The following is a 116,453-nucleotide window of genomic DNA, read 5'->3' on the forward strand; positions in this document are numbered from 1 at the left end:
CTTTGATGCCACCCAGTGGGGGAATCAGGAAACACCAGCTCGTGTACTGATTACATGTATTCTGTGATGCATCTCGAGCAAATGTAAATAGTTTACCATAGTTTCTAATGATAGTTTTTACGTTTATACATACATACATTTTTTAAAGAACACCATTAATCCAAATGTGTTGTATTAATTGTTACACAAATCTGTGCAGCACTTTGTACCAAAATCATTATCATTCTGCTTTTTTCAACTCTTTAATCTATGAAATGGTAAAAACTTTTTATTTTAATTTACTATCCTAATAAGCATGAAAGGACAGCAAATCACTCTCTTTTAGAAGATAGCTCATATTTTTACTTCAAAAATTATTTACAGGATCCGTTGACCAAAGTATTTAATGATCTCTGGGTGAGAGAAAAACCTTTCTACAATAACATTATGGTAAATGAAAATCAACCTGCCCTGCACACAGCAGACCTGAAGGAGGCAGTCTTCTCTTGCTTATGACAAATTAACACTCCATGTTACCTGACAATGACTCCAGGCCGCAGATCAAAATTCTTGTTGACAATCCTGAGCAGGTCTGATTCTGTTCTCTTGGAGGAACCATATGTGAACAAGGAGATGGACAGAGGATTGGCCACGCCAATAGCATAAGACACCTGTATCACATAAAGACATGCAGACAGAAATACTTTATCAACAACACTGTCATCTACTCACAGCGGCAGACCCTTTGTATTGTCTGGCTGCGTCATCGTACAATGGAGCCAAGTGCTCACCTGAACCAGAACTCTCCTGCACAGTTTGGCTTTCACCAGAGATTTGGCCACCCAGCGAGCAGCGTAAGCAGCAGAGCGGTCGACCTTTGAGAAGTCTTTGCCAGAGAAAGCTCCACCACCATGAGCTCCCCAACCTCCATATGTGTCTACTATAATCTTTCTGCCAGTCACACCTGCATCTCCCTAATGGGTGGGGAAAAGAAGAATGAAGTTCTGCTGCTCTGCTGAAGAAATCGTGGCTGAGTTACTTGAGGAGCTAAACTGCAACAGTGGTAGAAGGTTGAACTTTCACCGACACACAAGTAAAAAAGCTAAATACTTGAAGCTAAAACTTCATTGCCTACTAAACTGGAAGCTGTTCCCATTCCAGCACAGAGCTAAGTTGCAACACCTGAATAAGCACTTCAAATACAAAAGATAAATACATGAAAGAGGAACAAATACACGAGTTCAACTTTGAAGCAACTGATTTTAAACTATGACCAAAAAAGTAGTCGAGGTTAAAGATTAAATTGAGATTTACAGTGGACTAGTTCAACATTACAAAGAAAAAGGATGTTTTGTCTTTTGTGAGCTCTCTTGTTGAAAGTTAACCCAGAAGATTATGTAAGTGTGTTTATATGTGTGTTGAAACTGAGTTGACATAGTGATCCATGAAAAAAATTCTTGGTCCTCTCAGATGTTTTCCACGTGTGTGTATGTCTTTGTGTGTTGCAATGGATCCTGACTATGTGATAATCACGTGTACATGTAGGTGAGTGTGTGTGCCTGCGTTGTTTTTCCCATATACGGGACCAAAAGCTGACTGATAGGGAGCTCCTGTTAACATGGGAACCAAATGTTATTTTTGAGTATGCGTGCGTGTGTAGAGTGAGGACTAAATGTACTATAGTTACTTTCAACTAAGAAGAGCTGAATTAAAACAAAAAAAATGAATGATTACACTTAAACCTGGTGGATAGTTAGAATGCATCACCTGACCTGTGATGTCACCCCCTAACCCAAAAATTTTTTATCAAATCAAAACCCCATAATTGCTGTAATGGTTAAAAGTGGTGAAGTCTGATGACAAAGAAATAAGGAAAGAAAAAAGTGTTTCAGACTACCCTGCCCTGGTTTTATGCTACGTGAACATGGGCTTAAACGCAGAAACCGGGCAATAGGGCCATTAAAATTTAACTGAAATTTTACAAAAATGGGAGAAGATACAAAAAACCGAATCACTGGATAAAAGCCCAATCTCTTTTGCCCAGTTTAAAGTTGACATGATGTTTCTAGAAGAAGGCACGCTTAACTAGTTAGCTTTGAAAATGCACAAACAAGCTTTCCATTTAAAAATATGTCATAAAACTAGTTTAGAAAATAATCCTGAAGGGGCGGAACATTTTTATGTCTGCTTGTTTTTGTGTGTCATATCAACCTGGGGTCCTCCAATGACGAAGCGACCACTTGGCTGGATATGGCATATGGTTTTGTCATCCAGGTATTTGGGAGGGACCACAGCTTTGATCACCTGACAGAAATAGGTTAGCATTAAAAGAAAAGTCAAAAAGTGTGACTTTATTTCTTCAACAATTCAATAAAACCAAGTAAGGCAAGTACCTTATCCATCAGGACACTCTTCTGTTCCTCCAAGGAGATACCTTCATCATGCTGGACAGAGATCACGATGGTGTGAACTCTCTTGGGGATCACAGCTCCATCCTTCTGGTCATAATGTACTGTCACCTGTTGGATAAACACGAATTCAAAAGCTGGTAAACAGGGTTGGAGACTGCTGACTTTTTAACGGTGTGCTGATACCAAACAAGATGCTGTGACTTCTCTTTATCTGGTGAAATGCAGACTATAAAAAAAAGGGTTTAAAATTTGGAACGATCAGACCATTTCTGATTTATTTTTAATTGACCTCACAGTGAATTAGAAATGTGCCTGGGCCCAAAGAAACCAGTGGTGTTTCTTCCATGTTTGAATATCTCTTTGCATGATTGTGTTTTAACTTAGACTTCAGATACAGCTGTGAATTTTTTTTTCAATGTGGTTTTTCCGAAGAGTTCTTGAGCCCATTCAGGGATTTCTACCCTCAAATCTTGTTTTTTTCCCAAATGTATTGCTGTCCGAGGGCCTGAAATCATAACTATTTTCATATCTATGTTCCCTGACTTTTTTTAAACATTCTGATTGCATCAAATGTAAAAGTAGCATGTACATGAAAAATAATTACACTTATCTGTTCATTTATTTGAACCATTTCATCAACAAAATAGAGGTTATGAATGATTAATACATAACTGTGTTTTGTTTCTAATAGACATTTCACACAGTGTCCCAGCTTTTTTGGAAATTTGGCTGTACTTCTGACTTGGGGAAACCAAAGCATTAGTAAGTTTATATCAAAGAGTTGCATTCATCAGCTGACTGCCTCTACAGCAGTCAGAGGTGTATTATTGCTGGGCAGACAGCTTTATCTTAAATACTTGCAACAGCTACTGTTGATCCGATTTTGCATGCTGGCACCAAAAATAATCTTTTGGAGGACATCCAGAGTGCAGAGAAGAAAGCAGTTCACAGAAAGAATGCCTTCGTGTTGCCTTTGCTTCGGGAACGAAAAAAGGCAACTTGTGCGAGTATTGTACAAATAATCTCACCTGAGTTTTAGAATCAGGACGAAGCCAAGGGATGGTGCCATTGCGTCTGAGTTCAGCCATCTTTGCATTGAGTTTGTGCGCCAAGACAATAGTTAGGGGCATGCACTCTTCTGTTTCATCTGTGGCATAGCCAAACATCAGACCCTGCAGAGGAGAAAAAGTGTCAGAAAATATGCAAACTCTGCAGATTTAATCATCAGCAGGGAAAAGTAAAGGTCACTTAATGTGTAACAAAAAGCTAGGCAATGAGAAAACAACTAAACTACAGCTTGTTACACTGATAAAAACATCAATAATCATCAAAAATACTTTCAATATACCTGATAGCTTTCATAATATACTGTATATTGTAACACAAAAACAATTTCAATCTATAAAAAGAGCTTGTTTTTCTCACATAAATGTAAAAACATTAGAGCCAATGGGGCGGAACAAACAGACCTGAAGACATAAATAAGATCTTAAACAAAGACCAAAAGATTTTTTCTCAGGCAGAGACTGAAAAAATATGGATTCTGATTCAGCAAGCTTTAGCATTACGTAATGAAAAAGATGTTTTCTGAGTTCTTGGAAGTTCCATTAACAGAAGAATTCCCCTCAAACTGTCTCGGTGTAAAGCTCAAAGAGGTATATTGATCCCACATCTTGTGACCATTTGAAAGGTAGACTAGTCTATTATACATAAGATAGTTGAAACAAGCTTTTACAAAAAAGTGAAAAGTGTGCACTAATACATCAGGTTTACTCTAAATGGGGGACATGTTTAGTCGGAATGAGTTATTTTTAGGAACATCCTAAAAGCTGTGTTCTTCTAAATGTAAGACTTCTGCTCCTATTTATTTAAGTAAATTATCTAAATACTTTTCCCATCACAACTTCGTAAACATTCGTCCCACCAGATGTTGTTTAAATGCTTAATCGTGTCATACAGTGTTAAAAAAAATTCTTAGATTTTATTTTTTTTTCCAATATCACACAGCCCTGAAGTCAACATGAGCCAAATGAGGGATTTTCCTGTTGTAATTGTCCCACCTGGTCACCAGCTCCAATGTCCTCCTCGTTTCTGTCAACATGGACGCCCTGAGCGATGTCTGGACTCTGCTGCTCCAGAGCCACCAGCACATTACATGTCTTATAGTCAAAACCTGCAGTTAGAAAGTGGACATCTCAGAGCTGGTGGCAGGAAGCACATAAAACCTCTGTCTTTGTTGCTTTAGATGTGTTTTTCCTCACCCTTCTCTGAGTTGTCATAGCCAATGTGTTTGATGGCGTCCCTCACCACCTTCTGATAATCCACGTTGGCCCGAGATGTGATCTCACCACAGAGCAACACCATGCCAGTCTTACACACCGTCTCTGTCAACACAATGAACACATTAAATACACAAAGATCTTTTTTATTTCTATTTTTTGAGGGTAGTGGTCATCTTACAGGTCAAAGATGAAATACAGGAAGTAAACACTGCTGGTGAAATTCAGTGAGTTTGGGTGAGTTTGTTCATATAAACTGATCAAATACAGTTTTGCTTTACTTAGTGAGGGGGGAAAAGTTTTATACGAACATAAAAATCTCAATGTATCTGGGTTTTTAAATAAAATGACATTATCTTGATCTGAATTCTAGTTTGCTTACCACAGGCGACTTTGGCATCAGGGTCCTGCTTCAGGTGAGCATCCAGGACCGCATCACTGATCTGATCGCAAATCTTGTCTGTAGAGAAATGACAAGGCCTCAGCAAAAGGTTTTTATCCAAAACAGAGACGGGGCAATTTGAATTTAATGGTTAAACTGAAATTCTTCATTTAACAGGCTGGGGATTCTAGTGTAAAAGTCAGGAAAACTGCACATTGCAGCATTATTGCTGTCTGTTTTGTACAAGAATAACGAGACAGGAGAACATGCTTGCATATGTTTCTCCAAGAGATCACACAGTAATTTTTCAAATGGGGAGTTCTGTGTTTAACTTCCATCTGTGTGATTTGAGTGCAGCAGTGGGACAATGCCTCACAAGCCACCCCATTCATCCCTCTTTGTCATCCCACTGAAGCAATGCAATACACAGGTTACATCAGAAACAGCCTCAACATCTCAATGGACTTCTAAAATATAGACAATTTCAGAACACAAATTTCATATGAACTCAGATTCGCTGTAACTTAGTTTCCGGCCTGCAGGTGTGAAGCAAAGTATAAAAAAAAAAGGCCACTATCTCTGGGAACAGACCAGACCTTGCAGTGTGTTATCAAATCAAAATGTGTGTCTTGCGCACACCTTTGTGAATGTACAATTTCGGTCCTGTGAATTTTACCACTTATATGATCCATATGAAGCTTTCTTCATATGGTCACCGTCACTTTTACATGATTTTTCTCTTCATTACTTTTAATTGGCTTGAGCGAGAAATGACGTGAGATGTAAGATGACGACAATGAACTAATTAACAATTGATTTGTTTTTATCAAACACTGCGGTTGAATATAAGATTGGGGGCTAACAGTCATGTTCTGTCATTATCTGTGAAGCTGTACAACTGCTTTACCGCAAAACAGCATTTGCTGATAATCGATTGTACACAGGGGACTTTGTAAGATTACATATTTGTAAAGGGATTACAACACATTGACAGAGGTGGACGAGGGCCATCTGCATGCAGCAGTGTGAAGGACGGAGTGCACTTTGACTTTTATTATTAGTTAATAAGTTCAAAGGCTTTCTTGTGAATGGCTCATGCTCCAGCTCTGTTCGTGTCTCTCCAATGTGCAACCTTACACCAGCCTGTTGTAAATGTGCATCACTGTTGATTTATGAACAACATTTGATCCATCTCGTGTTGTGTTTGGTCAAATGCATAGAACCATATTACACTGAGTATAGAAAGAAAAAGGCATAAGTTTTTTGGGGACATTTTTTATAGCAAAAGAGGAAACAGCTGACAAGTTGTGAAGAAGTTTTTTTAACCGATACAAATTTTATACAAGCTGAACACTCACCTGGATGTCCTTCTCCTACGGACTCCGAAGTGAACATGAAAGAGCCGTCTTCCAGTTGATCACTCATTTTTTCTATGGGGCCAGGTACTCTGTGAGGTTCCTCAATTTCCACAAGAGAGCAGTCCAGAGAGGTCTGAAGGTGGCTTTATATTCCTGCTGCTTCTGTTCACCGGAGTAATAAAGAACGGAGAGCACACAGCCCAACAGCTAATGCAAAGTCTGTCCTGCAAAACTCCACGTCTAGGTCCACATGGCTCAATATATATGGCTAAGGGCACACGCACATACACACACACACTCTGTAATTCCAATTCACTCACACACACACACACACACACACACACACACACGTCATGCGAACCCATGGGACAGTCCATTCCAGGGGGGGTGGATGATGGGTGGGTATTTTGGTTCTCTGAAACAGTTTGTTAACCCCTTGTGTACAGCATGTTTCTTGAGTGTGTGTTTACATTTATTACCTGCTTCGGTTCTATGCCTTCCTCTTCCTCCTGGGTAGAGGCAGATAAATCCTAACAAGGAGGTTCCCCTCCCTTCATCCCAACAGTGGGACTACCTATAGACATAAAGGTATAGAGAAACAGGTTGTTGTTGTTGTTAACAGCACAGAGGATGTAATTACTCCTGTTTGTGTAGTAGTATTGGCTGGGGGGGGACACTGAGAAAAGTGATTAGATAAGAATCGAGAGGGCAAGAGGTGTGGCACACTCTGGACAGGCCGCCAGTCCATCACAGGGCCACACAGAGACAAACGTGACCAAAAAACCACACTCGCACACACCTAAGGACAATTTTTAGAGACACCAATTAACCTAACATGCATGTTTTTGGACAGTGGGAGGAAGCTAGAGTACCCGGAGAGAACCCACACATACACGGGGAGAACATGCAAACTCCACACAGAAAGGCACAGCTGGGAGTTGAACCTGGAACTTTGTTGCTGTGAGGTGATGGTGCTAACCACCACACCACCGTGCAGCCCAAAACAAAAACATATGAAGGTAAAATATAAATAAGGGATTTAAAGAATATTCATGTGCAGCTATGATTTTTTTTTTTTAGCAGGATGAATACTTTAAATGGTTGTTGAAACTAAAATGCCAAACATCACAAGGTTCCAAATGGTTCACTTGGTCAGATTCTTTCAAAGGAAAGTGGAATTATGGACATTTTGTCAGTAAACTGACGCTTGATGCAACCACCACTGGTGAGTGTTGGGGGCCACAGTCAAAAAGACAGCCATGTTATGTTAAATTGGGATTCACTGTGATGCACTGGTGGTCTGTGTAACGTGTGCCCCACATGTACAGTAATGGATGGATATTTGACTTGTCTTAGTATTTATAAACCAAATGAGTCATCAAATACTTGAGTGACTAATTTACAATCAGATTAATACGTGTTGAAAATAATCATTATTTTCAGCCACAGAAATGTGTTCAGGTTAATATCGGGCATGTTGATGTTCCACGGTAGCTATAAAATTCCAATTATCCTGCCCGATCAGCTGTTTTATGGCTCGTAGTCTTCATGTAGATACTAATGTCTACTTTGTAAGATAATTCATGTTTGATGTCTGCCTTCTCAGATATTTGTTCTGGTATGCAATCAAAAGTTAAAGTAACATAATTTACCTTTTGGTTTTGGCTGCAAACTGCCCTTAAAGTAGTATACAATGTGTTGTTGCGGTTCAAAGAATTCATTCAGTGTCAGGTCAGTGTGTTTAACTAAAGCATAAAAAGCTCAATTAAAAAAGGTTGCTTATGCACAATGAAATGGGAATACTCAAATAAAACCTTTATCAATTATCTGTGAAATCTTTTCCAGCAGAGAAAGCAACTGTTACTTGCACATTAAATAAAGTAGGTTAAAATGTCCAATATTTCCCTTTGAAGCATAGAGAATGGGAAATTTACAACACAATGAAAAATTTTGATATTTCAAACGTGCACTTCAGCACAGTTCTATATAATTAGTTACTTTCACTCACCGCCAGTAATTAAGTTTGGAGCAGACGGTCGTCTGTTGTGTAAATGCTGTTTTCCATCCAAGTCCCGGCCTGAGGCTCTTGTCTTTCGAACACAACTGCAAAATATATCGAGCCATTTCCTGAGAGAAGATCAAATAACGAAGATGTGTCTCTCAGATATTTCATGGCCTTTCAGTTGACTCACTGTGTCTGTGTTTTTGCAGACAGTCGGTAGTTGTGCTGCTAGAGATGCTGACAAGCACACACACACACACCGTTTGTATATGCTCAGAAATACACTGTGAGAAACAATGGGGCTGTCGTACACAGAGAGTACCTGTCTGTGTGTTATACGAGCTCTGAATGCAGTGAGAGACCAACAGAACTTTCTCTACTGAAGTGTAAACGGTCCAGAGACAAACTCTTTCTCTCCATCTTGCCCATCTGGCTCCAATTTCAGTTGGTGTTGAGTTGGCCTTGTGAAATGAGACGAGAATTTTAAGCAGCTCTCTGTTGTGAATAAAATAACACTCTTCCTGATTGCTTTAAGGCTCATTTAAAGCAGATTTGACGTGAAGAACAAACAAGCAACAGTAGCCACAGAGTTAGTGTTAGCACTGATTTTGTAGAGCCACTGTAGAGGATTTATGAGGACTTATAACACACTCTCTCTGCTACACTTCAACTTTCTAAATGTTTGTCAGCTGCTTTTCATTTAATTTATTTGGTCATCCACCTAAAACAAAAGCATATCTTTTATCAACAAGTCAAGGAATTAATAAAATGTTGTTGAATTAGCTAAATGTGTTGTTTTAACACTTTGAATAATTACCTAAAATAAAGTAAAAACAGCTTGAAGAATTTACAGTTGTAATTTAAAAAAAAGTTTATGAATTGTAATGGCAAACATATTTTGTTTTCATGTTCTTGCTGTGATTCACTCCTCCATTTCACCAGTGTTTTGCACTGTCGAACTGTTACAGATATATATGTCAAAGAAAATTGACTAAATATATGTATACGTATTGTTTAATAATTGATTTTTTCACTTCTCTTGTCGTCACTCTTGCGTATGCAAGACCCGTTTAGAGTTGGCATGCAGTACAAAACAGACACACAGCAGTGACTGGTGAGACGGGGTCAGTGGTCTAAAGTGGTTCAGCGTAACAAAGTTGAACTAGATAAAACTAGAGAAGACATGAAATTCCTGCCCGATTCCAAAGCGAGCAACCTCTGGATGATACGCCTCTGTCGGTCTGTTTTGACCTCACTCTAATCTGCTGGGATAAAAACGCAGAGGAAACCACACTTGTTACACGTGCACACGTGAACGCCCACTGAAACACAGAGACCGAGTTATTGCTCTTGTTCATGATTACACAGAGAACGTTTTATTTTTTCCAACTCTAACGAGCCTGTTCTGACTCTGCTTTAAGATAACTGCGATCAGACGTTCAACTCCCTGAAGCCTAATGTGTCATGTCTGTTAGTTTTGGTCATGTTTTTAGGTCCTGTTTTACAGTCTGGTCATGTTTTAGGTTTCTTTCATGTCTTAGTTTTGTTGATTTTCAAGTTCCTGTTTAGTTTTTGCCATGTTTCTCTTGCCCGCCTGCCATCGCCTGTGTTCTTCCCCACAGCTGCACTCACTCACTCACCAATCACTCCCTCAGTATTTAGTTTCCAGGTTTCTTCATTCACGTTGCCAGATTCTCTCCATCACTCAGGCCTAGACACCGTCATTCATGCTCCCTTGCAACAGTTGTTTATGCCAAGTCAAGTTTGTCAAGTCAGGGTTGTCCTTTTGTTTTATCATAGTCAAAGTCAGGTTGTTGTTTTTGCCAAGCTTTTCATAGTTTAGTTTTCATTTTCCAGCCGCGCCTTTTTTTTTGCGTTTTGGAAATATCAACATCCGTGTCCTACCTTCTCCACGCCACGCACACCACCAAACGTGACAATGACCAAGAAGAAAATGAATATGTGCAGAGGCACTACAATGACTAAGCTCAATGATTCTTGAATGAATCAGCACAACAGAGATGACTTATCAATCTTTCATTTTGTCCTTAGAGATAATCTCATGTGGTAGTTTCTAACCAAGTTTCAGTATTTATCATTTGGAATAACCAAATTACAAATGAAAAATGGATTTGTGAGATACTTAGCTTTTTATGTAAATAAAATTTTGTTCACAGTATACCAGGAACTTTGTATATACTATGTATATATTTATTTAGGATTGCTTTTAATACCCAGTAGCAGTGTTGTATAAAGTACTGAAATCTCACACTCAAGTAAAAGTATAGGTACCCCTCCAAAATATGACTTTGGTAAAAGTGCAAGTCACTGACTGAAATGTTACTTGAGGTAAAGTCTTAAAGTACCCAAAACGTCTTGTACTTAAGTATGATGTACTTAAGTAATGTAATGTAAAGTATAAGTAAAAAGTGAACAATGCAAATGCAGTTTGAATGACATTTTTTATATTTTGGTAAACTTTGAAGGTCAAATACACTTAAAATCTACACACAACCAAGTGCAGGCAAAATTTAGACCAGGTTTAGACAGAAAATACAAACTTTGTGAACCTTTAAGTTTTTCTTCTTCAAGTAAGGTCAGTGCTGAAAATGAGGCGTACATTACACCATTAAGAAAAAAAGGAAACAAAAGAGGCTGCTACTGTTACTGCCATCATTATAAACAAAATTTAAAGAAAAAAATAGGAGAAAACTGAAGCTTATCTGGCATCTGAAGAGGGAGTCCAGTTTGAAACCCCTTTTGTAAACCTTTCTAAAAAATAAATAAAATAACTCAGTACAGAAAATGCGGCCAACATCACCAAGAAAAAAAGCTGTTACGATTACTGTACTTCACAAGCTATAGGAGGTGCACACACAACTGGTCATTATACAAAAGAAAAAAAGAATTGGGAGGGAACTGCAGCTTATCTGGCATCTGAAGAGGAAGACCTTTTTTGTAAAACTACCTTAAAACCTAAAAAAGGGGAGTTTCCACGTCTTTGGGCAGGCATAACATGCATGGGATCAAAACACTGTTGCGTTTTTTTTCTCTCTCTCTCTTTTTTTTGTAACGAGTAACTAAACCGAACAATGAAATGTATTGGAGTAAAAGTATGCAATTAAGTTCGGCAATATAGTGAAGTAAAAGTGAAAGTTGTCAAAAAATTTTAAACTCGAGGAAAGTACAAAGTATTCCAAAATATACTTAAGTACAGTAGTGAAGTATTTTTACTTCGTTACTATACAACACTGCCCAGTAGTATGATGACACTTTTATCTTATTCGATTTTGTTGTATTTTATTGCTTTCACTGTTCTTTTGTTTTTATTTGTTTTTACTTATTCTTCTCTTTATTTATTACCAACTGTAAAGCACTTTGGTACATCGTAATGATTGTTTATAAAGGGCTGTATAAATAAAATACATTTACATTTACATTTATGTACATGTAATTTAATAAACTACTTAAATCGATTTCTGCACCTCTGAAACCCCATTTTGATCAAGCAGTTTTCCAATTATCTGTCTTGACTTGACATGATTTTGTAAAATGCTTAAAACAGAGAAATCTACAGACACTTTCAGCTCTAAAGTTACCTAGAAAATACTGATGTAATACTACTACTACTACTACTACTAATAATAATACAACTGCACACTAATTCAGTATGATCTCGTACCGACACATTTTTCAGAGATCAGGAACACATTTTATTTTATTGGAAGATAATCATCTCAGCCCTATATTCATGACACAAACAAAAAAAAAAAAGGTGTGAAGTACAGGCATAAAACCACCCTGTCTCCAAAACACCTTGCTGTGGTCTGGAGTCAGTGTGCAGGTATTGCACCATCCATTTGTTGTCATGATTACTCAGAAAGTCATGGACAAATTGTATGGAACATTTGCTAAGATAAAAGAATCAATATTTACATCCACTGAAACCTGATAAGGTTGAAACTTGAGCCAAAGGATTCCACTACACAGCAATCACACATGAATACATTTACACAATCCTTCAGGAAAAATGTTTGATACATATTGTAAAATTAAGTTCATTGCTGCTATTTTGTGTCCGTATGAGTTCAACACTTCAATGCGAAGCCGTGGATTCATTAAATCTATTAAAGGTTCATGTACTGAAGGTACGCCTTATTTAATGGTCATTTCCTCCTGAACCTTAATCCACAGAGCTGTTGGGACCCTCAGAAGATGAAAAGTAAAGCCATCAAGTCATCATATACCTGAATTTAAAATATGTTCATACGTTTCTATTTATCTAACAACTACTCAAAGGACTATTTCAGAAGGTATTCAAGCCCCCTTTATCTTTAACACATTATCTACTCTGTCCATCCATGCCCCATCTCACATGGCTGGAATATGACCAATCCCAAATCAAGCCACTTAGCAGTGTACCCTCCAGCTGTCTTGTTGCCTGAAATGAGTGTGTCACACTGAACAGCAGTGCGTTTCCATCTAAAAGTCGCGTCAGGGGCCATATGAGAGTCGGCCAGATTCAAACTTGACAGAACAGGATAAGATAAAGGCACCCTCTCAGACTCAGGCACAGTTAACACCTGTTTGTCTTTCCTCAGGTTCAAGGACATGAAGTTTTCCCCCGAAGTTTGCCTGTCTCTGTTTTAAGCTTGACTAACCTCCAACCAGTTTAATCAAGAGTAGGCAGAATGAGTTGGATCTTTCCAGGCATGACCTTTCACTTAATGTTTCAAAGACTAAGGGGGCGATTAGTGTGTACAGCTTGTTATAAAAGAAGTTACCTGTCAATAAACAGTAGATAAACACAGCCTGTCACCAGAGGTAGCATACCACAGATCTATCGAAATTTCCTCTTATCAGAGATGTGTTTTTACAGCCTTTGCTGTTTTTCTGAGTTGAAGGTAAAATCTCTCTTTGTCGATGTTTTGGGCTTCTTGGTTTTTTAACATTTGCTCAAAACATAGAAGAGGAAGGCTATATCTGCCATCAAAAAAGCCACACATGGCTTGAAACAGATCCAATAGTTTACCACTCAAATCTCAAATACATTGACACACTAATTACTGTCATACTCTCTGCCCATGTTTCATAAAAACCCACTTTGCTCTCTGATTGGCCTCACTTGCACAATAAGACTTTGACATATCAACCAATGCCTGTGAGCAGGAACACTCCACAGGAGGTGGGGTGCAAATCCTCAGTTGTGATTGGCTAGTGGACCCACATACTCCCTTCTAATACAGCCCTGGCCCAAGAGGAGGCTGTTATGCATTTGTGTGTATGCTTGCATGTGTGCCTCTGTGCGATGAATACCAGTGGCAAAACAAGCCAAGAATTCATTGGGACCTCAAAAACAAAAGGTTTGTGCACTGTCATGTGTCAATTTTAGCCTAAACTGCTTGATTGGTGAATCACAAGCGTCACTTTACGTTTGCAAAATCCACTTGCCATGAAAGACAAGGAATGGCAAGAGGCCTAAAAAAAATTTGGAACGACAAAAACAGGCAACCCAGAGAAACAACCCAGTAAGTTGCTGAGGGAGTGCAGCAGCTGGGCTCAAGGAGTGTCATCCTATCCCACCTATTCTAGCCCATTTTGGACCTTCAGCGCATTCCTGTCAAGCTGCCACTAGTGAGAGAAATATTACCACAGTATCATTCCAGAAATGCTCTGTGTGCATACACTTTGTGAAGGAGAAAGACAATGTCTACACTTGGCTTGTCTGTAGATGATACACCGTAGAAAAGGGTCAGAGATGTAGTGTACCTTCACCTCTTCACACATTCTGACTGCACCAGAGTCTTGTTTTTTATCAATGGTTCCTCTTATCATGTTGCTGTCGTGTACAACTGTTGGTTGTAAAAATGATCATAAATCAGAGACAGGACTTTTTTAAAGCATTGCGACCATGAAAACAAACAAACAACAACGCGATCTGTCCCTTTATATGTAGTTATTTAGCTTTAAGAAAAACTGAAATACTTGACCAGCATTCTTCTCTATTTTGGACAACCTGGTAGGAAAATGACTCTTAATATTAAATAAAATAATTTGCTCTGGGTAAGACCCAAAGACCACAGAACTGGCTCAAAACTGAAAAGCTGAAAAGTGACTGAAAATGATTTTATTTTGGCTGTTGTATTGAGCTGAATAACTAAGAACTTAAATGGAAAATTTCTGTACAGAATACTGTAACAAGGCAGCTGTAATGTAATGGTAACACTGTGATGATAGCATATATGAAATGTTATATTTGGGCCCTGGCTAAGCGGAGGTATAGTTTCAGTTATGTTGGCTGATTTGTTTGTTCGTTTGGCAGCTAGATTACACAAAACTGTCATGGGCTGGGATGTTTCTGGCGACTGGTTTAGGGTGTACTCTGCCTCTCGCCCGATGGCAGCTGCCCCCTTGACCCTGGGTTGGATAGTGTGGGTATAGAAAATGGATGGATGGATGGATGGATGTCAGGCTGGAGTTGAAAAAAAACAGCAGAGAGGTGATGCAGAGGTGAACCTATTTTGTTATAGACCGATTTGGTGAGCCTTGGTGAAGGACTTTTAATGTGTTGCTGAATAATATATATAAAGTTTACATAAAATAAATGAGCGGCTATTGTGATAATCAATAAAAAAAAGCAATTGAAAGAAAATTTAACTGTGACAGTCCCTGCCTAGCAAACTCGGGGATTTGATGCTGATCTTCGTGGACTTTGGTCAGATTGTTCAAAGAGATGAGAAGTTTGATAAGAGTTTATAAAAGGGGACATTTTGACAGTTTTTTCAAACAGTGAAAACAATATGACAATCGACAGAGAAAGCAATGGTGTGAATGAACGTAATATGCATTGCTCTTTAACATCACTAACCTGCTGGCGGCAGTGTTGCTCCACGTCTGATCTCGTCACTAACTTCAGGGTTTTTCTGCTGGCAAACACTGAAAAGCTAAATCTTACAAAAGCATTATTCATCATGACTTCCACTAAATATTTCAGCAATTAAAATAAAAAAAGTGAGATTATATAAATTTATGTTCACTTGGTCTTTAGATGTTAACAGCATCAACACAAATCTGGCAGCATAACTGATGAAACAAACATGTGAAACTACAGTTCAGCTGCAGAGGCTCTGCTGTTGTTTGATGAGGGATCCTATCTGCACCAAGCAGAACCTGGTACCAGCTCACCATGAGCCTTGTTTCACAGCAGTCTTTGAGAAATTCCTATCATGTTTTGTTCACATTAGCAAGGCTTTGACTGTGATTGGCCTGATCTGAGTTTAGAGGGCTTAAGGGGCTGCTTGAAAACATAGGATTCCACCACATTAGCTGAGAGTCACAGTCTGGTGAGTATCACCCTTTTTCCCCCTAGTTTTTGCTGAGTTCAATGCTTAGCCATTAGAAACCTATCAGTTTTATTTCTATGTTCCTTTTAGTAAAAAGTAAACTCAGACATGTTGTTCATTTTGAGTGAGAGTAAAATGGTGATATGGAAGAGTGTATTTTTGTTTTCCAGAAAGATTCAATTTAATAAGTGAGAAAGCATCTTAATCTGGATAAAAGTTGTAACGCAGGGGCACATCTGAAAGCTGCACCCGTTTCCTCTATAGCTGGTGTGTGGAGCCGGTGTGGGACGATGGTGACTTTGACCACGGTCCTGAAGGCAGTGAGCCTGTTCGTCGCAGAGCTCATCAGCTCCATCACAGACTGGTTCCAGACCAAACCAGTATGGGCCAACCTAGAAGTGCTGGAGAAAACTGAGTTGAAGACAACTGGAGGTGGTGAGTACAAGAGACAAGCAGAATCCATGAAACCTTTGCACTTTTGGACTGCAAGGGTTATATCTTTTCCTATATCTATATCTCTCAAGGTAATGGCAGGCACTTAAAAATATGAAGCTGCTTTCGAACATGTTTTAATGAAGTTAAACTGACATAAAAACCTGGTTGACTTTTCAAATAATACCACATGATTGGCCAAATACACAACTTTAGATATAACATATCATGAAGATATGTTGGGGACCTCTTCACTTTACTATGAGCCATACCCTCTGAGGAGGAGTCGGTGCCATTTTGTTTAAATAATGTTCTCCGGTTTCTTTCAGTGCATGAAAAACAGAGGGCCAAAACTCTGTGGGATATGACTGGAGCTGTGATCATGGTTGTGCGGCGACCCGGATGATTACTATGCAGAGAGGTAATGTTGTGATGTGACTTTAAGTGTAATGAGAGTAGCCGAACTTCATGCATGACGTTATCTCCCTCTTGCTTCTATCTGCAGGAGGCCGCTGAGCTGTCCTCTCTGAAGTCCCAGCTGCAGGACCTTGAAGTCCCTCTCTTTGCCGTGGTGAAGGAAAACATTGGCAAGGAGCTGGACTGCTTCAAGAAGCACTTCTCTGGGAAAGTCTACGTAGATCAGCAGGTCTGTTTTTGCTAAATTCCTCCCTTAACCAAGACTTTAAGTTGCTCAGTGACAATTTAAGCCATCGAGTTGTTTTTACATCACTCTCAGAAAAAATTCTATGGCCCACAAGAGAGATGGATGTTTCTCTCCATGTTTCTGCGGATTGGTGTGTGGAAGAATCTCTGGAGGGCCTACCGGAGGGGCTTCAGGGGAAACCTGAAAGGTGAAGGATTCGTCCTGGGAGGGGTCTTTGTCATTGGGCCAGGAAATCAGGTAGTACGTGTAAATGACAGAATAAAAACTCGAGTGTCTGTGAGTGTTTTTGCTAATTATGTGCCTCTCCTTCAGGGTATTCTACTAGAGCACCGTGAGAAGGAATTTGGGGACAAAGTGAATATGCTGGCAGTACTTAGAGCGGCCCGCAAAATGCGAGACGACATGGCAAGATAGATCTAAAATACATTATGCATTATGTATGGGTTGTTTGCATGCTTACCTATGTATGTCTTTGCATGTAGCATGAATTAACTCAGTTTTAGCTGCATTCACAAGTTGTTGTTGTTATGTTATGCAATGTGGTTTACCTGTGCTATTTGAACTGTTTATCGATCCACTGTCTGCACATCTAGTCTTGATTGTGTGACGATCTGTTGTGTGTCTTAATGACGATTTGTTTCTAAACTCTGCTGAGAGAACAGCTCTGATGCTTTGGCACACAAATCCAACGCATAAACAAGAAGATAGTTTGGGCCTGATAAGATGGAGAATAAACTGTTCAAGCGCTCAGCTGTTACTACTATCTAACTGTTGACAATAAATCAATGCAAGAGTCGTGCTGACACAGAGTTTGGTCTCATATTTTCCCACGGGTGGACCCCTAAATGAGCATTCTGGGTGCAGGTCCCTTGGGCCCCAAAGAGTCAAGGCCCCCCACGGGCTCCATCTGAAAAACTTAACAGAAAAAGTTAAAGTTCACAGAGGGAGGAGGCTATGACAAAAATGTGTCGAAGCAAAGACTTTAAGACACAAGACCAACTGCAGAGAGGACAAAAGACCCTTAAAGATGCAAATGATATGACTAAAAAAAAAAAAAGAACACATGTAACTGCAACAAGTAGACAAAAAATAAAAAGAGGCAAAACGACCATAAAGGAATGTAAAACAACAACAAGAACGGGTTGAGTGCAGAGAGTCGGAAAGGGGCCACAAAGGAACAACCAACAAGACAAGACAAGACAAGACAAGAAGGCATTAAAGGCCCTACAAAAAAAACCCCCACACGAATATAGTGATATTGTAAATGGTTTCAAGAGGTAAAACAACTACAAAGAGGCATAGAACCTTCTTTTCCTCTTTCGGAGCGCTCAACACTACTGTGCCCGGGTTCTTGCTATCTAATTATTACCAACCTCCTTATGTACCCGTCTCTGAGTCTTGATTTACCCTGCTGTGCCACCTTCATGTCCAAGTTTCTGCATCGATTTCAAGCCACCGCGTTCGATTAGTTTCCCCTGCGCTCTGGGTCGTCTAGTACGCATGCGCAGAAAGCTTTAGATAGAACTATTGGACAGGCGACACTTTTCGCTTCATTTAATTTGGTAAGTGTTACCTTATGACAAAACTAATGAAAAGGCTTTTTGTCACAGGGAAATTGTTTACAAGTAAATGTATGTAATACTGTATCCAATAGCTTTTCTAGCTCTTATCTAGACACAGTAGGCCAAAGACTAATCTGAGTGCTTTTGCTAATTCATCGACTGTTTGGCGACGCGCCATCCTTAACGTCAAACTGACGGCCAACCTTAACCTGCGTTTACTGTCATTCTCATAAAACAGCAAAACCCTTTTTTTTCCATGTCAGATGCATTTTAAGCGTACCATTTTAGTCACTGCAATTAGGCAAGTTACATATAGGCTATATATCAAGGTCATTATGAGTTTAATTCGGTGTTGGTAAGTGTTCTGTTTTCTTTCACATAGTTTAGCGAGTTGTGAAAACATTAACATTCTCGAGTAAAATGACGGTATGTTTTATGATTTCTCCATTTCTAAGTGTTATGATCTAACAATATTGTGCCATGATTAGTGTAATAATGATAATAACATAACTACGGACGCTAAAGCGAAAACGACCAGGTTCAAGACGATCAAGTGCCGTGTAAAAATGATGGTGACGTGTCGTGGGTCACTGAAAACATGCAGCATTTTTAGGTTTAAACCATCAAAATCAAGACAAACCACCCTTAAAAATACAGAATTACAGGTGCAGGGTAAGTTCTTATTGCTGCCCCCCCTAAGGCCACTAAAAAGACTAAATGTCAAAAAGTAAAACAAAAGGAGCGAATCTCCATTGTTCACAAATTGGGACTAAATGAAACAGACATGGGGGAAAGTTGCCTGGACAAAACTGGTGGCTTAGGTTTAGAGGCATACTTTGCATTTATTAAATATTCTGCACCTAAGGACTGTCATGTCAAAGCCGCCTTTTAGTATGACTAAAAGTGTACGCTGCTGATTTGAATTATCAACCATCTTTTTGAAGCCAGCAAGTAAGCCTGGCAATCTGAGCTGATCACAGCTGCTTATTCTCTATGGTCTCATTAGAAAAAGCATTACAACGGGGGAGCTAAGCCCCGGATCGGGAGGACTGACACTGTGATGAATCTCTGTACACCTCCAGACATGTTCTCACCAAAATGCAGACATATGTTTTTGATTAAAATACTGTTTAAAAACTCCAAAATTCCCCAGGAAAATGTTTTGGATCCAATTAAATACAGATATCTGTAAAATGGCCTTAAAACGTGCACTTTTGAGTAAGTTTGCCTCGTCCCTTTCCCAACACCAGCTTCTTCTTTGTTGTTGTTTACCTCGGCACCGCTGAGGCATTTCATGAAGAGAATAAATGGCAGTTACATTCAGTGTTTACAAGTAGGTGTCATGTTCGAGCGTCATGCAAGACCAGTGACATTTAGTGTTAGAGCGTAGGTGTTGACAGGTCATTTGTTTGCCTCCGCAGACAGAGTCAGAGTCAGCTCCTCCATTGGCTGCTGCTCATGTCACTTTTTTTCTCCTTCGAGATATAAAGTGCGTAGACTCAGATGCATCTGAGTGATTTACCGTCTGACTCCACATGACCTGGAGCACAGGAGACAAAACTTGTATTTCACTATTTGGCAACGGAGACAAGTTAGTATTTTTTATTTTTTTTTACCTTTTATCTGTTTTGACAGTGAATGTTTTTTTTCCCCTCTGTGTGTAGCATACTGTGATCTGACTAATTTGTTTGTGTTCCAGTGTCATTTGTGTGTTGGCGCATTTAGCACGGATGATATCTTAGAGTGCAAGAGTAGGAAGTTTATTTTTGGCTGTAGAGCATTCACACTGTGAGTTCGTGAAGATGAGGGTGAGGGTTCGTGCGTTTGGTGCATTTTTGATTCTGATGTGGCACGTTGTTTCCTGCAGTCTGATGAGAGACAACTTTTCCTTGTTAGCGTGAATGAAACTGGGCTGACTGGTTTAACAGAAGATGTAACATTTCAATAGGCGAACAGTAATATGTCATGCAGCCCTTTTGTTTTTAAACCCGTCCAATTAATTGTGCCTGGAAGGCATGGCACAGTGGGAAGGGTTAACCTGCTCAGAAGAGCCTTGTATTCTTTGTCTTCCAGTGAAATCTTGAGGGTGTGTGTAGTGAGAGGCTCAGACTTTTACCGCAGGTCCACGATGCTGGCTCTGTCCAGGTGTTCGACAGCTTTGAGGTGGAGACTTCACCTGCGCTGCTCCGCAATCCCTCTGGGGAGCTCTGCCACGAGCAGCCAGCCCCCCACCTCAGCCAAACCCCAGTGGCGAGCGGCCCAGAGCGCTCAGTTTCACCAAAGTAAAGCCAGAGCGAGTCCCGATCCAAACAAGATCACTTCAGGCAAGGACATATTTGACTCCCCCGCAGCATCAGCTGTCATCTCTCACAATCTAAAGATCTTTGATGTGGAAACTTTTGTGTTCTGAGCATAGGTATTCCATAGTTTCGTTCTACTTAGTCAAGGAATGACTCCAAAGTCTTCGAGGCATGGGGGGGAACTGTTACGAAAGCCAGAATGAATCACTTAATTTGACATTGATTTATTGTATCAGACACCATAACATGTTTTGATAGGAGCTTTGAATAAACGTAATAATCTGAAGTTTAATTAGACTTTGAATTTTATGACCTTAAACTGATACATTTGATTTCCAAGTCTGTGTACTTTTAGCTTTTGGAAAAATTTAGCGACAAACATTTAAAGACCTTGGGCTCAGGGAAAATATGATGGACTGTCTTGTTATAATTTGGGTAATCGAAAAAGACTAAACTGAAGAACTGCAGATGAAAGTGAGCCCGACACGACGGAAAGATTTTCTAAAAACAGAGCACGAAAAGAAATGCAATCACTGGTTGGCTTCCAAGTTCCCCATCAAGATGCACATCAGACACAGTCAAAATATGACTGCATTTGAGGTATTTAATCTGATGAAGGATTTAGGTTAGGGAAGGGTCAGAGTCCGTGCTGGCAGGAAGCGGCATGCTCGCACCCTGCTCGCACGTAGTGGACTTGCTTGGTCCTGTTGGTCTCTGAGTTGTCCTTGTTGAAAACAAAAATGATTGGTACACTTTTATTCTTTATTTTTTTTGCTGCAAGACTTTTCTTCAGTCAGCAAGTTTGCGTATGTAACAGCTCAGACTACACACTGTGAGAGAAATCTGTATCTTTTGAGGGGAAGAATCTTTCATTTTCCTCATGTTTAAGCTGGAGCTGTGGCAGGCATCCGTCATCAAGCTTTTTCCTTGTTGTGCTGCAGTGTCGGCCGGATCCGGATTGGAAGGGGAACTGCTTGAAATGGGGATGTGGTCACTGGGTCTGGGAGCTGTCGGAGCAGCCCTGGCGGGGATCTTCCTGGCCAACACTGATCTGTGTCTCCCGAAAGCTGCCAATGCATCATTGGAATACCTCGAAGACGCTGACCTGCATTCCACCACTGAAGGTAGGCAGCTCTCGGAGGCAGGTTAATAATGTAATCCACCAATAAGCCCGCTAAACCCACTAAGAAGAAAACTCGGGTTACATCAGCTGTGGAATCAGAGAATCAGTCATGTGTGGGTTTCTTTAGGGTTGCATGTTTGCATGCTTTGTACATGCAGTGAATGAGGGTTTGTATAGAATTTGAGGAAAAGCTGCTTTTAAAAATCTGCTGGTATTAGAGGCTGCGTCACTCTTAAGTGCCATAAAATGACGTTTTGTGCTGTACTCGACATCCCAGGTTATTTTTTGCTCTTTTTAAGGGCTGTAACTTTTATCATGCGCACTTAATTGGACTGTTGTAGCTGTAGAAGTCACGGAGTGCATGCAACTTATCACTAAAATGTGAAGTCTGAGTCCAGCTGCGGAGAGTCTGTTTATACTTTGTCTGCAGATGATAAGGTCATCAAAGCAAAGAGCCTGTGGGAGAAGAACGGGGCTGTGGTCATGGCCGTACGGCGACCTGGATGATTCTTGTGCAGAGAGGTGATATTCTAACTTTAAGGTAGAAAAGTTTTACGTTTCACTTCGAGTGCGCGTCAGTTCAAATTCACCATGACGGTTTACTCCTGCCTCACTGCAGGAGGCCTCCGAGCTGTCCTCTCTGAAGCCTCAGCTGGAAGACCTCGGGGTCCCTCTGGTCGCTGTGGTGAAAGAGAACGTCGGCACAGAGATCCAGGACTTCAGGCCACACTTTTCTGGGGACATCTACATAGATGAAAAGGTTAGCAGCTGAAGAAAATAATCAGAAAAATAATCCCCCTGTGCATTTGCTGTGGAGGTAATCCCTGGTCCTTCACCTTTTTGTCCAACCTCAGATAAGAGAAGTGAAATGATGAAGCACTTGAAGCACATTTCTGTCAGTTGGGAAAAATGAGTGTGTTCAAATGGCTTTTTACTGCCATTTACGTTTCTCTTGAAACTGACTAGAACTTAATTGTGCGTTTGTAGAAACATTTCTACGGCCCGCTGCAGAGGAAGATGGGGGGGTTGGGCTTCATTCGTCTCGGCGTGTGGCAGAACTTCATGCGTGCTTGGAGATCTGGATACCAGGGCAACATGAACGGGGAGGGCTTCATCCTGGGAGGAGTGTACGTCATCGGCGCAGGAGACCAGGTATCTCACCAAAATCCAAATGATTTGATCCGGCGGTGCCAGCTTAAACGAGCCTGCAATTGAAACCCGTGTTTTGTGTGGCAGGGAATCCTCCTGGAACACCGCGAGAAGGAGTTTGGCGATATGGTGGAGACGGCAGATGTTCTCGAGGCTATTAAGAAAATTGTGCCGGTGAAATAATTTTTGTGGGCAAAGGGAATGTACGCTGTATTCGATCGATGCTAAAATGAACAAGTCACGAACATTTTTAAGCAGTCTGTTTGCATTGTCTACCATCACGATACGACTGTCTTTTGCACAATCATTAGCTGTTTGATATGAAAACTGAGCCGTGAAGTGTGCAGGACAAGGGCCAACGTTATTCCAGCTCTCGACAATGATTACTCTTCTTTAGGTCTGCCATCACCCACAAGGTAACGTTTGGACATGGGCATTAAAGTCATTCATTCAGGGTTCATCGATCCTTCCACCTGAAACCCGTCCTTTAGATAACCACTTACTTCAGTCTAAAGGCTGGACTTCATATTTGATCATAATCCTATTTATCTGTTCGTTATAGGTACATGTTTTAATGTCGTTACTGTGTAAAAGCTTCACTTATCTCTCCTGGTTAGGCACCTGAATATCCTCTGTCATGAAAAGCAGGAGTGTGTGTGATAATGAAAACTTGACTCTAAACTCAGTGCTGAGAGGAGCAGGTTTGATGCCCAAACACACACACACCGGCTCGGCTTCTGTCCTCATGCTGGGGTTTGTTCTTGGTGCTTGAAGCAGGTTGTGCATTCATCCCGCACGAGTGCATTCTTACTCCAGATGAATAAATGAAAATGAGTTGATCACAATTGTCTGTTGTACTTGTGTTTGTTGTCATTTACATATCAGGAAAAACTCTAAATGTTACTGATGCAAAAACAAACAAACAAAAAAAAAAAAAAAACAGCTACTGCTGCTACACAAGTGTTTCTTTATTCCATTCCTAATTTACATTAATTATCCTAATCTCCTAAATTACAATCACAGAGGACAAAAATCAAGTTTTTATTGGTTTATTTTTTTAGAAGAATTGCATCCAAAATGTTTGGATGAAGTGACAGAGCTGAGGCAGATTTGGATTAAAAATTTCACTATGACTGAGACCTAGATTTCTGGCAAGGTACAAATAAAGTATGCATACATTTTAGCTATGGAGCCACTTTAATTTGATTAACAACCCAGTGGCTTATTCAGCTATTCTTCTACATATTGTGACTAACCTGAAGCCAAAAATGTTTCAAACCCAGAAATCTCTGTATGTTCTGCTGATTTCTGTTTAAATCAAGACACCTAAACCAGACGTGACCTGCAAAGTCATGCCTGGACATCTCCACTTTAATTTATCAAAGTTAATTTCCTCAAAGGCATTGATCATTGACAGTGTTTAATATTACTGCGTTAAGCAGGCGGGTGCGTACATTGTTGCACATTTTATTCTATTGCTCTGAGAAATACATTTCACATCAAGAAAACACATCTCAAAACCATACAAAACAGACGGAGAAAACACTGTGCACCAATACTGACGGGTCTACATGCATGTATGCTGCATGTCCACAAAACATTCATGGAGTGTAACAGAGTGTCTTTACATTTGTGACTTGTGTACTAAAAGCGAGCACAGCTGAAGCGTAAAGCAGGGTCGTTAACAAGTGTGCACGGCTTTGTTAGTGATTTCACTGTAATGTCGAAGTCGATCTCAAATATGTCTAAAATGTGCGCCCGGCTTTATCTATTTCAATAATTTGTTTATTACTGACTGCTTAGTGATGTTCCTGAAACTGTTGGAGTGTTGAGCACTGCACTGACAAATCCGAGGACCCCTTGTAGAAAGATAAATACCAGAAAATACAAGAAAATCCAGGCGAAAGGTCCAAATGCTAAAGCTTAAACAAACAGAACAAAACATTAAAAGCTACGAAAATCCTCCTCTCACCGCCGTACAATTCACGCCTGTCACATCTTTGGCTCGATCTGAGGGCGGGACGCGTGGTGATGGTGGCACAGCACGGTCACAAACTGAGACGAAATTTGCATAAATGTTTGCAAGGTGATTCAAACTCACCAGTTTGTTCTAGAGTTCTACGGTGAAACTCCACAAGCAGAAGCTCAAAGGGCAAAAACAAAAGCACGAAGGAAGCTTCTTGGTCACGGATGATTAAAATTTCCAGACCATGAAAAAATGAACGCAATAAAGACAACCTTCGTTATACACATTTACTCATAAATAGCAACACAAACGTGCTCCTACAGCAGCACAGAAGAGACTATAGAGTGAAACTTCACCCTCAGCAGGAAATTCTCTCAAATGCAACAACCATCAGCACCGCGAGCCTGTCAAACACTGGAATGCAGCGGGGTGAGGCCCACTGCGAACCACCGTCCTGCAGTGCATGTGATCAGAAACTTCAGTTTGATTCAAACACTCAAACGGTCGCCACTGTCTGTTAACACGGATGAGGCGTGAGAGAATTAAGTGTTTGCATGGAAATATAAACATCAACAGCGTGAACAAGCAGCTGGAGGGTGAATTTCTTTCAAAAGTGAGAGAACCATTCGGGAAAACATTCCAGTGCTTTTTGGGTGGCAACACGCAAGCAAATCTTGAACGAAACCACAAAGTTTAAGGGATCACACTTTTGCATAATCTTTGTTTAATTAAGTCTGTGCAGTTGCTGCAGTCCCTTCAGTTCCAGATACGTGTACAACCATAAATTTCCCGACCTCGACGAGTTTAACAATGAGCATGGCCTAAACAATCTTACAATGGGGTATATATATATATATATATATATATATATATATATATATATATATATATATATATTATTTTTAAACTGCTCGTATACAAAACATCCCACCACACAAAGGTCACATCCCTGCTGATATATTGCATCTTCTGTACTGAGATAAGTCCAGATAGCGGAGCACATCTCAAATCTGAGAACTGAGTAAACATACAGCGCGAGGAGTGCTTACTCATTTGCAGCAAATCAGCTCTCTTCCAATGCATATGTGTGGCCATCTGTTGGATCCACTAAATCCCCCATGCATTTGTGCTCAATATTTCATATATACTGCATATATAAATACATCCAAGAAAAAATATACTTATTTCTTACACAATAAAGATACACAATGGGATAAAGTGAACTACTTCTTCGCCAACTCCAACTCCAACTCCATCACCACCAACTACCCTGGACAGCCGTGTGTTTGGTGGCCTTACATTCAGAACCACTGAAACTCAACCAAACTGTCCAATTCAAAGGAAGCAAACAACTAGCACTGTACACACAACGGCCTGCTAACAGACAAATCCTGTCACACAACACTTACTAGTTTAATTTGGTATAAAAAGAACATCAATGGCTTGAGCAGTTTTGCACATCTTCTCCCACTTCTGCAAACATAAACCCTGCATCTCTGACAAGAACAACAAAAAAAGAAAGCGATGCTGTTCTCGTGCAAACTAACAGCAATAAATTGACGTCAGCCATCTGCGCTGCATCTAAATGTGGAAGTGGACACTGCCCATGGGGGATTTTAGATCAGATAGCGGCAGCTCTTTTGCATTCTTCCTCTTAATCAGAAAATGCAGAGAACATAATCCTCTCCAACAGACACAAAGCGGCTAAACAAGCACCCAAAACAATCGAGACGTTCTTTAATAGTAGGCTGACATACTGCACATTTAGGCTGATAAAGAATATACTCAGTACTGTTTACTTATGGGTTTATAGGGCTGTGCTTTTTCATCTTTTGCAGTATAATTTCCAATATATTCTTTGCCACATGCGCCTAGCACCTCATTAGCTGGTCTGGGAATATGAAAAGATATAAGTACACTTAAAGGAGAGCTGAACAGAAAGAGAAGCAGCACTGGTTGACGAGAGGTGAAGTACAACAAAAAGGGGAACTTTTTCTTTATATCAAGGTCTGGGCTGTGTAGAACTACCTCATACGTTTTTGTGTGTGTAAGTAAATGATAGTAAAAAGAAAAAAAACAATCAAAGGTAACAATTCTAACCTCACATTCAGTGTGAAATATTTTTAAATGACAATTTCCAAAAAGGGAGAAAAATGGCTGAGCCAAACTTTAAAGAGCAACGACAAGAGGCAAAAAAAAGAAAGAAAAAAAAAGCACGTTACATTCAGGGGGCAGTTACAAACGCGACTTACAGTTACAAGCCTTTACTTTAAGCTGGTGTGATTTAACAGGACCTGAATGCAACATGAAATATGAGTAACTCAAACACAAATCAGTAATCATCAACAATATGTAGTTTTAACCGGTGGAAGACAGAAACCGCACACACCACAACACAACAAAATCAAATCAAAAACTAATTTCTTCCCTCGCCAGCACACCCCGTTTGAGCGATCTCTCTTTTCAAAGTGCTTCACTTGTCCGTCAGTGAATCCTCTTTTTGAAAAATAATCCCAACTTTCCACTTTTAGACCAGGAGCAGCTCTACACAGTCAAATTCAAAAAATAAAATAAAAGCATAAATACATTTTGACCTCCCACTTGTGCCCACGATGCGTGTGTGTGTGTGTGTGTGTGTGTGCGTGCGTGCGTGTGAGAGAGAGAGTGTTTGCTTCTTTGTGCATATGCTTGGAGATGTGTTGCCTGGGCCTACAGGCCCTTGTTGAAGTAGACTGTCGTAGTGTGAGGACTCATCCGTTGTATCGTCTCCTGTACATCTGCTTCCAGCCCGCTCACACTCATGGAGCTGTGGAGAGAGTGTTTAACCATTACTGAGATGCTGTTAGATAACACTTCTTGTACAACGCTTGGGAGAGCTCAAAGTGGTACCTTTTCTGAGGGAAAAGGGCGCAGCATAGGGGGGTTGCAAACACCAGGCTGAAAGCAGAAGGATGTTTTAGACATCGCTTTTAAGTACACACACTTAATATAAATACAGGAATCACGTTCTCAGAGATAAAAAATAAATAAAATGTACGTCGCTTACCACAGACCGACGAGCCCCACCTGGACTGGAGCGTTAAGAATTGGGAACCGCTACCACAAAACAAATAGGCAGAGATGCAGTGAAATCAGGCAGACAGATCAGGGATTTGTTGTGTTTAGCTACAGGAACAATCCACATTCAAACAGCCGCATTCAAAATAGCATGTGATCGGTTTGTGCAACGTGTAACGTGGCTAGACTCTTCAGCCTGACAATAAAAAAAAAAAAAAAAAAAAAGAAACCAGCACACCCAGTAAGTCTGACCAGCTTACCTTCATGAAAGCTCTCTTCTCCAGAGCGTTCATTATCACGGGGGGAATGGCTGTGAGGACAAAAGAAAAACGAGTCAGGGAAGTTCGTCGCTTCATGAGGAACGCAGGCAAAAGAGAAAATGTCACACTACGGGGTGAGAAAATATTTTATCTCAGATGCCATCACACTTGGATGATCAGGTGATGTTGTTTTAATGATGAGGGGGCAGACTATTTGAGTGGCTATATAAACACTGGTGTATATTATAAGCAGAAACTTTAGTTTTCATAAAGTAAGCAGACTAGGCTACAGCACAGCGTATGAAGGAACATGGTGAGATGTTTTTATGTTAGTCCCACACTATAATGTGGCAAAACAGGTGAGCATTTGTGTCAGAATTTTGTTGGCCTGATGTTCAAAAACAACCAAAACCACTTTTCTGTTGCTTTTTAAGTCCTGTGAGATATCTCCCTCTCAGTTTACACACTGCAACGGAAAAAAACATCGACTGTATTGAGTATCAGATACAATGTGGTCATTACCCATTGCAGGCACTGCCATGCCGATCCTTGACACCACCACCTGCACGATGGCTTGTTTGGCAGCATTTGCAGATTCTCCTAACCGGTTTCCATTCTCATCCGTCACAGGGATGCCACACTTCAACTCCCTGGCAGAAGGAAACAAACAAACAAAAAAAAATTCATGTAAAACAAATCGTCATCAGCCGTGACACTTGACTGATCAATATTCTGCTGACGTCACCTCTGTCTCATAAAGGGAATGTTGATGCAGTTCGCAGCGGCGACCGCAGCGAAAGGGACAAACCGGCTGGCAATTGGGGGGAGGCGCTGCCAAGATGGGAAAACAAAGAGACAGTCAGACATCTGGCATCACATCCCAGATCAGTGTGTCTGTATGCGTTTCATGACATGAGGCGCAGGCATTACCGAAGCTAGAGACTTGAAGCCCAGGGCAGTGACTACAGCTCCAGTGGTAGCACTAATGTAGGCTGCGCTGAGCTGGCTGTGAGGAGACAGATGGAGGAAACACATTTCACACATTAACCATCTACAGTGCACAGTGAAAATGAGTACACCCCTGTTGAAAAGTAACATTTTGAACAATATTTTAATACACACACAAGTTATTCCCAAAACGTGCATAGAGTAAGTTTAATACAACATCTGTTCAGCTTACAACAGAAAAGAAAGGTCAATAATATAACTTAAATGACATATTTGCCCATTTTTGTGAAATTATGCTGGTGCAAAAGTGAGTACACCCCTATGTTAAACTCCCTGAGAATGGGCCGTGTTGGCCCGAAATGTCATGAAATAAAAAGGCATTAAAAGGGAGGTCATCGTTGTGCGTTTCATCCTTGCCTTACATTGAAATTTTACATTTTGAGTCTGCACCAGGCTAAAAGAGACGTGTGTGAGATTTGACTGAAATCCTATGGAGAGTATCATGATCTGCTTCAGTAGTCACAGTACATGTTGACAAGCATGTTTCTTTTGGTGAAATTCAGCTTCCTACTGTTGATGGCATCCATACAGCCCCAAACCATGTCACTCCCACTACTATGCTTGACTTTAAGCATGGGGCACTTTTCTTTGTACAAATCACTTTTTACCACCACACATGCTTGACACCATCGAAAGCAAATTTGTTCATCTTGGTGTCATCAGATCACAGGACATGGTTCCAGCAATCCATATCCTTAGTTTGTTTGTCTCTGATGAGACAATGATAAACAAATTTGCTTTCGATGGTGTCAAGCATGTGTGGTGGTAAAAAGTGATTTGTACAAAGAAAAGTGCCCCATGCTTAAAGTCAAGCATAGTAGTGGGAGTGACATGGTTTGGGGCTGTATGGATGCCATCAACAGTAGGAAGCTGAATTTCACCAAAAGAAACATGCTTGTCAACATGTACTGTGACTACTGAAGCAGATCATGATACTCTCCATAGGATTTCAGTCAAATCTCACACACGTCTCTTTTAGCCTGGTGCAGACTCAAAATGTAAAATTTCAATGTAAGGCAAGGATGAAACGCACAACGATGACCTCCCTTTTAATGCCTTTTCATTTCATGACATTTCGGGCCAACACGGCCCATTCTCAGGGAGTTTAACATAGGGGTGTACTCACTTTTGCACCAGCATAATTTCACAAAAATGGACAAATATGTCATTTAAGTTATATTATTGACCTTTCTTTTCTGTTGTAAGCTGAACAGATGTTGTATCAAACTTACTCTATGCACGTTTTGGGAATAACTTGTGTGTGTATTAAAATATTGTTCAAAATGTTACTTTTCAACAGGGGTGTACTCATTTTCACTGTGCACTGTACTTCCTTTTCTAAGCATCATCACACACAAAAAAATAGCTGGCGAATGCGACAGTATATGAAGGTTGAAGCTGAGAGTCTGTTAAAAAGTATATACTAGATTACATATACTATAGTATATATATATAAGTATATACTGAAGTGAAATGCTTCAAAGTTGAGTTGCACCAATTTAAGTGCAAAGTTGCGTATGAAAATGCAAAGAAGCACATCCAAACAGTTATTTCCAAAGCCGAGGATGACACAATGACATTCATATCTTATTTCATATTTAATCCCAAAGCATGCGTTTACACGATGGAAGTGCAAACCCTCTGCTCCTCAAAAATTCAGGCATTCAAAGCATTTCTTCAGCAAATGCAAGCAAGGTTTGCATTTTTTTTTAAGCAAAATGGGGTCAGTATGAGAGCGCTGGTTGACCTAACATCAGAAGGGAGTTAACAACCAATGTCCGCATGAGGTCACGGTGACATGAGGCCGAACATGCTTAACAGTGGAACGTAATACCGCTGTGAGGGAGAGGACAGCAGCTCCCACAGCCTCCTCAAAAACACTAGTTTATAGAAGGGAGGACAGGAATGATTTAGAGTTGAGGGGAAGTGAGAAGTCCTCCCTACTTCACGGTGATGGGGGCGTCTCCACTGCGGTTGGTGTAGTTGACGACGGCGTTGAACGACTGGTTAACCCACTGCCAGAAAACAACTGCTGGAGTAGTCCTGCAAACACAAGGAAACAGCAAGGGTGCGTTAGAAGAAGTGAGATCTCACACTGTGTTTTTGGCATCGCTGACACAGCTGCAACAAAAAGAAAAAAAAATGTGGTGACAACGTAACTACTGACAGATCAGTAGTTATCAGGGTTCCTACAGGTTTCTTCAAGTCAAATTTAAGTCTTTTTAAGACCTTTTTAAGACCATTTATAAAAAAATAATACCTATTTCACGGCCTATTTCACAGACCTACCGGCAAAGAAAAACTTTTTTTTTTAAATTTGTTCATTTATTTCTCAAACAATTGAAAGTGTGGACTGTGTAAAGCATTGATGAAACATTGCAGCATAGTAGTAGTAAACGCTACAACACCACAGCACAGACACAGACAACAAGCCAAACAGAGGTGTGAAAAATCAAAGAAAATTTCAGCAGACCACAAAAAAGTTTAACTGACACAGCTAAGTTGTTTTTTAACATTGGTTATGTTAGCTAGCTACTTATTCCATGCTGGGAATATGGGGAGTAGAGAGAACTATAAATAATGAAAATCAACTTAAAAATTTGTCGTTTCGTTGAGGCTCTCATCGAACATAAGAACGAATGGTGATTTGTTTACCATGGACACCAGTTCCTCTTTAATATACACAGCTAAACCAAACTTGGCTATGTACGCCGTTTTGTCGGGACCACAAGTAATTGTGGCAGCGATGTCGGAATCGGGGAACATGCATTTAAACAACTCTGAAATACCTTTGTTTCCATTATATGAATGGTGTTTGGCGATTGTGTTAAGAGTCCACAACACCTCTGCTTTCATGGTTGGTGTGGACCCAAAAGCTGTTTGCAGATCTACTCACAGTTAACGTGTCTGCTAGCTCAGATACATTAATAGCTAACTGGCTAGCGTTGGCCGGTTGAAACACCCCAGCGATGGAAGGAGTTTGATCCTTCGCTTTGATATTTTTCATGTGCTTGAAGGACTTGGCGTGAGACTCTACGACATTTCCCCATAATCCCAGCAAGAAATGGGAAGCAAGGAAACGCAAACAAATGTTGAAAAACAACATAACGGCGTGAGTTAAACTTTCTTGTTTTCTGCTGAGATTTGCCTTGATTTTTCACGCTTCTGCTTGGCTTGTTGCTGTGGTCTGTGTCAGTGCTGTAGCAATGTGATCGGACCCGGGGCGGAGCGGTAGCGTTCTCGATGATTGGTTCCGCCACTCTTCATTTAGGCTACGTTATTTAGGCTTTTCAAAATAATAGTAGCCTAGTTGACAAATGAAACGTTCGAGGAGAATGCGATACGGAGAAGTTACTGCACAAATTTTAATACCCAGATATCAAAATTCAAGACTTTTTCAAGTCTTTTTAAGGTATTATTTCCAAATTCATAAATTCAATGCTTTTAAGACTTTTTAAGACCCCGCGGGAACCCTGAGTTATGATAAAGAGTTGTATGATAAAGTCCAGGCAGTTGCATTCAGTCAAAACTTTCAGCAAATTTAGACATTTACAGTATGCGTGCACAGTGCCCGCAGCCACAATCATTACTTATTTCACAGTAACACCGAGTCCAATCAACAATCATTTACATGACCCTTCAACCAAGGAGTTCACATGCATAAGACAAAGATTAGGACACATGTGGGACTCATGCAAATGAAGAGTTTATATGAGAATTGACATCAAGCCACATTTCTTTGGCTGAAAACAAAATTAAAAGGAGCCACAAACAAACAACAACTGAGGATGGCTACAGTAAAATCTGGTAATACGTCACAAAGAAGGCGACCTATTCTCAAGAAAAATGTTTCTGCCAACAAAGTATTCTCATCAGTGTGCTAAATAATTTGATTTTATGTAAGATTTGTCCAATGGCAACTGAGAAATACAGTTCGACATCTTAAAGAGTTGTAACCCCAAAGCCTTCTTAATAAAGCAGAAAGTCTGAAAATTTAGACCAAAAAAAAAAAAAAAAAACCTCACTCAGGCTCTGTAACCCGAATACGTTTTGGTTAACTGCTAAAATAACGCAAAATTTGTCCGTGTCCAAATATCTCCACACACGACAGCACGCGTTTGATTCTAACTGTCAAACTTTGATGCCCTCAAGTGGTAACATGCAGAAACAACACGGCAGCAGTTTGTTTTTAACCAACAAAAAGCCCTGATGAAATAAGATGATATAAAAGCTTCATTGTGATGAACAAATAAAAACTGCAACAAACATGCAGACAAATCGCAATCTGTAGGAATGAAACTGAAGTTTCCCATGAAAAGTTCTGACTACATCTAATAATTATTTCACCCTGCTTAAAGCTGCGGTCGGCAACTTTTCGTCATATTAGCTTGAACTGTCATGGGATTCTGGAAGTAGAATATTAAATAGGCTGTTTAGGAAAAATAACAAAATCTGTAGCTCCCTCTGAAGCCTGTAATCATGCTTGCAAAAACCGAGCACTCCTGGCTGTTTTTAACCAATCAAGTTAGGGTGGAGGAATCCTACCTGTCAATCACAGCTTGTGCACACGCTGCTGAGCGTGAGTCTGCCCCAGCTTGTGTGCGCTCACACTGGTGTGAACTCACGTGCACAACCTCGTCCACAGAGGGGGAGGGGTTTGGGGGGCGATTCGGAGCTTGTTAGAGGTTGGGGGAGGGACCTGAAAGTTGTATCAGTTCGAATTTTCCGACTTTAGACTCGCAATTTTGAAAACCTGCCGACTGCAGCTTTAAAGATGGAATCTAATTTAGTTTTATTTAAGATTTTATAATCCCGCGCTCTATCAATCAGTTGAAACGCGTCTGGATACTTTCTTGATTATTAATCTATTAATCTATTATCAGCGAATTTTCATTTGGATCACATATAGTTTATTGACATTTCAGCTGCTCATCAATCTGCTGTATCAGCAAAATGTTGGCAGCACAGTGATTTATCGGTATTCAGCAGCGAGGGTGACATTATTTCATTACTATTATTCTTTAAGAGGATTTCCACTGTGCAGGGATTAAACTTTCTATTATTATGCACTGCTGTATGCAGTATTACACTTGACTTTACATTCAAGCGGAGACTGTATCACACTGAACTGTCGTACGCTCCGCTTCTTCAACTGCAATTCAAGTATGATTCGCGAGTGTACGGTTTGGAAAGTAGGAAAAGGTGTATTGGAGCCTCTGCTGTACCTGTAGAAGGTGAGCATGCAGCCTGTGATGGACATGTTCATTGGCACCTGAGCAGACATCCGGCCAATCACAAACATCTTCTCTCCGGTGTCCGGGTGGAAGGCAGAGTCATAAACGTACTTGGCTCTCCAGAGCTCGTCCTCTGTCAAGCCGGGCCTTACAGTACCAGCTCTGAAAGAAAAAAAAGAAAAAAAAAGGCATACAGTAGAGGGAAGAGGTTGAGTTGTTTTATCCAACTTTCTAAAACACATCTAAAATAATGTGATAAACTGACCGCTGGCCCCATTACGGAAGGACCCTGGTCAGGTAAACGCTCATATCTAGTCATGTCTCCATTACATTAACAACTCCGACTCCGTTCTCCATTTCCTATCCTCACCTGTAGTTTTCCACGATCACTCTGGCATCCTCCAGAGTCTCGGAGGACAGCAGGACGGTCCTGGGGTCTGTGACCATGAAGAAGTGCTTGGCGCGCCCCATGAATGTGCCTTGGTCCCATCTCGGCTCCTTGATGTTTATGTTGAGGGACAACTCTCCAGACATCCTGGCACTCCTTCGATCAGAGGCGGGAAATATTAGTTAGTGCTCATGTGATGAGAGAAAAATAAACCCACTGATTTTACATGTCGCCTCAAGAGAACGACTTCCGGAGAATTATCAGAAGAACAATTCATTTTTGATACTAGACACTGAGGTGAGGACCCCTCCCCCACCACTATACAGCACACCGCCCGGTGCAACTACACACGGTTATCTTTGAGAAAATAACCCCAAGCAAACTACACGAGCTGCTTAACAGCTTGCTCCACATTTTGTTTCTGCTGTAACAATGTTAAAAATAACCATTTGCTTTGTTTTTTTTCAAAGCAGAGACCAGGTTGAGGCTTTTGTCAGTTGTGGCTGTGAGCTCAAGATAAAGTAAAAACCACACTGGAATATAAACGGTCTAAAATGTAGGGAGGTGTTTGTAGTGCTTTAGCCAACATTTATCCATTCATTTTCAATACTACTGTACTACTAATGGATAGTAGTGTTTTATTGGTCGAGTTAAAGAAAATAATAAAATAAAAAAAGATAGTTTAGAGACAACACCAACAGTGATTTTCACAACTGATCTTTTCAAGCAATTAATATCTAAATTTAACAATATAAATTTCGAAAGCCAGGCAGCAACTTGCTATATGTCACCCAAACCCCCCAAAATGTGGCATTTTTCCTTGTAATAGGACTTCAACGTTGTTTTGAGTATAGAAACGGCTAAACATTTTGCAGTCTGTTGATTGCGAAATAGGTTATGAGCAAATATTCTAACCTATTCATGTCTAACAGTGCACAGGAGAAGCTGAACCATTACAAGAATGTACAAGAACATTATGGGTGCAGCATTCCCACAGTGTATACAGGTACTGTTCACACTATTCTATGACCATTCACTATTACAACGCTATGTGAGCACAGCAGAATGTGGAGTTTTCTTGCCATAACTGTACCACATCTAGTAAAATCTGCACGCAGCAAATAGATTAAAAAAAAAAGAAACAAGAACATTTATAAATAAACGCAGAGCCTGGTATGAAAGGCTACATACACATGATTTGGGTGCCGTTTTACTGCTTTCAGATGGAACGACTTTAAAACGAAAGCCAATGATCAGAGCAAAGGGAAGACACACGGTGACAGATGGGACTGGAGGAGTCACGACATGCTACCGGTTCCCCTTGGCAGCAATGTAGCCAACGAGCTAGCAAGATAGCCAGTAGTACTGCCGAAACTCAAATAGTTGAGTACAGAAATAGTCCGACAAGGCAACAACACGTAAATACAAAACGATAACAAATGTCCCAATGTTAATAAAGATTCTGAGCTCCGCTGTCATCAAAACAAACCATTTGCTAACATTTTGCTAAGTGGCCAGTTGGCTAGCCGGAAGGTTTACAGGCTACAACAATTGTGCTAACACAGTCAGCATATCGAAACGTATCAAGACGGAGCAGACGTAAACTTAGTCGGGTTGTAATTGAAAGTAATTTAGAAAACTAGTAAGTTAAGCATTAAAACGTACCTGCGCTGAAATCTTAGATTTTTTTAAATGTTTGACCTCTCAATATCACAGCACCACCGGGTGAACCTATGATGCCTTCGTTCACTTTTGAAAGTGCCGTAAAGAAAACATGACCACAGTTATGCATAGACATGATATATTATATCTATATATATATTATGTCTATGGTTGTATGAAAGGTGCAAGTGTTAACGGTATAAGTTGCGGTAAAAAAAATATAATATTTCATAAATATATCTGACAAATGAGGGCTGGAGAAGACATTCATATAACTATAAAGTGATGTAACAAAGACTAAAAAGTGTTTACGGTTATATTTAATCTGTTTCTATACAATGCACATTTTCCTCGTGTTATTTCTGAAACAATAAACGAGAATGTTGACGGTATCGGGACATCCTTCTCAAATGGTGTAAAAGTAATCCAAATAAATCAGATAAACTAAAATAAAAACAAAACTTTATGAGAGTAAGTGAATGCATCACTGCTCGATGACACACAGGGGGTGGGTTGTTGGGTGGGGTTTATATCATGGAAGATGTGAGTTGATGGAAACGCGTGGGCGTGAGGGGTAGGTAGCCCATGATTGGTTTAAAAACAAACTGGCCCAAGGTTGTCACGTGATTTTCAACAAGCTGTAAACCTGTCCAACATTTTTCGCAAATATTTAGAGTAGTGTTTGTAAAGGGTGTCATACTTTGGTGCTAAGTTAATACATAGGCTTCAATAGAATAAGTGCATTCTACCCTGCCAAACTTAAACTCTTTTGAACTTTGTTTATTTATTGATTGATCTGAAATGTGTTTAAGATTTGAAAATAATAGATACAATCAACCCATAGACTGCATATAAATGATATCTATAGTACATAAAACAACCTCTATTTGGAGTCACATTATCAGACAGTCCACCTGGTGGGGTTGTTTATCCATCTTAGCCTGGTTAAGCAGCTTCTGCTGCCCCCCTTTGTTTTCTCACCAAAATATATAAACTTCAATAACACAATTAATAACAGGGTTTTTTTTCTGAGGACAAGCTGCAACCGACATGAGTAAATGATACTTTAATGTTTGTGCAATTAGTGCAGGCTTCTTAATCATCACTGCTCAGCTGCAGAGGCTTATAAGGGCTTATACCTCTTAAGACAATAATGGTCACCTGGAGAACAAATGAGGTGGCACTAATACTCTGGTGGTGTCCGTTTAATGCGTCAGCGAGGCAGACCACTGAGTGGCTGTCGGAGCTCATGCGGCACAACACGGACACAGCAGGAAATGCTGTCGTGCTTTTCCCCCACTTTATTTTGACCACAATGTCATCGCTTTACTGTTTGTTCACAGCAGCATTTCACGGCTTGGCAGGGATGACTTTAGACTCAAGTTGGAGTGGAGCGACGTGTCTCGTTGTGGCAGCGAGGTTGGTGTTTATTTAAAGCAGACGTTATTACTTTAAGATGTCCAGAAGTTTATGGAGTCAACAAGAACTGAAGATGATTTGCATAACCCATCAGTCTCTGTCCATGGTACTGAATTAATTCGTAGCCACTCGAGTCTTGTGAGGAAGACTCTTGTTCACTGGTTGAGAGGAAAAACTTTCTGCACTCATGTATTTTTCTTCCATTCATAATCTCAGGTTGTCGGCTATTAGAGCGTCAAAACTGGAGTGTTTCTAACTTCTCATCTGTATCATCTGAGTCTATTTAGTCATTGTATCATTTTCTTCTCACCGTAGATATCGATTTAATTAAACATTACCCCAGAGGAATCATCCAGCACGTGCCTCTCAGGTGATGTCAAACAAGCACCGTGGGCTCCAAGGAGATGCTTTCAGAGGAGACTAGTGGATTGTATCAACTTCTTTTACCAACAAATTGGATCCCATCCTGAAGTGGGCTGTTCAGTCATGGGGGACCACATTTTGCCATCTTTTTTAAAGGAGTGCGAAGTGTAGCTATGCATCCTTCTGGCTTCAGCTCAGTGCTGAAGATTTATTTGTTTTCACCTTTTTAAACGTTTGTTTGCAGTCTATAAGTGGTATCAGTGAGGATCAGTGTGGCTACCAGCAGCTTTATAAGATGCCTGGTCCGATGGCAGCCAACTCCAGGGTTCTGTAATTCAGTTTGAACCAGCGGATAGAAAAAAAAAAAGGAAAAACAAAAGCCACTTTTCCACCACAGCTGTCCCTCACCTCCTTCCCCCCCAAATCCCAGGCTGCACCTCTTCCATCCTGACAGGCAGCTTCGGATATCCTCCTGCCTGGATGACTGAGGGAAGGCCTACCAGACACATACCATGGCTGACTCCCTTCACCCCTCGGCCAGGAGGGAGATGACAAATGGAGGAGGGTACCCCCACTTCAACAATGGAGGTCAGACCGGGGGTTCCCACAACAACACACGCTACATGCTGAAGAAACAACAGCGCCACAGACGCAGGTCCTCCTCACCTATGGGCAGGGTCATTCTTATCAACGTCCCTTTTGATGGTGAGGTTTGAACACGGTACCATGTATCCGTTACCATGGTAACCCATGCTGTGGTACTGGCAGCTGAAGCACATTTAAGACATGTGAGTCAGTCTGAAATAAGTCCTAGTTTGGGTCAGAGTAAGCCACACTAGATGCTCGAGCTGATATGGCCTGTAAGTTGATTAAGGGAATTCTTTTAACAAAATTATGAAAGTTGATTGACTGTCTCTTGTTGTTGTTTTTCCGCAAAAATATTTAAAAAAAAATTACTCAGTATGTAATACTGATCTCAGTGTCCTCTCTGCTTAAACTGACTCCATGATGTTTAAATGCCGCTCCTCTTTAAATCATATTTCCTCTTAACTGCTGCAGTCCATGTCAACAATTTGCTGTGAGTCTCTTCAGACATCTATGGCACACATCTTTGTGTTTTATGCTTTGTTTGTGTGCTTGCAGGAGGGGATGAAAGTGAAGATATTCACACAGTGACAGTTGATAAGAGCCCAGATGGGCGCCTGGGTTTCAGTGTCCGTGGGGGCTCTGAGCATGGACTCGGCATATTTGTCAGCAAGGTCGAGGACGACAGCTCCGCTGGTAAGGAGGGAGTGTGTGTACGTGTTTAGTTTGTCAGTTTCAGTGTGTTTACACCCAGGCACGCGGTGCTTTGTTTACATGTGACATTTGCTCTTGTGTATCATGCTGAGTTCCACCTGTGTCTGCAGCACAGGCTGGGCTGACGGTGGGCGATAAGCTGGTGGAGGTCAACGGGGTCAGTCTGGAGAGCATCACCATGAGCAGCGCTGTGAAGGTCCTGACGGGCAACAACAGGTTGAGGATGGTGGTGAGGCGTGTAGGCAAGATCCCTGGCATCCGCTACTCCAAGGAGAAGACCACATGGTGAGACCAGTCAACTCCGAGGGGACCGAATATGAATAATGACTAAAAGTTTTCCCACAGTTAAATGTCAACCTTTCATGATCAAGTTAACAACTTTGACTGCACAATATGACGATATACTCTTAGCTAGATATTTTATTCTGTAAATTGGAGACAATATAGGTAGCACCACTGAGCTTTGTGCGGCTCTTGTTTTGTGAGTCTGGTTCCTAGACTGTAGCTCTCACTGGTTATCTCTCTTTTGGGATATACTGTATCTTGGTTTCATATGGCAGCAGTGGATGGATTACTGCTGTGACCTTTATGGCTATTTCATTAACTGATACTGACAGACCTGTGTTCGGTGGATAAAGGGAAAGCAGTGTATGGGAAGAATATTTTGAGCACATACTTAGATTCTCTTTTGCATACATTTGTAGGGTGGATCTGATTCACCGGCGGATGGTTGTGGAAGAGAGCGGTCGTACACCGTCAGAGGCCAGTTCAGACAGCGCTCTCCGCAGGATCGTGCATCTCTTCACCACGTCAGATGATTACTGTCTGGGCTTCAACATCAGAGGAGGCAAAGAGTTCGGCTTGGGCATTTATGTTTCTAAGTATGAATACAAAAAGAAGATTTAAAGTATGTTAAGCCTCAAAGAGGCGAAACAAAATTATTGATATATGTGAACTCATTAAGCCAGCCGGGTAGTGCAATTTGTGCACGCAGGCTCAGCCCATCCTGCTGAGGTGTCCTTGAGCTAGAGGGAAGCAGCGGGGCCACAGTAATTAAATATCACATTATAATCTCATTTGCTGTTTTGTTTTTTTACTTTTGTGTTTGATGAGGTGTTTGTGCTGTGGCTTAGCGAGGTAACTTAAGGTTCAACTCTGGGTTTTCAGTGTCATGAAGCTGGTTTACTACTTACCACATTGTGTCACCATGGCAACTTCAACTGAAAACCTAACCTGCTCGGGAACAGGTTAGGTTTCAAGATAAGAGAGCAACACATGGAAAAGCACCGCCTCCTGGCAAATCAGTTTTCTTAGAAAATGAAAAAAGTGATAACAGATATTTATGTGATGAGGACAGTGAGAGTCTCTGTCCCACTCCCTCAGTGTTAAATACCAACTATTGTAGAGCTAGTCCCTGTGATCTTAAAATCACTGAGCTATATAAAAGATTTTCTTGCTATTTTCTCATACAGATAAAGTATGCGTATCAAACTCACTAAAGTGCATCAAATGATGTCTGTACCTTCACATTCATACCTGCATCCATGTTATTAAATGTGTCAAAAACTAGTTAAAATCACTGTGCAACTAAAGCTCCTTTTATTTAGCATTGAAGTGGCTGGATGACAGAAAATGGACTCCGACATTTTCAATAATCGCTCTGACTGAGTTGAATGGTTTTTCTGTTTTCTTTTAGTTTTTTCTTTATTTGGTGCAAAGAGCTTTTAAAACAGGTAGTGTTGCATATTACAGTCGAACACTGAAAGTTCATTACATCTATGGTCATACATAACAAAATTCTTACATCTACTCGTGCTTTTAATGGTGTAGCAGTGATCTTGATCAGATCATTAATTTACACATCAACAAAGTCAGCAATCTGTTTCTTCTTGCTTCTTGCTTTGGTTGCAGCAGCTGTGTTAGGCCACTTTTCAGCCTGCTAGAAATATAAGATTGTGATTGGTCATCTGATGCCAACTCCACCCGTTTTACGTGGACATGGAGATATCCAAGGTGGGAAAACCTGAGCTGGCTTACTGAGTTGACAGCCAGTATTGCTGTATCGTTTAATGAGATCTCCATTGTTAAGATGGTTTGGCCAAATAACTAGAGGTTACCCTGGATATGTTGAACCTGCTCTGTTTTACACGCTCCAGCCCAACCAGGCTTCAATTACTGAACATGGCTGTGTGTTGCGCTTGTGCTTTTAGTCTGATTAACATTTGTATGGGCATATCAAATAAAGGTGTGTGTTTTTCTACGCATCTTCAGGTTGGACCCAGGTGGGCTTGCAGAGCAACATGGCATCAAAATGGGTGACCAAATCCTTGCAGCCAACGGCGTGACTTTTGATGGCATCACCCACAGCAATGCAGTTGAGGTGTTGAAGAGCCACACCCACATCATGTTGACCATCAGGGTGAGAGAAAGTGTTATTGATTATATTAGTAAAACTCAGTTTCGCTTTTGCATCAACAAAAGATCAAGTATCTGTGACTCCACATTTACTTTATTTCAGCTTTGTTGTGCAATTTATTTTCCACCCATCCATCCATTTTCTATACCCGCTGAATCCGTCAGTCGGGTCGCGGGAGGCTGGAGCCTATCCCAGTGGTCATCGGGCGAGAGGCAGGGTAAACCCTGTTCAGGTTGCCAGTCCATCACAGAGCCCAACTTATTTTCTTTAAGCTAATTTTCTTTAGTTTTAAAACTGGAATTTAAATGATGAATTGAATCAAAGCAAAGGTGCTCTGTTAAACGAGTGGTGTGCCAGCTGCTCTCCAATAACCAGCACCTAATGAACAGGTACCTGTTTTTGGACAGGTTCTGTTTCAATTCAGGCACCCAGTGTTGAATTGTTGGGAATTTTCTTTTTTTTTTTTTGTTTGCTGATGGCACGTTGTTGATTTCAGCAGTCCTGAAAATATTATCAATAGGCAATTAAGTTTTTAGTTCCCACTAAGCCTAAAAAAAAAAACCTGAAAGAGCCTTTTCAAGAAGAGAGCTACTTTGGTAGGAAAGGGGTAATAGTGGAAAATGTACCTGTTAAAAAGCCAAATGTTGCCCAGTATTTAACTGTCGACCAAAAAAGCAAAAAAACGCTATTTTTTTCAGTAGCACGAGATTGTCGTCTGATTCCCGAAACGTGTCCCCAAAATCCTTCATGCATTTGCGCTTCCATATGAATAATTTACTCAAGTTTTACATGTAACAGTTGATTTATGCTTTGAATGGGGACACAGTTCTAAATGTTTGCATGTTAAGTAACACCAGCTTTTCACAATGAGCCTGCACAGCAGAGCAGACAGCTGGCTTTCAGCCCATGAAATCCATATGTGTGTCACTTACGCATGCCTGTGTGCACCACTTAACCTGTATCATTTCCAGATAAAGGAATCATGTGTATGTGTGTGTATGAATGGATGGGCATGTATGTGTTGCGCAGTGTGCTTGAGTATGTGTTTGCATGCTCTCTTAGCTCATTTTACTTCTCTGATCTCAGGTTCCACATGTGAAAAACAGCCAGGGACGACGTCCATTATTCAAAGGCAGACTGGGATCAGGTTATAATCAGCAGAAAGCCTTATTTCATAGCTTCCTCCTGTCCTGTATTAGACCCATTTATGGATCAAAGAAACACTGAGTTGAGCAAGGATTGACCTTATGTATTGAGTATCTCTTACACCTGGACATCTAAGGCTTATAAGGATATAAATCTAGAGTGTTTTCACTTTGACCTTAAGCTGTGTGTTGTTGAGAGGATTCCTTAAAATAGACTTGAGAGGCTGTTGTGCACTAATCTCGATGAGACATGGCTCATTCCTTGCTTTAGACAATATTTTTCAAACCTTTGTTAACTGTGGCTCTCCCTGGTATCCACTCAAACCTACAAAGTGCACGTATATGCACCCGTGTGAGGATTAATTTAAACAAAGTAATTAAGTTGTAGTGCTGTCACTTATGAGACATAGAAAATATGAGCTAATATGTAATCAAAACAGTGTAGACAGTAATGAAGGTTGAAGCTGCAGTATTTTGTGACGAAGAACCAAATACATCTGATAGAGTACATCCTGCAGGTTTGAGACAAATTATTTATTTTCACTGTTCTATTGTTGTTGTTTTTTTCCTGAAATCTTTTTGAATCATTTTAGTCATTAACTTTGTAAAATGTGATATCCAGATGACGAGTTCTAACAAGTTAACATAAACACTTTCTCTCCATCCACATTGTTTTTGTGAGCATATTTTTATGCCGACCTCACAGTCATTTCCACATTCTTGCCCAGCAGTTCAAATGCAACTATTTATAAAAATGTGCCTATTTTTCCAAAGGTAGCAACCAATTGGAATAAATTGGTTGTATGTTTTTCATATTTTGGAAAAAAAAACAAGAAAATTACCTATATACTTTTAATCATAAGCCTGTAGTTTCCTAACAGGATTATGTTGACTGTTTCATGTTCTTGCTGAATATGTTTTTTTTTAAAAATATATTTTCACAGGAGGCTGGGAGATACCCTGCATACAAAGAGATGGTGGCAGAGTATGGCTGGCTTGACAAACGTATGTTGGCCAAACAAACCTACACTGAATTAAATAGTACTAAACACAAAAAAAGAAAGAAACAAAATAGCAGAAGATTTGATTGGGAATTTCTATTTCTCAATTTTATTTGCACCCCCACAAATTTGATCCTACTTGGATGATACATTGGTAATGTGTAGCTTGGCTGTACTAAAACCCTGAACTGTCTTTCAATTCCTTAACAGGGCTCACTTTTCTTGTTATTTCAGTTTGATATGAGTACTTCTCAACACAGCCAGGGATTAATTCAGTATAGTTAAAGACAGCTTAGTCATCTGGTATGGAGCATGATCTGACATCTGGGTTAAGACACGGAGTTACTCTGGAGGTTCATTATGAAAAAAAAAGAGGCATAAGAACTCCCGATTCATGGTCTCCCTCTCAGAAGCTTATGGTATTATGAGGATATAAGGACAGAAAGGTTTTGATACAAACAAGGCAGACTGTGAAAAATGAGGAATAAATCTTCTTGTGCTCGAGTGTGTGTTGCATTTGCAAAGTCTTATTTGAAGGTACTGCACTATCACAATAATAACGCACACTAATCCGAGATACTTGTAATTGTGGATTTTTCTCCATAGTAGCCAATGGTGGCCCTGCACCATCCTCACACGGTTCAGACTCCAACTCGTCTGTTTCCTCAATGTCCTCCAACACCCCTCTCAGCTCTCTCAGTGGTCTCTCCCAGGTCCTTTTTCCTCCTATATTTGGCTCTGAAATGGTAGACGTCGCCATCTCCACAGAAGACCGCTTCCGACGTCCAAGCAGCACTGAGCGAACTGCTGACACCGCCATACAGACTGACCCCCAAGCTGCAAACTACCTTGACCACCCGTTGCCAAATGGGAAACGCTCTGAAAGGCTGGTCACAGCAGAAACCAGTCGGACTGTGGGTGCAACAGTGGTGCTGAAGGACACTGTCATACGTGGGAAAGGAGAGGGGCCAAGGGACATGGGAGGAGCCAGAGAAGGAGGACAGGGACAGGTGAGGACGCTGTCAGCTGGGGACCAGGATGTTCAGAAACACTCACCTAAGACGGAAGCGCTCATGGCTCTGAGCAAACCACGAAAGCCAATCAGACGTTCCCAGAGCCACATCACTGTGTCAGGTGAGAGATGCTGTTGTTTTGGTTACTAGCCAGTGCATATATGGCAACTTCCTCTTCAAGGAGGAACTTTGGAGGCAAAACTGAAGCACAGCAGAGAGGGAAGGAAGATACCTACAGTGGAATTTGTATTCATTTAAATTTCCCTTAAACTAACCCTCTTCTCAAGTTTCACAGGTTCTGCTTTAATTCCTCACATACAGTTAAGAATATACAGCCAAGCTTAAAGAGGGGTTCTTGTTTAAATCAATTTTGTTTCATGGATAAAGAAACAGAACTTGGTCAGGCTGTGTTGTCATAATCTAATGCATTGATTCTGGGCCCATGAAACAAACTCTGTTATCAGAAACATTATAAAACTGCTTTAACATTCCTTACCCTTCCAATCTGCTACCAAACTACTACAGTAATTTTCATTACACTTTATTTAAGATATGTTTCAGTAAGGAAAGTGTGGACTGACTGATTCTAAGATCCCGGGGGCCACAGCACTATAGACTACTATACTATTATCATTGGTCTCAAATATCCACTGAAGGCATTTTCAGTATTGTTTTTATTCATTTATTTATTCTTTTGTGTCAGAATCAGTATTTCCAGAGTAGTTACACAGTATATAGTGCAGAAATAATCAGGTAATGAGTGGGTTTTTGTGGCACTAGCTGTGTGCTCTGAGTAATGAGATGCACTCTTAATTCAGTGATCTTTCTGACCCTCATTCCACATTTCACTCTAGGATGAGAACACGAGCATCCACCCCCCACAATTTGTCCAGAAGAACATAGTTCATGCAGACTCAAATTAATCATTGCCCTTTACACTCACTTGTTGTACCTCTGTGAGAAATTACTAAGAAACAAGTATATGTAGAAAGATCCATCCAAGAATTGCAGGGGCAGTTGAGTTATTAGCCTTTCCTTTTCAATTTATCCAGTTCCCTCATACCTCCAGGACCTGGCGGGGGCTTAGGGCAAAGCTGGGGGCTGATTGGATATTTGTAAGGTATGCAGAAGCACTTTACTGTAGTGCTTGCTATAAATGAGGGTGTGTTCGGATGGTGTAGCTGCAATTTATCAGTATGACTGTGTAACTCTCCACAGAGGCAGATTTACTGCATTGAACAGATGAGCTGACTGGGAGAGAAATGAACAGTTTGTGCCCGTAGAAGAGTGTACCACCTTGTGTTACTGGCCAGCAGTTTAACATGGAGCTGCGCAAAGGCTAATAAATTATCTTTTCAACACCATATACAGATATGCAGAATGTCTTAGTATTGCAATGGGTCAGAAATTTTCCTATTACCAAGACATAACTGCAGCAAAGATGACATATCACCCATGCTCCTCTAGTTTTAAATTTAGCAGGTGAAAATTTGTGTGGCATTCAAACATTATTCAAATCTATTTGGTACATTTTCTCAATAGTTTGTTGGTAAAAATGCATTAACCATATAATGTATGTATGTTTTTTTTCCACCTTTAGAAGACAGTAAGAAGAAGAAAAGGCACCAGAAGGAGAAGAGCTCAGCAGAGGGTAAAACCAACCTCCAGCGCTCCAAAACCTTTGTCAACCAGTTGTTCAAGAAAGACCGGAAAGAGAAGAGTCGCTCAAAGTCACCGTCTCATCATGCTGACAAAGGTGAGAGGGCTGTCACAGGGCATCTATCTTTTTTACACATATGTCATCACACATAGCAAAATAAAAAATACATTTTAGGCTGAAGCCACTTGATTTCAGCTTATTTAAAAGTCTTCTCCAGCAACTATTAAGCTCTTAAAAACTCTATAAGTTCTTCAAAAGTGTGAATTTTGACATTTTTTGGCACAAATAAGGAAAACACTTTCACAGCATTACAAAGGCTTGGGTATGACAACACACTTTTTTCTCCATTTAGTGACTGAATTTAGTCTAGACCGATCCTCATCTCCCCCCGCAATGAAATACAGAGTTAGCGCACGCTATCAGGAGAAGGTATCCAGGTGGTAGCAGGGGTTGGTGGCTGCCCCCCGGTAAAGACAGCGGGCACGAGTAGCAGCTTGCCCGGCCTGGTGAGCGGTTGGTTTGGTAGTTTTTCCTCATACGTGTGCATGCTTGTCATCTTGTCATTTTGTCAGTTCCTTACATCATGGAAAGAAGGTGAAAAGCCCCATCCAACAAGTAGTCAGGACAGGTTTCTCCATTCTTTACTGTGGAACACACAAGCTGTCTGACTGGGCCTTTCTGAGGCTGTAGGTAGTGTTCTGCAGATTCAAAGCAAAAATCCAGAGTCATTGATGGCAGATTTTCCTCTTGTCTTGTACGACTGGCATTACATCAAAACACGTTTTTGTTATTTTGCCTTAAATGTAAATGGTAGTTTTGGAAAGTCATTGTTGTGTAAAATGAGTTTTAAGCGCTTCAGAACATTTGCTACTGATGGCCTTGTGTTCAGTGTGGGCAGGTGGGGAAACGTGTTGTGTTTTAGTGTGAGTGCTGTGTATGGACAGTATAGACTGTGTATACACTGTGCTTGAACAGTGGCTATGTCTGAAATTATTGGTGCGCATATGATTTTAAAGTCAAAGTGTTTTTGTGTGTTGTGACCTTTAGTATTTTGCTGGGGTTGTTTGCTTCGTTGAATCTCGTGGATCTAGTTACTTTGTATTGTTTGAACTCATTGTCTTCAATCATTTTTTGGATTATTTTGTGCTACTTTTGGTTGATAGTAGGAACATTGTGATAGTAATCTTTTATGTGGCTTTTGTGCTCTGTTTTGTTATGATAATATTATGGATATTCCAAGAAAAATCTTACTGTCTAAATTTAGTTTTGCTCTCTGGTTTCTCATGTTACTTAAGTACATCTATGATTACATAAGTAATTCTGTATGTGAATGCAGCTATTCAGTGACTAAGATCCACATGTTTTGATTGAAGTTTTTTGTGCTGAAGTAAAGTTGTTGGATCATTAAGAGATTCGGCCAGCTTTGTTTGACTGTCTGTTGCTTTGTTGGGTGGTTAGAGTCAGTGTGCGGGTGGTACGCTGCTACACTCGACTCATTTCCCCATCTCTTAATCACGTTATTCTAGGTCTGAATACTTTAAGACAGGACAGGGTCTGTGTCTTAATCTTTGAGGGTTTTTGGAAGTTCAGAGCGTGGAGATGCTACGCTCCTAGAACTTAATTCAACAACATGTTATCTTCTTAGAGTAACATAAAACATTGATTTTTCGTCAATCGGAATCTGTTTCCTCTTTGTCTTGCGAACTATGAGACAGATTGTAACAGTGGGTTAATCTAAATTTTCCCACTGAGATGTTAAAGGTTTACCTCTGTAAGAGGTAAATTAATTTGATTTGGAATATGCTTGAAATCAATGATTATTAGTATCAAGGTAATGACAAGGTTATGGAGTTTATAACTGTCGGACGACCACTCAGCCTACTCACCCATATGTCATTGTATCAACAGATCTTCATGTTTAAGTCTTATTTTTGCTATGAATCTAATTCTTAGCTAAGGAACAAAGTCGACCGTTCCAGCTCATCACCTCCCCAAGGGAGTCGCGTGCTGGCAGTCCGTTGCCCCGAACTGAAACACTGCAGCATGTGGAGGACACGGCAAAGAAACTGCTCAGCCCAGATGAGGTGGCTGCTGTGATGAGGCACTGTCGGCGAGTGAGTCGTTAATCTGAAACTCTCTCACACCCTCCTTTGTATGTTTTGCCTCTCAGTGAATTAACATCAGCTGCACCCCTTCCAGGCTTAAGAGTGGCGGGCTGCTCCCTGTATCATGGAGTGTTCTTTAGTGATAGATGTGTCTGGCAGCAGCTGTGACAACACACAGATTTGGGCTGTCATTCAGGATTAGGATCAAATATCAGCCACAATCCGATCCTTTAGTCTTTCTCGATCCATCCAAACTACTTCAGCTGCTTGACCAGCACTTTGCTTCACTCCAGAGAATGTCGAATCTACTTAGACCACCGTTTGGCTTACCTTTTAATACAGTAATTAAACATCAAAGATTGAAAACAGCAGAGTGCAGCAGTGAATATCTAACTGAAACATCATGTTAGAGGACAACCAGCTCCCATTCATGGAAAGTATTCTGACACAGGCTTTCTTTTAAAAACCTCAAGCTCAAGAAAAGACATTTCAAAACTGTTCCCAGAACTGCACATAACAAGTGACTCTTAAGCTAACAATGGTCATTGTCAAGTGTAAAATCAAGTTGACGCCTGTCTTGTTTGCTCTTCTTCTTGTCACCTTATTTGTGCACTACTTTTTTTTTTTTTCCTGCAGTTTTTGTCTGACTCTGTGATTGACGATTTGGTGCGTCCGCTTCTTGCAATCTTGGACAGGCCAGAGAAGCTGCTACTTCTCAGAGAAATAAGGTGTGACACAGAGTATTATACTCTTTTATAGTTATTTATATTGTACAAATATGAGTTGACCGACTGTGATTACCTCTTCTGCAGAATGCTGATACCTACCACTGAGCTGTGTCGTTTTGACAGCATGGTGATGCCTTTTGAACTGGAAGCATACGAAATCCTGAAGAATCGCTCTTGTAAGCAGAAGAATGCACTTAACTTCAATTCTCTGTTATTGTTTTTAATCCATTCAGCTGGGCAGAAATACACAGTGACCTGTTTGCATGACTGAAAAGAAAGAATAAGAAGTTTAGAAGTCTGTCAAAAAAAACGAAATGGAAACTTGAAATCAGTGATATGATTAGTGTTTATTTCTCTGTAGTGCGCTCTCCAGCTCTGCGCTCTCCTCGCAGCGGAACTCCTCGACGTCACCTCATCACGCCAGTCCCAGGTACGAGGGTTGCGTCTCTTCCTCTCACCCTCTATCCTTCCATTCCTCCTCTCTTTCTTTTGACCATCTGCTTGTTTTGTTGATAACTTTTTTGTCATTCTACTGGAATGTGAGATACAAAAAAGCTAAACTTTTCCTTGTTTCTGCCTCATTTCACTCATAGTTTCAAACTGAAACAACTGCACGCACAGACCGCATCCTGTCCTTGGCATGCTATTCACAAAGGCCACCTCAACTCCCATCAATATCTATACACACACACACACACACACACAGACGGACACACAAGCGTACTTACACTGTCTCCGGTTTCCTGTACCTGCACTGAGCCAGAAGCTTGGGTTACAATTCTGTGGCCTACAGAAAGGACTGAGACATGCTGTGCTAGCATATTTGACACTTCAACAATACAAAGATGCTTTAAGCAGTTATGCCATTCAAGAGTCATTAAGACACAATCAATACTGATTTACTTTAGACTGACTGCAGCTATCTCACTGTCAGGGATCACAAGTCGAGGGTTGGATCATCAACAAAAGAGGCAGGTAGACTTTAATTGTGGCCCGAACCTCGAGTTTGAGATGAATTGTGGGTTACGTCAATGATATTGTAACCAAAATCTGTTAATGCCAGTAAAGCTTTTGATATGAGATAAGATATGATCATACTGTCAAGAATTACATGTTTTGCATTTGAGTTAAAGTAGTTTTCCTGTTTTGTGCAGTAAAGATGTACATTTGACAAGCGTTGTGTCACATGTTTGCATCTGCTAGTTTGCCATCATTATAAAAGTGTTACATCACACAGACTGCAACAAGAATGGATGTGGAAAAACTTTCGCTGTATTACTTCACCAGGCAAGACAGGCAGAATATACCAGCTGTCAGTACAGCAGTACAGATGATAGCAATGCATTTCTAAACTGGTGTACGTAAGGAACAAAGCATCGTATTTATTTAATGCAGTTATGTTTGTCCAGACTACAGGGGCGGATTCCACCTCCAGCCAGCCCATGACACACTGCAGGATTGTCAGTTGATCGAGGAGTTTGAGAGATTTCGTTTGGCCAGCCAGCATTCAGGCCATCTGCCGCCTACCCGTGCCTTTACCCCCCTGCTGGATGTACCTGTGGACAGCTACGCATCCTCAACTGCCCGCTCCCGCTCCCCGAGCCCATCCCCAACTCGCAGCTTTCTTCTCACAGAGTCACCACACAGCACTCAACGTGGGCGCCAACCACATCGTTCACCAAACAGAAGAGAGAACGGGACGCCGCGGAATGATGAGGTCTCCTTGTTGTCTGTTTCTGATCGTGGAGATGCCTTTCCTGAGCGAGGGCGGTCGCCTGTAAAGAATGGCCGTGGAAGAACAAGGAAAGAGGAGAGTCCTGACAGCATGGAGGGAAGACAGAGCAGGCAGGAGGGTTACACTGAGGTCAGTGTCCGGGTCCCCTCACAGCGGAGAGGGAGAACCCCTCTAGCTGATGTATTTGATCCCCATAGTGAGAGGAGCCCCTCCACGGGCAGACGGAGCGGTCAGCAGGAAACTCTACCCCCTGAGGAGTATGACATCACCACTTTGACCATTTCCAAGGCCAAGCAATCACTGGGTAAATACAAGCAAAAACATCTGTATTGTACATTTTAAGTTAAACTGAATATATTTCTAAAGTTTCTTAGTGCTGGCATTTGTAACTGTTCCACATGGTAGTAAGTTACATAAGAACTGCTGAGAGACTTGTGGAGGAGTGTCACCAGCAGAGGTCATGGTGTTACTGCTAAACTAAAAAGCATGTTACAGAAGAGATACTTTATGGCCTTTTTTTTCACAAGGTGGCAAAATTTCTAATGAAATTACGACGACATGAGTTGTCATTTTAAAATAACACCAAGAAATAGTATAACAGCTTCTTTTTCTTCAATTAATTTACATCTCTTCTCAAGTGGACAATTTTAGGGTGCGGAGTGACCCTCTTTTCCCTGCTCCAACCCTGTCTTCTTCAGGGTCTGTCTCTTCTTAGATCTGTAGCGTTTAAAAACTTTTGAAGCACGTTACTATTGTATGATAACGCATATGCTATATATAGGCTGCAAGCTCAGACCACACATCAAACTGATATATACTGAAGGTGTCCCCTTGTGCTTGCATGCAAAATGTCATTTAAATAGACACATACTGACTGCAAAGAGACAAAACAAAAAAGTTGCAAAAAAGACACACAAATCAGCAAAAAAGGGACATAACACAAAGGTAAATGACATAAGAACTCAAAGATTACTGAAGCACAAAACAGCTGAATAAAGTGGTAAAACAGAAACACAACTACAGAAAGGTGCAAAGTAACCACAAAGACAGAAAAGACTAAATGACAAGAGATACAAACAACTACAAAAAGGAAGAAGAAAAGAAGAAGAAAAAGCACACAGAGAAAAACAGCTATTGTACAGACAAATGCAAAGTGATTACAAGGACTGCGTAAAGACATAAGAAGGCTATCTTTTATCTCTTTCAGTCTCAGTATCTTCCTCCTCTATAGTACATATTGAGGCCTTCTAAGTATTCCTCCTCTTTATTATTTGACATCCATTTTCCTTTACAGGTATTAGTATCTCTGGGGGTATAGAATCTAAGGTCCAGCCTGTGATAAAGATTGAAAAAATCTTCCCAGGAGGAGCTGCATCTACAAATGAGGCTCTGAAGGTGAGCTCCAAAACGTCAGTATTTTTAGACTTGAATTCTGCTTTAGAGTCGGAGAAAAAAATAATCCATAAAAATGAAATTTTAGGAACACCTCAGACATCCATCCTGGTTGAAGTATATATTCTAAGTATGTGTCAGACCTTTGTCATGTGGTTCTGAGTTGTTTTGCCATAAGTAAGCAATCATTAAGAAGTTGAAGTTATGCAGTGAGGACAGGTGAGAAGATGAGTGGAGAGCCATCTCAGGTAGCGCATCATCTCCATTATTAATGAGGTACACGGATGCTGGTCTGCTAATGTATTAGTAATAAATTGCCAGCACATTTGCTTAAAAGTCTCAGATGATCTTGGCAAGGTTCTTTTAAACACACGTTACACACAAGCCTTCGCTGCAGGCTAATTTTTTAACCTGAGTTAAAGATACAGCAGGTAAACAGCACTTGTTTTAAACAAACTTGAAAAGAAGTGTCTGTGTGCGCATACACAGCATGTGAAGTGGGGTGTTTGAAACAGAACATGCAATAGTAGGTCACTAATCTCATTCAATCTCAATTTGAATGTTTCCTAACTGCAAGCTCACAACTACCACTCAACTTTAAGCCCGATTACAATGTGAAACATCAGGGAGGGATCCAGTATCTGCTGAGCATTTCTAATTCAAAAGATCTAATATGGTACAGATGCCTGCACTCACATTTACACAAACAGCACACATGTACACAAACACATGCTGTGCATTCAGTCTTAGAACAGGAGGATATGTACTGGTAAGTAAAAATGTCTGGAAAGGCAAAGGTGATGGTGATGCTAAAAGTCAGAAGTTGCAATTACTCCTGAGGGCATTAATCCTGAGGGGATTAATTGCAACTTCCAATTTTAGCCACGCAAGTAGGTTGGCTGAGAGGTTGGTGGATGCTTCCACCCTCATGCTATCTGTTGACTCAGCCTCACACCTCACAACTAGGCATACCAGCTTACCTCATATCAGCTCTATGACTCTTGTGCTATCTTCTGCTACCCTGCAGAGGGAAGTGAGACAAAGGCAGCTTGGTGTTAACATGCAACCTCTCTCCTCAGGGCCTCACGATAACCACTGAATGTTGCTTTGTGCATGCATGTGCAGTCGTTCGTACAAATATTTCTATTTTCTTAATCCTCTGCAATAGTTTTGATCAGGAGAAACCTGGACACAAGTGTGTCAAGATTGTATTGAAGTGGCAGTCTAACAGTATTTAGTAAGACATATAGTGACAACCTGTTCACACATGTATAATTTCTACATTTTAAGTAGACAGAGGGGTATATTTAAATGTGTTTTTCCTCACATCACTGCTGGATTTAGGGATAGATTGAAGGAATAAGTCAAGGGTGAAAACTACTGTAACTTCAAGAACATTTTTGAAGGATATAAGGCTTTAGAAATGATGGTAGTAGACCAAGAAAAGAAGTGTAACCCACCCAAATTTTAGCAGTGAGTTGCACCACTGATATTTGATTCTAGAAATATACCTAGGAAGGCAAATATATCCTCTCTTCTCAACTAAAATTTCTCGTTGAATTCATTCTGTGACAAGCTGTAGAAACAAATACGATGGCCTAGAGCTATTTAGGAGGATAGGGGAAATTAAGTTGTGATCTATTTAATTCAGTTGAATTACTTTTCAAAAATGCAAAAGCACTTTTTAATCTCCTCTTTGGTTAAATTGATCTAAATCTCTTGATACTGGTTGCATGGACGGCTGTGTGTTGCTGGTGAACACCAGATCGTGTGGTATTTCCCAAAAAAACATGTCAGGGTGAACACAGGGAAGCACAAATCTAACTGCTTAAATTAACCAAATGGGTTTAAACTATATTAGATAGGTAAGGCTGGTAGAGAATGAGGGACAGACTAATGTTTCAGTTTAAAGTCTGGAACGGAAAAGGGATAGGAAAAAAGACCTGATTGCTAGAGATACAACAATAGCATTCAGCCTTGTGTGTCTTTGTGTTACAAACCTTCACTGAGGTTAAGCACATTTGGCAGGTGCATCCTCAGCTAATGCTGATGACATCAGAGGAAGTTCCCTTCCTCGGGGCTCCACAGATTTGCCACTCTTTGCTTGCATCCTGCAGGAAATGGCGAGCAAATGCTCTCTAACCATGTGTGAACGCGTGGTTGTCTCAGCGTATGTTCTTTTTTTCCCACTGACCTTGTGCTAAAGGGGAAACTTTATATGTGCAGCCTTCAGTGTGTATATATCAAAGTAAAGGGAGAGCCCCAAATCTCTCTGGCATAAATTATTTTATCACGAAGGGACACAATCAGAGCAGATTTATGGCGACCGTCCATTATGTTGCACTGGAAAAACAACATGTGCTACAGAGACGGAGGAAAACACACAAAAATGTAAATCAAGAAATAAATATTTTTCTGGGTTTTCTCCCCCGTTTAATTTAACCAGTTTACATGTGTTTGCACTAACAGGCAGGGTATGAACTGTTGTCCGTGGATGGGGAGAGTCTGCAGGGAGTGACTCATCAGCACGCTGTGGATGTAATTCGCCGCACCTTCAGCAACAAGGCCAAAGACCCGATGGTTTTTGTGGTCAAGGTCCCGAAGATCCGTACCACCCACACCAGTCCCAAGAGCCCTGCTGAGTAAACTTTATGTGCCTAACAGGCACACTGCTGCGACAAATGCTGCAACTCCTGTGGGACTGAAAAAAACTGCAGGGTTCACCCCTGAAAAGGAGATGTGGGACACATACAGATTGCTGTAAAGATTGTTATGGATCACCTTTGCGATGACGAAATTTGATATGAAACCTAAATGTTGTAAGTGTACGACTTTTATATCACTACTTATTAGCATTTTTAGTGAAAATTTTACCAAATGCATAAGTTGCACAAGAGCTTGACTAATAGTGATTCACGTGTTGTTTTCTAAAGAGTGTTTGATGACAAGATTATCCAATTCATAAGCCTGTCCTTGGTTGAAAGCGTGCCACTGTACAACGCATGGCAGCCTTGCCGTGACCTCTGACAGTGGAGCCATTGGTCTGCACTTTGCACTCCTCATCCCTGCAAACCTGCAGGTCTGCGAGAGAGAGATTACCCCAGCCTGTGTTATGAGATTTATAGATTTATACACAGATTAAACCCTTCTTATAATGTCAAAACTGATAGTTTGGTTTTAAAGGATGTCTCTGGGGATTATTACAAAATTGCTGCTTAATTTATTTATTTTTTGGTTGCATTTTTTTGGCAGAAGTACTTGTCCTCTGAAGCAATCCACCACTTTAGTGGTTTAATTACACCATGCTGTAGACAGAGCTTAAGCAGGGATGCAGAGGAGTTGGAAAAACATGTCAATGAGAAATGCATGACATGGAGGCCGGTGGCGGTTTAAATCTATGTAGGCTAGAGGTGATAAGTGCAGGAGAATGTAGAGTGTGTAGTGCCTTACTTCTGTGGAAAAGTGGGGGTGGACACTGATAAAGTGTGACTCATAAATGGTTCTACGGTGAAATGTTTAAATCCCCGCATGCTATTAAAGTTTAAAGATGAAACTCTTGTGTCTGTGCTTTGGAGGTATTACAAAATGTTGTTTTAATTGTTTGTTTTTGCATTAATATACCCTAAAACATCAGATTTTCCGTATAAACCCTAAAAGCAAATATACAAAACCACCAAATTAAGCCACAGTATAATATACTTATTGAAGAAAATGATCCATTACTACACATTGGTGATAAACAAAAAGATGTTAACTTTTGCTTTCAGTATCTCGTGTCATCACCTTTTGCAGCAATAACTGCTTATCAGCGACTCACAGTAACATTGGATTCTTTTCAGCAATAGCAATCATCACCAAGTATAGTATTCATTCCTATTTAATTGCATGTAAATTATCCTCTGATCAGATAATGGACTTCAATGGCAAAAAAATGCTCATTCAGCACACTTTGCGATCCTGTTATGTTCCAGTTAACAAGAAACAATGACAATCAGTCATTTTAAGGTGTGACAACTTGCTCTTTAATTAAAAACACAATCATTTGTACAAGAAATGTACACAGAAAAATATACATGGACAGCTACATACTTTTTGAATGAATGAAAACAAAGCAAGCAAACATACAAAAATGCTCACGAAAGGATGAAAAAAAAATGCCACGATAAAAAAAAGAAGAAGAAAGAAACGTGTTACGTTGCTTTGGTCTAGTCACAGTGGCTACATTTGAAATAGATATTTTGACTAAATAAAAGACAATGTCACTTTGTTATACTATTTAGTGTTTTACATATTTACACAGAAAAAAACGCTTATGTAACAATGAGAAGAACTGAGGAATGAGGGAGAGATGGAAACAGAACTTTTCAGCATGTGAGTCAGCTTGTTTAGCATCACCTGTGCTTGTTGGTAATGTGTATCTGTGGTGAGTAACAGTCTATGTCTGGTTACAGTGAATGCGGTTGGACGAACAAAACTTGGCCACTTCCCATGGCTTTACCAGGAGAATTTATACACAGCGCAGGCTTTTAAAACTCAACAATGTGTCTTGAACCACCTGCGTGTGGTAATGTCATGCAACCTACGTCCTGGTCAAACTTATCAACAAAATTTGCCTGATTTTTCCAAATACAGGAAATCAAACACTTTTTGGCTTGCTCGGATCTGACTCCACTGAAAAGATATAAATCACATGCATTTATAAATGAAGGACGCGACAAAACCCAACAATGAGGAGATGACTCGCTGTGATATTATGATACTGAAAATCAAGTGAAAGATCAATCAAAATGGAGAGACAACAGACTTAAAATGAGCCGAAAACCTAAAAGCTCCCATCGCTTTTATCGCCTGCTTTTCAGGAAGTTTGGTCGTTAGAATGTACTGTTCTCCACACAGACTATATAATGTAAACATTTACTTGTCATGCATTACAGTATTAGGTGCACGCTTTCTATGCTGATGCCTCCATTTGTAATTGATCCATCAATTGAAATATTGGTAGCCGATATACATTAACTCTCACTTACACCAGCACTACAACAAAATATCTTCAGGTGCGATATATATATATATATTTATATATATATGTATATAGAAAAATATACAACATCTCCTCCATTATATAGATTTCCATGTCACTATTATTCCTCGTTAAAGACTCTTTGCAAAATAAAAGTTCTCAGCAGCCCTCTAACACTATGCTCAGTGTCGTACACAACCCTGCATTTACTGTAAGAAAAGAGAGCAGAGCAGCCCACGGCTTCAAATGTTTACTCGCTCCACAACCTGCCCTGAACACATTCCCTGCTGGAGCCTGAACTCACCTGAGCCAGCTTCTTCTGGAATCTCATACAACAAAGACATGCAGACATGCCACTCTCATTACCTGTATAGCAGTCAGTGAAGATTATAATGTAGTCTAGCAGGAACTAGGAAGACTTGAAGTGTCATTTGGCTTTGGGCTGCCAGTAGCTACATAAAGGGCACAAATGGGATTGACAGGGAACAAACAAAAACTCTAAACAAGCATGCTTTAAATCTCTGACATCCCAACCAGACTGTAATGCTGTAGATGCTCTTTATCTTTAGTTTCCTCAGTTTTTAGGGGGGGAGACAGAGAAAAAAAACAAACAAGGAGACACTGCTTCCTAGAGCTAAGTAACAACTTGCTGCATTGTCAGAACAAGCTTACACTGATCGAGCGCCGTAGCAGGACTGTTGGTGGTCTAGAAAACATGAGCAGTGAGTTCAAACGAAGCCTTTCCTTGGAAAGTTTTAATATCTGTGTCCCCACGGTTTAGGAAATGACAGAATAGGATTTCCGCATAGAAACAAACCAAGAGCTGTAATATAAAATTCGGCTTCTTTAACTTTGATGATTTGCTTCACGGGAAAACAGTCGCAGGAAAGTTGTGCAAAATAGTGCCATGTTTGTCATGGTAAGCTGATTATGTAATTGCCGTCGATAACTGTTTATACTGCATTTCTCTTAAGTGATGGACATTCCTTCTCAAACACACACTGCTGAGAAAATGCCTCCAAAACAACTAAATGAGCAGCTGATATTGTGAACTCCATAAGATACAAAAAGCAAACATTAATGATTTTTTTTGAGTTAGAGGATGGATGCCAGTGAGCACAGTTTGGATGAGCCATCATTAACTGAATGACTGTACTGATGCGTGATCACGTGCATGCTGGTGGCCAGTGAAGCTTGTGATTGCTCGTTGACGAGACTGCGCTACATCTAGTGATTTTTTTATTTTCATTACCCTGATTTTAAAGTGGTGTGACAAAGAAACATTTTTTTCACTGCTTTTAGTTTCACAGACAAAAGGAGTCTTTGTGCTGGCTTTGTAGTGGTATAAAATGTATTAAAAGTGCCGTAGGAAACACTTTATAAGGATTAACTGGAGTACATCTCTGTAAGCAGGAAGTTAAGAATGCACCTTTGTGAGAGATGTCCCTTTTGACAGTGACATACGGTGTGAGCTTCTTCCAGGCAACGCCACCTTGAAGACAGTGCAGTATTTGGCCCGGAGTTCAATGTTTGGTTTACATTTTCGGGGACTTTTGTGAGTTGTATTTCCATGTTACTGTGCACATTTTACTGTAAATGTGTGTGTGTTCAGATCTCGGTGGCAGTGATTTCCTCAAAGTGGATGTCGTTGCTGCCACTGCGGACCTCATAGTCCTCCATGTCCCTGTTCTCCAGCTCCAGACTCAGCTCCCTCATCACTCGCTCGAGTTCGCGGTTGCGACGGTACATCTGGATGTAGTTCTGCTGCAGCTGCTTTTGGTAGCGAATTACCTGGTTCGAGGGGAAAAATGCTACGTGAGTAAATAAGTAAGTAGAATCAGAGTGGAATATATCTCAACATCTGTGACATTGAATAAAACTGATGATAAAAAAAATGTGAAATTTTTACTTTTTCCTTCTCCTCGTGCCACACCCTCCTCTCATCTTCAAACCGTGACAGCTGACCCTCACTCGTCCTCCTCTCATACATGAGCTCAGCTTTCAGTCTATCAACCTGAAATAAAGAGAAACTGTAACATCTCTGTGTTGAAGGGCATCATTTGTAAGCTTCTTAACTGTATATATCATCTTTATTGGGACAAGTATCTAAAACATCTCTACAAGAACATTTTCAAAGCCTCTGACAGAATAAGGGGATTTCATCGACTGTGGTACATCACACCATTTAAGAGAATGCAGGGAAATCTCTGAAAGAAATATGGCTTTAATGAGCTAGAGATAGAGACCATCCAATTTGTTTACTTGTGGCAGGAGGCGAACTTTAAATGCCAGCATCTGGGATAGTATAGTGGCAAATTACTGCCCATGACATGCTTTCGCAGTAACACATGCTGCCATCCGGATAGCATGTACTCCTATAATCAATTATGTCTGGAAAAGCTGAAGAAAAAAACATGTACCTGCTGTCTGAGTCCCAGCAGTGTTTCTGCATTCTGCCTCTGTGCCTTAGCTTCATCACTCTCTCCTCCCCACACCAGATGAGTGTCATCTCCATCACGGTACATTGCAGGACTGGGACCTCCCCTTCCAACAACACATCTACCATGTTGGAGTGAGAAGCCCATGCAGTGCCCCTTCATGGTTACATTTCCAGGTAGAGAGTGTCCACTATGACTAGACAGAGTGTCACGGAGGTGGGCTGACTCCTCCTCCAATCGGCTCACTTTCTCCCGGAGCAGCTCGGCTTCACTCTTGCGCCTCTGGAGTTCATTCTCGCAGACTTCCAACTCCAGTGACCTCGTCCGGAGGGCAGCCTGGGCCTCCTGGGTTCGAGCCTGGCTCGCTTGCAGCTCAGACCGAGCTTCCCTCAGCTGGGCCTTCAAGACAACGATCTCCCCTGCTTTCTGGCTGAGCTCAGACTGGATCTCCTTCAGCTGCTGCTTTAGGAGGGAGATCTCTCCTGACTTCTGACACACCTGATAAACAGAAGGGAGAAAGAGCTAGAGTGAGCTGAAAACCCTGAAAAAACTAAGTTATAACCTCTTATGGCAGACTACAGACTGGCATTTTGGCTTTGTGTCTCCTTAAAGGGTAACATCAAATTCTTTCAAGCTTAATTTAAGCTACCAGGTGTCATCTTCTTCTCTTTTGGTGGCATTTCATGCTATTACTGAACAAATACACAGCAGGGAGAAGAAGACAAAATGACAGGGACATGCAACAAAGGTTACTTGATAAACTCAGGAATTGCTTTTAACATCTAGAACCTTTAATCGTTACACTGCCGCTGACCTGACTCCTCTCCTGTGTCTGACTTTAACCCACCTCCCACTTCGTCTCCTCCAGACGTGGGCCCAGCTGAGTCTGCTCCCTTTGGATGGTGGCACACCTCCTTTCCAGTGTTTCTCTGTCCTGCAGCAGAGACGAGAGGTCCTCCTGCAGCTTCTTCTTCTCTTGCTGTAGCTGGAACACCTGACAGCACATAGGGATGTATACTTTCAAACATACTAACATACGATATGCCAATCAAAAACAAGGCATTACAGATTAGTTGAATCAGGGGGAAAACAGCGGATCAACTGTGTTACTCAACAATATTTTATCTTCATTTTCAGCACAAACTTGACTTACCTGTAACTGTAGCACCTGATGTGCTCTCTGGGCCTTCTGAGAGGCCTGCTTCATCTTCGCAGCACAGCTCTGTCTCAGCTCCTCCATCTCTCTTTCACAGCGACGCTGCTTCTCCTCATACACCTTGCACAGCAGAAGACAAAAGTGAGAGGTCAGACACTGGTCATTCGTCTGTAATGACATCAAATGAAGTCGTTTATTTGGCACTTGGAGGAAAGTGTGTCTCACCTGGCAGATAGCAGCTTCATTCTCATCCAGATTTTCCCGGAGCTGCTGGAGCTCCAGGTCTCGTTCCCTCAGCTTCTCCTCCAACTCCCTCACCACCACCTCGTATCCTTCCACAGGTGGCGGTGAGTGGCCACAGGACCCGCTGTCTGACAGGGGCTGCCCGCGCCCACTTAACGACCCCGAGCCTGTGCTCTTGCTGGATGATGAACGTCCGCTGTCTGAGTTACTGTGACCGTGGCTCCCACTCCCACCTGAAGTGGTGCGGCCCAGGCCTGACACAGGCTCCACTTGGCCCCCAGAGCCAGACCCCGAGCTGGAGCCCTCACTGGGGGCCAAACTGTAACCTGTGCTGCTGTGAGTAGGGAGGCTGGAGAGGGAGTTCCTCCCTGAATCTGACATGGAGCAGGACTGGCTGCTGCGAGCATTGCGACTGTATGAGTTGCGCTTCCCCTCAGAGCTGGAGTTGCAGCTGTTACCGTTTGTGCCGCTTGCACTAACGGCTCCTCCGAGGGGCAGCAGGAGGTTGATGCTGGCCTGGCTCTCGGACAGACTGTTGCCTCCTGGCCTCGGCGACAGGTACTGCACAGAGTGACGGTTCTTGGGAACAACAGGTTTGAATGCTGTAGGACGGATCAACACTTTCTCCATGTTCTGAAAATACAACATTTTAAAAATGAATGCCAATGACCGAGACAAGCTCATTTGTACTAATAAGTAATGACTGAGTAAAACACATTGGAAAGGCATTAATGATATGCTTGAAGATCACCTGACCAGCCTCTGATTAGCTTGATTTGATTTTATTGATATTTATGAGTTATTAAGTACATTTCTCAATGATACTCCATCTGTATGAGATATAGAGAAAGGCTAGAGAGAGTGGGAGAAAGTGGTACCAGAGAAAATCTAATTAAAGGGCAGGGAAACTAAGGAGACAGAGGAGAGTGGAGGAGGAGATGCGACAAAGACAGGGAGGGTGAAAGCTTTTCCTGTTCCGTAAGCATTTAGTTAATGATCTTTCTCAGGGTACACTGAATACATCATTGAATGTAAGCGAGCTCTGACACTGATCATGATGTGTCTGCAAGGTGAGTAGCTGTCAAATGATCCATCCGAGCCTGTCAGGGTAGTGATTAAGCTCTCCTCTGGATCGAAAGAAATGAAATAGCCAATTAGACAGTTGAGTTAATTTGCTTTAAAATAAAAAGTCCACACGGGTAGCAGATGCCTATATATGCTCCACGATTTTGTAAGAGTGCAGTATGAAATTTAGCCCTTTAATGTCCTTACTGAGAAGAAAAAAAGAAAGAAAGCAAAGGAAAAATGTTTTCCGTGCATTGTTTAGTTCCCTTGGGGCAATAACAATAAGAATCAATGATTTTCTCACAAATGCTTAGATTATGGTATGAGAATGAAACTTCAGAAAGTAATGTTATAACACAAACTTTCTGACAGCATTATATATTCAAACTGGTTAAAGTAGGTTAACTTTCATCAATTTGAATAAAATACAGTATAATTATGAGAAAAAAAATTGCACTGCTAAGTGGACATTGAAAGCTTGGGAGGGCCGAGAAAAATCCTCACTATTATATTTAATGATCCACAGTGTAATCTTGAGCTGTAATCGAAGACAACGATGTCCTATAAATAGGACAAAGGTCACGGACATGAACTCATCTGTAGATAGAAAGCTTGTAGGGATTCAGTGTCATGCTGATCAATCACTTAGAGATTTCCAGTAAGGTATTGTTTCACCCTATTGCTTCACATGCATGTTAAACAAACAAAATATTTTTACCAGGTAAAACATTCTTAGAACCTGTGAGGAGTTTTGTTGAGCAGATTTAATAGATTACTTTTTTTTTGGTTGATTTCTTTGTTAATTCCTTTTATTAACTTTTTTTTAAAAGCATTTAACCACATATCATCACTTTATTAGTAAGTAGAGCTTGCAAAGAAGTGGAAAAGAGTGGACCCAGAAATTAGATGATGATGATAATGACAACAGTCTCAAAGGTCAAGAATTTTCAGACTCTGCCACAAACACGCAGTTATGGTGCAGTTTGTAGCAAAGGTCTGGAAACCAGCTTTCTATTATTCTGTGTAAGAATGGCTCAAAACATCATCAGACACTAAGCCTTTTATACTTACAGAAGTGTATAATGTCACAAGAAAAAGACATTTCAGAGCACCTCAGAAATTTACAATCAAACAGATTGTGTACAAATGGAGGAAATTAAAGACTACTGTTAACCTGTGATAGATCCCTTTAGGAGTGAGTTGTGTAGTGATCTGTGAGGTCAAAATGGAATCCAGAGTAACTTTAAAGCAGCTGAAGGCCTTTCTCACAATACAAGAACACTAAACAACGTTTTTCATCGCAGAGCTACAAGAAGAAATTTACCATAAAGAGCCCTGCTGCCCAACTGCAGTTCGCTAGATTATGGGGAAAAGAGGACGGATAGATCCATTATCTGTGGCCAGGTGATTATTTGTGTTAATAAGCAGCATCATGTTTAGAGAAAGAAAAACACTAAATTGGAGCATAAGAACCTTATTTCATCCATTTCAGATATTTTACCTGATCTGTTTAGCTGCAGTTAATGCTGGAGATTCACACCAGATTTTGAATGGTAGATAAACATACTTTTGTCTCAAATATTTTGATACTGGATCATTTACATTCATAAATAAATGACAAAGAATTGTTCTCTTTGGATCTTCTTTGAAGACGTACCAGAAAATCTGATTAAGTTTTACATCACATCAATGCAAAAATTTCAGCAAATGGAACCAAATCCACAAACTATTTTTTTAAACCTGCATGTACTGTACATTGTTGTTACTTCTGCTAACTTTTAGTTAGACAAACGTATAGCAAGATAAACTTAACTTATCATTCTACAGCTAGATTTCTTCTCCTTACCTTCTCTAGCTGTCCAGACACTGGGATGAGTTTGGGAGGAGGTCCACCAATGTTGCCATTCAAAGCCTTGTTGTCCCTTTGGTCCTCCGAGTCACTGCAGGGGCTGGCAGCTGTGAGCACCAGGTTGTCGTTCCAGTCTCCAACCACCGCCTCATCACTCACAAATGCAAAGTTCCTATTAGTGCCACCACCTACTGCTCCAGCAACTGCTCCACCCCCACCCGCCCCAGCAGAGTTTCCAGGTCGTGGCTGCTTCTTGGTGGGCAGTGGTGGAGGAAGAACCTTGGCTTGAGGCTGTGTTTGGTTGCTGATAACCAGCAGTTGTTCAAGGGAGCTCCCGCTGCGGAGGGTATTATCCTGGAGCCGGAAGCAACTGGTTGCCGGCGTGGAGCGCCTTGGCTTGGTGGAGAATTCACTGGCAGCCCTGCAGTGCCTCTCCTGGTACGTCCGACCCGATATGAGACTGCTGACTGAACCCATGGCTGTCTCTGAACTGCAAGGCCCACAGGTGTCAGAGCAGGCGCCTGAGGGGGAATGGGATGATAGCGGCCCACACTGCTGGACGTCGAGACCTGGATTGGGGTGGTCACTCACAGGTAGTGCCTGAACCAGAGCCATGGCAGCCTGACAGCGTCAGACGCACCACACACTCTGATAAGAGAGAAAATAGAAACAGTTTAAACTAACAATAGAGAATTTTGTCAATTTGTTTTGCTCTTTGGCTCCCCCCTACAGTTGCGTGTTATTACACTACTGTCATAAAAACAAATCACTGTGTGAGCCCTGCACTCATACAACCACACGCATGAATTTGTTGTCATGTTGAAGAGGCAACAAAGATTCCATCGAAAGCCATCAATGCCAAAGAGTCTGGTTGAACTGTTGGGGTTAAGATGATTAACTGAAAGTTTTATTATTTTTCAATATATGAATAATCTATCTTCATAAAGCAGTGACAATATGTACACAGTTCTTCTTAAGACACAAGCTTGTCTCAATAACCCCACTGACCCTTCCCATTGCCTTCAGGTTGTATTAATTAGCAAATCAGCTACACAATCAGTTCCTAATTTTGCCTGAGCAAGACCTGTGATTGGAGGAAATGCTAAAAATAAAATCAATGGAAGTTGTGGGCGGGATATGCGATTCACAGATGGCAGACAATTAAATGGCGAACCTACACAAAAACTTTATACTATTACTATACTAACTGCACGTTTATCCATGAATAAAAAATATGTGAACATGTAGTAAAGGACCTGAAGCTCATCATCCTATCACTATTCAGAAAATCGTTTTCTTAAACAAATGATTAAATAAGCAGCCTTTTATATGTTTAAGGTTGAAATATATATATTTCCTTGACATGCAAACATATTACCCTTAAAAACAATCCTATTTGCATCCATGCCACCAAATAGTTTATTGATTTTAGGCCAGCTGCTACTAAAAAAACATTCATTAACTCATTAACTACAGTAACTTCACCGCAGTTTCTTTACATAAGATATACTGTGTATCTCTAGTGACAGCACTGCTACCTGCCAATGTCATTAATGGAGCAGGAGAAGAAAAAAAAATAAGCATTTGGGAAAAGCTGAGGGCAACGCAGGAAGAGGGACAGAAACGAGTCACAGTCATCACATCTGAAGTTGCTCTGTGATTTTCCTGATCGTCCTTATCTGAAACTGGGAGCTGTCATCTGTGTACTACTTCTGAAGGTCTTTGAAATTCGCTGTTCAACCGTCACAATACTCACACCTATCAAAACAGCTTTGAAGAAACGAACAATAGCTTCACTTGGTTGCGGCACTATTTTTAGGAGGAGAAACATGAGCAGATATTATTAACACAATGAGTGGAAGCAGATTAACTCCTCCATTTGCAGATAGTTTTATCAGTCGTTGTTACCCAGGGGAACAGAGAGGGGACACATATCCTCAGCCTGCTGTGCCAAACTCAAGCCTGTCTGGCCAAGTGGAATAATCCTTTGGTGCTATGGCCACAAAGAGACTGCCAGGACTAACACAGTCATACACACTGATGCTCACAGACTTGCAGGGCTCCATCCACACAAAATGGATGCATCACAGTGCACATTTCTGTCTTATTTCAAATATGTCAACACATGGAAACACTTTCATTTTTACCAACAAATAAAAAATATTACAATGGGAAAAAGCTGTCCCAGATTTCACAAATGCTTTTGGATAACATCTCTATTGAAGCTATTCACAGGGCTGAACTACAGAAAAAGTAACCGATGCAGTTATTATTTCTTAAAACGATCAGATATGATAAATCCAGTTTTATTTTCTCACTTATTTCATAGAAAACTGTTAAGTACATATGGAACTGTCAAATAGGAGGGATCTGCTCAGGCTTTTGAAGCACACTCAAGGCTAGAGTCTGAACACGTTTGGAAGCTTCTGAAACTTTCTCAAACAATCTGACGGACTCATAATGAACATTCAATTGTAAGACGAGAAAGTATGCAAGCTTTGAACTTTAACCCAAGGCAATGCCATTAAAGGCATTTTCATTTTAGGAGTTGTGTGAAGTACTTATTAGCAGTAAATTCTTACCTGCTGTTGACAGCAGTCAGAGCACTCTCAGTTTGTAGAAACAGGGAGGCATTCAGGGAGCTAAAGAAGCTACCAAAACGGCACCACAGAGGAGGGAATTGGTGTCGGTACACATCATTGCATGCACGGTGGCTGGCCAATGTATCCTGAGCATAACTTTTGAGAAAATGTATTTTGGCCAGTGTGTTAGTGGTTTTGCTTTTGCAGGCTTTTCTCTCATCTTTACTGTTTTATAGTTGATTGTTTAGGATTAGACTGGTGGAATTGTGAGTCACAGTTGATCAGTGGCAGGAGGCATCTGGCTGCATGCAATGATGCAGAAGTTCTTCGGTTGAGAAAATAGTGAAAAACTAACCAACTGTTTGATACAAATAAAAAGGCATGGTGTAAAAGTCACTATATATAGCATTTATTCAAATCATTCCTACATCTTTTGAGGTTTGAGTTGTTTTAGATAGTGAAAATTCACTCTGCTCTGGCCTGCTTTAAGTGGCCGTTAGTTTAGCTTCCCTTTATGAATTTATTCTTGATTCTGCAAACTGAGAGTGCTCTGACCACAGTCTGATGCAGGTGAAGAGTACTCAATACAATGCAACCTAGAAAATGCACAGAAAAAAACCTAAAAGTATCTCTTTACTTCTAAACCATACAGTACCAAGTTACCATTTGAAGTTACCGGAAATCAGTAATTGTGAGCCTACACTTACGAAACAGAAAGCACTTTGAATTTGAAGGGTGGAGGGGTGGTGGAGTACTAAGTTGCAGGACCTTTGTCCTGAAGTTGTGGGATTTTTGTCCAGAGTTAAAGTCCAGTGGAGACCAATGTTTTTTCACGAGTTCTCCCACAGAAACTGGACTCTAAATCCTGTATTTTTGCAATTGTACACTCTTTTGCAAGGTTTAGACATCTTGTTCAGGTAGAAGAAAGTATCCTGTTTCACAACTCTGCATGCTCCTAAGACAGCATCAGCACATGACGTGGAAGAGTGATATAGCACTTCATCTTGTTTCAACCATACTGAAACATGAAGTTGCACGCACAGGAAGTAAAATTAAAGAATAAAAAATAACCTAAAGTTCTGCTCCATAATTTTAAAGAGATCATACTCCATTAATCTGTACTAATTTTCGGTTGGTCTAATTTTTTATTAATAATCAGCCAGCCGGGTGATTCAATTCCTGCCAGTTCACTCCTCTCCGACTAAACTCTGAAGTTGTCTGCAAATACAGGGAGTGAGTGGGAGTTAAAGCGAGGAGACCGAGTCGGTAAGTACATATGAGTTAAGGAGAAAAAAATATGTGTGGTATGTGATTACTTCCCATGCCAAAATAGACAGGCCTCACAACCTCCCTTTACCTTTTATGCAGCCGCCTCCCCCTCCCCCTTCTCCTCTTCACTCCAGGCCCTGACAAGCACCTCTCAGGCAGGGATAATAGAATTAACAACCCTCTGTGACCAGCAACCGTGACCCCCCCCACCCCTAAACTGTGACCTCCAGGGGTAGGGTTTTGTTCTGGCTACTCTGGCAACAAATCTCAAAGGCTAATTTCCCCCTCTTATGTTGCTCACTGGTTGTGTCTTAAAGTTATTGAAGCCCTCCTTTCCTTCTTGTAACATTCCTCTAAGAAAGTGAAAACACTTTTACTATCCCTCCATCTGCCCTCCCCGCTTCCTCTTTCTTCCTCATTACCAGCATTTTCCTCGGCTGTCAGTAACACAACACAGGTAGTAAAAAAAACGGTCATCGCCACTAAATATAGAAAAAGATCTCAAGTGCCTGTAATAATTCTGATAGTCTTTCATGAAGCATTTCTCTCACGAAGGTATTTGATTCGGCACACAAAAATAACTCCAATAATATTGCAAGCAGCTTGTGTGGGGGTCAACCCAGGGGCACTTTACACTGTATCCGGACTCTCTAAGGCTATTAAATGATGCTGAATAGCTTAAAGGTATCCTCACTTGTTCTGACAGGGGCCGCAAAGACACCAAGTGAGTTAACCCTCCACATGGCAGCGACTGGCTCAAGATGAGTTAGAGCAGGACTGACAAAAGAAAGAAGTTCCCAGGTAGCTGTCTAACAAGATCCAGAAGTGGGTTCTGTGACGGGGAAATAATCCCTTTATGATAAGTCTGTTAACAGTGCAAAAGAGGAAGCCCATTATTCTACAACAGCAGATCGCCTCTTAAGATCACACACATCCTCCAAGCTGTTCCGGAGACTCTGCTGGGCTAAGGACTGAGATAGAAAAGTGAGAACAGGCTGGGGGGGGGTTAGATGAGGGGACACAAAGGCAGACTGTGGGTGGGAGTGACGGATGGGGTCTTAGGGGATTTTCCAATAACAGGTAGTCCAAATAGAGGCTCCAAGGATGCATGAGAGCTTGGGAAAACCAGGTCTCTTTAATCCAGTTTGATTATTATTTGGCAAGCACAGAGGTCAGAGCACCTTAAGATCTCAGACAAAATTAAATGTGCACAGAAACACCGTGTCCTATTTTAACCATCTCCTCCGTTGCTGAACAAATTAAATCAGATCAAGGCACTCTTTGACCTTCTCTATCCACATCTGTTCCTTTTCTTAGACATTATGATTTTAAAAAACAGCACAGAACTACAGTCTCACCACTGTTGCCCGTCACCCTGTACATGCACACGAAAGAGTTAGTTTGTTTAACAAGGCTACTTTTCTTGAGTTGTCATTATACAATTATCATGAATTGGACTAAATTGGATTATTAAATTATAACTGGATCCAATTGGACTTGTATTGAACAAATTTTTGCATCTCTGTAAAATGCCCTGAGATGACTTTTAAAAACTGTACACGTTTGTTGAATCAAGACGGTTGCGAGTGCATGTTGATTCCGCTTACAGCAGCAAGAAATCTATAGCAGAGGCAATGCAGACAATTTTGTTGTGGGTATTTATGAAATGACAGAAAATGCACTGTAAAAGTACAGTGAAAAGCTCCAGTATTCTGTTACTTTAAAGAGAAAGTCTTTACAATTTAACGGTAATGAGATTGGAACAAGAAAATGTTAGCCAACTTTAAATTACCGATCAGGTAAAATTGCAGGGTCTTTCCTGTTTTCTGAAGCTGCATTAAGCGGATGTATTTGACCTGATTAATTAAAGTCCAGTTTAAGCTCCCTGTTGGTTACTGTGCTTGCTTCACATCTAAGAATGAGAAAACACTGACCAATGGACGTTTTCCACTGAAAACAGATGCCTAAAGGTGGTGAGACTATTAAAACAAATTAATCAATGAATAGATTCTTTAGATAAGTTTTAATGGTGAGCAAAGGTGACATCTTTCTGGCATACTTCCATGTTTTAAGAGTCCTTCACCTCTTTCCTCCACTTTCATCCTCTTCCTGTTCCTGCTTATTTTCACCCATACCCCCCCTTCCCCATTTCTTGCACTGGATTAATGCTCCACTCCACTCCTCAGATTTTTTTTTCTTTTCCATCCCCCTCTTTCATACAACTCCCAGCTCACATGGCCTATGCAGCTAGATTTCATCTGCCTGCTCTTCAACTGCAACAGCAAAGCGTGACAAACCAAAGGCAAAGCAAGTGTGAAGATGAGAGCAACAGGTGGAAAAAATAAAAAATCCCAGATCAGAGAAAATGTGGGCAAGAGTATCAGTGTGCAATTGGCAGCAAGAAGCACGCACAAAAAAATGCATCTGTGCAACGTTTCTACCGCTTCAATGGGTTTCACAGTAATCAAGCAGTACCTCCCAAAAAAAGCCAGGATCCCGAAAGTGCGTGATGTGAAGTTGAGAGCTTGTTCAAACCAACAGAATCCTAGCTCTTACATAGTACGCAGAGGCTGGGTGGCCTTGATTAATATGGGGCCAGTGATCCCAGTGGATGGAGGTGGAGAGAAAATCAAACAACAATGCGAGTCATATAATCCTATATTTGACTGCTAACAAAAAAGTATCCACAAGTACAGACAAGACAGCAACACACATTACCTCAGGAAGGCATTCAGTACACACCTTATGTACTCCCTCAATAATTTGTCATAGATCTACTGACTGAAACTCCACAAAAAAACTTCAAACAAGCAAGAGAATGGTATTGTAATGAGGTCAGCCAACTCCACTATAGAAGGAGAGAAGCCTTTTAATGTTTTGCCAAAGGACCTGAGGTTATATTATGCCTCCATTCCAACACAATGACTGTCTGTCTGAGTGGTTGCTCATTGTCACCTACCCCCACATGGCTTGGCTTTTAAGGTCTAGTGTGTGTGCGAGTGTGCATTGTTAACCTATTGTGTCAGTGCCAAACCTCTTTTCACTCAGACCAGAGAGATGCAGAGCTCTTTGGCAATGTAACAAGGTTGACACTGTAACTTTAAACCAAAAAGTTTCTGCGTCCAAGCTGCTGCAGCGCTCTGACTTCATTAAAGCAGTTTTTCTGTGGTGAAACAAATGAGCTTTCTAAAACATGTGAGTCTGCGCAGGGCTAATTGGCAACAGGTCCTCCCTCTGTCCGTTTTTTTCTTTTGTTCCTTCTTTTATAACCAGCTTTTTGCTGTCGCAGACTTTAGCCTGTCCCTCTGTTTGTAACTGTTGCCGTGGCTACAGAGGCCCACATTTTTCATGCAAAGGGCGAAATGAGATGGCAAGACAGGAAGAGTGGAAAATGGAAGGAAGGAAAAGAGTGAGTGAATAGGTGAATGAGGGAGTGCGTTTTGTGTGCGTCCACAGTCTGACAGCAGGCAGGTTGGCTCGTTGACATCTCCAAGCATCTGGCCTCAATTCGGACGTGAGAGTAGACTGATCGAAGACCAGAGTCTGTCGCTCTCTTTCCATCACACATACACACACATATAACTGCAGAGATACACATACTGTCTGAGGGTTAAAATGTTTAAAAACAAAGGTGTAAAGATGAACTGATATGAATCAGAGCTCAAAGTTATAACCTAAGCTGTAATACTTCGGTAAGTGGACGCCTGGCTGAAATAAAAATGTGCTATAAACTGGTTGATGCCCACATTCGACCATTAAAATCCAGTTGGGTCAGGTTTTGCTGCAGGTTCTGCAAAGTCTCAAAGTGAGTTTTCCTCTTCCACAAAAGAGAGAAAATGGTGTGTGTGGGTCAGAAAGAGTGGGTCCACACTGTTACTGAACCAACATTGTGCATATTGGACAGAGTCTGCACACCATTTAAAGAGCAAATCTTTCCACCTGACCGGCCTATCAGGGAGGTGAAAGCAGCAATACACCCAGCATCGCAGCTTTTCAAGGTAATCAAATTTAAAACGCGTCCAACGACCAATGCTCACTCTGTTTACAAAATACTAGCAAATCAAGCATCTGGAAATGATTTCGATTTTATGAAAGGAAGGAATATTGGAAATAAAGTCTGTAAAGCACTCGGTACAGCAGCATCATAACAGGCCTGCGCGCTGGTTTGACGTCATGGTAAAATAAGGATACTGGAGGCTTTTTTCCAACAACAACTTGGCCAAATGTCAGTGGGGTCAAAGGTCACCATTGCCTGATTCCTTGCTGATTTATAACCTTACAGTTGGGCTGGGAGTGACTGCTTTATTGACATGATACATACATTAGACATATGCATACCTAACAGACTGTATTCACTAACAATTGTATGCAAGACCAGTATATGACAGTAAACACTCTGTGTTCATGTGGAGAGACTATACTCCAATGTCTTAAGAAGTCACCAGTTTTGACCGCAATGACAATGACGCAATTCACATGCTGGCTAAGATAATACAGAGTCTCCTGAAAAAAAGCCAAGAGGAGTTATAAACAATGGCAGCCTTTTTTGGTTAATAAGTTACTATCTGCAAATGAGTAGGGTAGCCAACCATAAAGACTTGAAAAGGGGGGGGGGGTAGCCTGTGCGAGTCCAAGCAGTTTAACAAAACCTCTAAAGTTCACATCTTAGCATATTAGTCTTGTTAGTATTACAAATGGAGGCAGCCTTTTTACCAGAAACAGTGATTTCCTGCAGTCCTCTTCTTGCTACTAACCTCAGTGATGACAACATTTCACATGCTGTCTCAACACAAGCACCTACACAGAACCTTTTCCTGATTACAAAATCCCATAAAAATGGTGAAAATCTTCAATAGTCATGATTCTGTTCATTTTCCTGCTGAATGACACATGGCCGCATTTCAGTTGGTATTGAAAACTGCATGAAAAGTCAATGCAGCATTTAACAGCACAACAGTTAGCTGGTACCAGAGGAAATTGAGGTTTCAGTCATGTAAAAAGTGGAAATAGGCTGACATTCCTGTTTCGCTCCGAATGTTGGATTTTCCAGGAGGTTTTCCAGCCACTGAAAGTTATCCAGCAGTGGTCAGTGGTCAAACCCACAGACACTGGAAATACCAAGAATGCCGGTCGGACGGGCAGATTAATTTGGCCACTGGACTACTGTTTGTCAGGATCCCTTGGATTTAATACATTTAGATTTCTTATCAGTGCAGGAGCGTGTCGTTTTGTCTTTAACATGGAGTTTGCCGTCGTAAATCCAAATAGCAGGGCAGTTCTGACCTCTCATTGTCCCGACAGGAGAGAAGAGAAAAGTTTTCCCTCCTAAACTTTCCTTCCTCCACTCTTCCCCTGCTGCTTTGGCTGTATGAATAGTGGAGGGGCTATTGTATCATTTTAACAGAGGGCAGAGAGCAGAGAGAAAGGGCCTGTTATCTTACACTGAAAGACAACTCTTTGACTGAAAACATGACCTATAATGTGAGGCAGTGACTTTTTATGGCAGAAGAACGATTTACTTTCTCACATCCTTCAGTGAGGAAAAGTAGGCCACAACATCTAAAATAGCTAAGCTTTTATAGATTATTTATATTTCACAGAAGTAGTTACAGGTTTAATGGGATTTTACTGATCATAGCTAAAGCAGAACACAGCAGAGACAATACCACCCACAGAAACGTAAACTCACACACCTCATGCTACTAACTACAGCTGTGCAAATGAGTTTCACAGCAGCTATTAGATAAGCAGCAACGCCTCAGTGTAACTGTGCCAGCTTCAATGCATAATTCACATTGACTCTTCTGAGAAAATATCTGACATGGCAAAGTGGCACATGTGCAGATGTATTCAGACACGGTGTCCGTGCTTCTGTAAGCTTGTGAGAGATGGAGGGGAGACAGACTGGCATGGAAAATACCCATTCAGCAAACTGAGCAGAGGCCAGGCCAACTTCTAATCTCTTGCTGTCTCTCTATCCTCCTGTGTTTCTGTCTAAGCCTCCCTCCGTCAGTGCTCCACAATGCTTCTCGACAAAAGCTTTGCATAAACACCGTGTATGAGACTTAGCTCAGTGGGATTGCTGGAAAATAATGGATGAGTTTGATTGCATTTTACTGCATCCTTTAGAATCCATTTTTCAAATCTTTTAGGTGACATATTGTTTCTCTGTCACCCTGAATCAAACCTACACCACAGGGAACCTATGCCTCTACTCTACTTTTGTCGTGTATCAGTGAGCGAAAAACAGCATTCACTCCCTAGTGGGAGCTCTGCAGCAGCAGGACTAAAAGCAGCACATTGGAAATAACATGAATTCTACTGTCAATGGTTGATTTTTCTCCATCTACAGTTACCTACACACTCGTGTTTAATTTCACTTTGTTGTGCCTTCAAGCAAAGGCTGCATTTTGCAATTAATCTTTTTACTCGGAATATCTACATTCAGGCAGTTTGTCCTATTCTGTCAGCCTGGCTGATCAGCTGTGTTTGGTTTTCTCCAAATGTGCTGCTGTGCATTCTGACCAAAAACACCTCCACTTTGGTCTCATCTGTCCAAAGGACACTGGTCCAGAAGTCTTGGGGTTTGTTCACATGCAACCTAAGCTGTGCTGCCAAGTTCTTTTTAATGAAAAAAGACTTTCTCTGATAAACCTTCCAAACAAACCATACTTTTTCATTTTTTTCCCAAATTGTCCTGTCATGAACTTTGAACTGTGAACTGTAGAGTCTGAGATGTAGCTCTCTGGCTTTCTGTAATTTCTCTGAACATTACACAGTCTGACCTTGGGGTTATCTTCCTGGAAGGTTCTCTTTGGAAGATTGACAACTGTATCGAATGTTTTCCACTTATAATTAATCTTTCTCACTGTAGAATGATATAGTCTAAATTCTTAGAGTTGTCAGATTGATGGGCAGCAACACTTGATTCTCTAAGATCATTGCTGATGTCTTTCCTCCTTGACGTTGTGACAACACTCACCTGAACGCTCCAGAGCAAACAAAACTTCGGCTATGAAAGAGGTGCTAACTATTTCTGATGATCAGTCCATCAAGTGCATTCAATTAGCAGAATTGGGCTGCATACTGTAATTTAATTTTATTTTCTTTGTATACACTGCTTCTGCGTTTTGGTTCTATGTATCTATTTTAATGTTTTTCATGAAAGTTCTGATATGTAAAACTGAACTGAAAGAAGGTGTGATTTGTTTTTCGCATGACTGTAATTGTTGGCTTTGGAATCACACAAACTGTGGAGTGGAAATGTAACCAAACTGGGAACAGATCCAAAATGGAATTGTCTAACTAAACCTCGTCCAAAATGTAAGAGGTCACAAAGGAGGAAAAACCAAAAGGTAGCAAAAAAAGTTTCATTTGTAGGTACTTTGCCATCTTAAAATACACACACAATACACACACAGACACAGGAAGCATGAGTCAACATGTCTGGAAAAGGTTGAAACCTGCAACACGTGACACACATTTACCTCATTTATTTTCTTCAGAACAGATGAGGTAACCCATCTTCCACTTCCCCGCTCTCACTCCCCTTCACCTCTTTGCCTCAAGTTTAATCTTCACATCAACATTTAAGTATTTATAGAGTAAAACGTCACTCCTGCGAGCTGATCCAAAATCCAGTCTGCGTAATTATAGTCTTCTCTCACTGTGCTCTTGAATAAAACCTTAACATGAAAGCGTCTCTCCAAAGATGGATGCTATAAAGAGTTTAGTGTATGGACAGCCCTCTAAGAGCTGTCTATGAACATATCTGCTGACACATCACTCTCATGAGAAAGTACAATATGTGGCCTCAAGCACACAGGGAGTCTCGCAATTACACGCAGAGGGAAAACATACAAGAAACAGAAGCAGCCTCTGTCTTCCAAAGTGCTTTGTCATCAAAAGAAACACAAAGATTCCCATTGAGTTCACTGGATAAAAAAAGAAAAACATGATTTGTGTCACACTTCTGAGATGCACCCTAGATATGTGCTTTAGTAGATCTGTGCATGCTGCCTCATGCTGTTTCTTATCTCTAGTACGAGTACATGCTCAGAGAGAATGAATAACACCCTCCTCTTCTTCCCTCCTCTTCCTTCAGGCCAACTGTCCAGAGGGTGGAACAGCTTTTCTAAAGGCTGAAATTTCAAATCAATACCCCAACAGTCTGTAAAGAGCAAATTACGCAGGGTCAGACCACACTAAATGATCCTAACTCATTCAGTTCCCTGCACCAAACTCTTCAGGGTCAGTCAGAGCAAATTACACCAACTTTAAGCTAGAGCCAGTCAGCTGACTCTGAAACAAGAAGCTACCTTAAAACTACAAGGAACTGTTTTTCATTTCATCACCAGTCCGATCTCATATTATAGGAGTCACTACCAACTCCTTATTTAACTAGTTTTCAGTCTGCGTGACTGAGTCTGCCAAGCAACTTCTGTTTTTTTCCGTTACCCCTTCCATTAACGTAATTTCCACAAATGACACCCTCGTAAATGGCTTCCCATTGATTCGAGGTGCTCATGAATACAAAGTTTTTCTCCAAGCAAACGTGCCAAACTGCAAAAGAACACAGTATCAAGAGAGCCTGAGTTTGGAGAATTTAAGATAGACATGCACTTATGTTTCACACACACTTATGTAGACACATCCAACAATACACACCCCAAAGAGAGCCCTGCATTGCTGCCTTTGCTTGTCTTCGTATCTCTTGGAAAAAAGAAAACTGAAAATATCACTCTGATTTCTGTCAGCTGGGAATCTTCTCCTCTATGTCGTCTCCTCTTTGTCCCGTCGTCTACTTCTCCACTACAACATTCCAGCTTCCTGACGTTGCCTCTGCACCGCTCCAGGGTTTCATATCCTGACACGAGGACTTTCAAATGGAAGCCCCCTTATTCTCCTTCCCTGTCCTCTCCTCCTCCCCTGTCTTCTCACTTCACTTCTCTGTTCCTCCTCTCAGCTTTCCTTCCCTGCTGTCTGCCTTAGCACCGCCTCCCCTGTCCTCCTCCTCAGTCCTCCCTCCCCTCTACCACTTTTGTCTGCCAGCCCCTCTGCCTCTAGTTTGCCTCTTTTAATACACAAGCACATACACACACACACACACACTGCTCTCCTCCCCCTTTTCTTTTTAGCCTAAGATTTAACCACCCCTTCCCTTTCACAGAGATTTTCTGCATCAACTCAATCTTGCGTCAGATTTAAAATTTGGGGAAATATTATTCACCGTTTCTGGCCCCAGGGCATCAGGGGAACACTGCAATCCCCCCACGGTTTTCAGTTTTTACACTCTGGATAAAAAACACTGCAGTAACCCCCAGCTGTGTAATAACTAAACAACATCGACTACATCAAGAGCTGCAGCCGCTTCATATGGAGCATGGGGGGGCGGGTCAATAAACTCAGATGGGGGTAAATTACATAACATGTTTCTGCACATTGTGGTAGTGGCCCATTCGTCGTGCTCTGTGCACATGAAGGTGAGTGTGGGTATTATTATTCATTATAAATATGATATAAGTCAGTAGAATGGGAAATCACAACACTGAAACTTGTATTTTTGGACTGATGATAGTGAAGAGTAAGGCAAGACAGACATACCTCAAGTACAGATTATTTCCTTGTGGGAAATCTGAACTGGAACTGCCCACCCAGGCCACATTTTGCAAATCAGAAAGTCAGACGAATCTGTCCAACCTCAATCTCACCATTTAATATTGTTGCCTCCTTGCCACGTCTGAGGTGCCTTTGAGCAAGGCACCCTTACCCCCATGCTCCCCGGGCACTGTGATTGGCTGCCCACCGCTCCAGTGTATGGCATCAGTCTCTCCGAGTCTGTGACCGTGTGCATGTGTGTTCAACAGGTGCCAACTTGGAAGGGTCAAATGCGGAGGAGTCATTTCTTGTTAACATTTGTGTGTATGTAACATGACCATAAAGTAATCTTAATCTTAATCATGTAAAGTGTTGAAGCGGTGGTAATTTAGAGTTTATGTAACGCCTCGTAAAATCAGTTTTCACCGCCATGGTCTATCAAACAACAAACTACAAGAAAATGACATGTCAACTGGTACTGCAGAGAATAGCTAACCTGTTCAGTGAATAAAACAAACTAGTTATTCAATTTATCAATACGGACATTGTCAGCTGGAGTCTGACTTAATTCCCCGCGTCCACATTTGACTTTCAAGCTAATTGGAAAGCCCCAACAGATCTGTTGACTGTTACTACAAATGATTGTTTAATCTGCCTGAGCATTTTCCAAAGCTTTTCTCCTGTCCCCCGACAGATAAAGCCACTTAATAAAGTGTCGATATGCGTTTTAGACTTGACTAAAAGTTTCATACTAATCAACTAGATTCTATTGAACCTTGTAGACTTAAGCATAACGTAGCTCGACTGATTGTGCAGAGGCTGAGAGTTCTTGTAGAAGGAGGCCCAGGTTTGTGCCCAGACTGTTGGCCTCTCACTGCATGTCATTAAAGCATTTATTGAAGACATTGACAAAAATAAAATGGTTGACAACAGCCTACCTTCTATACACACACACATCCCTACTGATGTGTGTGTGTGTGTGTGTGTATATGGATAAATAATATAATGACATCATAAAGTTCCATGTAGAACCTTGTTAGGGTAAAAATACTTTTATACAACAAGTGTGGACCACTGACATTCAGTTCCTTTATGTTTCACACAACACTAACCAGTTTGGGTGTATTGTTGTGTGCTGCCATGGAAAACCAGTAGGTGGAGGGAATAATGCTGTGTGTGTTTGTGTGTGTGTGTGTGTGTCCTTTGTTTCTCTTTACTGGAACTTCCCTGTAGTGGTACAACAAGAGAAAAGAGAGCCCACTGGACTCTGACTTGGCACTTTACTGCCATTTACACAGCCCACACCAGAAAGCTTTAAATGTGTCTTACACTGAGTGTGTGTGTGTGTGTGTGTGTGTGTGTGTGTGTGTGTGTGTGTGTGTGTGTATGTGTGTGAGTCAGCAAGGGCTTCAATTCCAGCCTCTGAACAGGTAATAATAACCTAAAAATTGAGTGCATCAGCTCAGAATAACAGGAGTCAGCACAGAACAGGACCTTGGATGTATCAAAGAACGATAAGAAAAGTTGAAACTACAAAACATGTAATATGTTAGGAACATTTATCTTATTAAGAGAAAACACATTTATTTGTGCCTTTACATTTTTTGCAGTCAGAAGTTAGTACTTGCTGTAAATGCTTTGTTTCAACATACATGTATGCATGTATGAGAATCAGTTCGATGGCCATTCCCCAGTTAAATGTGTGAAATTTTGTCTCCCTTTCTGTTCCCTTTGGAATTTGCCTCAAGTATGTTAACTTTCAACTTTTGAGTGATCACAATGTGTGTCAGAGGGTTTGATAAAAGAAGTAGGCAGTAGACTAACAAACCACTACTCGCTACTACTACTAATCAGCCCCAACTGTAAGCACTTTTAAATTCAGGTTAAAAACATTTCTCTTTCGGTGCGCTTATGGTTGAGTTTATATTTTTCTTTTTCCCCTCTTCTTTGATTGCTTTTAACTGTGTTTTAATTTTTTTTTCTATTTTTTTTCTCTTTAAATTGCTTGTTTTTCTTTTAAATGCCTTGTCTTTATGTAAAGCACATTGAGTTGCCTGTGGTATGAAATGCGCTATATAAATAAAGATACCTTGCCTTGCCTTACTAATTTACAGCCAAACAGATCACTACGTTATGAGTATATTAACGTGAAAACTTGACAGTCGTATCTAGCCACAATTGGTTTTGAGCGTATGGAGTGCATTCATATATCTTTTAATAACATCTCTCACCAACACTTCAACCGGGCAAACAACCTCTTTTAACTTACCTCTCCCCTTATTAGATAATCTTGAAATAACCTGTCTGAATACGAGTGTAAATCAATGGCAGGAAAAACTACTGCTGAAGTGTCTCTGTTATTTTGACCAAAGCATGTCACAGACCATTCATTAAGACCTAAGGAAATTGTGTCAACTTGTGGAAAAAAAAAACAGAAAAATATGTATCATTTCAAAGATGGAAGTGTTTGTTTTTTTCCTGTTTTTTTTTAAAATTTTACTGTTTGGCTTTTGGGATTAGACTGATGGAACTGTGAGTCATAGCTATTCAGTGGAGGGAAACGCTGAACAGTCATTGTGACAAATAGCAACAAGGATGTTCTCTGGTTGAATTAATAGTGCCAAAAAATAAACATTTTTTGTCTGATGCAAAAGTGACATGGTGTAAAATCCCCTTAATGCATTGTTATCTTGATCCACTGTAAACATTTTTCGTTTTGAGGTGTTCTTGATGGAGAAAACTGTCTGGCCTCCTTGTGAGCAGCTGTTAGCTTAGGTCCCCTGTCACAATTCCTCCTTGATTCTCCAAACAGAGTGATCTGAGTGACGTCTACTGCTGGTTAGGCACTGACTGCTCATGAATACTGCACACTACTAAAAAAAAAAAGAAAATCCAAAAGCATCTGATGCCATCTCTGTGACAACTCATATCAAGCGTCTTGTCCGTCCCATTACATCTTTAAGCTTTAGCTTATAAATGTTTATGCATCAACCAAAAAATGAAGCACGGGTACAAAGTCTGTGTATTTTGAAAGGGACCCTTAAACACAGGTGGTGACAAATGCTGCAGGACAGATAATGAATGAAACGGACAGCTGGAGTGGAAGACGGACTGAGCGCAGAGGAGACAGAGGATCTGTAATGGATATGGTGGAAATGAGAGAGGAAGACAGCTGCTGCTGCTGTGTTGACCACACATTATTATCACCCTACATATTTTACAAACACCGCCCTTTACTGCGAGGCCTTGAGCTGATAGACACAATAAGAAGTTCATGTCAGAGCATCGTGTTGTTTGATTGTTCTTGGCCAGAAAACAACACAAAAACAGTGTTGCATTCGGATATAACTGATTCTGTGTTGTATTGTTCATATAAAAAGGTGCAGTTTAGAGAAAACTGCATTTGCACTGCGAGAACATTTGATTTGTTGCAGAGGCAAAGACACAAAAAAATCTTTCTTGCTTTATGTGAGGCACCAGGCTGCCGTACGGAGCAAGATGGGCTCCGGTCGAAATTTCTGACCCCTTGCCCCCTCATCTCCTCTTTTACACCACCCCAACACCAACATCGTGTCACACATGGCAACTGCTATTCCAAACTTAATCCCTAACTAGACTCTTCAAAGAGGACAAGACCCTTATTTCCATAAATGTGTGTTCAGGTCAGCATGTCACGCTAAAGTTAGCCTTTACCATGTCAGTCTTTTGATCAGTGTCCTCGACTCCCAAAAAGACAGGAGGGAGAGAGAACCAAACCAAAAGGGGAGGGTGAGAAAGGGAGAAGAAACAAGAGCGGTAGGAGGAGTGGGGGATGCTTGAGTCAGCAAATATTGAAGGTCATCGTCATCAGAGAAGGGCTTTGTCTGCAGAAGAGTTTTATTTCTTTTGTGTGGTTCTTTACCTCAGTGTGTCACCCAGCGTACTCCTCCTGGAGGTCTGGGAGAGACAGTGCAATGACCGGGAGTTCTCATCCCAGGAACTCACTTCTCTCTGGGCCTCTCCCCTAACACTTTGGCCTGAGGAAAAACAGAGCAGAAATGTTAACCGGTCGACCCAAAACAACACTGAATTTGCAACAACTTCAATATCTTTTGATTTTCATTCTCAAACAAAAATTAGTGAACATACGTGATTTTGACATAGGGTTTCTGTAAGTTAGTTTGCTATCTATTGAGAGCCCAACTGTGAGCTCGCAGCTAGGAAAAAGAAGTTGGAAATTCCAGAACAAACCAAATATTGTTAAAATATTGCTTTCAGTATTTCATGTAATACCAGTTTAGAGTTTTTATCTAGTTTTGCGAGTTGCAATGATTGATTGAAAATAAAACCTTTCATGCTCGAAATCGGCGAAATAAGCAGTGAGTGAATCCATCCGTGTAGACCACAAATCAAAAGAAAAAGTGATGGGCCTCCATGCAACAAATCTCCAACTCCATTAATCTGGTGTTTTGATAATAGGACTAAAGAGTACCTCAATAAAAAAAAAGAAGAAAAAAGCTACTATACTTTATAAGTGGAGTTGAGCTGAAATGTGGTGAATATAAGAAAGATTGCCAGTATGCAAGGACAGAAAACAAAGGCTCTTTTCTCTCATTTGGAGGGTTTTATCTTCTTTCTTTTTTTTGTTTTAATTAAAAAAAACACATTGATTTCATTTGCGCTTTTCTAAATATTCTTGTACCATCCGTTCATTTTCTTTGCTCCCTCCCAACAACCTGTTAATTCTATCGGCAGATGAAGTAATCGGTCAGCTTGTTACTGTCGGATAAGTGATACTATATTGATTTTGGCCGTTGTGCTACTGTTGTAGGGGTCATTTGTGCCACATTACCTAACTGCCAGGCTTAGCCTAAGAGCAGTTGTCAAGAACCACAGACAGATGCTGATTGGGCTCTTTCACAGCTTTCACAGTGGAGGGTAGCTATGGTCATATCTGTTAGTGAACAAAACACAACATTATAAGCGGTTTTATTATGAAAAAAATGACCAGATAAAGCACAATTATCGATATTTTCCCGAGTGGATGTTTGGATATTATAAACATAGATCAAACACTATAAAAAATAATGTAGTCGTCTGTGTCCGCCAACAGTATTTCTTACATCTGATGCCGTACGTATGGATTTTTTGTTGAATTTGGAGCTCAGCCAGGCCTCGGGCCAACCAATAACCAAACAAAGTGGCGATGAGAATCTGGGATTTCTGCCATTAGATGATTATTTCAGGACTGATTTGATTGCCATGTTGTCGTAACCACGAGCACCATGAGGCATAAAGTAAAGCAGGGGAAGGGGAGGGCGGTGGGTGCATCAGTCTGTCCTAACAGAGGGGGAGGAGATACAAGGCCTTCATAGAGGGATCCAGGGGTCACTTTGGGGGTTAAATCAGTGACATAACAGATGTCCCTACCTCTTTAAACTGATTTATTTTTAAACAAATGCATGCATAAATCTCACAGATAGGAGTAATATTAAGAGTGACCCATAGCCATGCCCACACGCTGCTACAGAGCCTAAATAATAAGGAAAGAGCTTTTGAGGTTGTAATTTGCATAAACATTCACATATATGCACACTTTTACAGTATGCAAACCACTGCAGAGATTTGTCTTAATTTTCATAAAACCCCCTGAAAGGCCAGAAGACATGATCTGTGATGTTTTCATTATTCCTGCAACACTATGGAGTCCATAAACACCCACAAACACACACACACATATATAGACCTCCGGTCCATTCACTGTCTCTAACCAGAAGATGAGATCTCCCTCTGTATGATGGACTGATGTAAACCAATGGGACCAGATTAGATAGGGATTACAATCCATTATATCGCTGGTAGATAGATTACATCGCAATATCAGCATATGTCCTCAGTGCAGGGTCGACACTTTATGTCTGGACAGAGACGCTGTGATTCAGGGTTGCATTCCTACAGCTTGCTACAGTGTTAACTTTGATTGAGGGTATCATTAAGGTTATGCAGCTCATGTGCCTGACTCGGCTCACTTTGTAAATCACAGAGCTTCTTTTGTTACATTTACTCCACCGTGCCTCTTCACTTTGGAGGGATTCAGTATGCAGTGTGGATGAGAGGAGAACAATGGAGTGTGAAGAGGAAAGTAGCTGCCGTCACAGAAAAGGCGTGACTAAATCTCTGCCAAGGTGATTCTTTCAGCGAGGAAAACGAGTAAAGTACTCAGCTGAGTCCTAAACATGGGGACAACGCTCTGGGAACATCATCAATGGTTATTTAATTGCAAATCATATTCCTATAAATGTTTTCGATCATTTAGTTTCAAGATGAATCACTTTGTTAGAAAATAATAACACAAAAATCTGCCCCTAAACACTTTCCTGAGTTAAAGGTACACTTTAAAAACTTTAGTGTAAATTTACAGGTAAACTAGATTTTCCATTTGAATTGTTGTCATTCACTGTAATACTGTAACAGAATTGTTTCCAACAGTCGACTGTACACTTTACTGCAAACTGAGGATCTTGAAAAGGTCAAACCTTCAGTGTGCAACTTTCGCCTCCAGCTTCTGGCAGTAAGAGTAATTACATAAACAACGTGGGCACGTGTATATGCCACACTCCTACAGGTGACCTCCATCCCCGCCCCCGGAGTGCTATTTTCAGTTTGGTACTGCTGCAGAAGACGAAAGAGGCAAGAAAACGTATTAACAGACAGTCAAACCAGAGAACACAAGCAAGGAGGAAACGCTTGAAAACCAGTTTTGTGATCATCAAAATTGTTACCACTGATTTTTCTCACCCTTGACAAGATAATTGGTTAAATGACTAATTGCTTTAGCTCTAAAGGTTACCAGAAAAAAACAAGTTTATTTTTTCTAATCAAGTGAATCACAAACCACATAACTTACTCACCAGACTGATGCAAACCTTCAACATATTACAATTCTATCCTCAATCAGATATAAAGTTATTAACAGCATTGTTCAGAGGAAACAGAACTCAAATGGCAAATTCATAAATTGAAATGAGTCATTTTTTCAGTGTCATTGAAAAGTGAATATTATTATTTTTGTCTAACTGTAACTAAACTGAATAATGATGAAAATAACCAGAGGATTCGATGACTAAGTCTGATTCTACTGGAGTTTTGCACGTGTAATCTCCTTTCTGAACAATCGGAAAAACCTTGATAAATTTCCATAATCTCACAGTTGTATTATCATTATATTGCCCGTCCTCACACACATCTCTTAAATAATGAAACTGACAAGTCAACAGCACAGTTTCTACACCAGAATAGAATCAGTGGGAACAGAAAAATGACTGACCAGGAATAGATCAGTAAGGTAATGCAATTTCTGTGTATCTCTTTCATTTCCTGTGTCATTAACTCAACAATCATACTGTAGCCTGTGCCCAGTCTGTGCCCAGCACATTGTCCGCTTCTGCTGTAATTTTTCCAAGAAAGTGCAAAGCTGATTTGTTGCCATAATATGTCCTGTGTGAGGCTTGGCCCACTTTCCTGCCTGCTTTCATTGTGTAAGCACACATACATAAAACATGATTTGCGGCATCAATTTCTGACTTTTATTCAGATGGGATTTGGTGGCAGACAACATCAGAGCCATGAAAAGCAGAGCGGAGTAGCGGCAAAATGCAACTCTGCCTCTGAACCTCTGAGTGAGGATGGAAAAGAGAGAGAGTTGGCTTTGTTACAGAGAACAAGGTTTAATCACTGACCTCTGGACTTAGAACTGAAGACAAATGGCCATGATTAACGGGGGACATTCATCTTATAGGTTAAGAAGAGAACTGTGAACTGTATTTGCCCGTGGTGCTCTGATAGATCTAAGTGCTGTATATTTTAAACTCCAATCCTGGTAGCTTGCACTACACCTCTGATCAAGGAGATCACACCAAACTCTGTGTAGATCCAATATTGTTCACCAGAGGGCACCCTGACTAAATCTACTGTAATGATGGCTGTTCTCAGGCTCATCTGATGCTTTGGCATCATGTAGTAACAAATGGAGGACATCACAGTGAGTAAACTTTAATCTCATGTATTGTTTGGATTAGAGAATTGAATCCCCTGTTTCAACTTTATTCAGCAATAGACACCTCAAATGAAAGCATAAACCGACAGGTTCTCAGGTGCACATCTGCACATTCAACTGGCAAAACGCATGCACACACAGCGTGCAATCCAAGTGTTTTATCCAGCCTGCTTCCTCCTAAAGCAGCTTTGCAACCCACCCTCACTCCAGCTCCACCTTTTCAAACCGAGTCTGACTACTAAATCTCAGTAGAACAGAAAGAAGTGACAGTGGACAAAGAACTGCTTTGTGAAAGAGGGAAATTGAGAAACTAAAATTTGCAAGACTGTCCAGTGCAGCTATTTCCTTTGCTTTTTACTTTAATTTTTTTCAGTTTTTCATCTTTCCGATGAAATCTGTTGTGATCATCAACAATCCAGTTCAACCGAACCTAAACCAATCAGTGTTTGATCAACGAGCAGAGTCATTGAAACAGAGGTGTTCAACTTTTGGAAGACCGCAAACAAGCCTGTCTCCAAAACCTCTGTGTTGGTTGAATTCCCACAATCCTTCACTCGGTGTGGGATGAGATCAGCAGTGAAAAGTGCGCAGATGCTACCGTGAGTCCTGCTTTACACATTTGACATATGACCAGAGGCCCCAAGTAGATACTGCTTTTTCTTACTCACGAAAAGCTTGTTCATATGAAAAGAAACAGGTTAAGTCAGTAAAACTACAATTATTACTTCTGAAATATAAGGCAGTTGAAGCACTACACAACATAACATTAAATCCAGAGAATGACCAGAAACTGAAGCCGCTAACTGCTACACTCTTTCTCTAACTGTACAACCCCCCCACTGCAATGCTCCTCTAAAATCTTAAATTGCCCACCTTGGTGGCCAGATTAGATGAGAAGACATAAGATCAAGCAGCAGCAGTGAGTAAAGTTTATCTTGAATCCAATCTGAACAGCAGCAGCTGCAGCTTGGACACAGCTGCACGTGATCACGTTTACAATGATGATCTTTGAAATGATGATGCCTGCTTGTTTGCTGACAGCTGATGACTAATGAGGGTCTTCTGGGGGGAAACAGTGAGACCTTTTTTTTGCAGAAAAAGCTAAGGGTGACCACACAGAGGGGAAAAAAAGCAAGCAGGGGGAAATTAACAAATTAGAAACAAAGATCGTAAGAACATTTAGATTTTTCTTTTCAGAGCCTAAATCCAAGCTGGAAACAAAAGCTTTTTTGTCTCGCCTCTTGTCTGTTTCAGCCTGCCACAGTTGTTGTAACAATTTGTCTGACTGGAGGATGTGGACCGTCGCTTTTCATTCCCACACTTTGTCTCCCTTCCCATTATTCTCAGCCCCCCCTGTCTCAAGCCTTTCCTTCATAATTTCAAAAACATTTCTGTGCACGGATTCCCTCTTTCTTATCGCTGGAAGCTGAGGGAGGAGGGTGATGCTGCTGCAGTGCAGGCACACATGAGAACTGCATGTGTTTGTCAGAAACACACAACACACAAGAGCATCTGCTGTCATGCCTCAGCAGCAGAAATTTGAAATATTTGCATCTTAATCCCATTTGGTTATCCACTCATCTATCATTGACTGCAGAGCAAAAATAAATCTTAAAGGAAAAAAGTAATAATTCAGATGCCTGAATTCTCGACATTGTTTCCAAGTTTCCTCTGTGAGAGTGAATACATATTGTCCGTCTCTCTGCAGATGCTTGCAAATGTGCATATACTGAATGCTTGCATTTTTTTTGTGTGTTCATGAATGTGTGTCTTTTTCCACGCCACAGTGAGCGTGTTATTGGAGCAGGGTGAGCCGGGGCAGAAACAGCAGAAACAAACGAGGTCCTGTGCAACCCTGAGACTGTTCCATGAATCACCCAAAAACTTATATAGTAGCTGGCTAGCGCTCTCAGACAGAAACTCACAGAAACTTCCCATGGAACGTTTCCCATATAGTGGACTGATTAATGAAATGGATTCCAATCTGTATTATCTAGCTAGTAGTCTTTGTGAAAATAAAGCCAAATATAAATGGCTGATCCAACCATATGACCAAGCAGACATGAAAACAAAACTTAAAAAAACTGTCTAGAGAAATACTATATTCCTGTACCTCCTACATCCTGCTTATAAACTGTGTGGTGTCAGCACAATTAGCAAACCTTTTCAACCATATATTCAAAAAGACAACATATAAAATATAAAAACTGAGACTTAAAAAAAGTTAGTTCATATGAACTCTGATGCTAATACATTTAAAGAAATGTGGGACAGAAGCCACAAAATCATAAGTTGTATAATGCTAACAAAAAAGTTTATATACTCTTTGGATGGTGCAACCCAGTCTGCACTCAGATCAGAGCGTTGTAACAGAGAAAGAAAGCTCACAATCAGCCAAAACCACAGACGTGAAAAAAATTCCTGAAAACCTCTATCCCTTTTTCTCTCGTATACAGCCAAGACAAGTGGTTTTATTTGTGCCTTCTTCCTTTTCCTGTTGGAGATTACTTTGCTGTTTGTGGCAGCCATGTGTAACATGGCCTTCACCGCAGTCTGCATCAGAAACCACACAGTCTAGTTTGCTCACTTCAAACCATGCACATTTGCTTTTTCATATCTGATGTTCGTTTCAAACTCACTTTGCAACCGGATGGAAACTCAGCTACTGTACAACTGAAAATTCGATCATCCATGGTTCAAATTATCATTAAAAGACCAAGAGCCAAGATTGAACTGCATTAAAAATATCTATAATGGGAATCACTGCATGGGCTCGGTCAGTGAACACAGTTTGTCACAGTATCCACAAATGAAACCTAAAACCTGAGCTAATTTAAGAGGAAGCTGAAAACTGTCCTGTTGTCTGATGAATCAAAATTTTAAATTAATTTTTGAAAATCATGGACACCAAATCCTCTAGGCCAAAGGGGAGAGCGGCCAACCAGAGTGTTCTTAATACACAGTTCAAAAGCTGGCATCCCTGAGGGTATGGCGGTGCATTAGTGCAGATGGTATTGGCAACTTGGTCATCTGTGAAGGCAGTGTTGATGCTGAACAGTATGAACCGGTTTTGATGCAACATATGCTGCCTTCCAGACAATACAGGAAAGGTATCGCTGACGTGATCTCCTTATTTCCCAAACATATGATATGATACAACGTAAAGGTTGCAACAGTTTTTTAAATGTGTGGCTAACAGAACTCAAAGTGAGCATGGATCTTTAAAAGGAAAAAATTCCCCGTTTCAACATTTTATATGTCGTCTTTGAACTATTCACAGTTAAATCCAGACTTCAAATGATTTGCAAATTACTGAGGTCTGTTTTAATTTACATTTTAAACAGCATCCCAACTTTTTCTTTTTTGGATACAAAGTTGCAGCTAAAATCAAACGACTGTGAATTTGTGCGCATTTGCCTGCAGCGGAACCTATAAACAAGGCCTATGATGAGTCATCAGAGTCAGCCAGAAGGGAAGTTAGATTGAGATGAAAACTGAAACACATGCATTCACTGGCACACGTGCCTTCAGCTGTACGAACGAGAGAGGACCAAAAGACAAAAAGAAGGGGAAAGCACGCAGATATGCAAATGTATTCCCAGAACAACGAGGAGCTTGAAGGACAGTGTTTCAGATAGTGAAAATAATTTATTCCCAAGAAGTCCAGTATTTGTCTGATTCTGTGTTAAGCCACTGCTATCTAAAGTGCATCATTTCAAAATGGCATGTTTTTACCCACTGAACTGAGGGGGCAGCAGATTCCTTCATAGTTGTTCCAAACTGCTCGGTATGTTTCTCACACACATGGTAAGAGTTATTGGTGTGTAATTTTCTTTTACTCGTACTTCAGTGGCAGAGGTCAGCATACCCACGTTTCCGTGACAGCTTGTGTTTACACCCTAAGGTTATGTATATATGTATATACACGTGTGTGCGTATGCGTTTGTATGTGCATGCAGAGCTAATGTCGACTGACATGAGGACTGACATGGATGCTGAGCTGTGCTGCACTGGGCCAAGCGGTCTAACCCAACAGCAGGGATAAACTATAAATAGATTATCTCATCCAACTCCATCTCCCCAATCTCCCTTTTCCCTTTCGTTTCTTCCTCTCCTTCAGCTTCATCTGCACTTTATTACCACATCTGGGAATAAAACTCTGCTTTTGTTGTAGAATTCTTTCTTTCAATTCCTGATGGTAGTCCCTCTCTTCATCTCTCACCATACTCAGCCTTTTAAGATGTTAATTATTTTGGTTTTGAAGGAAGAAATAAATCTTAAAAACTGGAATAACAAAGAAGCCAACGTCAATCTTCCCCCCTCTCTTTTGAGATCATAAGAATACGGGTGGTGGGGAAAAGGGGAAGACAGGCTAGTTAAGGGGGAGATGAGGGAGATGGAGTTATGTAAGTGAGGCTAATCCCCTCCCAACCCTGCATAGTAAATGAGACAGGATGACACTGGCCTCATTTCATCTGTTCATCTGCTGCTGTTACCCCTCCACACCGCTCAGTCTTCAACTTAATCTATCTGTTTGATCTATGACAGCAGACTACAGTTATAGTTAAAAGCTCTGCACACCAGTAATTCTCCGTATGGTGACAATAAGTGCAGGTCTAAGGCAGCAGATGAGCTATTCCTGCTTCAACTGTGAAGATGCTCCCGGAAAACCAATTTTACCCTCATATCAATCTCTGGTTTTGGAAAGCTCTTTTATGTAACACGGTTAGACCAGGACAGCGAGTGAGTAAACAGAGTAATGTTTACTTTTAGAACATTCCTGTTAAAAAAAAGAAACTCCACTAGCCATAAATACCCCAGATCCTTTCTAATACGAGATACCAGAAATTCGTGTTTTAGTCTCACTCCAGCTTTTATTCCTTAAAAAATGTTTCCAATCCAGCAAGGGCGTAATTTTGGGTAGGGACGCTAGGGTCACGTCCCTACCAATATTCAGCCCCCTACTCAGGGTCTCCGCGGATCCTTAAAAAGTATTAAAAAGTCTTAAATAAAAAATACTTTTTTAAGGTCTTAAAATGTCTTAAATTTAGCCGATTTTCGAAGAGTGGCATTAAATTTCATCTAGGCGAAATGAAAGAAAGATATGTCTGGAGAGACGATTTTCTATCGCTCTGTGCACAATATGGCGACCGCTGACGTTTTGTGTGTGCGCCAGTACTTCCGGTGAAAACTTCCGGTGATTTGACAGCTAGCGCGTCAGGTTAGGGCCAGTGGCCGTAAACAAAGGTTAACTTATAGCCGAGAAGAAAGATGATAATATAACGTAGCTAAAAAGACTAGCTTTCTTTTGTAGCCTACCGATAGCCTACTGCTTACCGATTTAGCAAGCCTAGCAGCCTAGTTGCTAATGCTAGCCGCAATAACGTTACCAAACATACCTGACGTCAAGGTGTTGGCTGAGCAGGGGCAAGATTATGGCGGGGCTGGCAGAGTTAACTTCATAATGGGTGAGTGCAGGTTTCATTCACTTGTTTTCATTCTTTCACAGGATTGATTCACTTCATTGGTTTATCCGATTGCTGGCCGCCGAGTTATGTGTCTGGGTTTGTGTAGGTTACTGATCATGGTTGTTAGCAGTCGATAGTCAGGTTGTATGATGTGTGTGAGAGTGTGTATTTTTTCTATGGGTAGGCTACGTGCCATTGACTGTATGAGCGGTCTGTGCTCGTTTTTATTTATTTGATTAGATTGGAGATACTTTATTAATCCCGAAGGAAATTTGATTTTGTCGTGTGGTTTAGGCAATGCAGTCACTGTCCATATATGGACAGCTGACTATTGCATAAACCAGTCTGTGCTTCACGTGAGTTGTCCAAAGTTCTGGTTTAAGTTAACTTGGGTAGTAAAATCGTTTTGCTAGTTGTAAAAGCACAGTAGACATAACTCGAAAATTGGGTTCAATTATGGATTTATTTTGCTCAGAGCCTCAGACAAACAGACAGACAAATGGCAGCGAAAACACGCTCCTTCGCAGAGGTGTGACAATTGGGCACGATTGTCCTGTAGTGTGTGGTGTTCCCTTGTGCGTTCAAATCTTATGCGATCATGTTGACACAGATTCAGTATCACTGAAGCACACATTTCACACTGGACTTTTTTTCAACACCGAACAGCCTAGAGTGTAGTTTTTATATATATTTTTCCCGTTGTAATGGTCTTAATTTTTATTCTTAGAGGTCTTAAAAAGGTCTTAAAAGTCATTAAATTTGTTAATTAAAAAATGTGCAGATACCCTGCATTATATGAGTTACATTGCATAACACTTAGCTGACTTTTTTTTATCCAAAGCGACTTATAAGAACACATTATTGGTTACAGTCTCTGGAGAATTGTTGGGTTAGTTGTTTTGCTCAAGGTCACTCCAGGTGTAAACAGAGGTAGCCTAATCGTGGGATTTGAGCTTGCAACCCTGTGATTTAAAGACCAACTCCCTAAAAATTAGGATGGCTCGTTAACATATAGCATCTGCATGCCATTAACTTATGATTGGTAATGCAAAAAAAAAAAAAACTGCACTTTTATGTCCCCACCAATGTCAAAATCAAAGTTACTCCCTTGAGGGGACATGATGGGGCGAAACCAAGAAAAAGAAAATAAACAGCAGATACGACAGCAACATGGTGAAGAAACTACAGTCTGCTCAGGAAACTAACCAAAATTTGTGTAAATGTTGGCGAGAACACCCACTAATCTTTAAATATCATGACAGACTCGAGACAAAGCAGCCATAAAAAAAAAACTGCCACTTTGTCTTCAATAACCCGGCAAAGTGAGACTGAATCATCACAATCTACCTGGATTGTACAAAGTGTAACATTCATGACAACAGACTTGTTTGCATGACAGCTGGATCTACTCAACAAAGATCGTTCAGAAAAATCAGGGGTGTATGGTAGCAAAATCTTGTTTGGGACCCTCTGTCGAAGACTAAATGTGCTTTTTTTTTTAAATAGATTTAAAAACACCAGAGCATTGTGAACAATGTGAAGCTCCAACACCACAACTTCAATGGTTTTAACTGGGCTTAATCACTTTAGTGGCAAAACAAAACAAGAAAAAATACACACCAAGTAGCCTCTCCTCCTTGCTTCTAGTGTCTTTTTAGCTTGTGTTAACTGCTCCTCATAGCTTGCACTAGCCTCTAATTTCTTTGGTTTCTCAATTGAAAATTAGCTGCAAAGCCCCACTCAGCAAGTAGCCAGGATTGGTTCTTCAAATATTTTAGTGGCAAACACAAGCTGCCTGACATCCCCCCTGTGATTCAAAGCAATAATCCCTGCTAATAGCATTGATGGCTGATTTGGCTTATGATGAGACTTGTAACACATTAGAATAACATCTTATAGGCATGGTAACAAGGTTAAAAACTTGATTTTTATGTGAAGACAAACTTTACAGATGAAGCTGCAATAAAAACATGTCTCATTCGGTTACCAGCCCATAAAATAGATGCCATCATTTTTTTTTATCCCCCTGTAAATATAGTAGGTGATGCCACCCGCCACCTCCCAGGAGACCAAGTAGGACATTATCACCAAAATGTTTAGAAAATGACACATTTGGAGGGAGCCACACAACTTATACAGCCAACACTTGAGTTCAAATACAAAACTCAACTGATTTCCAATGACTATCACTACTCAATTACGCTTAGGAAACACAAGCAGTCCAATAGCTTTTGCTTTCTCCCAGAGACTGTGCATTTATTTTGCACACTTTTTCAGGAGTGTATATTTATCGCCGATCAAAACAGAAGATAACTTTTGACTAAGAGGATCATATATCTGATAGTAGTGAGAGTTTGAAAAGGAACTAAAGCAAGCGGTCAAAGGATAGAATTCTTTGAATCTTTAAGGCCCACAACGGTCCGCCCCACTATCTCCAGATCCACTCTTCTAAACTTTAACCCAGCAGTCTGACCTTTTATCAGCCCAGACATCTTAATCTGCAGAAGTATGCTTTGTTCACAAGGGTCGATATGACCAGCGGAGTGTGCTCAATAATCCTGGGCCAATCAATATAACAGCACATAACCACAGACTGGATCCTCCAACAAGGAAACATAAGGCTTGACATTTCAGAAAACTAGGCTTGCTAAATAAAATGGTGTATATTTAGTCTTGAATTAAAAGTTAACGAATAGAAACACTTTAACAATATGTAAAATGCTCCATGAATTAAAGGAATATTTCACATTTGTATATTTGCAGATGGAGATAGAGATGAAGATGCAGAATGTGTGTCACAGTGGAATCTGCGCATCTCAGACTAAAACTAATACAAATAAAAATGAAAACCAAACTCACTTGGAGCCCCTTCAGAGACTCTTCTCATGTTTGGGAAAACCTGACCTATGTCAATCTCAGCATTGTTTTTTAAGTGAAGAAACATCTTGACTGCTCCAGACTGCATGGGATGAAAACACATGCACTAATATGCACATGTGCCAGAGAAGCTGCTACAATGCACACAGAACGAATATGACTTGGTTCTCTGTACAGTATATGTTCAAAATAACAAACTATTTACCACCATTTTAATGTGCACAACATCACATTGGAGAGGAGTGCTGCCCTCTTCAGGTGAGAGGTTGCTTCACCCTGAGCCCGGCATAAGTTAGTCCTTCATTTCACCTGTAACCACTCCCAACACCGTCAACATTGATGTCAGACACAATGGAGCTAATTTCTGCAACACTGCATTACAATGAGAAATTCAGCCGCTGGGGTTCAGCAAAAACTGAACTTGAAAGTGTCATCCATCTATTTCTATGCCCCTCACGGGAAGGTTGGGAGTGGGGGCTGGAACCCATCCCAGCTGCCACAGGAGAAGAGGCAGGGCACACCTCGAACAGGTCACCAGTTCTATTCTCTTAAGTGTAACTTTTTCTTCACTTCCTGCAATATTTTGAAATCCTTTTTAATTAATGAACTTGTGTTACTTATACCTATTTTCTGTTAATTATCACTGACTTCATTATTTATACTCTTTAGTTTCTTGTTTCTTGCCAATATTTGTACAGCGCAGTTAAGTTTTCCCAAATCTTTTCTTTCAGTTCCTTGATTTTTGTGGGATTCTGTCCATTCCTGGTTTCTCCCTCTTTCTTCCTCGCTGTTACTCCTCGTTGTCCGATTCTTTGGACTGTTTTGGATTTTTCTCGTCTGTTCCTTGTCTATCTTGTCTGCCTTCACTGACTGCAGGTCTGTCTACCTATTATTTGACATAGTTTTGTATTTTTACCAGTTAAGCATTCTGCGTTTGGGTCCCAATTCTGTTACCTCATCACATCCAAGTATGACAATCAAAATGCACAGTAGGCAATATAACACATTATTTACAAAATTTGCTATGGAAATATGAATGACCTGAAATCAATTAACTTGAATCTGCAGACTACGTGAAACACATCGTGACCAACTCGATCTTTTGACATGACATATTAGATTATTACTTATCTGTAGGTCATTTCTAAGATGTTTATTAACCATATTAATCCTTTGTGCATGTTGAGACGATTATTTCTGAACTTTAAGAATAGTCTATGGTGTTTTAATATGCCACAGAGCAGTGCTCTACTCTGTAGGAAGGCTGTCCCTGGTACAAACAATGCCCTCTCCAGTCTTCCTGCTCAGACAGGACGCTCCACTAAACTTTGACCTACTTCTGTCTGTTACAGTCTGAGCCCCAAGAAGCCAGAGGAAGGGGGGTGTGGGGCATCATTGAGACCCCAAACACAGAGAGCTTCATGCTGATCCAGCCTGTTAATGATAATAATATGAATATCAAAGGTTTACTTGGACAATACTTCTTTTGAATGTCAAATCCCAGAGGGAAGCTGAGGGAGGCTTGAGGACGCGTGCATGTAAAAGAAAGAATGAAAGGCTGGACTCAGGTCTCATATAGTGCATTTGAAATTCAGCTGAACACACACAGACACACATATACTGTAGATCTCATGCTGAGGACTTGATTTCACTTTTCTGCTGATCAGCTGTAAGAGAAACCCTATTTTTTTTTCCTTTCTATCTGTTCAGTGTCTCTCGTTTCCAAGAAATCTCATTTAGCAGATGGACACAATTCTCCAGAACCAACTCTCAGCAGGATAATGTAGAGCAGACAAAGATGGCATGACATAATGGCACGCAACACCTTCAGGATTCAGCCCCGTCAGTCTGAGCCCGACTGAACTGACACCAACAGCGCTGCAAGAGAGTTAAAAATGTGCCAAACGCTTTATAAGCGCAGGACAGATTCTGGGCTGGCTGAGAGAAGAGGGCTGGCTCGGACGAGAGGGCGGTGGGAGTTTCCAAGATCTGGGACGGCATCCCAGAGGTTCTCTAAAGAATTCTGGGAACCCAACATGCGTGTATGCGAAAAAGAGATTGGAGTAATGGATGATGAGGGAGAGACATCTGTCACCAATTAAAAAGGAGGAGTTGATCCCATGATTACGCCAAAGAGATGCAGTCTGCAGAGATACACTGGGGCCATGATGCACACACGTCCTTCATGGTTAATGCCTCCCAGACCCCCCCCCCCCCCCATCTTCCACCTCTCTTCATTTCCTCGGGACAAGCCGACCACAGTTTACCCAAGCTGGTCAGGACACAGGAGGGGGTGGGGTCTGAGTGGTACTCATTCTGCACTGGGGTCATCTGGCAGACGCATCCTCCAAGCTGGCCTCTCTACAAAATATGCACACACAGGGGAAGAAGCCGGCCAAAAGGGTGCAGATAAATCAAATCTATAAATCAAACATATGTCCAAACAACTGGGTGTAAACAGTTTTCTGCTTATGTCTTTAAGTCAGAGGTCCAAGCGTAACAAGCTGAAAAACCCAGATTCAGTTCAACTGAGGTTTATACAAACAAAACCATATCTGAGATACTCTTTGAGACGTTTAAAGAAACTTACAGCGTCACCATCCCAGCAGCATTTGATGAGCTTTTATATCAGATCAATAATTCATGTTTCGCTTCCCTCTCCGCCCCAAAGCAAGTTTCCAATAGAGGAAAATTAGTCAAAAGATTAATCAATGGCTCTCACTTTAGTGAGGAAGAATGGCTTTGTTAGTAATGTCAAGAGCTTTACAGAGACACAGAATCTCTTCTCAGGCCTCAAACTGCAGAAAACGTCTGGAGTCAACAAATCTACTCAGAAGCAAAACTGCAACCAATAAAAACATTTAACTGCTGCAGAGGCAGGTCATCGCTTCCCAAATCATTCATCTGCAACAAGGCAATGAGTCTAAATTCTGGACCTAATGCTTATGTCATCCATCAGTCTTGGCTGTCTCTGTGTGTGGTCTGCTGTTTCAGCACTGGCCATTTTGGTTCTCATACATCAACCTCCTGACAGAAGACAAGTGACACTTTGTGACATATGAGGCCACTTTTCCTGCTCTTCAGAAAGAGAAAGAGAGATAGGGAAAAAAACAGCACTGTCCTCAGATGGATAAAAACTGTTTCAAAGTGATCATGGTACTCATACTTTCCACACAAGACACCCATATATAATCAGGACTCCAAACTGCAGTTTAGGAGACTAATGGAGAGGTTTCTCCTCAGTGTCTCTGAGGTGCTCAGCTAAAATATACAAGTGTGGAGCAAACACACTTTGATTGGCGCACTAATGGATGTTTGGCAGACTTAGCAGACTTCAGCACTCCTGGTTCCTATGTGAATTGTGCCAGACCTCTGCCCTCTAATGTCCATTATACCCAGACTTACTCCACTTTGCATTGATTCCATCTCCTCTTACAGACTGCAACGGCTTTCAGAGTCCATCTCCGCCTGACATCTCAACTATCAGATTGCAACAACAATTTAATTGAACTTCAATTTACTTGCGCAAAAAAAACAAAAAAATGAAAGGCCATGATAAGAGATCAGCAGTGGGTAAGTTCATGGGGCATTTTATGGCTACTTTTGGGTGTCTGGCCTTTGACTGTTTCAGTCTGGATGCTCTTTTTTCTCTTGCTCTTACCTCCTGATTGATTAAGTTCAGGTAGCCTACCAAAAAAACTTGGTTATGTTCAGCAAAAGATCAGAATTTGACACACAATACAGTCTTTCAAGATCCTGCGTGTTCCCTAAGAAGACAAACACAATATAGATGGAAACAATTATCAAAGCAAGATAAAAAACAATAAAGCAACTGTTGCTCTGGCTGATTTTAGCTGCAATCGAAAATGATAGCTCGGGAGGCACATATACAAATGCCTTATGCTTCTTTGTTTTTAAAGTAAATAAAATCTCTCTTTGTCAAGTTGTTGCTGTCAGTTTCCAAGCCTCCACGTGAAATGGTACATTTGGTAAATGCGCTTCTCAAAAGACTAAACGAGCTGGGCCCAGTCTTGCAGCCCCGAGCGCAGCACTTTCTGCAAAGATTTGCATATGCAGCCAGGTTTTGTGCTCAGTGCCAATTAGAGTCAGACACAATTAATATCCCAGAGTGCTGCAGAGTCGTTTGAGACGGGATGGGAGTGCACCCCTGCACTCAAAAATCAGATGTTAGTGGGCAACAGCAGACTAGATTTGGTGAGGCTAGTTTTCTGATGGGGCTGGATTGAAAGCTTAAGACTTTGCTGTTAACCAGGCAGAAAATATTTAACTAAAAGACACTCTTCCTTCTCCCTTGACGAAGGAAAAAGAAAGAGGTATCTAAGGATTTTGTGTTTTAGTGACATTTAGTCCACACTAGAGACTAGAAAGGCTACTCGATAAAGACTTTGACAGCAAATGTGCATTCAGTTCCATTCTTTCTACGATTTTGTGGTACAGTTCTGTCTGTTAAACACATTGCACTGCCTCTCATACTGAACACAGAAAGACAAGGCAGTAAAGCATAGCGGCTAGACACAAATTGGGCTAAAGCACAGTGTCAGAAATCATTTCCAAAAATGTGTCAAGTACTGTGGAATAGCCTGCGGCGGGAATTTTTTTTTAAGCTTTTTCTTCTGCACAGTGAGCACACATATCACAGGATTTCTGAAGGATTTGGAATGATTACTTGCCACTCAGCCTCTCTTCAAAGCATGTATCTCTTTTCTTTTCTTGCATATACTCAGTTGGCGTGCTGAAGCACAAACAATCTGCACAGTCACACATTTTTCAGCCACACGTGCACATCTTGCAGGTGAGTCCATGCGGAGCCCCACAGAGTTGGACAGATGATACAATTTACAGCGCGCTTGCATGCAGAGTCAGTATATCTCAGCCTCTGCTGCCTTACCTTTGGCCATTCTTTTTAAAAAGGTACAGCAGCCTTACAGGAATATAATACTAAACCACTGTATAACCTGTTTAACTCCCCCTGCAGACCCAATCTGAGCTCTTGTAGCTTGATGGATAAGCTGCCTCAACATATTATTCATGACTCAACAAATGCTGGTCATTTGGAGTGATGCAGTAAAAAGCGCAATTCTGTCTGTTTAATATTCTGTCTTGATGAAATAGTTCTCCAGCTACTGAATTAATTTGCGTTAAAGCTGAGATCGCCTCTGTAATGTCACCAAAAGAAAATAATGAAAGGGTTGAGTTGTTTACAAAGAGTGATGGCAGAATAATTTGTCACTGAGTGTTATCTTAAGATCCAGTGTCTGTGTGTTGAGGGGAGTTTTGGCTCGCAACATTTCACAATGACTTAACAGTTGACTAAATCAAATCAAATGTGTGAGCTTTGGGAACACTCTGAGATTTCTTTGAATTAGACAAGGATAATTTAGATTTACTGTGGTAGGAGCCTCCTAGTAGATGCAAAATGATTTAATTTAATATCAGTCCTCGTTGCTCAGGAGCAGACATTATTGAGGGGCATTAGCACAAATTCAAACCCAAAAAAAAGTGATTTGCTTGCTGCTAACAAATTACAAAACGCAGCTGAAATGTTTACAGCAGCACAAGTGATTTCTTAGATAAGTCTTATGACTCTGCAAATCTGCTTTGGTGGAACATGTTTGTCATAGCAGTTTGTCAGTACTTTAACATCATGGACAACACTCTACATAAATCACTGTGCAAAAGTCTCGAACCACTCCTCTTTTCTATTTATCTGGCTTCCAATGAGCCAGACTTTGCTGTAATCCTTTAAAGTTGTCTTGGGCAATACCTCTTCAGGCTTCTTTCAATTTTTTTCTCTTTGGACATTGTCTAAAGTTTCAGTCCAATCCTTGTTCCTGACCATTTTCTGGGGAATTTGTTTTTATGTTTGTAAGGACACTTAACACAAACCTATGAATTTAACCAAGAAAAGGCACCTAACTGGATGAACTTGTGTTGTATCTACACATAACAGACAATTTAACAAAAAAAAAAAGAACCCATTCTTAAGGAAGGGAAAAGACTGAGGTGTGCCAAATGACACAAGAACTGAACTGAATACAGCAGCAACAGGACTTAAGGAGTGATGAATTCTCTGCAAAGCCCAGACTTAAACATTATTGAAGCAGCTTGGGATCACCTTGACGGAAAATGGAACAAAAGGCAGCCAACATCCAAAGGAGCGCTTTGGAAGGTCATTCAAGAAGCCTGGAGAACTATTCCTGAAGACTACTTAAAGAAATTACCAAAAAGCCTGACTAAAAGGGTTCAGGCCGTGTTATAGAATGAACGTGCTCATTCTATAACATACAAACTCTGATATATTTCCCCGCACCTACTGTAGTTTTCTTTTTCCTGGCAGTATCATAAAGAATTGAGGGGCTTATGCACAGTACTGTTGAGACATTCTACAAGCAAATCTTTAAAAGCAATCTGCATGACAGACAGAGATGATTTATCACTGAAAAAAAAATAATAATAAACTGGAAAATCCCTTTTTCTATAACAGGAACAGCCCAAATCCGTGGAAGCAAGTCCATGCAAAGCATTTACAAATGAACGTGAATGCTATATTTAAAACGACACCTGAAAACTCATTTCAGTGTCAACTTTAGGAGCTCTGCAGTTTATCATGAGCCCACTCTGACCTGCGTGAGCAATGACTGAGAGAAGTGACAACATCAAAGTGCTGGATTAACAGTAAAAGTGAGGATACAAACAGCCAATCGGGTGCAACATATCAGAAGAAGTGACTCTGAAAATCACTGGAAACTGCGTGAGAGATGTTGCAACTCAGACACTCCAGAATAGACCTTTGAAAGCAGAAAAAGAAAGGTCACTGCAAACCCAGGCAGCTACTTATTACAGTCTCACACACAAGGACAGCCTTTGTGTTCGTTTATGTGTGCGAATGTGTGTGAACGTGTGAGTCTGACTGACAGCTTGTCTCTCCCCTGCTGTGTGTTCACTCTTGTCCGGTTTTAATGACCCGACAACGAGACTGATGGAAATCCGCTGGTGGGTACATCGGAGCTGGGGGGAGGAATCTGTGACTCCAACAAACCATAACTGCACATTAGACTCTAAACTGCCGCACTACATCGAACAGCTGCTTGATCTGGCATGTAATTTAAAGCATGACATGGGTTTACTGGGGAGAGAAAAGGCACGACTCCCTTAAAGGAATAAATGACTAAAAAAGACTTTGCACCGGAGAGCAAAGACAGGACGTTTCCTGTTTTCTCCCAAATGAACCTGCAGCGATGTTGAATAAGAGCAGAATGAGCAGGAAAGATTATGCTTGCACGCTTTTAATTTCACTGCATGCTTAATGTCATCATCATCACCACTGCAGCACATTAAATGACCATCCAGTGTCACGTTATCACTTCACTCCCAAATAGATTTAGAGGCATTTTGCAAAATGAGCATCAGAGGTGTGTGTCGGACTGCTCTCTTTCTACACATCAATTTAAAGTGGGTTATGATGTCTCCCTTTTTTACGCGAGATATTCCACTACTTTGTTATGTAAGAGTGCATCGGAGTGCACATATGCGCCCATGTGTGCACTTTAATGCGTTATTTTCAGATCAGATTAACAAATGAACAAATGACATTGTAAAAGCTGCCGTGTAGTTTTGAGCAGAGGCGGGCTTTTAATGTTTTTTAGTGTCTTTAAGTGTTCACAGATGTGCATCAGCTGCGACTGTCACTAGATGTTTATGAGCTTAGTCTAAATGTGTACAAAGATGACGTGAAGTGAGGCAGAAGCGGGTTTTCATCATCGTGTTAAAAAGGAATGAATAAAGTAACAAAGGACAGAAGAATAAAGGACATCGTGCTGTCAAAAGAACTGACAATAGCTTTGGTCATGTTTTCACTTTTCTGCCTCAAATATCGCCCCCTCAGGGCTTCTCACCCTGTGAGGCAGCCACATGATGTGCCTTCCTCCCTCCTACCTGCCCTCCACCCTCCACTTTAGCTGTTCAAATCCCGATTGCCCAAAAGCTGGGTTATCAACTCTTCCACCCTCCAAACTTCCATGCTTCTCCTTCGCTCTGCCTTGGATGTGCTGTGGTGACCATGCAAGGGATGACGAAGGGGTTTCACTATGAAATGACATAACGCTTGAACGCTCAAGTTAATATTCAGAAGTCTGAGGAGAGCAGTTACACTAATGTTTGCATTCAGATTAAAGCTGTGACAATGTGACAATGTGACATCCAGGCCATCAATCACCTGCAGGGAGGGAGTTCACCACAGACCAGAGAGCGATGGAGAGAATCTCAGGCATGCTGCTTCTCCAGCGTTTATATCTCATCCTGTGGGAATTATTTATGGTCCAATCAGACTCTGGCTGTTTCCAATTCAACTCCAAAACCAATCCATAAATTTAAGAAGGCCTTTAGAGCAGAAAACAAATAGCTCTGAGGTCTCTCCCTCTCTGCCGTGGTGTGACCCTTTCTTCTCATCATATTCCCTTCTTCTGCTTCTTTCTGTCTTCATCACAACACTGAAGCAGTTTGCACACATCAGCAGCGGGAAATGGCATAACAAGAGGAGTGGTTTCCAAAAGCAGCTGCGTCTGTGTGTCTGTGTGTCCGTGTGTGCACCAGTTACAGTGTGGATTCACTGAAACAGCTGGACGGTGACAACAGAGCAATGCTTATTCTCGGGTTTGTCTCTCCCTCATTCACACACACACACACACACACACACACACACACACACATCACACATTTAGATAAAGATAAACAGAAGAAACTTGCAATTTCTTTTCTCTTTTTCAATGCGTTCTGGTTCAATACCCCGTATTTAACCATTCGGACATATCAAACTTCCAAACAATCATGCAGCCACGCACAGCAAACAACTTTAAGTTACAGCCTCAAAACTGGAAATATCAACATGCGCATTTTTGAAAAGCAGACACGGGATGACACGTCCTTGTAACAATAATTAAATAAGTTTTCTGTTAAAAAAAACACAAGATCCACTAAATCAGTGCGGCGCGCAGTTACTCACCTCAGTCAATATGTTCTTTCTGAGCAGTATGCAGCAGTATTTCCTCCAGCAGTAAATGTCTTGAGCGTGTATCCGGTCGAGTCCCCTTTCCCGAACAGGCACAACTTTTCTTCAAACAGCAACAAGCCAAAACAGTCTACTCTCCTCCTCTTGCTATAGTTCTGTTCTGGTCTTTGTCCCCAAACACGTCCAGTCGGTTCCGACTGTCTGCTGCTCACACTGAGTGTGTGTTTGGTACATTTACCGTCTGCGCCCGGTCTGCCGCTTGGCGAAGCGGACGCACTCTGCGCTTCAGCAGGGGCTCTACGACTGGTCCACAACAGAGAGGTTTAAGACCGAGGAAGGAAGGGCAGGGGCCAGGCAAAGGGGGCCTACGACGGCCGGTGACGTTATTTCTCTACTCCACACAGTGACTTTGTCCTGGCTTTGTGTTGATAATAACAGAGTAGGGGTCATTTTGGTTTTGCACCTAATGCCATTTGTGAATGTTTTTAGTGTGTTTTATTATAAAGAGGTGTTCTGACTTTCTATGATATCCATCTGTCAATTCATTACTAACAGAAGTAGATCCAACAGTGAAATAAGATAAAACTTTGAAACTTTTGGTGCTCGACAGACGATGAACAACAGAGCTTTTTCATTTGCATATAAATCTCTAAAGCTGAATTCTAACTAACTTTTCAAGCCAGTTCTTTGGGTTGTGTTGTTATGGCTGCAAGGTCATTGTTATTATTGATTTCACATTGATGCACTACTATTTCCTTTTCTTTGAAAGTCTTTTATCAATATGTTTTAGTGCAGTGCTTTCAACTGTAATGTAGCAAACAATCATCTGGCTTTCACATGGGTGTTACATTAATATTTATCCTCTTGCCATCTACCTAAACACTTTTTTGGACTAATCTCCACCCCCACCCTTACAACCCAACACAAGAGCAGCAGTACAGCTGTGGGACCAGCCTCCAGCTGTCCAGATTCCAGTCTGATGGCATCTGTGGGGGGAAAGGGCCTATTTACAAAGTACCCACCTCAAAACCCAAAGGACTCAAAGAATATGTTGCGAACGTCCTGGTCCCAGACACCCCAGGGCACTCTCAGATGCTCTTCTCCACAATGGGAGAATGCTTGGAGGGTTAAAGCTTGGAGTGCATCTGGGACACTTTCATAAGCTTGATCACTTTTTAAAATAGTCAATCATGTCAGCTGTCTAATGAACTCTTTTGAACTCCTGCTCATTTCCTCCCTGGAAACACAATATTACCCCCCTCTGCTCCTCACAATACACAGCCACCTGCCTATTCATCCAGGACAGAGGAGCTGCACAAACGCCTGAATGGCCTAATATGTTAGAAGAAAGTCTGGATTGATTTCCGCGAGGTTTTCAGGTGAAAAAAAAAATCCCTACCAGTCAAAATGAGCAGCTGCAGAAGTTTATATAGTACACTGCAGGTGGGAGAGGTTAGCCTGTCGTAGTCTTTGTCTTGTCTGTTTTTAAGTCATGCATGTGGACAAAAAAGTTGGTTTTGTACATTACCATTTAGCAGTGGCAGCAGTTAAATTGGGGTATTTATTTCATAGCATGAAAAGTTGAAAACAAGCAAAGATAAGAAGATCTCTGCTACCATAAACCAAATAAGAGGTGTATTTATTGTTGTGTCACCTTAAGGAGAATAATGTCTGTGTAGGCATACGTCCCTGTCCCACTGTTTACCCACATTTGATATATTCTCTCTGCTGCTGTTTCACTTATAATGTTACAAAACAACCCCGAAGTTCTCATGGTTCAGAATTTTATCATGATTCAGAGGATTTCCTCTGCTCCCTCTCAGCTGTATTTTTATGATTCTGTGCAGCACTAAGGAGCTCATTAAGGTGGAAACGTCTGCAGTGCAGCTTTATATCTTGATGGGATTTCTAGTCATCTTTGATTCTATGATGAAGATAAACCTGACAAAAATTTAACAAGTGAGCAAAAAATTTCTACATATTACTGTAAAAACCTTCACTTCCTTTATGTTTTATGACACTGCAGCCTCCACAGCATCACCCTGCTTTTGATGTTCAACTAGCACTCCTGAAGAATATTGAGGAGTCCTGTCGCTGCTGAACTCCAGCTGACCTCTTCTTCTCCGTCTACAACAAACCAATTTATTTCCTGCACCCATGCCAAGTACCTAACCCCCACCTTTCCCCTGGTTCCACCTCCTTCTCATCTACCTGATTCTCCCCCTGCTCTTCTTTCTCATCACAACCACCTCGGCTCCTTTTCTTTTGCCTAATCCCACTCTGTCTCAATAGCCCCCTTTCCTGTATTTAATCGCCTTCTTTTTTGTCTCTTTGGCATTTTCAACCTCCACCCACCCTGTTCACAACCACAGCCTGTCTTCTCTCAACCTCTTTCTCCTTTAAATCGTCTCCATAGTTCATTTCAACTTCAGGCTTCGGCAGGCTGCAACACTAATACGATTTCCAGCTGAAATGAAACGTGCAAAATGTGCTGTCATCTCTCCTCATCCCCAGTGGGCTCCCAATGGGGTACACTTCATTTGACAGGGGTGGGCGGAGATTTTTGTGTATAATCTTATTGATTTGAATTGCAGAAGATGGAAGTTGAACATTTGCTAGGCCTCATGTCTGTGGGGTGGAGCGACCTGGCTGGTTTGTCTCTTTTTTTACACAATATGCAAAGAATGCATGCGAACCATTCCAAATGTGTGTGAGCACAGCTCTCTGTGTGCTCAAGAGTGTATCATGAATGAAAGTCCTTGCTCTTAGCAGCCAGTGAGGTTTGAGCAAGACAAGGATGTTTATGTTCTAATCACCAGGAGGAATCCTGCTCATGTCATTTTTCTCTGCTAAAATGCTTTCAGCAAAGTTGGTTTACATCTGTGTTTGTGTTCAGAAGGAAAGATCTCCAAAATCACTGAATGGATCGTCGTGTTCCGTCATTTTGTTTAGGTGTACATGTTCTGTGGTGGATTTCAGGGGAGCACTCCTCATGCTGACTTTTCAACAAACTTCTGACTTTCATCTGTGTTTGCTTCTTTTCATGTGCCACATACATATTGTCTTAGAATACATAAGTACACGTATGCTTCCTGCACCACTAATACTCTGAGAATGGGCATAGGGTTCAAAAAGGGGGTACTCTGACACACAACGCCTCTGACTCATCCTGTCACACAATTTGGTGTTCGGGCTTAATAAAAACAAGATGAAAACAGATTAATGGAGAATTCCTCACAGTCATGCCTCAGCAGAAATACTACACTGCAAGCCTTTGTCTCCTATGGGCTTTGCCCTGTATACGGCTGTCCCTGTGAAAGCCGATCATATGACTCACACATGCTCCGTCCCCTCAGGGTCTTCATCCAGCGCCAGACAACTGACCAAAGCCCCACGCCCATCCTCAACCTGATTCAGGAGAATCAAAGTGCTTCCAACAGTGTTCCTAAATATATTCACGGGACCTTGACAGCAAACCTCCAACAGCTTTTGGTTCTCTTCAGTGTCAACATAAAGCATGTCTTACTTCTCTAACCTTTATGTTTAATGGCTCATAACTTTTTCATGCCTCATTTGCCAAGTGGATGAATTTTGCCTGATCAATAAACAATGAAGCTCAAAGAGCACCAACGATGAATCCTCCAAACTAAGAAAAAACCCGATATGAGATGCAATTATTTTGAGTGATGCAATTATTTCTGTTTCGGCCATTTAAAAATTCATCAAGCACTATGACATCTCTCTTGTGTTCCCAATCAGAGTTCCCCTGCCCACCCAGTGCTATGCAGAAGTTTATTTACATATTTCTATACTAGTCAAATCAGGAGAGTGCAGTGTAGCATGAAACACTATTCCCTCAGATGCCAGGCCTGGTCTGAGCCCGCAAGCTCATCCAATACTGAGCTCTTTATCCACGAACAGAATCGGCCCGGCTGCCGAGAAGCAGAGAACTGGGGCAGAAAACAGCTTCATTTGTTTTCATACTGCCGTCTGTTCAGAACCTCTCATCTCTTTGTCGTCAAAGTTGGTCTTGTACTCAAATGTGACAGCTCAGTTTCTGTCTGTTCTGAGAAATTCTTTGCTACTGCGGTCAGGTCTTTTGCAGTGCAAACTCACTCAGGAACACTCTGAAGATGATTATTTAATGCCACTGTTCTACACATGTTTGCCAGAGTATATCCGTGCAACAAAAATTCTACACAGATCATTTTTTCAGTCGCCAGCCACCACTTTGATCTTCCTTTTTATTCCCCATCCACATGTGCTTTCGTACATTCTAATTGCTGTCTCATATGTTCCATCATTCCCAGCTGGCACTGTAGCTGAACTCTGTCCTCAACAAAACCCCTGGATAGAAGAGACATATGGCTTACATTCTTATGTCCAGAATAAAACAGCTGGGTAATCAGCTTTATGTGCCACAAATACACTGTAATTTATTTGAAAAAAGAGAAATAAATAAAACAAATAGAAAAAAATTAAAAAAAATCCAAATGTGCAGATTTGGAAATCATTAAAAACCCTGGATTTGTTCTATTTTGCATGATATGCAATTTTGCATTCTAGATGTATTCACATTTTTCTTGTATCCCGTATTCTCGTAGTTTGAAAACAAGATGACAGTACATGCATTCATTTAGTTTCCCATTTTTCCTGTAAAATTTGCTGTAATGCAACCATTTATACCTGGTCAGTTATAAAGTGTCCTTGAAAAGAACAACTTGTCTCTCTTAAAACAGCACGTGACAAAATTTCCTTCTAAATGTAGGCCTGTATTTTTTTTATTTAGCTATCGTGCGAACCAAGGCTCATTTGCAAGGGATCCCTGAAAGGTTGCATAAAATTCAGCTTTAAAACAATTGACAGATAAGGAAGGACAGCATCTTTCCGAAGTGTCTTTCTGGGAAATTAATTTTTTAAAAACAGCCAATGCTGATATAACTTTTTTCAAAAGCAGTTTTTTTGGTTTGGGCATGCAGTGTTCTGATAAACTAAGCATGAATTACATGATGCTGAAGTTCAGCTGCAGCAAGTGCTTTAGATACTTTATATAAGATACTTTTAGCCTAATTCAATCTCATGTATATCACATCAGTGTTATAAGATATTACTTTATTATCACGAATTATGATTAAACAATGAAAGAACGTTTAGTCACAGGCTGCTGACTTTCACCCTCCTGTCCTCATATTTATCCGCATGAATCACAGCACGACTGGATGAAAATAATCAAGCATCATTTTAAAAGTTGTGGCAGCAAGGAATTGTGTATTAGAAAAACATACTTTTTCATAAAGAATGCTCCAGTGTTTCCAATGCTAATGGGAATGATAAAGATAGCACTAAAGCTCTCTTCCTCAGCATTTGGAGAACTTGAACAGGTCTTATTGTGGCTGCTGCTCAGATACCTCCAGGTCATTTCATTCAGCTTACAACCTTACCAAGCAAAAATGTTTATTCGAGCAGACTCCAGGTCTCAGTTACTGTTTGCCACTCACCTGTTTTTCGGTTAGTCATTATGTCGTCATTATACTGAAACTGAATAAGATAAGATTCTGAAAACTATGTTTTATATGAGTTACAGATGATACATTTCACTCATATTTCCATGTAAATGTGACCAATTATGACCCAGGTCCACAATATACAAATGTTTGTAGCAATCCAAAGTCATTATTATATTCATATCCCTCATAACATAGAGAATTCGTCTACTTGTTGTTGTTTTTTTGCCTCAAAGGTTTCTCTTCTCTTTACCACAGCCTTACTGTTCTTCACTGAACTCCAGTGCCGCTGTATCTTGTGACAGAAACAAGCAACTCAGTCTATGAAAACAAGCCCAAAAAAAGATAAGCAGTGGCATTCTTTTAATAACAAGCCCAAAGTAAATCATAAAAAGCATACGAAAGCCTATAGAGAGTGCAACAAGTCCTCCAATTTATACTGTAATCTAAGTTGTGTGCGCGGCTGATAACAGCATTCTGTAAAGTACTGCTCTGACAAGCAGCAGAAGAGAAATATGACTCATATGAGCGTTTGCACATCGGAGAAAAAGTCTTTCGTTTAGGAAGCCATACATTTCTCATTAGGAGGAGGAAGAAGGTAGGGTGGATGGAGCAGCTAAGAGCGGCTTTTCAAACGTGCCATTATGTGACATGAGATCTTCACTAAAACACTTGTCGTTTCCTGGTCGAGTTTAAGCAATTTTATCCTTTAGTTAGGGTTAAGAAATGATCAGGTTTAGGGCTAAAATCCATTAATTTTAACATTGCAACCGTCGCCTTCATGGATGCCATATTTACCTTTCCCATTCAGTTGTTCTTACATCCGCGAGAAGTTGCATATTCTTTGATTATTAATTATTCAATACCCATCATGAACAACGCCACATGGGTACATTTTAGGGCAGTCTTTAGTGTTTTAAAGCAGCAGTGTGTGTTGCATGATGACAGCTCTTGTGGGATTTAATAAAGCAATTAAGGCAAATCCATATCTACATAATGTAACTGAGGCTGGCATACTCTGCATAGCTTAATTTAATTATCACTTACGACCTTGTTAAGGTTAGGATGGACAGAGAGTACTGTTTATATGCCAGTGACTTATTCAGAATAGTATCATGTTTAGCTCAACAATGAAAGTGCGCTATCCACGTAAACCTAGTTTCTCCGTACCTGTAGCTGTCCAAGAGCACCTTCAGTTCTGTTCTTCTACCCCTCAACAGTTTTCTTTTTATATTTATACATTTTTCAATACACTTTCAATTATACATACTTTCTATGCCGGTCACAATTTACAGATTTATGCCACAATCTAAGAAACACTCAAAAGTTGAAGTAAAGAACTCATATACTGCAATAAAGTGTGTACACAACTACTATTCAACACAGAGTGTGCAGAACATTAAAGATCATTGAACTAATGTTTGCTTTCAGGTAACACTCGATAAGAAATCCTCCTTTTCTGCATATCCATTTGATGTGAGCTCACTGTAAGCTCTAATCACAGCAGAGCAGATTTTCAGGCAGCAAGATTAAAGCTAACTACCTCCAGTAGCTAACCCCTTCTTCTCAGCTTCCACCTCTTCATTCAGGATATTTTTCTCTTTTTTTCTCTAACTCCAAAGGCTCATTTTTTCTCGCTGAGCTGAAAATACGATGCCAAGAGCAATCCTCCCTGGATTATTTAAACAGCCACTTCAAAGGGGAGCAATTTTAATCCTGCATCATTGATATGGGAAAAACCAGTGAGTAAATGTCCATAACCAGTAAGGAACTGCCACATGTGTATTTGGACATGGAGAACGTAAGCGCAGCGAATGTGCTTTAAGTCTGGAGGTTTTGTTGCTTTATGTAACGCGAGAAGGTAGATTGCAGGTTGAGTAGAAGTAATCTTACACCCTGTAATATACAACACTCCATTTGTGCACCCAAGGACACAAAATACATTCTTCCACACTCAGTCAAGCATCGGTGCGTTTAAGAGCAAGTAAATATTTGAGTTGTTGCAAAGTCGCTGCTGTGTCTCATACGAGCAGGACACTAATTTCAGATGCTTATACCAGATTTATTTTCCTCCAGTAGCAGTAGCTACACAGTATATAGTCTATAGTGTCCTGTGCTGCTGGGGCAGCTGCAGCCTTCAGGACATATTTGTTCACAAATCAGAAACACTGCAGACAAGTAGAAAATAAACAGCCTGACCTTTACTTATGCAGTGTTCATACATGTCACTCGTGTCACAACTACTTACACTAAGGCATGTGCATGCACCCACAATGACAAAAAACTGCTAGCTAATAAAACCAGGTCACACATACAATCACAATAGCTGCAACCGGTTCACTGCGTTGAAACAAGTTTATGTTGTCATAGTAAGAGTCCCAGATTAGAGCGTGCACATGTGTGTCTGTGTCAGTAGTACGTGTGTGTGTGAATCAGCCAGCACGTGACCTGCAGAACTCAGCGCAGATGGTTATTCTTGTCAGGCGCAGGCTGCAGGCAGCTTGCTGTCATGTTGTGTAAATCTGGCTAAAAAGAAAATGGCCCACTGCTGGAGGTTAATGATGAGATTACTGCACATTTTGGGAAATGATGAATGAGAGCACTGGAGGGAAAAAATAAAATTATGTAAGAATCAGCCACGCCGTTGCGATTTTACACTCTGCAAGTTCTCTAATAACGTTCGGTTCACAGCCATCAGCAGTTCATGAATAATAAGGTTTTGTGCCTCAGTGACCCCGGTTGATTCTAAGTTTACTGACCTTTACAACAGCCTAATAAGAACCAAAAAGACTTTTAATGCTTTTTTTTTCACCTGAATCTGACAACACATTTGTCACTGTCAAGGCAGTTTCGAAACAGAAAATACACCTTCATTCAATTGTAATGTTTACAGGGTTAACAGGGTGCATCGAAAAAAATCACTTGGTCCTCACCGGGTTTTTAAATAAGATGAGCACAACCTCAGATCAGGAACACGTGATGTACTATACCGTGACATCGTTTAACAAAAAGCAGGCCAAAATACAGGAGCAGTGTGTGTGAATCTAAGTATGTTCAACAATCAAATAGCTTACAGAACCACCTTTGCAGCAATAACTTTAAAAGTTTTCAGTATGGCATTACGAGTCTTTCACTTCATTGTGGAGAAATTTTGTCTCACTCTTCATTGAGCTTTGCAGTCATTTCTTCATGCACAGCTCTCTTAAAGTCCGACCACAGCATTTCATTCAAGTTGAGGTCTACACTTTGGGCCATTGCAATACCTTGACACTATTTTTTTATTTTGCCTTATTATTTTGTCTTTTTGTTGTGGATTTGCTGCTGTGCTTGTGATCATTATCCTGTTGCATGACCCAGTTTCAGCCAAGCTTTATCTGTCAGACAGATGGTCTCACATTTGACCCTCGAATGCTTTGGTATACATGAGTTCATGGTTGGTTCAGTGACTGCAAGGTGCCCAGGCCCTGTAGCTGCCCCACTGTGCCTGACAGTTGTAATGAGTTGTTTGTGCTGACATGCTGTGTTTGGTTTTCACTAAACCTGCTGCTGTGCATTATGACCAAACATCTCCGCTTTGGTCATTGCCTGTCCAAAGACAATGTTCCAGAAGTCTTGTGGTTTGTTGAGATGCAACTTGACAAACCTTGTGCTTTTTGAGAAAATAGCCTTTCTCCTGCTACCCTTTTAAACAAGCCATACTTGTTCAGTCTTTTTCTTCTTGTATAGTCACAGATTTGAACATTTAGCACGCTAACTGAGGCCAGTGCATCTGCTAAGCAGCACCTTGCTGCTGTTTACCCTCAGTTCCTTTGGGAGCAGTAAATATTGGGCTTAGTTTCTGACATTTTTCGGCTTTGTAAATGTGAATTTAATAATGATGCATATGTCGTGCGTTGTTGTTTCTCTGATTGAAAGCATGTAAGGACCAGATGACTTTTTTTCTGACGTCTTTATACATAAAACCTCACAAGTGAAAGAGGGTTTACTTTGTTTTTCAACTGACTTTTTCTGTTTTCACTTGGTTGCAAGTGCAGTTGCAGGTTGTGCGCTTGGCCTGTCCGAGCATCCAGACAGGTTAGCGACCTTTGCTGCAGGACAACCTCTTTAAAAATGGCTTTAGAAATGAGCGTGGGTTTATATAAAAACAGATAAATCATCCCTGCACTAAAACTTTGTCTCCAAAATATTTCTTAAGCGGAGCACATGTGCACACAGATGTGTCGCTCTGTGGAAAACAGAATGTAAGGTCTCAGTTTAAAACAGCAGCTGTGGAAATCTTTTGGTTGGCTGTGACGATGCAAACAGCGTGGCTGCTTCCAGACACTCTACAGACGTGCATGTGCACACACATACATTTGTCATTAGTGTCTGTCCAGCTAATGCTATACTGTGTCAGAGCTGGAGACACAAACACTGTTGTTGCTGGATCCTTGAACTTTGAGCAACACAGTTCGAGTCACACGTCTTTGTTTGTCAAGGCAAAACGCATGAGAGAAGGGTGTCTTTGTGTGTTTTGGAGCCAGAGGGAAATGGAGGCAGTCTTTAACAGGAAGAGTCAAGCACAAGGGGTCTTCTTATGTTCTGGAAGATGAAAAAACAAAATGGGTTACTCTGCCATGGAGGTAATTTTTTCGGTTTTTATCATTGGAAAGAATGCGTTAGCAATCATGAAATTGACCTTGGCGTGAAACCAAAGACATTTCTCAACGTTTTATTGCAAATAGAAAGTGTGATTAAAATGTGAACCAAAAACTTTAGCTCACAAATGCTAGATGAGACCAGTACTGAAATATTTAAGACACATTTCTATACATTTTCTTATTAAAGTGAAAATATTAAACATTCTCCAGTTCAAACTAAAAAAAATTGTTATTACTGAGATGAAGGTTAGGTGCAAACATTTCAATGAATTGTGTATCTTTACTTTTCCACTCCTGCTTCTCTTCTCCTCTCACTGATTCTGTGTCTTATCTGCTAACATGTTTAATATTTTTTCATCATAGTTCCTAACCCATAAATGTAGCTCCACAGCAAATGTTAAAAGAAAAAGAAAAGTTTAGATATGCAGGAGAAATTATAATTATAAAAATTAAATAAATCTATATTCACTGTAAAAAAAAAAATTTTTAAAACATGCCTATCCTGAAACACAAATTCTTTACAATCCCAGTCAGATGCTCATCAGGCTCATCAAAGTGTTTGAACATGAACATTTTCAGAATTCCATTTCAGATCAGCAGCAACTCTCAAAGGTGGATATCTGCGACTTTGACTCAACACTCCTCTAGACCTGCCACGATAACTGTTGCCACTCATTCCACAGGCAGCTTTAGGGGGGGAAGGAGTTGCTGCTGTTGTTTTTGGCTGCCTGATTTGATGTGTTGATTTCCACTCTTTTCTTATTTTAACTGCAGCATTGTGTATTTCTCACACACAAAGGAGCAGCGGAGGTGTCCCTGTGCATTGTGAAATATTCAACGCTGACTGATTAGAAAAATAAAATACTTTGAGGCCATGAGAGAAAAGTGAGAGGAGAAGTAAGTTCGGAGTTGCTTCGTGGCTCATTCATAAAGCTCATTCAGAAGAGACGGGGCTGATCACACCTAATGGCAAAGATGATGCTTGAACTACAAATGTAATCTGTCATCAGGGTTCAAAGTATGTTAATGGTTTCAGGATGGCAAAAGGCACCATCAGAGAGGTAAGGAGGGACTGAGAGAAACCATTTACGTCAAGGGGAAAGATGTTAGAGGTAGCGGAAAGTCCAGGGAAGGAGAACAAAGAGGGTACACTGCACTAATGTGGGGAGACAGGCCCAGTCAAGGGAGAAGCTGTTTTTGGAGTTTATAAACTCTGCCTCTTTAGCCATTCTCCTCTTCCTGACCCCCTCTGTTTTGTTTTTTTTTGCTTTTTTCTAAATTTTTAACAACTCCATCGCTCTCTGAGCCTCGTTTTTATTTTGTGTCCATAACGTGCTCTAACAGCCCCTGTCCGGAAAGCTAAAACCAGGATCTTCTCCCAGTGGAGCTGGATAATGTTGAGCGGAGCCGGCAAGGCTGCAGTCATTTTTCTGCAGCTCAAGGATAGTCAGGGCTGCTCTTACTCATAGCAAGACGCTATAAAAATATTGAATTGTTTTTACTTTGAGGGCCTGAGAAATAATTCAAAGGGCGTGTGCATGTGTGAACCATTATTGTATAAGAGATCAGCATTTGCAAAGGAAGCAGGGTGGGCCTGGATGCAGAAAGAAAAAAGGTCAAGTTTTTTTTCATTTTTCATCATTTTTCATTTTCATTTCATCAACCTCAAATATACAGCAATTTAATATAAATTTTATCTTACAGCTCTAAGATTTTAGCCCCTTAAACGCTTGGGTCTGCAAGTTTGCTTTGATTCTCACTGATTTCCTTCATATGTCCTCTCCTGAATCCTGTGCTTATTTTCTTCTGCTGAAGGCGCCAAAAAGCCTCTCGGATGACTCCATCATTTCATCGTCATCGTGTTTTATTTGTTACACAGAGAACACAGGAGGACTGGGAGTGTCAGAAGCACATGTTGTTATTGGAGCCTCTGGGCCGACCGGGGGCACATAAAAACACCAAACTGCAACACCATTAAAAATGACATCAGCTGCAACAGGAAGGAGGGAAAGAAGAGAATTCAGGACGGAAAGAGAATAAAAAGTCTCCCCTGTGCTGTAAAGTCCAGAGCCACACTAACTAACCCGTATCTCAGAAATGTGACATCTGGAGGAATATCCTTCCATGCTACAGGCATGCAGCTACTCTAATACTACTCTACTTTAGACCTCTCCATAGATCCTGGTGATTAAAGTTGGTGGCTACTGGTTAATGTTCACATTAACCGGCTAACTGACTGCACTGCACCCAGTGATTCAACCAGGTATTGATAAAGATGGAAAGGATGCAATGTGATTGGGGGGTGGACAAGGACTCATCTGCTGCAATGCAGATCTCACAGGATCATGCAGCATCACTGAGTCTTAAGTGAAGATAACAAGTCATTAATTGCTCCCTGCTGCTGTAACACCTGGCACTGTTCTTTCTATTAATCAATCACCAGAGCAGTGATCTCCATACAGATTCCTTCAACTTTCTAAGCCTCAATTGTGTGTGCTTTTGTCAGCTGTGTTGTACAACTGTGTGTGTGTGTGTGTGTGTGTCTAACTAGGTCACAGTCCCGTGTTGCTTCAGTGGGACATTAATCCAGGATTGGAGCTGGATCCTCTAACTCATTTAAACTTCTCTGTTTTACAGGATGCTCACACACACACACACACACACACACACATACTCCCAACTATAAACCCAACTCCAGCTTCTCATCACTCCATGCCAGCTCTTCATATTTAATTTCCCACAGCATCATCAAACACTCATGAATGGACTCTCTCTGTTTAAGTTGTGTTCCTTTCAGAAGAGATTGCATTGACATTCCTAAAGTCCCTAACCACAGAGTCAACTCAA

At 40.9% G+C, this 116,453-nt stretch overlaps 5 protein-coding genes and 1 pseudogene across 10 annotated transcripts in view; 3 read left to right on the forward strand and 3 right to left on the reverse strand.

The window, feature by feature from the left end:
* The window catches only part of mat1a (methionine adenosyltransferase 1A), a 7,781-nt gene extending 1,290 nt beyond the window's left edge, over nt 1-6,491 (reverse strand). The window contains exons 1-9 of the mRNA XM_075484342.1: nt 6,410-6,491; nt 5,052-5,129; nt 4,652-4,774; nt 4,451-4,563; nt 3,419-3,562; nt 2,373-2,498; nt 2,191-2,283; nt 771-953; nt 517-650 (exon numbers count right to left, since the gene is read on the reverse strand). Of these exons, the coding sequence (XP_075340457.1) occupies nt 517-650; nt 771-953; nt 2,191-2,283; nt 2,373-2,498; nt 3,419-3,562; nt 4,451-4,563; nt 4,652-4,774; nt 5,052-5,129; nt 6,410-6,476 (1,061 nt within the window). The 5' untranslated portion in view covers nt 6,477-6,491. The remainder of the gene's footprint in view (nt 1-516; nt 651-770; nt 954-2,190; nt 2,284-2,372; nt 2,499-3,418; nt 3,563-4,450; nt 4,564-4,651; nt 4,775-5,051; nt 5,130-6,409) is intronic.
* Nucleotides 6,492-15,582: 9,091 nt separating this feature from the next.
* Nucleotides 15,583-17,651, forward strand: LOC142399805 (peroxiredoxin-like 2A; annotated as a pseudogene).
* Nucleotides 17,652-18,331: 680 nt separating this feature from the next.
* Nucleotides 18,332-23,829, forward strand: LOC142393717 (peroxiredoxin-like 2A). 4 transcript variants are annotated; one of them, XM_075478303.1, is made up of 8 exons: nt 18,364-18,412; nt 19,834-20,003; nt 20,486-20,736; nt 21,654-21,836; nt 22,266-22,357; nt 22,455-22,595; nt 22,823-22,987; nt 23,072-23,829. In XM_075478303.1, the coding sequence occupies exons 2-8, from the start codon at nt 19,948-19,950 to the stop codon at nt 23,165-23,167; spliced, it is 984 nt and encodes a 327-aa protein (XP_075334418.1). In that variant the 5' UTR covers nt 18,364-18,412; nt 19,834-19,947; the 3' UTR covers nt 23,168-23,829. The 4 variants fall into 4 exon arrangements, with proteins under 4 accessions (XP_075334421.1, XP_075334419.1, XP_075334418.1 ...); XM_075478304.1 differs by lacking the exon at nt 19,834-20,003 and having other exon boundaries at nt 18,349-18,412; XM_075478306.1 differs by lacking the exons at nt 19,834-20,003; nt 20,486-20,736 and having other exon boundaries at nt 18,332-18,412.
* A 190-nt stretch (nt 23,830-24,019) lies between these two features.
* On the reverse strand, nt 24,020-36,647 carry sfxn3 (sideroflexin 3). The gene is made up of 11 exons (XM_075478307.1): nt 36,563-36,647; nt 34,880-35,053; nt 34,501-34,671; nt 31,220-31,318; nt 29,198-29,273; nt 29,013-29,098; nt 28,790-28,917; nt 28,268-28,317; nt 27,997-28,046; nt 27,840-27,887; nt 24,020-27,756 (listed from the first exon to the last, which is right to left on the reverse strand). Exons 2-11 carry the CDS (start codon nt 35,041-35,043, stop codon nt 27,660-27,662), a joined length of 969 nt encoding a protein of 322 aa, XP_075334422.1. The 5' UTR covers nt 35,044-35,053; nt 36,563-36,647; the 3' UTR covers nt 24,020-27,659.
* Nucleotides 36,648-37,832: 1,185 nt separating this feature from the next.
* pdzd7a (PDZ domain containing 7a) lies at nt 37,833-56,381 on the forward strand. Of its 2 annotated transcripts, none has more exons than XM_075478308.1 (16): nt 37,833-37,978; nt 38,294-39,046; nt 39,485-39,622; nt 39,751-39,925; nt 40,345-40,521; nt 41,912-42,059; nt 44,146-44,206; nt 44,809-45,336; nt 46,816-46,971; nt 48,829-48,989; nt 49,617-49,708; nt 49,793-49,884; nt 50,070-50,138; nt 51,118-51,747; nt 52,738-52,838; nt 55,305-56,381. In XM_075478308.1, the coding sequence occupies exons 2-16, from the start codon at nt 38,854-38,856 to the stop codon at nt 55,479-55,481; spliced, it is 2,898 nt and encodes a 965-aa protein (XP_075334423.1). In that variant the 5' UTR covers nt 37,833-37,978; nt 38,294-38,853; the 3' UTR covers nt 55,482-56,381. The 2 variants fall into 2 exon arrangements, with proteins under 2 accessions (XP_075334423.1, XP_075334424.1); XM_075478309.1 differs by having other exon boundaries at nt 52,738-52,852; nt 55,305-55,445.
* Nucleotides 56,382-56,833: 452 nt separating this feature from the next.
* lzts2a (leucine zipper, putative tumor suppressor 2a) lies at nt 56,834-103,746 on the reverse strand. 2 transcript variants are annotated; one of them, XM_075478312.1, is made up of 9 exons: nt 103,457-103,746; nt 81,956-82,070; nt 64,604-65,254; nt 61,675-62,325; nt 61,447-61,569; nt 61,141-61,287; nt 60,276-60,791; nt 59,765-59,869; nt 56,834-59,646 (listed from the first exon to the last, which is right to left on the reverse strand). In XM_075478312.1, exons 3-9 carry the CDS (start codon nt 65,219-65,221, stop codon nt 59,464-59,466), a joined length of 2,343 nt encoding a protein of 780 aa, XP_075334427.1. In that variant the 5' UTR covers nt 65,222-65,254; nt 81,956-82,070; nt 103,457-103,746; the 3' UTR covers nt 56,834-59,463. The 2 variants fall into 2 exon arrangements, with proteins under 2 accessions (XP_075334427.1, XP_075334426.1); XM_075478311.1 differs by lacking the exons at nt 81,956-82,070; nt 103,457-103,746 and adding an exon at nt 77,125-77,449.
* Between the last annotated feature and the right edge of the window lie 12,707 nt (nt 103,747-116,453).

This window comes from Odontesthes bonariensis, chromosome 2 (genome assembly GCF_027942865.1).
Source record: "Odontesthes bonariensis isolate fOdoBon6 chromosome 2, fOdoBon6.hap1, whole genome shotgun sequence".
NCBI lineage: Eukaryota > Metazoa > Chordata > Actinopteri > Atheriniformes > Atherinopsidae > Odontesthes > Odontesthes bonariensis.

Excerpts from the sequence above, each read along its gene's own strand:
- lzts2a (XM_075478312.1), bottom strand. The coding sequence starts at position 65,221 with ATGGCTCTGGTTCAGGCACTACCTGTGAGTGACCACCCCAATCCAGGT. Across the intron at positions 62,326-64,603 it reads TGTCTGGACAGCTAGAGAAG|AACATGGAGAAAGTGTTGAT; the intron begins GTAAGGAGAAGA and ends TTGTATTTTCAG. Across the intron at positions 59,647-59,764 it reads GGCACGAGGAGAAGGAAAAA|GTAATTCGCTACCAAAAGCA; the intron begins GTAAAAATTTCA and ends CCCTCGAACCAG.
- sfxn3 (XM_075478307.1), bottom strand. The coding sequence starts at position 35,043 with ATGTCTGGAGAGTTGTCCCTCAACATAAACATCAAGGAGCCGAGATGG. Across the intron at positions 28,918-29,012 it reads ATTCCCTTTATGAGACAGAG|GGAGTTGAAGTGTGGCATCC; the intron begins GTGACGTCAGCA and ends TCCTTCTGCCAG. Across the intron at positions 28,318-28,789 it reads CATGGCAGTGCCTGCAATGG|CCATTCCCCCCGTGATAATG; the intron begins GTAATGACCACA and ends TTGTCCTCACAG.
- pdzd7a (XM_075478308.1), top strand. The coding sequence starts at position 38,854 with ATGGCTGACTCCCTTCACCCCTCGGCCAGGAGGGAGATGACAAATGGA. Across the intron at positions 39,926-40,344 it reads TCCAAGGAGAAGACCACATG|GGTGGATCTGATTCACCGGC; the intron begins GTGAGACCAGTC and ends ATACATTTGTAG. Across the intron at positions 46,972-48,828 it reads GTCTCATCATGCTGACAAAG|CTAAGGAACAAAGTCGACCG; the intron begins GTGAGAGGGCTG and ends TCTAATTCTTAG.